The sequence below is a fragment of the Lycium ferocissimum genome, chromosome 4 (genome assembly GCF_029784015.1).
Source record: "Lycium ferocissimum isolate CSIRO_LF1 chromosome 4, AGI_CSIRO_Lferr_CH_V1, whole genome shotgun sequence".
Taxonomy (NCBI): Eukaryota; Viridiplantae; Streptophyta; class Magnoliopsida; order Solanales; family Solanaceae; genus Lycium; species Lycium ferocissimum.
The window spans coordinates 49984955-50129133 of record NC_081345.1 but is presented as its reverse complement, the minus strand read 5'-3'; the positions used below and the strand labels follow the sequence as shown (position 1 = coordinate 50129133).

General features: G+C 35.6%; 5 protein-coding genes, 3 non-coding genes and 1 pseudogene across 13 annotated transcripts; 3 read left to right on the top strand and 6 right to left on the bottom strand.

Annotated features, from left to right (window-relative positions):
* Positions 1–12947: 12947 nt before the first annotated feature.
* On the bottom strand, positions 12948–13027 carry TRNAL-UAG (transfer RNA leucine (anticodon UAG)). Its single transcript has one exon. It is a non-coding gene; the product is annotated as a tRNA-Leu (tRNA).
* Positions 13028–18311: 5284 nt separating this feature from the next.
* On the top strand, positions 18312–25386 carry LOC132053450 (probable xyloglucan endotransglucosylase/hydrolase protein 8; annotated as a pseudogene).
* Positions 25387–25999: 613 nt separating this feature from the next.
* Positions 26000–28401, bottom strand: LOC132054157 (gibberellin 2-beta-dioxygenase 8-like). The gene is made up of 3 exons (XM_059446214.1): positions 28334–28401; positions 26982–27308; positions 26000–26305 (listed from the first exon to the last, which is right to left on the bottom strand). The coding sequence occupies exons 1-3, from the start codon at positions 28399–28401 to the stop codon at positions 26065–26067; spliced, it is 636 nt and encodes a 211-aa protein (XP_059302197.1). The 3' UTR covers positions 26000–26064.
* A 1950-nt stretch (positions 28402–30351) lies between these two features.
* On the top strand, positions 30352–38645 carry LOC132053451 (probable xyloglucan endotransglucosylase/hydrolase protein 8). The gene is given in 4 exon segments (XM_059445493.1): positions 30352–30520; positions 30650–30852; positions 38244–38590; positions 38593–38645. Coding segments are annotated over 3 exon segments (603 nt in total). The 5' UTR covers positions 30352–30520.
* A 626-nt stretch (positions 38646–39271) lies between these two features.
* On the bottom strand, positions 39272–53425 carry LOC132054826 (gibberellin 2-beta-dioxygenase 8-like). The gene is made up of 6 exons (XM_059446798.1): positions 53284–53425; positions 51945–52023; positions 43582–43862; positions 43286–43474; positions 40311–40638; positions 39272–39637 (listed from the first exon to the last, which is right to left on the bottom strand). Exons 2-6 carry the CDS (start codon positions 51981–51983, stop codon positions 39398–39400), a joined length of 1077 nt encoding a protein of 358 aa, XP_059302781.1. The 5' UTR covers positions 51984–52023; positions 53284–53425; the 3' UTR covers positions 39272–39397.
* Positions 53426–92551: 39126 nt separating this feature from the next.
* On the top strand, positions 92552–97728 carry LOC132053448 (probable pyruvate, phosphate dikinase regulatory protein, chloroplastic). The gene is made up of 4 exons (XM_059445486.1): positions 92552–92727; positions 93782–94117; positions 96143–96785; positions 97357–97728. The coding sequence occupies exons 1-4, from the start codon at positions 92608–92610 to the stop codon at positions 97458–97460; spliced, it is 1203 nt and encodes a 400-aa protein (XP_059301469.1). The 5' UTR covers positions 92552–92607; the 3' UTR covers positions 97461–97728.
* Positions 97719–104773, bottom strand: LOC132053449 (uncharacterized). Of its 6 annotated transcripts, none has more exons than XM_059445492.1 (5): positions 104649–104773; positions 104236–104328; positions 103466–103562; positions 101035–101278; positions 97719–97894 (listed from the first exon to the last, which is right to left on the bottom strand). In XM_059445492.1, exons 1-5 carry the CDS (start codon positions 104751–104753, stop codon positions 97864–97866), a joined length of 570 nt encoding a protein of 189 aa, XP_059301475.1. In that variant the 5' UTR covers positions 104754–104773; the 3' UTR covers positions 97719–97863. The 6 variants fall into 6 exon arrangements, 5 of the variants coding, with proteins under 5 accessions (XP_059301475.1, XP_059301473.1, XP_059301471.1 ...); XM_059445490.1 differs by lacking the exon at positions 97719–97894 and adding an exon at positions 99970–100163 and having other exon boundaries at positions 101035–101266; XM_059445488.1 differs by lacking the exon at positions 97719–97894 and adding an exon at positions 99970–100163 and having other exon boundaries at positions 103466–103556.
* A 15975-nt stretch (positions 104774–120748) lies between these two features.
* Positions 120749–120820, bottom strand: TRNAD-GUC (transfer RNA aspartic acid (anticodon GUC)). The gene has a single exon. It is a non-coding gene; the product is annotated as a tRNA-Asp (tRNA).
* Positions 120821–139300: 18480 nt separating this feature from the next.
* On the bottom strand, positions 139301–139372 carry TRNAH-GUG (transfer RNA histidin (anticodon GUG)). The gene has a single exon. It is a non-coding gene; the product is annotated as a tRNA-His (tRNA).
* Positions 139373–144179: the final 4807 nt, after the last annotated feature.

The window sequence follows — 144179 nt, the reverse complement described above, 5'->3', positions numbered from 1 at the left end:
AAGAAGATATTTGGTTGTATATTTAAGGTATATATACTCTCGTACAAGCTAAGGGGAATTGTTTGACGAAGTGGACTCTGGTTGGTCTATGGCGTAGACGATGTGAGCTCTTCGGGTTGTGGTAGAACTTGTCGTATGGTAAAACGCCAAGGTTTGTGTATAAACTCGAACTTAAAATACCTTTGTTTTCTGGAATTTTTGAAGTACCTTGGTGGGTTGTTTCCTTACTTTTCATCTTATGTCACGGTATGATTATTGTTTCAAGCATTGCAAAACTTCCGCTAAATCGCCCACTTGTACGAATTGCTTGATCATTTTGCACCCTTGTTGGGACTTTGTCCTTCTTGTTACGGTGACTTTGTCATCGATATTGGCATGCCCCTCAATTCGGATCTCGGCCATCTTGACTTTGGATTTACATTTCGTCTTGACGATGGATTTTCGTCCATTCTCAAGTACGAGTGGAAGGCCACTTTCAACATGGCTCTTGATTCTCTTGACTATTGGGTGACGACCCTTCTTGATATGGGCTTCGGTCCTTCTTGATTTGGGGCTACGGCCCATCTTGATTTTGATTGTGCTTGGTGGGATGACATGACGTACACATTGGGCGAAATTGGTTATTTGACAACTACTCTTGAATTCAATTATAAGCCTTCTTGATACTTTGATACACTTGTTTGCTTGGTTTATTGTTATCTTATTGAGCTACCTACGACGAATAAGGGAATTGGAGAATCTAATGGCTCCAAGCCCAAAGTACATACACCACTAAGCTTTATGCTTAGCGATAGTTGTTTTCTATCGTAGGTAAGGTGCAAGATGAGATGTGAAGATGGCCGATTGGAGTAGATTTTTGGGAGCCCTTGCGAAGATCACATTTGCATTTGCATCTGGTTCTTGTAAAATTTTGGGGACTTGTACATGATACACGTGTGACACTTATGTATGAAATTTTGAAGGCTTGTGGGAAACAAGACCATATGCTTGCAACATGAACTTGGTGACTTGTTTTGCCATTTTAGGGTGTGCTTTTAACTTAAGTCATGCCATGTCTTGGGTCTATATTTTGTCTTGAAATTATGTACAAAGAAAGACAATAGTTTTGCGATAATCACTAGTTTGAGTTTTATGTATCTTATGAGCCTGCAATGGTCTTGGATTTGGAAACGAAATTTCAAAACGAAGTTTCCTAAATAAGTTGAATATTTGAGAAGGGAATTACCACTTTAAAATGATACCCTGATGTTACATTTTATCTAGGAAATTTTTGAAGGGCGTAATGAAAAAAAAGAATGCCGCACTTTTCCCCCTTTTTCGCGTGGGCTTCTTTTTCCGCTGTTAAACCTATTCGTGAATATCCTTTGGCATAAGCTTCTTCTAAAGGTCGTAAGTGTAAAATTAGCTTTGATTCGAAGGTGGCACCCTCCCAAAGGGGATGCTACATTACCGCTCTTCATTTCATCTTCTCTAACTTCTTTTTCATCGTTGATTCTGTCATCTCTTCACCCATATTTGCCACTCAAACTTGCTTGCAAGGAAACCGTTCTACTCAAGTGTCGCTCTGTTGATTGAAACGTCATTTCATTTTTCCGTTGGTGCTCCATTTTATTTGCTTCACTGTCTCCATCTTCTTACCTTCATCTCTTTATCAAATTCACCCATCACAAATGTCTGCCAATACTGAAACCACTTCCCGAGATATTATCGGTTTCCTCCCCACGGGGCGAGCGTGTCTCGGCCCGAAGGGAAAGAATGTGGCCGAACCTACGGCTTTGGACATCGTGCCGATCAAACCCAACTTCAACAAAGAGTTTGAAGCAGAGAAACCTTCGCTAGTCTCGGATAGAGGATACGACGTAAGACGATATCCCTCGTCCATCACCGAGGATAGGCTCGATCTAGTCCGGACTGACTGCGGATGGGATAACCGTCCGGTGCAAGTATTTGCTCCTGGTTCGGATGAATCTATTACCGACCACGGGGAGGGTTTCTTATATGTTTGCATCTTACCCTTTCACACGAAGTTCGGAACCTGCAATTGATCCGGTCGTACTGGAGATGTGCCGGACCTACAATGTGACCCTTGCACAAATTGGACCGATAATCTGGAGGACGGTAGCTTGCCTCCGGTTGCTGGCCAACAACGCCAAGAAACCATTCACGATGGCACATTTGATCCACCTTTATTCCCCAAGACGATTCCGGGGAGGCGTAATAAAATTAGCCAAGAGAGGCCGGAATCCGATCTTCTCAAAAATGGACGAAGATAGAGACCGGGGATGGTTAGAGCGCTTCGTTCGGGTGAGGACCTCGGATATTATCCTGGAGGAATACATGCCCTTCCCCGAAAAATGGAATGACAACCGTAAGTTCCTCGACCCCAACTATGTCAATTTATTCTTATTTTCCTTAATTTAATCCTTCGGGCTTACGTTCTCCTTTTTCTTCTTTATAGCCGTGGCATGGATACCCCCGGTCATTTCACATATGAACGAGTGGGTCGAGGCGCTCCTTGACCGTCATTCACACGAAGAGTTGACATGGGGAATCCTGGCTCGTGGCCGATGGATTGCTCAAAACCACGGTAACACCACTTTGAATTCGAGTATTACGTACTGTTTGCCTTTCTTTAATTTCACTCGTTCTCACCCATAACCCTTCGATTTTAGGTTTACCGAAAGGTTCGGTGCAAGCCAGACCCGGGACAGCAACAGAGCAAGCTGTGCCGACACCGGTATTCGATTCGGCCGGTCATCCAGAATTATTCTTTGCCGCCCAAAACGAAGGGAAAACCTCGGATAAAGGAGACAAGCCAAGAAAAAGGGCAAGGCGCGTCGTCCGGTCACTGAGAGATGAAGAGGAGTCCGACGTGATCGTTCGTAGGGTCGGTGTGGCCCCTACCTTCGAGTCGGTCCCGGAGGAGGAAACTGCAGCTCCACCCCCTTCAACCGAGGAAGGACCCTCCACTTCGGCTCAGCTACCAGATGGGGAATAAATTCTTTACCCAACGCCTCTTAGGTCTATTGAGTTTGTTGATATTACAGGTGAAGAGTCTTCCGAGGAGATTCCCTTGCAAAGGCCACGGAGATCCGGGCCTGAGCCGACTGCTGGAACTGGGACAAGAGTCGAGTCCGCAGTCTGCCGGCCACCGAGGCACGGAAGAAACCGGCTCATTGCTGTGGGGCCGTCCGTCACCGTTTGAAGCCTCTACCTGCCGAGGGTGCTTGGCTTGTTCCCGACCACGCCCCATTCTCCTAGGCCGGATAATCTAGATGAGATGTTTTTGGACACTCCTCCTGCTGCGGGGAGGCCGCCGGATTTGGCCATCTTCACATCCGCCGGGTCACGAGGCGCCCAATCGATCTCACCGATTCCGATGCGAGGAAAGCCTGGTGAGCATCTTTTCGGCTCTGCGTGGAACCTAGGAGAACCGGTCGGCGAATTACTGTCCCGGAAGATTGCAGTTTCTTATCTCGTCCGGTGGGGGTGGCAAGCTACTTAAGGCCCCTCGTCTCGGACTCGGATAAAAAGAAAATGGCCGGAATCCATTGGCAGAGCCTGATTAACGAAGGAATGCATGCGGGCAATCGGGTAGGCCTTCTGGCCATGTCTTTTATACTTGATGCAAGTTTACGGTTTTAATGTCTTTGCTTCTTTGGCGAGTGTGGTGCTTGTAAACGAGGGATTCATCCGGGCCCAACAAGAGATTGATGACCTTAAAGGCAGTTTGGATGCCCGAGGTCGAGAAACGACGAAATTTCGACACCTTTTGCAAATAAAAAAGATAAGATAGTTAGCAGCGAACGTCCGCTTGCTAACCCGGCCCGAGCTTGATACTACGAGTGAGAACCTTCGGCCCCGAAGGATGAGTTAGCCGGGGTTGTGCGAAGAACCCAGAACACGGAGGAAGAGAAAATCGGTCTTAGCCAAGCCAACGCTCGGTTTTCTTCCCCGGCCGAGCGAGCTCGAAACCACCATTTCTCAACTCCGAGGAGAACTCGACTCGGTTAAGTCGATGCCGCCAATTGGGCCGAGAGGCACGGCGACTCGAATCCGAGAGAGCGAAGTATGCGGATAGAATGAGGGTTTTCGAGCAAAAAGCGAGGATAGGGCTCGAATGTGCGATGAGCTAAGAACCAAACTCGGGGAGATGACCGAGGCAAATGATATACTCAAAGCTGAGCTTGACTCGGCCAATCAATATCGGAGTGTCCTCGATGTAGAGAGGAATGAACTTTTGGTTAAGCTGGCCCGGGGGCGATGCCGATTTGGCGGAAGCCTTAAAGAGTGTGGAAGCCGTCGAAGCCTATTCCACGGTTGCAGTGGAACATGAACGGTGGAGATCTCGGAGAATCACCCTTGAGGAAGCCGAGCACGGTTTTACCGATCTCCCAGCTCTTATTCGAGAGGCTAGAAGAACCGAGGAAGAGGCAAAGAGAGCTCTTGACTCCGACTCCGATGATTACGAACGGACGAGTCCGAGCACTACAGTTCCAGTCGTACCGGATAAGCTATGGCTTGTACTCCCTTTTGTTTTGTCTTTATAGCACTTTGAATTTTCTCAAATTTCAAGTGTAAAAAATTTATGTATATGAAAAGCGTATCCTTTCTGCCGACCATTCTTTTGTTTGAATGTTTGTTATGATTTACGTCAACCGCCGATTTTTCGGACTTGTTCGACTAGAGTTTTCATATCATCCGGTATGATTTATCCGGGAACTGATTAGAGAAGTTTGCCTGCGGGACTTATTTGTGCTTTGTGAATTCAGACGTCTCCGAATCACGTTAGGCATTTTTAGGGCCGATATTTTGCGGCTATTCCTTTATTTTTTATTAGGTTCGAGCACCTGAATCTCTTGCTAAACAAATTCGGTGTAGCGAGTCCCCGTTCGGGGGGTATTAAGATTTAGGCTCGGTTTGCTGTAACCTTGTGGCCTTTTCTTAGTATTTCGGCTTTGTAATGTTCGGGATCGAGTATACGGATAAACTCGGTGCTCGATTTTCGGAGCAAAGTGATTTACAAGGAAGATAACTCCGAAATGTAATAATTTGATTTTCAATAAAACTGCAAGTACATGTACATCATATGAGGACTTTATCCGTTTCCTTACATTTTTGCCGTGGCAAATTCTAAGTGGACACGATTCGCTACGATCGTTTAGTCCTTACATCGAAACCTCGATACGAAGGTCCCATCGGTTCACCTGCCATAGTGAATATTAGAGGGACACGATTCACTTTTGATCGTTTGGTCCTTACATCGGAATGTATTGTCATAGCCCCCTAGTGCTTATTCGAGCTGTAAAGTCGGGTAAGTACTATCCAGCCCTCGGTCGTAGGTTGTTACCCCCGAATATCCGGTATTTATACTCTTACTTTAGTAACACGTTGTACTTGTCGCCTCATTAAAAACCTTGTCGAAAAACCCATTTGGGACAAAACCGAGCTAAGGAAAAGAGTGCAACACGTCTTTTCAGACCTAACAAGCTAACTGCGTCGGGCACTCGGCTCCCTGCAAAAAGAAAAGGTAAGTGAATAAAACAAAAAGGTTCATACCTCAACAGTAGTATCTCTTCAGGTGAGCCACATTCCGATTGTTGCGTAACCGTCGCCCGATCCATGGATTCCGGTGATAGGACCCTTTGCCCGTTATCTCTGGTCACCTTGTACGGACCTTCCCGAGACCAAGTTTTCCCTCATTGGGGTTTTTGGTGTTCAAGGTAACTTTTCGGAGCACCAAGTCCCCAATTCGAAAATATCGGAAGTTAGCTCTCGGTTATAGTACCTTTCCGTCCTCCTCGTTTCGGGGTCGAATACGAATTAACGCGTTCTAGCGTAGCTCGTCCGTGAGATCGAGTTTTACGGCCATAGCCTCCTCGTTTGATCCTCGGTGGCGTAATTGAACCGGAGGCGGGTTCTCCCGACCTCTACGAATGAGGGCTTCGGTCCGTAGACCCGAAGGGTGTTTCCCCGTACTCGATTTTGATGTAGTTACTGCAGCCAAGCCCATGCACCTCCGGTAATATTTCCCTCCGGTGGTGCTTTGACATTTCAAGTCTCTTTCTCGAATCTTTGAATTATCGTTTTGTTCGTAGATTCCGCTTGTCCGTTCACACACGGATGATACGGAGTTGACACAATTTTTTGATCTTCATCCTTCGAGGAAATCATTAACTTTGCCACCAACGAACCGGGGCCGTTGTCACGGGTGATCTCGGTGGAATGCCGAACCGGCAAATAATGTGGTCCCAAATGAAGTCAATAACTTCTTTCTCTCGTATTTTCTCGAAGGCACACCGTGCTTGACCCATTTTGAGAAATAGTCGGTCATAAACAAAATAAAGCGGGCCTTACCGTGCCCGTGGCAATGGACGACGATGTCCCATTCCCCATTTCATGAAGGGGCCGGGGATACAACCGAGTGTAGCGACTCCCAGGGCGATGAATCATGGGAGCATGTCTTTGACACCGTCGCACTTCGGACAAAATTCTTCGCATCTTATCGCCATCCGGTTCCAATAATAACCGGCTCCTAATGATTTTCGGACTAAGGCTTCCGCGCCGGGAGTGATTCCCCGCGTGTCCCCTCGCATGTACTTCTCTCATACGTACTCGATTTCACGGGACCTAAACATTTGGCCAAAGGACCGAAGAAAGACCGCTGTATAATCGGCCGTCCACCGAGCAAAAAGCCGTCTTTCGCTGATCGTCCAACGATTGTGATTCCTTGGGTCGTGGGAAGCTTTCCATCTCGCAAATAGCCGATGTATTTGTTGCGCCAATCCCAAGTTAAACCCATTGTGTTTATCTCAGCATGCCCGTTATCGATTGCCGAGTTCATCAAGTGCACCACAGTCCCCGGGTTAATTTCTTCCCCGCGACCGAAGATCCCCAAACGGCCAACGCATCGGCCTCGCCGATTCTTTTCCCTCGGTACATGCCGCATGGTCCATTCTGCGAACCGGTGAAGTATGACACGGACCCTCTCGAGATACCTTTGCGTTCGTTCATCCTTGACTTCGAAGACGCCATTCACACAGTTGACAACCGGAGAAATCGCATTTGCTTCGATTACTTCAGCCCCCGTGCTCGAGCTAATTCCGATCCTGTAATCATAGCCTCATACTCGGCTTCATTGTTAGTTAATTTAACCGTCTTTAATAGATTGCCGGATTGGCGTCTCCGCGGGGGTTTTAAGGGGACGATTCCAAGCCGGAACCTCTAAGGTTCGAGGGCTCCATCCGTGTGTAATGACCAAATACCGTGGCTTTTCCCCGGGTCGGCGGGGTTCATACTCATATCGGGGATCATGGCCGGGGTGAAGTGCGCCGCAAAAGTCGGCTAAGATTTGTGACTTGTGCCGTCGGGGCCTATATTCAATATCGTACCCGCTTATTTCTACAGCCCATTTAGTTAGCCTGCACGATAATTCCGGTTTATGCAAGATGTTCTTTAAAGGATAAGTGGTCACTACGCATATCGGGTGGCATTGAAAATAAGGCTTCGGTTTTACGAAAGCGCTTACCGATGTTGTGCCAATTTTTCAAGGTGGGGATAACGGGTCTCCGCATCCCCCGGAGTCCTACTCACATAATAAATGGGAAATTGTGTACACGATTCTTCTCGGACCCGAACTCCGCTTCACATTTACCTCGGACACGGCAAGGTAGAGAAAAAGCTGCTCGTCCGGCATTTCGGCGTATGCAACAAAGGAGGGCTGGATAGGTCTGCTTTCGGTTCTTGTAAGGCTTTACGGCACGCCCGAGTCCATGTGAAGTCGTTCTTCTTCACGAGTAAGGAGAAGAAACGGTGGCTCTTAATACCGAAGATCTTGATATAAACCGGCTCGGTCCGCTATCCTCGGCCAGCCTGCGCACTCCTTGAGCGTGATTTACCACCTCGATGTCCTCGATTGCTTTGATCTTATCCGGTTGTCCGATCCCCGATTTGGCACCATGTAACCGAGGAATTTACCCGTCGGACACCGAAAGCACATACTCCGATTGAGCTTCATATTATATTTTCGAATCGTCAAAGGTTTCCTTTCTTAAGACCACCACCCGCCCGTTGGCCAGCCAATCCCGGTATTTTTTACTTCCGAATGGAGCCTATTTTAAAAGCTTTGTTACCTCATCCTTCTTTGCCTCTGCCATGGGCCTCCGCTTACGCTCACCGGGGAAATCTCCCATCGAGACTAAGCTTATGAGTTGTCACTTCCCGGCGACACATGTCGTCATATCTATATGCGACCATGCAAAACAATCGGCACTAGCTTGAAGAAATTTAATTAACTTGTTCACGAGCTCCGAGGGTTAACCCCGTGCCCGGGTATACCTTTAAATGTCCGGTAGATATTCAAACAAGATGACTTGCTCCTTGCTCCTCTATTGTAGATTTTGTCGTGTCCGACTCATCCGGCAAGACGAATGATCTAGGTATATTGAAGTCGTCTTCTTCGTGCCCCGGGTCCGATCCTTTTTGCTCCGTTGCTGGACCCGTTAACGGTAATTGCTATTTGGAATCCTTCTCCCTGGATGATCCTTCCTTTTGACCCGGCTTTTTGAGTAGGGGTGATGATTCTTCGACTGCGAACATCTCTCTTCTTTGCGGTTGTTCTCCCCGCTTTTTTTATCCCCTCGTTCGGGAACTTTAGCAGCTGATGTAAGGTAGATGGCACAGCTCTCATGCTACGTATCCATGGCCTACCCAGCAATGCGTTGTATTTCATATCCCCCTCGATTACATAGAACACAGTCTGCTGGATGGTGCCGTCGATGTTGACGTGTAGGGAGATCTCGCCGCCGTAGTTTCACTCGCCATATTGAATCCACTAAGCACCGGAACCCCGGCAGTACGATCTGGTCGAGTAGCCTTAAGCGTTCAACCACTCTCCACCGGATGATGTTGGCCGAGCTACTCGAGTCGATTAGAATACGTTTAATCTCGAGATTTAAAAACAAGAATAGAAATTACCGAGGGCATCATTGTGGTTGAATGATGCCTTGCGCATCTTTGTCGGCCGAAAGTGATGGAGCCTTCGGATGCGATCCCGGTTGCGCTTTTCACGAATAGTGGTAAATCTGCTCGCTTCATTACCGGTCCTCTGGGACATCGTACCCCCGATTATCATGTTGATTATATCTTTGAGGCTCTCCGGTTCAACCCGCTTGTTCGACTCCTTTCCTTGTAGTGGGTTTTGGCTCGCTCACTCGGGGAATTCACGAAGGTGCCCGTTTTTCGTGTCGAGCCACCTCTTCTCGTAATCGGCGACGGCCTTCGCTTCGTGACCATGAGTACCATGGTATTCACAAATCATGTTCGGGTCCCATTGGCCGATCCGATCTCGAATGGCCCCGGCCACCCAGCCTCCGAGAATGCGACCTATGGCCGATACAAGGTCCGAGGTGTTGACACTAAAGTTGTATTCGATATTCTCGGCGGATCCTCGTTGGTTGCCGAACTTCCGGCTTCACTTCTAAACGACAACCCCCGGCTATTCGACGGACGTTCGGTTCTTCTGTCTCCTCTGCCCGAGTATTGACTAGGACAGGACCTCGCTTTTTCAGATCTAAAATTTATTTTCTCCGACTGAGGATACAGCCTATATCTTTCCTTTGATGACCGCATCTCCGGGTCAAGATTTCTTCTAGACCTCTCAGGTCCTTTACCTAGATTTACCGGTCCCGGAGGAAGTTCGAGCTGATCATCCTCCACCCCCGAATCTTGGACTCGTACCGGTTGTGCACGTACGCCGCCTGTCCACGCCTCGTATTCTAGCAAATTTTCCTTGAGTTTGAACGAAGCCGTCGAACTTCGGGGATTAAGCCCTGGTGAACGCTTGTGCCGCCCATTCCTCGAGCCGGAGCGAGCTCCATCCGTTCCCTCCGGAAACGATTGACGAACTCCCGTAGTAATTCATCGTCCGCTGGGCTATCCGAAAAATATTCGCCTTTCGGGCTGGACCTTCCCGGCCCAGATGAGCCTTTATGAACGAATCCGCGAGTATTTCAAATGAAGTGATCGAATGCTCGGGCAGATGGTCGTACCATGTTAATGCCCCCTTCGACAACGTTTCCCCGAACTTTTTCAGCAACACGGACTCGATTTCATCTTCTTCGAGATCGTTACCCTTTATAGCACAGGTGTACGAGGTTACGTGTTCTTGGGGATCCGTCGTGCCATCGTATTTTTGGATATCCGGCATCGTAAACCTCTTCGGGATCAGCTTAGGTGCCGCAGTCGGAGGAAAAGGCCTCTGAATATATCTCTTCGAATCTGGCCCCTTTAGAATGGGAGGAGCCCTCGGGATCTGATCCACTCGAGAGTTGTAGGTCTCGACCCTTTTCTCGGTTGAGTCTACCCGTTTCGCCAGCGTCTCCAGCATCCTCAACACCTCGGTAGACGAACCAGCTCCGGACCCATTACTTTCAACCATTTGAGCTTCTTCTCGGGGTTCAGTAGCACCCTTACCCTTTCCCGGAGCCGAATCTTCCTTCCGGCTTTGCAATTGGGCTATCGCGATTCCTTGCTCGGCAATAGCTGCTCTTTGTTCCTGCAACATTTCAAAAATAAGACGCAAATTAATATCATCCGGGGCATGCGGCGCTTTCTGGCCATGTGCCCGGGTCAAAGTGACAGAATTAAAAGTATTTAAAGGATCAGTGGCCGGCTGAGCGGCGTTCTCCTGGTTCACGGTATTCTGTCGGTTGAGGCCCTCCCTCGAATTGACGGAATTCGGAGCAGCGGGATCCACTGGCAACCCCTGCAACCCGATGTTATCATTTTCGGCCACAATTTCGTTGTTGACGTGACCAGATTCTCCGCTGTTAGCCATTTTGTCCGTTTTCGCAGTGACGAAAAGTAGAACTGAAATCGAGTAGAGCGAGATTAAAGACCACAATAATCCTAGCCCCACGGTGGGCGCCAAACTGTTTTACCCCGAAATCGGATAATAAGTTGAATTTATAAATGAGGTATAGGATATGTGGCACTTTAATCTATTTTTTAGTGAACAAAGATGTATATGTATATTTCGTTTATGAAATGGCCTAAATATGAGTTGATATGCTAAGAAAATCCGAGTAATGATATTAGGGATTGTATGTTTAAGTTAAGATCTTATGTGTATTCCAAGTAATATTTGAATAAGGAGATTCAATGAATTTGTTTGAGCCGAAACCGGACCAATATCGAAGAAAATCAAAGCGTGAGAGGGTTTGTTTGTATAAATATTCAAAGTACAAAGTTCTTGGATCTAAAAAAACCCCAAAAAAATGAGAATGTCTCCCTTTATTTATAGTTTTTTCACATGCGGGCCTCCTATACATCCTTAGGGGCCCCGCAGGGATAAAGAAAACCTAATATGGATGGTTAGGTCGTACGGTCGGCCGACACCCGTCGGCCGAGAAACGTGGCAAATTCCCACACATGGCGAGCGAATAGCAGATTATTCGGACTAACGGCCACGATCAGAATGGTCACGAAGAAACCGGGCTAACGGCCACGACTGATTTCACTTTATTCGAACCGGGCAAACGGCCACAACCAATTCGGCCATATAAGGATCGGACACCGGACCAACCACGATAAGGAGTTATCTTCGGAGCAAAGTGATTCATGCCAAGCTTCTTCGGATCAGACACTACCGTTCGTTCTCTTCCTTTTGCTGATCCCGAGTTTCACCGGACAAACTTTACCCGGTCTTTACCGTATACAATCCCGGGATTAGTTATTTCACCCTCACACAGGGATAAAATAACACTACAATCCTCGGATTAGTTATGCCACGATTTTATCCCAACCAAACGTGGAATAAACTCATCTCAAATATAATCTCGGAATTATTTATCCTTATCTCTCGTACCAAGCAAGCCCTTAGCCTCTTCGTAACTTTTGTCTTCACTTTTTTTTTTTTTTACGACCCCTTTCGAACACCAATGCATTCCGCCATGATTGTGTGTTTGCAGCGGTGGGAGTGTGATATTTGCAAAGAGCTGCTTTAATTATTTTCAATTATTTTATTGTTTAATTTTTCAGATTATCACATAATGTAAGTTCAATCATACATTTTGAAACTAAAAAGAAGGAAGTAATTTCAACAATATTATTTAATGAACTTATCATTCATTGAGACAAAAAGAAGACACCAGACTTGTTCTTTATCTGGTTTTGATTAATATTTAAATCACAATTATTTTGTTTTAGCTAATTACTAAAGAAATTATATTTATATAAAAATAATCTTATCTGATCAATAAAAATAAAATTAAAATGAGTTTTATTTGTATTTTAGTCAAATTGAAATTAAAAATATTATACTAATATACTCCTTGGTAGTGTAAACAATTTTAAGGATATTTAAGACATTTCAACGGAAAAAGGTGCTTATCAACAATTTTATATATTAAATATTTCAGCTGCTTATTATCAGTTTCAAAGACTTCTATCCAAACACGTAATTGTTATTTATTAAATCAGTTTCAACACTAAAAAATGCTTATAGGCACTTAACTTTATCGGCTACTTTTAATCTCATGCGTATGTGCTCCTAGTCTCCTTTAAAATAGTTTCATTTTTCTCATTTAACCAAAGGAATTTTAACAGATACAAGATATCCATTTCCTGAAGTAAAAATGCGGTTCTTATCTTTAAACCTCTCGAGGTATTTTATTGCATGTAAATGAAATGTCGAACCATAAATAAAAATCAAGTATTTTTTGAATTCTTTAATTTATTTTTGGTTTTTATTAAGTTCAACTAATTTTCATTTCTTTATTTCTACATAACAATTTTTTTTTAAAAGATAAATTTATATTATCAAACATGTCATTAATTACAAAATAAAAACTTTAAATCTTAGTATTTTAAATTTTAAAAAGTCTTTTTAATCTATCTAAACAAACTACACATAAACGAGATAAAGGGCATAAAAGACAACTTTAAAATGACAGCTGTGGGATTTGAACCCACGCCCTTTCGGACCAGAGCCTAAATCTGGCGCCTTAGACCACTCGGCCAAACTGTCGTGTTATTTATGGCTTTCTTATGATTTTATTTATTCGGGTTCTGACAATCTCCATAAATATTAAATTCAGATTAAAAACGAGATTTTTCTCATAGGACAAAATCTATTCCCCCATTAATTAAACACTAGTCCATTTTTAACATCTACTTAAACAGGGAAAGATTCAAATTCAAATTTAAACCGTAATTATTCGTTGTTTTTCTTTCTTTTAATTTGATTAAAGCCTTAGTCCTGTTCGTTTATTCATTTGACTCATTTTTGTTTCGCTCCTTTCCAACAACTCTAACACCGTTTATATGCATCTAAGTTTTATACTACTATATGATTTATAGATGTGAAATATTTGGCAAAACCACTAATAAAATTAGTTAAGAGAGTTATTTGACTAAATTACCCTTTATTTCTACTTAATATCAATTAAGAAATATTGAAAGACTTTTTAAAAATTTATTCAGATTATTTATTAGACAAGGGTAAGTTTAGAACTTTTTTATTATATATATATTTTTTTAAAACACTTATATGGATTAAATATAGAAGGTTAGATCACTTATTATGAATCGCGGGGATATAAAGGTCAAAGTTAGGCATCCCTAAAACCTCTTCACTAAGGGGTCGTTTGGTAGCCGATTAGAGTTATGCATGTATTAGTAATATAGAAATTAGTTATGAAGAAATTTATATATTATTTTATGCGGGGCTTAGTTATTTTTGTATTAGTTATTCCATATTCTATTTGCATAAAATAATATATAGATTGCCTCATTACTTATACATGCATTAGTTATGCGGGTTTATAAATTGCAAACCAAACACTGTATTACGTGTATTGAATTTTATACATACCAAAAGAGTACTACCAAACATGATATTACTTACGCAAGATTTAATATATGAATAACTTAGCTCCTAACCAACTTCCAAACAACCCCTAAGAAGTTAAGTATAGAGAGAGCTCACTGCTAGCTAGGGTGAGCATGGTGCGGTATCGTGTGGTAATTACGGTAATTTCAATTTTCGATTTTTAAAAATATTATACCATTATCATACCCAATTAATTCGGTATGGTTCGGTATTTTTAAGTTCGATTTCGATATTTTGCGGTACGGTAATTCGGTACCCATTGTTTGTTCGACTTCGACTTACATAGACTCATATAATAGATAATTGTGACTTCGGCTATTCAAGAAACGTCTTAATTATATCGTACTAACACCTTACACATGTAAAAATATTCAAAAGAAAGCACACACAATCCCCTCCATAAATCAATTACTCAAAAAGGGCATTTCAATCAAGATAGATTAGTCAAAATTCCAACATCTAAACATTTAATTTTGTACTACTACTAGATTATATGTTTGTTAGTATTATAATACTAATATATATGAATTGTATATGTAACTATATACTTTGGTATGGTATTCGGTATTTCAATATATTTTTTATAAATACCGAATACCGTATCGAATACCAAACTTTTTAAAAATGCATACCAAATACCATAATACCAAAAATTTAAGTTTCGATATTGTAATTGGTATTATACCGTACCATGCCCACCTCTACTGCTAGCTAATCATTTTGGGTCAACCATGAGAATTAGAATTATGAAACCCTTTATTTTTAGTAAGTCTATTCGGTACAAATTCAGATTAGTCGAGCCATAGATATCTAATGCAAGATGATTTCAGTTTAAGCTCTGAACAGACACTAATCGTTTCATTTTAGAAAGATTTGTATTGCTAATTTCCAAAATTCTGAAGAGAGGGCATTTACATTTCGTCCACCGACAATTTTAATACGTTAATCTCTAATGTGAGCCATGTGATTAGCGTATATAAATCCTACTTGCTTAATATAGTGGACTGATAGAGAATCAATTTATATATAGTCAAAATCATGCTGATTAAATTAAGTATTAACTAGTTTTCTGTCCTCGAGGTCCTCAGTATCTGACTTTCACTTTCATGAATTCATCTTTGATTTTTTTCTTTTTCTTTTTCTTTTTCTTTTCCTTCACCTGCTTTTAATTTGGATGTTAGATTTCAAATTCAAACAAAGACCATTAAAAAGTTCCTATACTTTTTAAACATATGTGACATATTAAAATCAAAGGAAATGATATATTTTGATGTGCTATAAGTAGTAACAAGGTCAGAAATATCGCTAAGGATGTTTGAGATTTTATATATACGTACAAAAATAATATTCAATGTTAAACTAATCACTCTTCGTCGATGTAGCTTCACGTGCAATCATTTTCAACAAAAATGTATTTTGATCTTTACATTTTTTAAGTATTTACATATCAATCATAGCGTGGTAAGTTTAAAACTTTGATTTTTTTTTTCTAATTTGTTTTCTAATAATCCACTTTGTTGCACACCACTTGATTAGAACCATAATATTTAGTGGCTAAACAAAAGTCAGTGTTTTGTTTATTGGAGTACTCTGTCATTTATCTTTTTCCAAGGCAAAGCCTCGTCTCACATATATCTTTCGAAAATGTAACACATAGTTAGTTCTCACATTGGGCATTTTGCCCATAAAATCGTTTGTATCCTTTCACTTGATTGTAGCATTGGCTAATGTGAGTGTGAGCACTGGCATGCTGGTCGACCTCCTTAATAATAATAATAATAATAATAATAATAATAATAATAATAATAATAATAATAATTTTCACTAGTATTTGCAAATATTGGTTTGATCATTAATATTAATATAAATACTAAACCTTAGTATTTGAGCTGGTGAAATATTGAAAGACTTGCTTTAAGAGTAATTAAAGTGAAATAATAGTTTAATTTTCACTTGCAATCTTTAACTCTATTGTTTCCTAGTGAAATTCATGTATAAACAAAATTTCGACTCCCAAATACTCTTTTTTTTAGCGCTAACAAACATTATTCTCTTTTCAGCTTCACCAAATTATTGTCAAAATGCCTAAATTGAATTCCTGCTTTATCACTCCTTAATTTAATGGAAGTTTATTGTTTTAGTCGGACGGCTAAAAATATTTATGCATGCCTGGTTGTAACCCTTTGTAGCTAGCACAAGTAATATACTCAATGTATAACAAGTGTATACAAATGTATAATAATTGTGTAATTAATATATATTGTATGCACACTGATTATACACAAATTATACAATAATTTTACTGGATAAAGTTGTTAAAACATAAAAATTAGGGTTATTTTAAAAAATGGGCCTTGTAGTGTTAAAATCCCTTAATTTATCTATTAAACCACTTTTCTATGAAAACTAAACATAACGAATAACAATATCTCTTTTCTAGTTGTTTAAACTTTTAGTAAAGAACATTTTTCGTAATCTAATAATATGATAGCATTTCGGAGTCTCACCTTCAATAAAATATTTTATGCTTAACCCGCAAAGGAAAAAAAGAAAGCAAAACCACATTTGAGGAGTTATAGTGTCAAATTTTTTTTGAAAAAACAAACAAATAAAAGTTTACATTTTCTAACTGTTTATACTTTTAGCTACGTGAATTTATAATGTGTGCCCTTTTCTTTTCTTTCTGTTTTCTTTTAACTGCAAAATGAATAGTTAAAGAACTAATCAATGGATCTCCTAGATCTAATGAGTAATGACCCTAGCAAAATCCAGTTGTCAAATCGAGAAGTTTCTATTATTATAAACTTTAACACTAATCAAATGCAGTCATGTTCATATGTAGAGTTGACTTCCAATTTCTTCCACCAATATCATATTACATGGGCAATTTTTAATGTAGTATACTATCTGCATTTTCTCGCAATTCTTTTCTCCAAGTTGTCGGCCTTAGTGGTTTTTGTGATCATCTGGACAATATTGTTCTTCTGAATATCCAAAATCAAACTTCACATTTGCCCTCATTTAATATTGAGTTAAGCTACCTTCTAGCCGGTTTGATCAAACTTCTAAAATCAGCTTATTTTAAAAAGTGATTTTTCAAAAGCTATAAAAAAATACTTTTGACGAAAATCAGTTTGCGTTTGACCAATTAATTTAAAAAGCACTTTCGAGCAGCAATTTGTGTTTGGCTAAGCTTTTAAAGAGTGTTTTTAGTTGTATTTTTTCCAAAAGTGCTTTTGGATAGAAGCCATATTTTTAAACAAAAAACATTACTATTTACTAACAAAAACACTTATTTTCTCCCAAAAGCTTGGTCAAGCACCTCAATGTTTTTAAATAAACACTTATTAGAAAAAATAAGTTAAATAAAAATAAGCAAAAAAATAAGTTTGACCAAACAGGCTAAAAATCTGTTAATTTTAAAAAGTGTTTTTCGTTAAAAGTATTCTTTAAAAAGTACATTTTGGAGAATAACTGTTTGTGTTTAGTTAATCAATTTCAAAAGTCACTTGGGTGATTTGTGCTTGGTTAAGTTTTTAAAAGTGCTTTTGGAAAAAAACTACTTTTTTAGCATATTTTTTTAAAAAAAAAAAACACAAGCACTTTAGACTTTTCAGAAGGTTGGCTAAATAAGGTATAAACAAATTGATGTTCCATTTAGGCTTTATTTCATTATATAATTAATAATATACAACTACTATTAATATTTAATACATCATAATTCGATCAAAAGAAAATGTGACAGAACTCTTTATCTGAAAAGGATAAGAAATATTTGATTTTGTAATATTTACACGTAGTACATAGTGGATATCTATCATAGCCACAAGTATAATGGGAATGGAACACACTTACTTGAGGAATACTTCAAATGATACCACTACCTATAACTATAAGACTTGATAGTAAAACATTAGTTTTTTCAAAAAAAAAAAAAAAAAAAAAATTACAATGGAGTTTGCAAATTCTTTTTTTGATTTTGTTGCAACTCTGTTTGTCTGAGTTACTTAAACTTTTTTTCCCCAGAAAAATTATCCCAAAATATTTTTCATCTTTAAATTTTGGTTCATTAAAGATGTTAAACAAAACATCAGAATGGTTTTATTTTCACTTATGCCCTTAATAGGATGCAAGCGACACTCGCTAGCATGTACTACTATTTACGTCTCAATTTACTTGACACTCTTTTCTTAACTTCAAACTTCTTATTTTACCATTGATAAAATAATTTATAGCCATAATTTTTTTTTTATAGTTTACCCTAGATCACCAGTTTCAAAATCTTTCATTTTTTAAACACCGTGCCTAATCAAATAGCTTCATAATTTATTCACGTAAATTAGGACAAAAGGAATATCATTTATTATGACTCCTTAATTAGTCTTTCCAGAATCTAGGGGATTTATTACTCTCCCAAGAGAAAAATGGAGAGAATGGCTTCTTCAATGGCTGATATTCTCTTAATTGCAGCTGTAATTTTTATCCTCTGCTCATCACTATGCAAAGCTGAAGTTAAAGGTTCATTTGAAGACAACTTTAGTAAAAGTGATTGTCCTGAGTCTCACTTCAAGACTTCTGAAGATGGACAGATCTGGTATCTCTCTTTAGACAACAAAGCAGGTACGGTCAAGTCTCTCTTTAATCATAACAACGTCGTCTGTTCGAATATTCTTTTGTTGTTATGGCGAGATATTGTTATAAAAAACATAAACTTGCAATATAACATAATATGAAAATCGGTTCCAAAGAAAACTTGGATTTTATAGTGAAATTTTATTATAAAAGATGGTTGTTATAGAGAGATCCTACTGTATTTGAAATTAATACAAGAGAATTCAGTGCTAATTATTTTCTATATTCTTTTCATTTGTTTTTGACATTTGAACTTTAAAGTTCTTGCTAATTATCTTTGATGTATTTTTTTTCTTATAGGCTGTGGCTTTATGACCAGGCTGTTAGGATTTAAAATCCCAAATCCGACTTTTGTAAGCAATTCCCGGGAAAGATTGGAGGGTCACGAAATTTGGACCACTTAAATACCAATCTCCTTAGACAACCTACTTACGCCGTGATGTAGCGAAGAATAAATAACACACACGGATTTATAGTGGTTCACCCTCGATGTGAGAGCTACGTCCACGTTCTTCTTTGCGGGCAGATCTTATTAAAGAAGAAATATTACAAGTGTTTACAACACTCAACCTCACAACCCCAATCCCAATGACACTCAAGAATTTTACCACACAAAATTCTCTCAAAGACCTTCTCTTACTTAGGCCTTTCACTAAGAGTATTTCTCTTAGATTTTTCTCTCTTTTGGATGTGTTGTCTTCTTCAATTTGGTGTGTTTAGCAAATGAGAAAGCTTCCCTATTTATAGGTGTGAGATGAACCTATTGATGTCATTGGTGACTCAAGCAAGCACTTGACAATTTGCCAAATACAAGGAAGATGTTTTCTTCCTTAAAACAAGGAATATGTTTTCTTCCTCAAAACAAGGAAAATGTTTTCTTCCCCTAAAATAAGGGATGGACCCAACAAATCTCCCCTTGAAGACTAATTTTAATTTGTCTTCACACTTTGATCGATGCGGCAGACTCTTTCCTAGTTTCATACTTCGTGCGGGCCAGCTGAAGGCGAACACGACTTCGGTTTGTCAACATCACCACCGTTGTCAGCATTAACATAACCTTGCAATCCTGTTTCTGATTTTCGGAAATACAGAGCTGAACTCGAGCTACCTTTCAGATATCTGAATATCCACTTCACAGCCTCCCAGTGTTGTTTTTCCGGATTGCTCATAAATCGGCTGACAACTCCCACTGCATGTGCAATGTCTGGTATCTTGTCCATCTGCTTCTTCTCATCCTCGGTTGTCGACGATCGATCCTTTGACAACCGAAAGTCTCCGGCAAGAGAGTGTTGGCGGCTTGGCATCAGCATGTTGAACTTTTTGATAACTTTCCTCACATATTCTTCTTGTGAGCGTTTGATGCCCTCTTTCTGTTGAAATCCCTTTGCAACCAGCCTTGCTTTATAATGCCTTCTTCCATTGGGTTCTTCCTTTATCCGATAAACCCATTTGTTTTGCAATGCCTCTTATCCTTTGGCAATTCGGCTAATTCCCATGTATGATTTGCCGATGAGTCCATCTCATCTTTCATTGCCGGCTCCCACTTAGTCGATTCATCGACTTGCATTCTTTCTTCATAACATTCCGCTCACCCCATCGGTGAGTAGAATGTAGTTGAGGGATGGAGAGTACCGTGAATCGGCTTCCGATCCTGGATGATCTACGGATTCGTGATTGGCGTCGTTGATTTGTTTCGAATCGGCACTTTCATCGATGCTTTCCGGATTATTTGTTCCTCCTCGCCTCAATTTTGTACTCCGGTCGCGGCTCGGTGTCGGAAAGTCCTCAAATCGACTATTTCCGATTCCTTGTCTGACATTCCGAATTTTTTTACAACTTGTCTTTGTACGGTACCTCTTCATTGAAGACAACATTCACCTTCGGATGATCTTCCGATTTTGTTCATCCCAAAATCGATAACCAAGCTCGGTGTCACCATAGCCAATAAAGTAACACTTCTTTGATTTTGGATCAAGCTTGCTTCTAGCCGTATCATCATTATGAACATATGATAAGCGACCGAACACTTTCGAAATGAAAGATTTACCTTTTGCCCTCCCGGACTTCTTCGGAATTCTGAAATCCAAGGAACCGACGGTCCCCGGTTAATTAAGAAGGCCGCGGTATTGATTGCGTATCTCGCCTTGAGAATGTCTTGGGCGATCCCGAGTGTATTCTCATACTCCGAGCACGCTCGTTCAACGTTCGGTTCATTCTTTCGGCTACTCCATTTTGTTGCGGCGTTCCAGAATAGTCTTCATCATCTTGATTCCATTATCGGCGACAATACCGTTTGAAATCACCATCAATGTATTCTCCGCCGTTGTCGGACCTCAAACACTTCAACTTGAGGTTTGTTTCATTCTCGACCATGGCTTTCCATCTTTTGAATACACTAAACACATCGGATTTATTTTTCATAAAATAAACCCACACCTTCTCGTTGAATCATCAATGAAGGTCACGTAGTAGTGTGTGATCCTCCAAGAGGGGAACGGTGGTAGGTCCCCACACGTCTGTGTGCACCAATTCCAACTTTTCGACCTTCAACTCCCTGCCTGCATTTGAGAAGCTTACTCGCTTTTGTTTTCGAGAATGCAGCTCTCACACGTATGAAGGTCCACCGTCTTCACTCCGGAATTAAGCCATTTGTCACCAACAGCTTTCATCCCCTTCTGGCGATATGTCCCAGCCGACAATGCCACAAATCTGTCTTCTTTGTGTTGTCAACCACAAAGAACGGTCATCGACGACTAGTCGTCATGTAGAGAGTGCCAATCTTCTTTCCTCGGCCAACTACCATAGCACCTTTCGCCACCTTCCAAGACCCATTACCAAAATTGAGATCATATCCTCATCATCAAGCCGACCTACGAGATCGGGTTTCGCATCGCTTTGGAACATGTCTAACTTTTGTAATCTTCCACGAGGATCCATTTGACATCTTCAAATTAATGTCTCCCGTGCCAACAACGTCTAGCGGCTCTCCATCGACTAAATAAACTTTGCAGAGATTCTGACCACGTAGTTTGTCATTATATCATGATGTGGGGTGGTATGAAAGGACGCTCTGAGTCAAGCACCCAAGAGTCTATCAGGCGTCAACCGATAGCAACAACGCATCGCCAATGTCTTCCGTAGCGCGTTGATTCCAGCCCCCTTGTTGTCCTCCTTCTTTGGCGCCCCTCGCTTTTCTTGAAGTGACTGGTTTTCCACGGTTCCAACACTCATGTGTTCGTCCCGGTCCGGATTGACCCCCGCCATTCCTTGACTTCGATCCGCCCCTATTTCGGTTGTAGTTTCTCGTCAAAATTTACGCTTCTCGTTTTCAACATTAAAAGCGAGAACTCGTCGATGCCTCTCCCGAGATCCGTCCCGCGCACCTCCTCGCAAGGATACGATCCACTAACATCGTTGAACTTTAGTTTATTCTTTGCCGAGAATTACTAACCTTCGCTCTTGGCTCCCGGCTATTTGGTAGGGATGCCAACAAAATTAGAGCTTGCACTTCATCATCAAAATCAATTTTTACCGATGACAATTGATTTACAATGGTATTGAATTCATTTACGTGTGCGGCTTAACATGAGCATTTTCCATCATCTTTAGATGAAATAGTTTCTTCATGAGAAATACCTTATTATTTGCCGAAGGTTTCTCATACATATCAGACAATACCTTCATCATATCTGCGGTGGTCTTTTCCTTTGCCACGTTGTGAGCAACGTTAACTTTTGACAAGCGTCGGCCGAATGACTCCCGGAGACATGCATCGAGAGATCCCAATCCGCATGCTTCATCTCCTCCGGTTTTGGACTCGGAGGTTCATGAAGTTTTCGCCATATAAATAATCTTCAATTTGCATTCTCCGAATGCAAAATCGTACCATCGAATTTACCGATGCCGTGCGTCGTACCATCTTCGCCTCCCATCGTTTCTAAATCACAACACACACCCCGTTGCTCGATACCCGTTGTTAGGATTTAAAATCCCCAAATCCGACTTTTGTAAAGCGGATTCCCGGAAAGATTGGAGGGTCACGCTGGACCACTTAAATACCAATCTCCTTAGATGAACCTACTTACGCCGTGATGTAAGCGAAGAATAAATAACACACACGTATTTATAGTGGTTCACCCTCAATGTGAGAGCTACGTCCACGTTCTTCACTATGCATCTTATTAAAGAAGAAATATTACAAGTGTTTACAACACTCAACCTCACAACCCCAATCCCAATGACACTCAAGAATTTTACCACACAAAATTCTCTCAAAGACCTTCTCTTACTTAGGCCTTTCACTAAGAGTATTTCTCTTAGATTTTTCTCTCTTTGGGATGTGTTGTCTTCTTCAATTTGGTGTGTTTAGCAAATGAGAAAGCTTCCCTATTTATAGGTGTGAGATGAACCTATTGATGTCATTGGTGACTCAAGCAAGCACTTGACAATTTGCCAAATACAAGGAAGATGTTTTCTTCCTTAAAACAAGTGAAGTGTTTTCTTCCTCAAAACAAGGGAAGTGTTTTCTTCCCTAAAATAAGGGATGGACCCAACACAGGCAGAGATACAGATTTGGTTGGTTTAGCATGAAGTTGAAATTGGTGGGAGGTGACTGCTGGTGTAGTGACAGCTTATTATGTAAGTTGCAAGATTTTGAACTTTTATGCATGACACTTCAGCTTTAACAAGGCAAAATCTTGTAAGATTTTTAAAAAAAGGATTGATTTTAAGTTGTATGCATCAGTATAAAGAAATTTTCCACTATCAATACAATTAGTCTGATTATGACAAGTGGTTTATCTATTTTGTAAGTTATCATGTTCATTGATGTGGAGAGTTGCTTGCTATTGTTGGTCAAATTTACCTGAGTGTATAAACTTTCTTACACTAATGCACAGAATATAACTTCTCTGTCACAAAAAAGTTAAAATACATGGACAACATAATTTTCTTTAAAGAGTTGTGTAAAAAAGTTTTATATTATCAATGTGTTTAACTTGTTCTAGTAGGTATTCTATCATATTTTTCAGGCTACTAATCTCGCATTTTAGAAACAGTTACTACTTGTTTATGTTTTCTATGCATTAAAGTTTAAACTCAAGTAAAAATGTTTTAAATGGAGATTTTATTTGACTGCAGATGTGCACAGAAGATGGGGCAGGGCCAACAAGAGATGAGCTAGACTTTGAATTCTTGGGAAACAGAACAGGGGAACCTTATATTATTCAGACAAATGTTTACAAAAATGGTACTGGTGGGCGTGAGATGAGGCACGTTCTTTGGTTTGATCCCACTCAGGACTTCCATTCATATTCCATTCTTTGGAATTCTCACCAGATTGTGTAAGTACCTACCTCTTTCAATCTGGAACTCTCACCCTATCTGAATTAATCGGGGCCTAAATATAAATATGGAACACTAGTTAGGACGCCAAAAAGAAACCCTCTTTCAACTTTTCATTTTTCAAGTGATTCTTAAGTAAAAATAACCAACAAGTATCGTAGTGAAGTAGTATGTACTCCTTCATCCTTAATCAGAGCCAGAGGTTTCAAATTCGAGCCCTGCTGGGTACGGAGTCACCTTTATTAGGAAATGCTTTGCCACCCAATGTGGAACTTCCCGGCACGACTTCAAATTTAATCGGACCCTAATACAGGTACTGAACACCAGATAGAAAACCAAAGAAAAAGACCAATTTGAAAGATGAAAAGTATTTCTACCCTTCTTTGATCTTTGATTCAATTATTTGATGATTTGTTTAGTTTTGGTAGATTTTACTTTGAAATATTTCATGGTCGTACAACCAAACCTCTCTATAGCAGTGTCGTTTGTTTAAATATTATTTCGCGGCCGTAGCGAAATATTGTTCTAAAGAATATATGATATACTGTAATATGAAAAATCAGTTCCAAAAAAAACTTGAACGTTATAGTGAAATGTTATTTCTTATAGAGGATGATAATTACAGAGAGGTCTGTCTTACTTGATTAGGCTAGAGAATCTACCTTTTAAATTTAGAGTCAGATCCAAAATCTTAAATAAGTAGATTATTATTATACTTACTATTCCTTCTTAGAAATCAGTGTGAACTTGGCAGAAATTTTTATTTTAAATTCAGTCAACTATATGTATACTTCGAGCTAAAGAAAACAGATCAAATTACAGACAATAACATGCCTTATATTACTTTATTATGCTAGAGGAATATCATTTACAGTAAGGGTAGGATTCACGATTTCAAGCCAACAAGTGATATGAAGTACCGTTGCACTTACCGTTCATGTATAACATTTAGTTCGCACATAACGTAATTATATATTTTTCTTGCACATAACATAATTATATATTTTTCTTTAAAATTGTTCAACCATATATACTGTTCGATAACACACATTACCAGTAATCTGTCTGCCCTTGTTTACAATTAGACTTAACTAACATCATAATTCTTGTGTGTGTAGGTTTTTCGTGGATAAAGTTCCGATAAGAGTATACAAAAACGCGAATTATACGAACAATTTCTTCCCCAACAAGAAGCCAATGTACTTGTTTTCGAGCATATGGAACGCAGATGATTGGGCTACTAGGGGTGGTTTGGAGAAACAGACTGGAAAAATGCACCATTTGTTTCAACATATAGAGATTTCAATGTTGATGGTTGTCAATGGAAAGATCCTTTCCCTTCTTGTGTTTCCACAACCACTAAGAATTGGTGGGATCAATATAATTCTTGGCACCTATCAAGTGACCAGAAATTGGACTATGCTTGGGTGCAAAGGAATTTAGTGATTTATGATTATTGTCAAGATACTGAGAGATATCCACAAAAGCCTGTGGAGTGTTAGTTAAGTCCACGGGATTAATTGACCAAAATAGGGATATTATATTCTTTTATAAGATGAAAGAAATTAGTGTTTCAATTTTGATTTTGAGGGTAGATGTTGTCATGTGTATTGGATCATAATTATTTCATTAATTAAAGCATTTTTTTGATCGAAACATTATTATTTTCTCCACTAGGCTTCGGCTACAAGTTGAGTCGAGTTGACGAGCACTTTTCTATAATAATAAATTGAATGGTCGAATTAAACTTGGGAAATTTACGTAAATGTACCCTTCGGCGAACTAGTTTACCAACATCGCCGAACTATACACTACGTAGTGTATACCTACACCACTTCGACTTTATATGTTGTGTATAGGTGTATAGTATATGTATATTATATGTATAGGTATGTATAATATATGTATATTTCATCTAAAGTATACACTTTCTATACACTGTGTACATACTAAACTAGATGACAGTAATTTTCCCATTAAACTTTACATAATACGTACAGATTTTCAAGCAGACATTAAAATTCTTCAACTAATTTGTAAAATTAGTAATTCAAATGCAATGAGAAAAGATTAGATATTAACCCGTTCTAACATTGTGAGACATGGGAAATAAATAAAAAAAAAAGAGGAAAAACTAAGGCTCTTGCCTTTTAACTATTTAAAGTCGTGATATAGTAATTTGATTGCAAAATTTTTGTTTAGTGGCTTGATACAAGAAACCTAGGAAGACCTACTTTATAACCAAATTTCTTGACATCCTCTTGGACTTGTTGTCTAAATTCTTTAAATGTAAATTTTCTATAAACAGAAGGTTCAACACAGCTAAGTATTTCTGTGTCATAAGAGGGACATAAGAACAATGCAGTTAAGAACCTCTCTTTTACTTTATTTGTCACAACTCTATGTTCAACACTTCTATAAATACCATTGCTCCATGCCGGCATCATGTAACATTCTTCATTAATTTTGAAAAACTAGAGAATATGTTTACACCAAATTAGTTATAACAAAGGTTGTTTTTGGTATGATCAAAAATATTTTTGGCAAATGTTTTTCAGAAAATAAGTCATTTATAAGTGTGTTTTTGATATGACTGAAAATATTTTCTTGAAAAAGATTTTTTAGAGTCTTTTACAAGGGTGCGTTTGGTATGATTGAAGATAATTTTCAAAAAATAAGTCATATATAACGGTATAATTGGTAGGACCAAAAATGTTTTTCTGGAGGGGAAAATGACTTCCCTCACTTCAAGGAAGGAGTTATTTCGTTTGACAATTATCTCAACACTTATAATTATTGCTTTAATCAACACTTAGACATTATGAAGAATATTTATACTTAAAATTATCATCAAAACACTATCTTGTTTTCTAATGTTATTTTCAATCTTTTGTGAGTAATTTTCTTCCTGAAATTATTTTTCACTCTCCCACCAAACTAGGAAAATGTTTTCAAGAAAACAAGTGATTTTGTCAAAGTTGACTTCCATCATACGAAACACAACCTAAATCATTTTCCTTTGAGATGAAATAAAGTACTCTTTTCGTCCCAATTTATGTTACGGTTTTTGTTTGGGACAGTGTATCAACATTTAGGAAAATAATTTTCAAATACCTGGAATAGGTCTCCTATATTGATGATAAGAGCTTGAGGATTAGGCTTAACAGAGATCCATTTCCCATCTCTGAATAATTGCAACCCTCCAATTTCATCTTGATGCAATATTGTGAGGAAATCACTGTCAGTGTGTGGCATTAATCCAAACAGTTGTCGATAAATAGGGCAAGGTGGATATCTGTTCATTCTTAGGTAGCAAGTGCTTGGCAAACATGTTTCTTTGAAATAATTTGACTTATTATAATGTCCCAGTTCCTCTGCTAATAATCTTGCTAATTGCTGTGCTAATTTAGATAGTGTTGTTGCAAATCGTTCCATTGTGGAGCTGAATTCATCCAAAAAAAAAAAATCAAGATCAAATTCCAGGAAATTGAGTTTAAGTTATTTGCACTGTCATTATTCGATCACTAATTAAATTATTCCTACAAATAATTAAAGCCTCCTTTAATTCAAAATTCGTAATCTTGAAAATAAGAGAGGTGATATGTTACCAGTGGGGAAGCTAAGATTTTTATTAAAGAAATTCAGAGTAAAAAAAAAACACGAAAAATGCTAAGGAGATTCAACATATAATAATTCATTAAAAAAATAATAATCTATCTACATATTCAATGTATTTTTCCAACGAAGGAGTGTCAAATGACTCCCTTAAATAAGGTGGCTACGCCATGTCCTGCTACGACAAGTAATTATGACCCTTAAATAAGGTGGCTACGCCATGTCCTGCTACGACAAGTAATTATGATCAGATGATATTTTTTTGTTTATATTGACGATGTATATATCCCCTAACGATAAAAGAGAATCAACAAAGTACATTAAGTTAGGGAAGAAAAATGAAGCGTTTCAACTTATTAATACTATCAATGCATTGTAAGCAAACTTTTTAGAAGTTATAGTTGTCTGGGCAAGTAATCTTTGTTTATTTCTCCTTTTAATTGGCTCCTGGTCCTCCTCTCTTTAAAAAAGAGAACATAAATAAATACTATTAATCCACCTGGCTTCTTATATTTCTTATTGAGTAAGGGTGGTCCAATGTTAACTCCTCTTTTTTCTTTGTTTAGGTTGACTGCCTGGTACAAAATCATGAGGATAAGGATTAGGACATATCCTCCCAAAAATGCCAAATGCATGAATTCCACATTTTTTTTTCCTTCTAAATCGACACACATTCACTTTTTAAGATATTTATCTTACCACTATAAAGTACTGGATCCTCAAATAAATAGCCCCACAGACCACAATGCCCCAAAAAAAAAAAAAAGAAACATCATATCAAGTGTTATCAACAAGCCTTTCAATTGATCATATATTTCCACTTTTTAGGGTAATAGCTTCCTATCTATGTACAAGCAGTCGGCAGCACCCAAATGCTCTAGAAGGAAACTTTTAACATGGATAAATAGCAATTTGCCCATCAAAATTATAGCGGACAAATATATATATATACATATATATATATACACACACATACATTCTATACATAATAATATACATTTTTTGTATATTTGACTAACAAATGTAATTATTGAGCAATATTTTAATGAAAAAGACGCTATTTGTTAACAAGGTTATGAATTCATTTGTTGTTTCTTTTAAGCTCAGAATCATATCTGAAATCGTTAAAGAAGCTCGAGGAAAACATCTAACTGAATACAACTCCATCCTTTAAGAATGAATATCTAGGTATTCTGTCATATTTTTCAGGTTACTAATCTCACATGTTAGAAACACTTACTACTTGTTTATGTTTTCTATGCATTAAAGTTAAACTCATGTAAAAATGTTTTAAATGGAGATTTTATTTGATTGCAGATGTGCACAGAAGATGGGGCAGGGCCAACAAGAGATGAGCTAGACTTCGAATTCTTGGGAAACAGAACAGGGGGAACCTTATATTATTCAGACAAATGTGTACAAAAATGGTACTGGTGGGCGGGAGATGAGGCACGTTCTTTGGTTTGCTCCCACGCAGGACTTCCATTCATAATCCGTTCTTTGGAATTCTCACCAGATTGAGTAAGTACCTACCTCTTTCAATCTGGAACTCTCACCCTATCCGAATTAGTCGGGGCCTAAATATAAATATGCAACACTAGTTAGGAAGCCACAAAGAAACCCTCTTTCAACTTTTCATTTTTCAAGTGGTTCTTAAGTAAAAATAACTAACAAGGATTGTAGTGAAGAAGTATGTACTGCATCCTTGATCAGAGTTAGAGGTTTCAAATATGAGCCCCGTTGAGTACGGAGTCACCTTTATTAGGAAACGCTTTGCCACCCAATGTGGGACCTCCCGGTGCGACTTCAAATTTAATCGGACCCAAATGCAGGTACTGAACACCGGATAGAAAACCAAAGAAAAAACCAATTTGAAAGATGAAAAGCATTTCTGCCCTTCTTTGATCTTTGATTCAATTATTTGATGATTCATTTAGTTTCGGTAGATTTCAGTTTGAAATATTTCATGGTTGTACGACAAAATCTATCTATAGCAGTGTCGTTTGTTTTAATATTTTTTCGCGGCTGTAGCGAAATAGTGTTCTAAAGAATATATGATATACCGTAATATGAAAAACTGATTTAAAAAAAAAATTGAAAGTGGTCCAATAAAAAAGAGAACATAAATAAATACTATTAATCCACCTGGCTTCTTGTATATCTAAGGTGGTTTGGTTGGAGGGATTAGGTAGATTATCCTGTTTTAGTATTTAGGATTAAATTTATTTCATATTTAATTAGAGGTATTAACTAAAATCGGTATGAAAATGAGAATTATAATCTGAATAAGTTATTCAAATTATAATCCTGACTTTAGTCCCAAAATTATAATAATTAAATATTCCGATTTGAAACCACACATGCCCTTATTGAGTAAGGGTGGTTCAATGTTAACTCCTCTTTTTTTCTGGTTTAGGTTGACTGCCTGGTACAAAATCACGAGGATAAGGATTAAGACATATCCTCCCAAAAATGCCAAATGCATCAATTCCACCTTTTTTTTTTTTTTTTTTGCGTCTAAATTGACACACATTCACTTTTTAAGATATTTATCTTACTATGAAGTATTGGATCCTCAAATAAATAGCCCCACAGGACACAACGCCAAAATAAAATAACATCATATCAAGTGTTATCAACAAGCCTTTCAATTGATCATATATTTCCACTTTTTAGGGTAATAGCTTCCTATCTAAGTACAAGCAGTCGGCAACACCCAAATGCTCTCAAAGGAAACGTTTAACATGGATAATAGCAATTTGTCCATCAAAATTATAGCGGAAATATATATATATATAAAGACACACACACACACACATACATTCTATACATAATAATATACATTTTCATATATTTGACCAAAGAAATGTAATTATTGAGCAATATTTTAATGAAAAAGACGGTATTTCTTCTGTCAACAGGGTTATAAATTCATTTGTTGTTTCTTTTAAGGTCAGAATCATATCTGAAATCGTTAAAGAAGCTGGGGGAAAACATCTAACTGAACTACAACTCCATCCTTTAAGAAAGAATATCTAGGTATTCTGTCATATTTTTCAGGTTACTAATCTCACATTTTAGAAACAGTTACTACTTGTTTATATTTTCAATGCATTAAAGTTAAACTCATGTAAAAATGTTTTAAATGGAGATTTTATTTGACTGCAGATGTGCACAGAAGAAGGGGCAGGGCCAACAAGAGATGAGCTAGACTTCGAATTCTTGGGAAACAGAACAGGGGAACCTTATATTGTTCAAACAAATGTGCACAAAAATGGTACTGGTGGGCGTGAGATGAGGCACGTTCTTTGGTTGGATCCCACTCAGGACTTCCATTCATATTCCATTCTTTGGAATTCTCACCAGATTGTGTAAGTACCTACCTCTTTCAATCTGGAACTCTCACCCTATCCGAATTAGTCGGGGCCTAAATATAAATATGGAACACTAGTTAGGAATCCAAAAAGAAACCCTCTTTCAACTTTTCATTTTTCAAGTGATTCTTGAGTATAAATAACCAACAAGGATTGTAGTGAAGCAATATGTACTCAATCCTTAATCAAAGCCAGAGGTCTCAGATTCGAGCCCTGCTGGGTACGGAGTCACCTTTATTAGGAAACGCTTTTCCACCCAATGCGGGACTTCCCAACGCGACTTCAAATTTAATCGAACCCTAATGCAGGTACTGAACACTGGGTAGAAAATCAATGAAAAAAAATAATTTGAAAGATGAAAAGTATTTCTACCCTTCTTTGATCTTTGATTCAATTATTTGATGATTCATTTAGTTTTGGTAGATTTCACTTTGAAATATTTCATGGTCGTACAACCAAACCTATCTATAGCAGTGTCGTTTGTTTAAATATTTTTTCGCAGCTGTAGCGAAATATTGTTCTGAAGAATATATGATATACCGTAATATGAAAAATTGATTCCAAAAAAAACTTAAACGTTATAGTGAAATGTTATTATAGAGGATGATTATTATAGAGAGGTCTGTCTGAACTTGATTAGGCTAGAGAATCTGCCTTTTAAATTTAGAGTCAGATCCAAAATCTTAAATCAGTATATTATTATTATACTTACTATTCCTTCTTAGAAATTAGTATGCATAAATATTTATTTTAAATTCAGTCAACTGTATGTATACTTCGAGCTAAAGAAAACAGATCAAATTACAGACAATAACATGCCTTATATTATTTTATTATGCTAGAGGAATATCATTTACAGTAAGAGTAGGATTCAATATTTCAAGCCAACACGTGATTTGAAGTACCGTTGCACTTACCGTTCATCTATAACATTTTTAATCCCATAAAAAGCTCTCTCCGTACAAAGAGACCGTTGATTAGAAATTTCCCCTTCTTTCACGCGACTGGTGCTCACGCGCCTCCCCACGTGGCCCGCCGCCACCTCTGCCCCGGCGCGTAAACACCCATGGAAAACAACACCCCATCGGAGGGGACGAAACCCATTGAAGAGAAACAACTAGATTTTGCTACAGCAGTAACCAAAACCCCAAATCTGAACACCAAAAATGACAAGTTCGGATGCCCTAATGTCAAATCCAAAATCATGAAACACAACGGAGGTCCGGCGGTTGTCTTCAATGCGTCGGAATACTATGGTATCATGACAGATCCGTGTAAATTCACTATTGTCGGAAAATTCATAAAGACAAGACCTCAAATTGACAGAATCAGATCGAAATTCGCGAAAAAAATCAAGGTCAAATGTACTTACACGATAGGAGTTTTTGATTATCGTACTGTGTTTGTTGATTTTTCTCTTGAAGAAGATAGCAAAAATTTCTGGTATAGGAGATCAATGGAAGTTGATGGGTAACAAATGTGGCTCCAAAAATGGACGCCTGATTTTAAGCCGGTGGAGGATTCCCCTGTCGTACCAGTCTGGGTCCTCCTTCCCGAGCTGCCTTATCACCTTCATGCTTGGTATTATCTTCGACAAATAGTTGCACCCATCGGAACTCCTCTCTCAATGGATAATGCCACGGAAGGAAGAACTCGACCTAGTGTTGCCAAAGTCAGAGTCGAGGTTGACCTCACTAAAACGAAAATCCAATCTATTTGGATTGGATTGCAAGATGAGGACCACACTCTCAAGGGGTTCAATCAAAGATTGGAATATGAAGGTGTCCCTAAATACTGTCGACACTGCAAACTTCTTGGGCATTCGATACTTCAATGTAGAAAAGTGGAGAAGAAAATGGGGAATGAGGAAAACAAGAACAGTAACAATAGTATCACTCCTCAAGCTGAAGAACAGGAACATCGACAAGAAGAAGACATTGGTACGACTAAGATTGATTGTGGTGAAAATGAGGTCGATGTTGTTGAAAATAACGTCCACACTAAAGCAAGGAGCTAACTGCTACAACTAGTAATAACAACAGAGATGGGTCCGTGGAGGCTGATGAAACCCAAAATGCAACCATGGACAGAACCAAAAAAATCAGAAGAAAAAAAGAAAAAGGACAAGAAAAAAATGCCCAAGAAGAAAGCCAAAGTTCAGTTCAAACCGAGTATGTCCCAAGAAGGGGCTAGGAAGTCTAGGAAACTTAACCCGAAACCTATCAACTATGATCTTATTACTCCTATCCTTACAGGAATAAAGCAGATCTTACAGGAAATGCCCAATGAAGAAGAAGAGAAGAATAAAGAAGGAATAGATGCTGCCGGTGATATCAAAAACAACTTGGATGAGAGTGATTCCAATTCAATTGTCCAAAGAGATCAAGAATTTATTAATATTAACAAAGAAAAAGAGGATATGAACAGAGAACTTATAAATCCTATGGAAAGGAGAGGTGAAACAATAGCTCCTAAAGAGCCAGTTAGTGCAAACACTGATGACAGAAACAGGGAACCCATACATCTCACAGTAGACTTAAACTGGATCCCTCCCATATCTCATATACCGGATGAACACACAAAGAATACTGAAGCTACTTCCCCTGAGAAAGAAGCTACCCTAGAATCCAAAAATTCGGACACCGGCCAAATGGACACTCGAGAGGCAACATATGCAAAGGAAGAACACAACATGGAGGTGCAAAGCAAGCAGGACAAGACAAGAGAAAATAAACAAAGCAAAAGACTCAAGAAGACAAAGGGAATAGCAAAGCTCAATCTTCAAACAACAAAGGTAAAAACAAGCAGAAGAACAAGAATAAGAAAGGTAAAACCAACAATTCCCCTGAACATCTCGGGAAGGGGAACAAAAATGGCAATAAAAAACTAGTTTTCCATGATTAGTGCAATCATATGGAATATCAGAGAGGTAAGATCCAAAAAAACTATTCATAGGCTTAAAAGATTATCGAATATCAACAAATCTGACTTTGTGGCAATTTCAGAACCTTTTATAAATAGCAATAAGATTGAAGGCAATAAAAGGTTTCTGGGTTACCATCACCGTCTTTCTAATAACAATGATCAAATTTGGTGTTTTTGGAAAAATCATGTTCAAGCTACTGTTTTTGCGAGTGATGATCAACAAATCACCTTTGAGTTCTCTGATAATTCTAGAAATGAGGTTCTGTATGTCTCTATTGTTTATGCTAAATGCAGCTCTAATGATAGAAGAGAATTGTGGGATAGTCTTATAGATCTTGCCAGCAGAATTAATGGTCCTTGGTGTGTTGGGGGTGACTTTAATGTTATCATGAACAGCGATGAAAAAATAGGAGGTAGGCCCCACAGGGCATCCAAGAGCCTCGACTTCATCAGCTCAATGGAAGCCTGTGGATTAACAGATTTGGGTTTTGTAGGCCCTAAATTTACTTGGTGCAATAATAGAAGACCGGACAAAAGGATATGGAAGAGACTGGATAGAATATGTGTCAATGACCAATGGCTTCAACACTATCAACACAACTATGTCAGAAATCTGTCCAGATCTGGGTCGGATCACAGACCATTGCTCTTAAAGTGCCACAATGAGCAACAAGATATCATCAGGTATTTTAAGTTTCTAAATCTTTGGACTACACAACCTGATTTTCTTTCCATTGTGCAGGATACATGGAATTCACAGGTGCAGGGTAATGCAATGTGGAGGCTCAAAAGTAAACTCCAAGCAGTGGGGAAAAAACTCAACCAGTGGTCCAAAGAAAGCATAGGAGACATTAATGAACAATTTAATTCCTGGGAGGCTAAAGTACAGGTACTCGAGGAAATGGACCTGCAGAACAACAATGAGCATAGTAGACAGGAACTCAACAAAGCCAATGCAGAATATGTCAAGTGGCTAGGCATCCAAGACAATATGCTTAGGCAAAAATCTCAAATAAAATGGTTTCAAGAAGGGGATTACAATAGCAGATATTTTCACAGTGTTATGAGGAACAAAAGGAGAAGACTACACATATCTAGGATCAAGAATCACAGAGGAAACTGGATCCAAGGAGAGGATAAGATAGGGAAAGCTGTTGTGCACAAGCTGTTGTGCACCACTTTGAGAAACTTTTCAATCTAAAAATTCCCACTACTGATAGCACAGTCTTGAACCATATCCCTCACTTAATTACTGAGGAGAACAATAACATGTTGACTAAAATCCCTGAAGAAGAAGAGATCAAGGATGCCATTTTCAACCTTAGTTCTGAGAGCACTGCAGGGCCCGATGGTTTCAATGGCACTTTCTTCCAAAGGTGCTGGGATATCATTAAAAGTGAAGTTATAGACTTTGTGCAAGAATATTTCAACGGAAGGAACCTCACAAAATTCTACAATCACACCTGCCTTGTTCTTATCCCTAAAGTCATTTCCCTGACTAGCTTCTCTCAAATAAGAACCATTAGCCTCACAAACTTTACCACAAAAATCATTTCCAAGATCCTATCCAGCAGACTTAATACCCTTCTACCATTGATCATTTCAGAGAACCAGAGTGGATTTGTCCAGGGTAGACTGATTACCGAAAAATGTGACGTTAGCTCGAAAAATCATTCGTGTATCGAAAAGAAAACAGAGGAGGGAACATAGTCATCAAACTGGATATGGCAAAAGCCTATAATAGGCTCTCGTGGGATTTCCTGATTTCGGTCCTGAGGAAATTTGGATTTTCGAAAATTTGGATTGATCTAATATGGGGTCTTATCTCAGATGTTTGGTACTCCATTGTCATTAATGGGGTAAGAAGAGGTTTCTTCACCTCTTCTCAAGGTTTGAAGCAAGGGGATCCTCTATCCCCTTCTCTTTTTATCAAGTAATTAAGTTCTAACTAGATCTTTAAATAGCCTCAACAATGAGCCTGATTTTATTCCTTTCCATATGAATAAAAGAGGCCCACAAATTAACCACCTTGCCTATGCTGACGATATTGTTATTTTTTGCAGTGCAAGGAAAGTTCTATCAATCTTGTGATGAGTCACATTGAGAAGTATGAAAATGCTTCTGGCCAAAATGTTAATGGAGAAAAAAGCTTCTTTATAACAGATCCAAAAGCTAGTGCACAAAGAATCAATAGAATGAGAAATTGCACTGGCTTCATGGAAAAAAGTTTTCCTTTCACCTATCTTGGCTGCTCTCTTTATATTGGCAGAAAGAAGTTAATCTACTTTGAGAATATGGCCACGACAGTGGCTAATAGACTCAATAGTTGGCAAGGCAACATGCTCACCTTTGGTGGGAAATTGATTATGATCAAGAACGTGTTACAATCACTCCCCATTTACACCCTTTCTACTATGAGCCCCCCGAAAGGAACTCTAACTCTCATTGAGAAGTATTTTGCGAGGTTCTTCTGGGGCACTTCAAATGAAAAAAAAAATATCACCGGAAAGGCTCGGAAGAACCTATGCTATCCTACTAATGAGGGGGGACTTGGTATAAGGAGTATGATGGAGATAAATGATACTCTTGCTATGAAAAAGTGGTGGAGGTTCAGAACTAATACCACCTTGTAGGGTACCTTTATGAGAGCTAAATATCAGAAAGGTGTCCCATCCGCCGTTAAAAACGGGTCTCTGGTAATTCACATGCTTGGAAACACATGCTTCAAATAAGAGACAAAATGGAGAATAATATGCTTTGGAAGATCAACGCCGTAATCGTAGTCCACAAGTGGGACAATTGGTCGGATAAAGGGGCTTTAGCCAATCTTTTTCCGGACCATCACCATAACAGGCATACTACGATTAGTAGCTACATTAATAATGGTGCTTGGGACTCCTCTAAGATTACTCTTGATTTTGGGGATAGGAATCATAACATATTTGCTAACATTGATATTGGAGACCCATCACTAGAAGATTTCATTATTTGGAAACCTACCAAAGGATGGGCATACACTAATTCTTCCGCTTTCGTGTTAAATACGTAGGAAACAAGAGGATGAAACGCTTCAAAGTTCTGGCATAATTGCATTCCCCTCAAGATTTCATTTTTAGGTTGGAGGGCTTGTTTATCCAAACTTCCTTTCAACGAGAATCTGGCTAGATTGGGCATAATTGACAACTCCAATTGTAGATGCTGCAACACGCCTATCAGAGACAGTATGCAACACACTTTGGTGAGGGACAAGTCGCTAAATATCTCTCGGGAGTCATTTGGTTCGCCTCTAGGTATTAGACACGTAAATTGGCCCATCGAAGAATCCTCAAGCTCTGGAGAGACACAACTACCCACAACAGCGTACACAAGCTCCTAGTTAACATAGTCCCCTTGGCAATCTACTGGGAAATTTGGAGAAACTGGACAGCTTGCAAATATGGCGAGCAAGGCGTATTCTACTGTGAAAACGAGGCACCAAGTTAGTCGGATCGATGCCGCTTTAGCTAAAGCTTTCCCAAATTCCAAGTTCAATTAGCCATGGCACAATCTCTGCCATGAAGTTGAGAGGTGGAAACCAAAAACAACATATTTTCACGTTAAATGGGACAAACCAGAGGCGGGCTGGGTGAAAATCAACTCAGATGGCAGTTTTCTCCAAAATGGCAAGGCAGGAATCGGTGGCATAATTAGAACAAGCTCAGGGAATATGATTTTTGCATTTGCCAAATCCATTCAATGCAAATTTCTCATAACATAGCCGAAGCCACAAACCGCAATGGAGGAATTCAACAGTGTTTACGTTTGGTCAAAAGAAATCCATCCGAATCGACTCACAAATTATCACGATATGTTGAATGCTAGAACCACCAACAATCTTAAGCTAAAAGGAATCATTCTCAACACCGCAAAATTGATGGAGCACGTCGAAGTTAAAGTCACTCATCACATAGAGGCAAACCGTAGCCGATCTATCAAATGGCAGCTAATATCGATATCTCTACACAATACAACTCATATACTCAACTGCCTGGAAATATCAAAGGATCTTTCTTTATGGATTCTTGGCAACTTCCAAGTTTGAGGAGTAGAGTTGATAAATCAAATTTTTTTTGTTAGTTAGAGTCGATTAGCTAGCATGAAGGGATGTATATTTTTGTACAAGCTCCCATTGTCCCCTTCATGTTTCTTTTTTGGTATTAGGCGATCTTTCATTCTCATGTAATCGTGAGGCTTTGGCCCTTGTCCTCCTCCACCCCTCTTGTTGATATGAAGGAATATACAAGGTAGGGTCATGTTAAACCCCCCAACATCCTATGATCTTTGATTAGAGGATGATTGGCTTAAAATAAAAAAAATAAAAAAGTTCGCACATAACATTATTATATATTATTTTTTAAAATTGTTCATATATATATATATATATATATACTGTTCGATAACACACGTTACCAATGTGTGTGCAGGTTTTTCGGGGATAAAGTTCCGATAAGAGTATACAAAAACGCGAATCATACGAACAATTTCTTCCCCAACGAGAAGCCAATGTACTTGTTTTCGAGCATATGGAACGCGGATGATTGGGCTACTAGGGTTGGTTTGGAGAAAACAGACTGGAAAAATGCACCATTTGTTTCAACATATAGAGATTTCAATGTTGATGGTTGTCAATGGAAAGATCCTTTCCCTTCTTGTGTTTCTACAACCACTAAGAATTGGTGGGATCAATATAATTCTTGGCACCTATCAAGTGACCAGAAATTGGACTATGCTTGGGTGCAACGGAATTTAGTGATTTATCATTATTGTCAAGACATGAGAGATATCCAGAAAAGCCTGTGGAGTGTTGGTTAAGTCCATGGGATTAATTGACCAAAATAGAGATATTATATTCTTTTATAAGATGAAAGAAATTAGTGTTTCAATTTTGATTTTGAGGGTAGATGTATTATTTTGTCATGTGTATTGGATCATAATTATTTCATTAATTAAAGCATTTTTTTGATCGAAACATTATTATTTTCTCCGACTAGGCTTCGGCTACAAGTTGAGTCGAGTTGACGAGCACTTTTCTATAATAATAAATTGAATGGTCGAATTCAACTTGGGAAATTTACGTAAATGTACCCTTCGGCGAACTAGTTTACCAACATCGCCGAACTATACACTACGTAGTGTATACCTACACACTTCGGCTTTATATGTTGTGTATAGGTGTATAGTATATGTATATTATATGTATAATATATGTATATTTCGTCTAAAGTATACCCTTTCTATACACTATGTACATATATTGTAAACTAGATGACTGTGATTTTCCCATTAAACTTTACATTAATACGTACAGATTTTCAAGCAGGCATTAAAATTCTTCAACTAATTTGTAAAATTAGTAATTCAAATGCAATGAGAAAAGATTAGATATTAACCCGTTCTAACATTGTGAGACATGGGAAATAAAGAAGAAAAAATGCAATGAGAAAAGATTAGATATTAACCCGTTCTAACATTGCGAGACATGGGAAATAAAGAGAAAAAAAAAGAAGGAAAAACTAAGGCTCTTGCCTTTTAACTATTTAAAGTCGTGATATAGTAATTTGATTGCAAAATTTTTTGTTTAGTGGCTTGATACAAGAAACCTAGGAAGACCTACTTTATAACCAAATTTCTTGACATCCTCTTGGACTTGTTGTCTAAATTCTTTAAATGTAAATTTTCTATAAACAGAAGGTTCAACACTGCTAAATATTTCTGTGTCGTAAGAGGGACATAAGAACAATGCAGTTGAGAACCTCTCTTTTACTTTATTTGTCACAACTCTATGTTCAACACTTCTATAAACACCATTGCTCCATGCCTGCATCATGTAACATTCTTCATTAATTTTGAAAAACTAGAGAATATGTTTACACCAAATAAGTTATAACAAAGGGTGTGTTTGGTATGATCAAAAATATTTTTGGCAAATGTTTTTCAGAAAATAAGTCATTTATAAGGGTGTTTTTGGTATGACTGAAAATATTTTCTTGAAAAATATTGTTCCGAGTCTTTTACAAGGGTGTGTTTTTGATCGAAGATAATTTTCAAAAAATAAATAATATATAACGGTATAATTGGTAGGACCAAAAATGCTTTTCTGGAGGGGAAAATGACTTCCCTCACTTTAGGGAAGGAGTTATTTCGTTTGACATTTATCCCAACACGTATAATTATTGCTTTAATCATCACTTAGACATTATGAAGAATATTTATAGTCAAAATTATCATCAAAACACTATCCTGTTTGCTAATGTTATTTTCAATCTTTCGTGAGTAATTTTCTTCCTGAAATTATTTTTCACTCTCCCACCAAACTAGAAAAATGTTTTCAAGAAAACAAGTGATTTTGTCAAAGTTGACTCCCATCATACGAAACACAGCCTAAATCATTTTCCTTTGATATGAAATAAAGTACTCTTTTCATCCCAATTTATGTGACGGTGTTTGTTTGGGATAGAGTATCAAAATTTAGGAAAATAATTTTCAAATACCTGGAATAGGTCTCCTATATTGATGATAAGAGCTTGAGGATTAGGCTTAACAGAGATCCATTTCCCATCTCTGAATAATTGCAACCCTCCAATTTCATCTTGATGCAATATTGTGAGGAAATCACTGTCAGTGTGTGGCATTAATCCAAAGAGTTGTGGAGAAATAGGGCAAGGTGGATATCTGTTCATTCTTAGGTAGCAAGTGCTTGGCAAACATGTTTCTTTGAAATAATTTGACTTATTATAATGTCCCAGTTCCTCTGCTAATAATCTTGCTAATTGCTGTGCTAATTCAGACAGTGTTGTTGCAAATTGTTCCATTGTGGAGCTGAATTCATCCAAAAAACATCATGATCAAATTCCAAGAAATTGAGTTTAAGTTATTTGCACTGTCATTATTCGATCACTAATTAAATTATTCGTACAAGTAATTAATGCCTCAAATTTGAAATTCGTAATCTTGAAAATAAGAGAGGTAATATGTTACTAGTGGTGAAGCTAAGATTTTTATTAAAGAAATTCATAATAAGAAAAAAAAAAAAAAGTACACGAATATTTTAAGGAGAAACATATAATAATTCATTAAAAATAATAATCTATCTACATATTCAGTGAGTCCCTTAAATAAGGTGGCTCCGCCATGTCCTGCTACGACAAGTAAATATGATCAGATGATTTTTTTTTTTAAATATATTCACAACGTATATATCCCCTAACGATAAAAGAGAATCAACAAAGTACATTAAGTTTGGGAAGAAACATGAAGCGGTTCAACTTATTAATACTATCAATGCATTGTAAGCAAACTTTTTAGAAGTTATAGTTGTCTGGGCAAGTAGTCTTTATTTATTTCTCCTTTTAATTGGCTCACATAATAAATACTATTAATCCACCTGGATTCTTATACCTCTTAGGTAGTTTGGTTGGAGGGATTAGGTAGGTTATCTTGTTTTAGTATTTGAGATTAAATTTATTTCATATTTAATTAGAGGTGTTAACTAAAATCGGTATGAAAATGAGAATTATAATCTTAATAAGTTATTCAAATTATAATCCTGATTTTAGTCCAAAATTATAATAATGAAATATTCCGATTTTAAACCAAGCGGCCCTTTATTAAGGGTGGTCCAGTGTTAACTCCTTGTTTTTTTTTTGTTTAGGTTGACTGCCTGGTACAAAATCATGAGGATAAGGATTAAGACACATCCTCCCAAAAATGCCAAATGCATGAATTCCACATTTTTTTCTTTCTAAATTGACACACATTCACTTTTTAGGATATTTATCTTACTATGAAGTACTGGATCCTCAAATAAATAGCCCCACAACGCCAAAAAACACATCATATCAAGTGTTATCACCAAGCTTTTCAATTGATCATATATCTCCACTTTCTAGGGTAATAGCTTCCTATCTAAGTACAAGCAGTCGGCAGCACCCAAATGCTCTAGAAAGAAACGTTTAACATGGATAAATAGCAATTTGCCCATCAAAATTATAGCGGACAAATATATATTTCTTTATATATATATATATATATATATATAGACACACACACACACATATTCTATACATAATAATATACATTTTCTATATATTTGACTAACAAATGTAATTATTGAGCAATATTTTAATGAAAAAGACGCTATTTCTTTCATCAACAGGGTTGTGAGTTCATCTGTTGTTTCTTTTAAGCTCAGAATCATATCTGAAATCGTTAAAGAAGCTTGGGGGAAAACATCTAACTGAACTACAACTCCATTCTCTAAGAATGAAGATCTTGGTTTTGGAATTTCACTTATATATAGAAGTTTGAATTATATTACATTATACTAGAGTTTTACATATAAAAATTTGAAACAGCATCACGCCATATTGTAGTTTCACATATCGGAAGTTTTAGAACTCCAACAAGTTTCACACCATGTAGTAAATTTCTTCATATTTTAGCCAGAGATATTTTTATCCAAAATTTAATTTCAAACAATGGTTAAAAAACTGACTATCCCATGACCTTTTTTCGAAGGAAACATAGTTTGATTCCAAACAGCAAGACTAATAATGTACTCCATAAGAGTTTCACTACTTAAAAGAAGCGAATTTTTGGCAGGTTCCATTAGAAATTGGCTCGTTGGAAACGTTTTCAAATGACAAGCTAATTTCTGATGGAACGTCTTCGGAATTCGTATTTTCTTGGTAGTGTTTTGAGCACTTATATCTTCTAGGAACTAAAGTTATAACCTACTTACATTGTACCACTTAAATATAAGTTCTAATTTCAGCAAAAAGTCCTTACACTAGCTCTTCCATCTTTCTCTACCTACAACTGCAATTCTCGGATTCACCATCTCCAAAGAAATCAAAAAGGAAAAACTTATCCTCACATGAATAGTACTCCGGTCCTATAGACAACTAGATAGGCTCACGGCCTTATAATCTTACCAGCATTTGATGTTAATCCAATAAATACATGAAAAATAATTTTAACCTTGTATGCACAGTGTCATTTTTTGCCGAAAGAGATAACCCCCTGCCCCTTACTGGCCCCGCCCCTAGTCCTTAATATTAAAACCCTAGGGGTTGTATGGTTGGAAACAAGTTATCCCGGAATTAGTTATGCCGCCCTCTCACAGGGATAAAATAACACTACAATTCCGGAATAATTATACCGCGATTTTATTCCAATCAAATGTGAGATAAACTCATCTCAAATTCAATCTCGGGATTATTTATCCTTATTCCTTATACCAAAAGAGCCCTAACACAGTTATTGCTACATGGCATGCAGAATAGTTTGTGAAGGGTTTACAAATAAAGAAGATTCCCTTTACCCCAAGAGCTAAAGTAAATAACTTGAAGAACAGGTAAATACGAAGACCAGAAGACCAAGATATTGTAATACACACAAAACCAAACATATAATTAAACACACACACACATCAATTAAGATATGTAACAAAGAAAATTCTAATTACCTGAGGCTGCTAAGACCCTTTGAACATGAAACATCAGAGAGAGGTATATGAAAAGCTTCCGACCATGAAATCTGCCGAAGACAAGTTGCCGTTGGCGTTCCCCAACGGTAACTTCCTTCGGAGAAGTTAAGATTCTTGTCAATATTCGTCTTCTCACGGAAAGTTCTTTTGAAAAGCTTGACTTGCTCCCTGTTAGAATCGAAATAATCAGGTGCCATGCTAACAAAGCATAACTTTAACGACGATAAATCAGACAACAACAAAATATATCAAAAAAGACACAAACAATTCAATACCTTTTCATTTCCCCCAAAACATCATGTGAAACTCCATGATTCACCACTTGGAAAAAACCCCATTCTTGCGAAGCCTTAGCTATTCTTTTCTTGCATTCTTCTCTCTCGAATTTATCTCCGTAATTTAGTTGGTGAAGATTTATCAGAGGCAACTCACATTCCTCCACCAAGAAGAGGTCATTGTATTTGTTTGAATCCAGGTTTTCATTGCGTATGGTATCAAAAAGATCTTTGTATGTCTCCACAAATGGAGGATCAGGTGATTCTTCCATGCTTATGGTCTGAAAAGAAAGTGGTGTTAGACAACAACATATACATCTCAGCAGAAAACTGCAGAATATATAGGAGTAGCATCTAAGAGCTAGTTTAATTAATATCCACTGATTTTACACTTTCGGTTCCGTTTATCTATAACTTACTGTCTTAATTTTAAAATATACAAATGTCACAATTTATGAAGGGTTACAAGTAGATACTTTAGGCGATCTCATAGTGAAATAAAAAATTTATATCATTGATGCATATAAGTTAATTCTTTTGTCAATGATATTAAGTGAAACGTTTAAGTTATATACATAGTAAGTGAAAAAAAAATAATTACACTATGAGGTTACCTAAAAGATGTCTCTACAGACATCGTAGGCGGAAAACAGTGATTCGGTAGAATATGGGTTCGTGGGTATTTAATTATTTAATGTTACCGAGTTCGTAATTAATAATTTATACATATTTGACAAAAATTCTAATACAAATATATGGTTCGAACAAAATTTCACTGGTTGCTAACTTAAACCCCCACCGTTTCGTCTCCGCCCCCGTTGTGTAAACTTTCTTAAAATATGAGATTTGTAATCTTGAAAATAAGATAGGTACTTATTACAACTGGTAAATGTGACATGATGGTGTAAATATTTCTAATACCTACAGCGTACGTAGATAACTTAAATGTAACAAAAAATTTACATGATCAGTATAGTTTACAACGCAGAACCGATTCCAAATTTAAGCTTGATGGGTCAACCTATATTTTAAGATTTTGGAACTAAACTCATTGTACATTTGCATTTATGGATTTAGAATTTTGTTTTTATTGAAATTTTAGTGATTTTCACAAATATATTTACATCCGTGAAAAAAATTACTTGTTGAACCCGTTGAAGAAATGTTGCATTTGGCTTTGGGTTAAACTATTATAGCAGATCAATGACTATATATTCTTATCATATTGTCAGTACTAATAATATTCTGGTGATTATGTATATATTTCTTACATCCATCGTACATAAAACATAAATTGTTTCCAGAAATATGACCCAAAATTGAGGAAAAAAAGCCATGCAAAGTTTCTTCTTTTTATGTTATGTGTGATCATTGCATATATAAAGAAGAAAAGAGAATCAGAGACCATATACCTGAAATTTCTGATTCTATGTTTTTTGGTCAGGCCAATTTGAGTAACATTTGGACACAAAGAAGTATACCTGTCCTTTATTTACAAGGGAGGTGGTGAGGGAGCATAGGAGCCTTGTGCAACCAAACAGAGACCAATTGGACCCATTGACATTTAAAAATTGAAGTATTGCGTGTGTTTAATCGGTCAAAGATCCAAAGGATTATAGTCTATGTTCTCTATCATAAATCATGGTACACATGCTCTATTAATGTTGACGGCCTCCAGGTAAGTGTGTTTTTTTTTTTTTTTTTTTTTTTTTTGTCCCTTTTCATTTTGGAAGGGGTTAGGTGCGATTTATTTTTAATTTACTTAATAAAATTTTACATATTCTGTTTGATGTTTAATTATTTTTATAATTTCTTAAAATTCAAGGTAATTAATTATATTTTTGATGATCGATTTCTTTTACTTATTAGCAATATATAGTTAATGTCCGTATAATCTTTCATGAGATATTGTTGATTCTAGGTAGGATTTATTGAATTTAGTTTTGAAGCCCCGTTTCGATTGAGGCAACTGTTACAGAAACTATTAAAATTATTTTTTAAATAATAGAAATAGTTAAAATAGAATTACATCATCTGATTGAATATGTCAATTCTATTATCTTCTACTTATATAATTCTTCTAACACTTTTAATTTCGAAAATACATTTAAACCAAATATCGTACTGCTTCCAATGCTTTAAAGGACATTCAAGCTTAAAACAACGTATTTTTAAATCTAACCATTTAATAATTGAATAGCTTGGTCTTGAAATTTTTTCTAGAAAGAACTCAAAGAATTGATGAGAATCATACAAAATCAAAGTTATAAACAAGATTGATTCTGATAAAAGTGGATTAGATAAATAAAGTTAAAGATTAAAAAGTAGCTGTAAATTTAATGACTACAACTTTCAACAGTAATTATACCAAATCATATTCTTAAAAAGCAGCATAAACTTTGAAAATACGTGTACAGTAATTAACAAAGTGTTTTAATTAAGCACCCGAACATGATAAAGTATTCTTATTATTTACTTTTGCTTCAATTTTTTTTTTTTTTAAATCGAGCGGATTCTCAAGCTTGATATATTATGTATTAAAGTTAACCACAAACTTTATACATTAGCCTCAATTGGAACAGGCCTGAGGTTCTAACACTTGTTGAGGCTGAATACATATAATTGTGAGGTGACATGTTATAAGTGGTTAATTTATCTTCATAATGGGCATTTGACATGCGCAAAAGTTTTTCTTAAAAATGTCTAATTAATAAGAACACTTTATCATGTATTCAAGTGCTCAATTTGAACAAGTCAATTCAAATATCTTGACATTTACGGGCGAATTTAAGGGACTGTCGATGTATTAGGCCTTTCTTCTACGAGTTTGGAACCTAAATGACAAAAAAAGATGAAATGAACCCAAATACCCCAAGTTAACCGTAACGGCGCAGTTAAGTCCAATAATGCAGTAAATTACTGCGTTAAGGAAGGCCATCAATTTAATAATGCAGGAAATTTCTGCATTAAACAACTCCATAAAACTAGGGCAGAACTTCCATTTTCCTAACACTTCTCCATTCTCCTCCATTTTCACTCTTTTTGCCATATTTTACACCCTCATAAATCATGTCTCTAAACTCCGAATCATCGTTTTATGCTATAGAACCCGACATGTGTTATTGCGGTGTATACTGCCGGCTCAAAATTTCAAGGGCTCCAGAAGATCAGGGCCGTCGTTTTTGGCATTGTAAAGTGCCCGAAGTAAGTTTATTTTGCAAATTGTTATAGAGTTTTTGTCACATTATCTACATTTTCTATCTTACAAAACTAATGTTATTTGTTATTTTAATAGGCAAATGGTCGGTGCACATCTTTCGGTGGGAAGATAAAGTTCCCGCTGATAAAACGGTGGCGAAGAAGTATAAAAAGGCTCCGGTTGATAAAGATACCGCGACTTCACAAAGCAATGTAGATACCTTGAAGTTTGATTTGTAGTGTCAACTTAGGGAAGCTCTAGAAAAAATTGAACTTCTGGAGATATTGCTAAAAGAATCGGAAGACAAAAAAAAAGTTTTTTCAAGGATAATCTTAGAGACTCTCAATGCGAAACAAATGCTTTGAAAGAGAAAGTGAAATTTTGGAGGATGATTTGTGGTCTCTTGTTGTTGTTTGTAATTTTGAAGTGTTACATTGTCGGCTAGGTTTATTAATTGGGAAAATACATAAAAAACCCCCCAACGTATAGCCAGATTAATTATGACGCACCCAACCTTTGCGGGCGACCTATTACCCCCCCAGTCTTAATTTTTCAGTATTTTAGTACCATTTTCGACTGACGTGGCAAAAAAAAAAAAAAAATATGGCGAGTGAAAGCAGTAAAAATATTTTTTATATTTTAATAAAAATTAATTTTTAAAAATTTATTTATATTTTATCCTCTCACCCACCCCCACCCTCCCTCTCTTCCACATTTCAATTGTTAAATGCAATTTATTTTTCTCTTTCTTCTTCTTTCTCCTTTTCTCTTTCTTCTTCTTTCTCCTCAACCACCGCCGCCGCCGCTGCCACACCGTCGCCGCCACACCGTTAGCAAAGAATAAGAACGCACAAAGTAGGCAACACGGCAGCAGCAACAGCAAAGAACAGAGCAACAACAAAGAACAACACCGATATGAAAATGGGTCTGACCCATTAAAACATAATGCCATTTAGGTGGAGGAGATATTTTGGTGTTTGATTTGCCTTCAAATGAATGTGTGTGTTAATGGAGGAAGAAAATGAGTTTTAATGGAGGAAGAAAATGGGTTGAAGAAAATGGGTTCAAGAAAATGGGTTGAATGTTTCTTGAAAATAAGCTCTTTATGATTGATGATTAAATTGAATGTGTGTGTTAATGGAGGAAGAAAATGGGTTGAATGTGTGTGTGTTAATGGAGGAAGAAAATGGGTTGAATGTGTGTTGTTAATGGAGGAAGAAAATGGGTTGAATGTGTGTGTGTGTGTGCAATGGATAAGAAACGGGTTGAATGTGTGTGTGCTAATGGAGGAAGAAAATGGGTTGATGGATTTCTTGAAATGAAGAAGAAGAAGAAGAAGAAGAAGAAGAAGAAGAAGAAGAAGAAGAAGGGTTTAGTGATGAAGAAGAAGAGTTTAGTGATGAAGAAGACAAAATTAATGGTTAATTAGAGGTTAATTAGTGTAAATATAATTAATAAAAGAAAAATCAAATGAAAAAAAAGAAAGGAAAAGTGGCAGGACGTGGCAGCAGCGTGGCACCACGTGGAGAGTGTGCAACACTCTCCACCGGTGTGAACCTGGCTTCAATTTTTTTTTTTTGCCACGTCGATCAAAAAATGGTACAAAAAATACGTAAAAATTAAGACCTGGGGTAATAGGTCAGCCGCAAAGCATGTCAGGGTGCGCCATAATTAATACGCTATACGTTGGGGGGGTTTTTATGTATTTTCCCTTATTAATTCCTATGTAGTTTGTTTTTATTTTTTGTAGTTTAACTTTTATGTATTATGTATTTTCTATGGTTTGTCTAATGTATTATATAATCGTCACTTTTTATGTAGTAGTTTATTTGTGTTTTCTATAAAAATTTGAATCGTTGCACTTTGTATTTATGTATATAACGTTTGTCAATTCTAACACGCTTAAGTAAGTAAATCATAAAATATAAGAATAAAAGCAAAACTAAACATATTAATATTCTTCTAATTAACGAAATCATCATAAATTAAAAATATAATTAAACTCACAATATTCTTAATCATCAGAATTGAAGTTGTCAATATCGTCTTCAGATAAATATCTTGGGTTTCTTAAGACAAATCTTCTTTCTGTAGATGTTAGTTCCCTACCGGTTGATGATGCCTGTTCTTCAGTCAACTTGAGCATATAAAATCTACAACGTCGTGCTAACATTTGGTTGTTCTCTTTCCTAATCCTCTGTATCGCAACCTCGCAAGAATCTTGATCAGTTCGAGGCATGCTCAATGAGAATCTTGTTGGGATTAGAGCGTTGAGATTTTTCAAGTCACGAACAAGACGTTGTGATTCGACGTACAAACCACAATAATATTCACGTGGATCTAAATATTTCAGTTGGCAAAAATCGTCATTATGCTCTCTTAAAAGGCGGGGCTTCAGCTCGTCTAGCACGAATGCATGGTTATCGATCGATTGAGGAATCACCGAAATAGCTGCTATGATTTTAGCTGTCATCACCACTGGTATTTGGATCCTTTGGAAAGAATACCGACCAATCTACATTTCTACTTTTAGTAGTTTACTAAGTAGCGAAAGGCTACTTATATAGGTATCAAACTCAATAGGTTGTGGGATCATGACTATGACCCACCTACTTTATTTAAAACAAAAATTAATAAGATCATGGGAAATCATTGTCATCGGACATCTCACAGTCCGAGTCCCACTTGGATGTGATGTAACCATTTCGACTATATCCAGCCCCAATGCAACATATTTGCGTTCGGTTGTTCTCTTCGCGAAAACGATTAAGAGCAAAATTCAACTCTTGTGGAGTGCCACGAGGCATTGACGTAGCATGACTTTCTGGGTGTTTAAGTCCAAATGCCCTCAAGTTTTGTTCCAGTGCTACAGCCTCCCTAACACGCCAATTCCACTCATCTGTCATTGTATTGTTGTAACGTTGATTGTATCTCTCCTTCGGGTTATTCGAGCATTCAAAATCTTCACCCAATTCCCATGTCCTACCCATTGCTTCAAATATGTCTCCTGGAGAGAACGATGTAAGACGACTAATATTTTCAAATTGGTTAAAAAATGACATAATAACCCTATTTTGTGTGGTTGCTATTTATTCGTCAATTACGCTTTATAACATTCGCTAGCAATCATATTGATGTATGGCGCTAAGTTTAGATGCGTTATGCATGGTGGATTTATAACGTTTCTGAATGACAACACTGATTGAACATAATGCACGCGTTTGACCACTTTATACACCTTTAGCGCATGGTTGATTTCTGACGTTTCTGAATGACAACACTGATTGACAACACAATGCACGCGGTTGACCACTTTATGCAGGCGTTTGACCGCAACGGTGAGAATGACTTTTACGCAGGTTGTGGAGCGGTTCGTGACTCGATCAAAGGCGGCCAAAGGATTTGCGGCAGATAGTCTAAAATGGATGCCAAAACCAACACAATTGTTCGGATATCACAAATTTAAGTGTCAGCAACACGACAGGATGGAGTACAACCATGTAGAGCGTATATTTGAACTCACAACAAGTGTGCACGAAGGTGGTGAAGGTAACGTTCACACAATTTGTGAGATACCAAGAACATGCACATATGGCAAGTTTCAATCATACCACATGCCAGGTTCTCATGCCTTCAAGTGTTTTATCACAATGGGAAAGAATGCCTCGCAATACGTGGCTAAGGAATATACGGTGAAAAATTATGCAAAAACGTATGCCGAAAGGTTTTACCCACTTGATGATGAGAGCTATTGGCCAACAAAGCCATTTTTCATGGTTGCTAACAAAGCATTTATCCATAAATTGAAACAGCGAGCATACTCCCGTATTCCTAATGAAATGGATGTTTCACCAGGGAGATACACTGAAAATGCTCATTTTGCAATCATGTTGGTCATGATAAGCGTAAGTGTCCCTTACGGCATGGTGGTCAAAGTACATCTCACGGTGGAAGTACCTCTTGTGATGGAAGAAACTTTCGTGGTGGCGGCAGATCTCGCAGTGGCAAAACATCTAGTCAAGCGCATGAGTTGATGAATCTATTTGAAGTTTTTTCTTTCTTTGATGAATGTATTTTAACTAGTTTCGGTTTGTTATTAATGAACTAGTTTAAGTATTTTCATATTGTTATGAATGATGCAATTTAATTATTTTGAGGTTGTTATGAATGATGCAATTTTGACTAAAAAATAACACGCTCAAATCTAAACCCTAAAAAATAAATAACTTAAAGCTAATGACAACAAGTTTTCAAACAAAATCTTACTTCGAGCACCTTTCAACCACTAAAATGACAATCCGAAGCTTAGCGTATCCTTGAGGTATTGAGCCTACCTTATTAATCGCACAAAAATAAGTCGGGTTCTATAAAAAATATTGAAGTTTTGGAGTCTCGAAGCATGATTAATCTAATGCTAAAGTACGTAAAAAATGTGAAAATGTACAAGAAAGAGAGTAATTAACCAAAACCAGAAGAAAAAAAAAAGGAAGCAGAATAGCTCAGTAAATTACTCCGCTATTGGAGTTAACCTTGCCGTTACGGTTAAGTCCTTTAATGCAGTAATTTACTGCATTAAAGGTACTTTGGTACCAGTTTTTTTTGTTGAGGTATTTTGGTTCATTTGCTCTTTTTTGGGTCATTTTGGTTTCAGACTCTTCTATCTCCATGTATTAGACTATTAATATAGGGGCAATATGCAGGATTGCCCTTCGCTGGGGGTGGTCTTTAATTTTTACCCCTCAAAATGGTGGTCTTTAAATTTTGCCTTTCGGGCGAGGGCACATGAAAGTGCCCGTGCGTAAGGTTCGTAAATAGCGTATTACAAAATTATGCCGGTAGAATTTAATAAAATTGAATGTAACAATTTCTGCAAAATTTGTCTTGCGAAATTCTGCCTTGCGATTTTTTTTTTAAACTGAGCTGGGGTTCGAACTCATAACCTCGGGGTGTTAGGCGAGGGGTAAAACTTAAAGACCACCAATTTGAAGGGCAAAAATTAAAGAGCAACCCAAATAAAGGGCAATCCGCGCAAAAAAAAGTTAATATAGCACATCTTCCGTCATAAAAAGAAATAGAGGCCAAATTAGCATTTAGAATGGAATTGATCAAGAAATAGTTGCATTATTGACTGCACAGCATTTGTAAGATGATAATTCTTTCTTACTTGGTTTGCCTGTACTGGGACGTTTGAAGACTTCGTCATGACTTGGCTCAGATGAGAAGAAATGTAGAGCAATCCTGGGCTACAATAAAAACAATCCAAATAAACATATGATCATTGATAATACAAACTCAGACGCCAAAAGAAAAGAGGAAGACGCAAAATCGTTTGCATGGAAAAAACAACGAAATGTGAAAGAAAATATATCATGATAACCAAACAAGAAGATTGGGCATCAGGACCTAATTAAGAATCTTTTTAAAACTGATTTATAAGACAATTTAAAACATATATGATAATCATGAGCATATAATTAAGTAAATAAAAGGGGAGACTCAGCATTGTAGTTACGAGTTAGGCAGAACCCACTAAATTAGACCCAGAGTAATTTGTATTAATTTCTTTTTAATATGCACATGCAAGCAAAAAAAAATTATAATCAGAACCCATAATCAAAAATCATGGTTCCGCCTCTAATCAAAAGTGTTATCTCTCTAACTAACAACTTAAATTTATGATGAGATGGTTGTTGGGCTAAATTGGTCTAAAAATATTCTTAGCATAATGTGATATTTTCCACTTTGAGCCAAGACGATATGATTTTCAGGCCTTTCTCCATTAACAACATTCAACACTTTATGCTTTTTTTTTTTTTTTAACTTTTAATGTGGGACTTTATTCTCAACCTAACAATTTTCTCTTGAACTAAGTTCCACATGACCCGTTGCCGATTCATGGTCTAATTTGGAGATTAACGGGATATCACCAACATTATTGAGTATTTATAACTACCAAGTGAACATGTTTCTTCTGTGTGTGTATGATCTCCAACCTACGGGTAAAGGTAGTAAACCTACCCATAGACATGCAATGACAATAAGCTGGGCACAAATGCCTGCATCTCTTCTTCATCTTCATACCCGTCCCACTAAACTTTTGGCTCTTATATCAGTTATTGAGCTAATTAAATTAGCTCAAAGATACTCTTAGCAAGGTGTAATATTGTCTGCGATGGGCAAAGTCACGCGATTTTTCCCAAAAGACTTCTTACCATGCATGAAGAGCATCCGACACTTTACAATTAGCTTCTTTTTTTTTTTTTCTTTTCTATTTTTCATGTGAAACTTTATTCATACACCCCCAACAATATTATAATTTAATATGGTATTGGAGTATGCAAGAGATCATGGATTCGAGTTTTCTTGTTACCCATTATAAGAAAGAATCATCCAATAAAAAAGAATTGTCACATAATCGACGTGTTGAAGACATAACTAACTAAATAAAATATATACTCGAAAATAAAACTTAAGTAAAATAGAGAAGGCTTACTACCACTTACATGGAGAATAAAGCTAAGTAACAGAGAAAGCTCTGAAGTCCGAAGAGGTAATGTATATGTTGTATATATGACTGCTTCCTAGGTAGTCGTTTTGCAGTGCAGCAAGAATATTGGACGATATTTTTATAGGGAAAGGACTGGACTATAGAGAAAAAACATCAACAGTAATTATATTTTTGGTCAAAAACATCAACAATAATTATAACATGGAAAATGTATACTAATGTTTGTAGGTGTTTTATTACTTGATTGAACGTTTATGTATAGAAAGAAGAACACGTGGCTCATCAAGAAATCAGAACTTCTGCCTTTTATGGCAAATATCTTTTCGATGACATTTTCCATTTTTGCTATATTTATTAATGTATAAATATTTATTACTGAAGCTTGAAAAGAGTGATGCTTTAATTTCATTGGCTAATTCGTAAGTGAGAAAAGGGTGTCGTTGGGGTTTAGGTGGGGGAAAGAAAATTTACTTTAATTTGCTTTGCTAAGTACTCATAATATTACAAGTCCCATTTCTAATGGCATATTGTTCGACCAATAATATCACACTGGTTGTTGAAAATCAAGGTTAATTTCCAATCACAAACATCAATTTTGTTTCATTTGGCTATCATTCTTCCAAGTCTTGCCTCTCTTCATCATTCATCATTTTATCTCTTTGATTTCTTCTCTCTCTTGATATTTGAGACAAATGGGGGTGGAGCTATTGCAATTGTGGAGTCAAAATTTTTATTAAGGAGATTCAAAATACAATAAAAATAAACATACAAGGAAGTCAAGATAATTCAACATCTATTATATATATATATATATATCTTATATATTACTGTAATTTTTCAACGAAGAAATATGTTATGTGTATTTTGTATATCCGTCGGCTATATTTTAGGTGGCAATGGTCAATGTCAATTTCTCTTTTTTGAATCTCCTAACTAAAATTTCTGGCTCTCCGCTGTAGAGGAACGGCACACATGATAAATTTATGGACCGATCCCAAACATGAAAAAACACGGGGAAAAAAATTAAGAAGAAAATAAGAATTTATCTTAATCTATGTCGGCAATGGCACGTACATGTGACATATATTATGATAAAACAAAGTCTCATGTTTCGTCTGAAATACACGTCGTTAAGAAAATTTTTGCAGGCTGAGAATTTAAAGGCTTCCATGTGCACTGCTTTGATGCAGGACACAAAGCTACTGATGATGTATAATTATTATTATTGTACCATACCCTTTAGCTTGATTTCACTACATATATAAGGTCTTCATTGATCTTAGTTGACATAAATGTGTCTACGGCTATAAAAAAGAACCGACAAACCGCACCAAACCGATAAAACCAGCCAAACTAAAAACCCTACAATAGTGGTTTGGTTTGACTTGGTTTGGTGTTGAAAAAAAAAAACCGACCATAATTGTTTTGGTTTGGTTTTAGCTAAAAAAAGTCAAACCGAACCAAGCCGACCCGACAGTACGTGTATTCGATTTTTAAAATATATTATACATAAAAATATTTATATGTAATGTAATTTGTAAATATTTCCTAAATTTTTTCGTAGTTTTTTGTCTTTTATCATATTATTTTAAACTTGAACTTAGAATTTTGAATGCCAGTAAATTTTATATCCCGTGGATGTTAGTAACTCAAATAAACTCCAAATCAAAACCAACTCAACACTAATGCTAACAAAAGAAATCCAATTCTAACTGTAGGAATGCAAAGAATGTTTGATATCTATTCTTTAGTTTTGCATAATTGGTTTAGAGCCTAAAAATATATAGTTTAATTTTTTTTCTTTGACATGTAATTAATACTTATTAGCCGTACTTATTTTAGCATAACTTAGTATTTAGATTAAAGTCATTTTCTTTATGGCTTATTAATTAGTAATACTTATTTTAACTGATTTTATTATCTTTTTTGTTGAATATTTTAATACGATATCATCACTCATCTCACATTTTGTGTTATTTTCTTAAGAAACACCTTAGTTATATAGTTGTATCTTACTAGGACTAAAGAAATATTTGAAGTAAAAGTCATATGTTTTGTATAAAGACTTTTTCGAAAAAAAACCCGAAAAAATCGACTAACCCAAGAAAACCCGAAGTTGAAAAACCTGAATTTTATTGGTTTGGTTTATAAATTTAAAAACCCGACATATTTGGTTTGGTTTAGTATTTGAAAAATCCGAACCAACCCGGTCCACGTACACCCCTAAATGTGTCAAATATGTGTCAGAGCTCGAGCATATGGCACGTTAATAAAGTTGCTTTGGCCTACGACATTTAACGGATTTGTCTCCGTTATATCGTATACAAAAACGTAAATGTTATGTGAAATTAGTTATTTTCTGTCCAGCATAACAATTTACACTCTTTTTTGTTCGAAATCTCACCATACTAGAAGTCTGTCATCCATTTTGCATGACTTGCCTCATATTAACTCACCCTCCGTCGTATGCGCATGCGCAGAGGTGGAGTCAGGATTCGAAACTTGTGGGTTCAGAGTCCTTATTCTTTAAAGTTACTGGGTTCTTAATTAATAATTTGTACATATTTAACAAAAAATTTAATACAAATATATGATTCGGACAAAAGCTACTGGGTTCGGCCGAACCTACAACCGAAGGGCTGGCTCCACCACTGCGTATGCGTATTGCGTAATGGTGTTATTTTTGGCTAATCTTGAATTAACAACTAGATTTTCACATACTGCAACATCTATTTAAATTTTCAAGTTGCAAAGTAATACTATCGCCTTTTTATTTTACTGTCATAGTTTGAACTAGCACAAAGTTTAACCGAGAGATCAAAATTTTTGAGTTGCTAATACATTTATGTGACTATTAAACTTTTGAAACTCCAGCCTAAACCCCTCCTATCCAATAAGGTGGCTATACACTAAAAAACAAAAAAACTTTTGAAACTCGTAACTATTGTAACATATGATTAACATTTGGATTGCTATAAAAGCTTCTCATTAGGGCAATATAGTAGTGTGTCATTTTTTTAAACGGTCTAATAAGAAACAACGTGAAACAAATGAAACGAATGAAGTACTTCCTCCATCCTAATTTAAGTATCTTAGTTTGATTAGGCACGTAGTTCAAGAAATGAAAAGAGATTTTTTGAATCTTGTGGTCTTAAATTAAAGCTGTCTAAAGTATCAAAAAAATCATTTGCATCTTGTGGTCTTAAACTTGTCATGTAGGATGTTTGAATCGAAAGACTTACAAAAAATAGAAAGAGACACTCTTTTTGGACAGACTAAAAAGACACTTAAATTGGAACGGAGGAATCTGTACTCAGGGGCGGATCTATGTATAAGCGTGGGGTTGGCACGCCACCCGGACCTCTCAGGTGAAATTGTGTATATATATGTATGTACGTAAAGGAAATAGTATAGATAATAATTCTGCCACCCAGAGTAACACGTGAGCACATAGTGCCAGTGGTGAAATGTCAAATTCTGCCGCCTCAGGTCGCTGGTTCGAATCCCTTTGGATAGACTTTTTAAAATTATTTTACTTTGCTGCATATAAAAGCTTATGACTCAAACTCTCAAGCTAGGATAGACACCAACTGATGATGTGTGCTTCCTGGCAGGATTGTTAATAGCTTAACCTTTTCTATGGTGGTCATTGGTTCGAACCCAATTACCACTTTCCTTTTGGTAAAAAGGAGTCAAGTTGTGGCTAAGAAGTCTTGAACCCAAGACCTCCTCTAACTTCTGAGTCACCAAAACCAACGAGCTAAGACTTTCTTTATGCAAAACGCTACACACCTACTATTTAAAGCGATATGGCACCCAGAACTTTCAAATTTTGGATCCGCCTCTGTATGTACTTAGGTTTTCATTGGCTAATAGTATAGTGTAGGTACTGTGAAGTTGAGAAGATATTCAAGCCAATTCCTACTCAAAAGCGGAAAGAAATAAGAGGAAACTTTTTTCTTTGTTGGTTTTTGAGTGTTATTGGGATTTAGATCCTTTCTAGGAAAGGATTAGACCTAGTAGTATAAATACATGCTAGCTAGGATTTATTAAGTAGGACAAAACATAGAACCTAAGAATATTCAATCTTGTAACTTACTTTCTCCCTTGATATTAATAAAAGTGTCGGCCGTTCTCCGTGGACTAGGATCACATCGATCCGAACCACGTTAATAACTGTGTCTTTATCGCTTCCTAACTAACAATTGGTACCAGAAGCCTACAGATCGTGAGATCTAGGAGACGAGGAGACTATGGCATCTATGAAGTTTAAGGTAGGGAATTTTGATGGGCGAAGTAATAACTTCAACATCTGGAAGATCAAGATCATGGCGTTGTTACGGAGAGAAGGATCAGTCTATGCTTTGGACGACTCGTATCCCGAAAATACGAAAGAGGCCGAGAAGCAGAAGATTGAGATGGATGTGTTTAGCGTAATTCAATTATCGTTATCAGACAGCGTGTTATATGAAGTCAGTACCGAGAAAACAGCTGCGAGTTTGTGGAAGAAACTTGAAGATCTCTACTAGAAGAAATCAGTAACAACTAGAATGTTGTTAAGGCAGCGTTTACACACCTTCAAGATGAAGACAGGTACAACTTTACAAGATCATATTAACGCTTTTAATAAATTGGCTATGGATTTTACTCATGCTGATATTAAAGTGGGAGATGAAGAACTAGCGTGCACTCTACTGTTTTCATTATCACCGGCATACAAAGACGTAGTTAATTCAATGATGTATAGTAAGGAGGTGGTCACATTACAGATGGTAAGACATGCATTGAATTCAGGTGAATTCAGAAACCATATCAACAATGGTGAGAAAGAAGACCATGGTGAGGGTTTGATGGTTAGAGGTCGCTCGAGAGAGGGAGAGGCAAATCAGTAGCTAGGTCAAAGTCTAGGAAAAAGGTGAGTAGGAAGGATGTTGAATGTTGGGGTTGTCAGCAAAAGGGTCACTTTGAGAGGAATTGCCCAAATAAGAAGATTGATAAAACAACAGTCAGTGCATCTATAGTTCAGGTAGCTCAGACATCTAGAGAAGATTATGTGCTAAATGCTTCAACGGATGACATTCAGACACACAAGTGGATTTTAGATTCAGCTTTTACCTTTCATATGTGCTTAAGAAAAGATTGGTTTACTAGTTACAAGCAGATGAGTGGGACTGTACTTATGGGTAACGATGCAGTATGTGAAATAACAGGCATTGGTTCAGCCCGTATACGGTGTCATGACGACATCATAAGAACATTGTCTAATGTTCGATATGTTCCTGATATGAAAAAGAATCTGATCTCTCTTGGTACTTTTGATAAGATCGAATATAAGCATGCGGGTGAAGGTGGAATCTGCAAGGTGACCAAGGGTTCTCTGGTCATGTTAAAGGCCAAACTACAGGGTGGTCTTTATGTACTTATGGGCAGCACCATTCTAGGTACTGTAAATGCTGCAACCTCACAGTTATCAGATGATGACAAGGCTAAGATGTGACATATAAGATTAGGTCACATGAGCGAGAAGGGGTTGGCAATTTTGAGCAACCGAAACCTTTTGAAAGGTGAGAAGATTAATACACTTGATTTTTATAATCATTGTGTCCTTGGAAAGAAGAAACGGGTCAGCTTTAGCACGGGCAAGTACAAAACCGAAGGGGTGCTTGACTACATTCATTCCGATTTATGGGGTCCATCTCAGGTTCCATCCAAGGGTGGAAAGAGGTATCTTCTTACTTTCATTGATGATTTTTCACGCAAGGTTTGGGTATACTTCTTAAAGGCTAAAAGTGATGTCTTTGAGAATTTCAAAAACTGAAAGACATTAATTGAAAATTAATGTGACAGAAAGATTAAGTGTCTTCAAATAGATAATGGCTTGGAGTTTTGCAATGACGAGTTTGACAATTTCCGTAAGATTCATGGTGTATTGAGACATAAAACTGTTAGGCATACATCCCAACAGAATGGAGTAGCTGAAAGGATGAACCACACTCTTTTTGAGAAAGCACAATGTATGCTCTCTAATGGCAAGGTGCCTAAGGAGTTTCGGGCGGAAGCAGTAAATACTGCTTCTTATGTTGTCAATCGTTCTGCAACATTGGTGATTGACTTCAAAACTCCAAATGAGGTATGGTCAGGTAAACCATTCGATTACTCGTACTTAAGAATCTTTAGATGTCCTGCATATTATCATGTAAGTGATGGAAAACTAGAACCTAAAGCTTGAAAAGGTTTATTATGGGATACGCTAAAGGGGTAAAAGGATATAGAATATGGAGTTTAGATCCTCTTAAGTTTGTAATCAGTAGAGATGTTACTTTTAATGAGGCCTCTATACTTGATCCTGGAAAGACTTCTATTGAGTTTGCAAGACAAAAAGTTCTTACAACAGAAACTGTGGAGGAAAATGTGAAACTCACCTAGCAGAAAGATCAAGTGACTCAGGTGGACTCAGATAATGAAAAAGCTCACACAGTAGTACCTGAAGGTGAACCATACAGTATAGCTACTGGAAGGGACAAACGAACTCCGAAGCCTAATCCAAAATATTATCCTCAGCCTCCGCAAGCTAATCTTGTGGCCTATGCATTAGCTACTGTCGAGGAGGAAATAAAGAATACGAACCCTCAACCTATAAAGAAGCTACTATGTGTGGTGAAGCTGATCAATGGTGTTTAGCCATGACCGAAGAGATAGAGTCTCTGCACAAGAACCAGACATGGGATTTGGTGAGTCTACCAAAGGGGAAGAGAACCGTTGGTTGCAAATGGGTCTTCAGAAAAAAGGATGGCATTCCGGGTGTAGAAGATGCTAGATACAAAGCGAGATCGTTTGCTAAGGGCTTTTGTCAGGAGGAAGGAATCGACTATAATGAGATTTTCTCACCAGTCGTGAAGCACAGCTCAATTCGTTTGTTACTAGGTTTGGTTGCCCATTATGACTTGAAGCTTCATCAGCTTGATGTCAAGACTGCATTCTTACATGGTAAACTTGAAGAGGTAATCTTCATGAATCAGCCCGAGGGTTTCCTTATTGAAGGAAAAGAAGACCAGGCTTGTCAATTAAAGAAATCTTTGTATGGTTTGAAACAAGTTCACCGACAGTGGTACAAGAGATTTGATGCGTTCATGATTACTAAAGGTTTCTCTGAGAAGTGCATTTGATAGTTTGCGTGTATCACATGACGGTATCTGGTCATTCAAATATTTATTTATTGTTATATGTTGATGATATGCTTATTGCTGCTAATAGTATGACAGAGATAAATGATTTGAAAAAACTGCTAAGTAAGGAGTTTGACATGAAAGATTTAGGTGAAGCTAAGAAAATCCTTGGAATGGAGATTCACAGGAAGAACGGTGACGTACATCTCTCATAGAAAAAGTATATTGACAAGGTAGTTCAGAGGTTTGGCATGAATAAATGTAAACCCATTACTTTACCGTTAGCACAACATTTCAGACTTTCTTCTTTGATGGCATCGCAGTCAAAGGAAGAGGTAAAGTACATGTCAAAAGTTCCTTATTCTAGTGCAGTTGGTAGCATTATGTATGCTATGGTTTACACTCAGCCTGATATTTCTCAAGTAGTGAGTGTGGTAAGTCGATTCATGTCTAATCCGAGTAAGACATATTGGGAAGCAATTTAGTGGATATTAAGATATCTTAAAGGTTCTTCGAATGTTGGTCTAACTTTTTGTAAGATGAGAAATTAAGGCTTCTCGGTCCTTGGTTATGTGGATTCTGATTTTGCAGGTGATCTTGATAGAAGGAGATCAACAACGGGCTATATCTTTACTCTTGCAGGTAGTGCCATAAATTGGAAGACAACTCTCTAGTCTATAGTTGCTTTGTCCACAATGTGGTTGAATATATGGCGAAAAAAGCGATAAAGAGGCTATATGGTTGAAAGGTTTGGTGTCAAAATTGAGTAGGGTCCAACATGAACCAACTCTAAAATGTGATAGCCAGAATGCTATTCACTTGATAAAAAATCAGATATTTCATGATCGCACTAAACACATTGATATCAGATTCCATTTTATTCGTGATGTTGTTGAACAAGGCACAGTTAAGGTCTTGAAGGTTGACACAAAGAACAACGCAACAGATATGTTGACCAAGGTGGTTCCTCTTGTCAAGTTCAGTCATTGTATGAATTTGGCAGGAGTTCGCATCAACTGATGCGTTAGGATGGAGAACGGCAGGGCAAGATAGAGCTACTAGTATGTGCAAGGTTTCGATTAGTGTCTCTTGTTTCCTACACGGAGTTAGCTCACGTAGGCTTAGAGACATTAGACTGAATGACGTTCATATGGAAGCTCGAAATTCATCTCAAGGTGGAGATTGTGAAGTTGAGAAGATATTCAATCCAATTCCTACTCAAAAGCGGAAAGAAATAAAAGGAAACTTTTTTCTTTGTTGGTTTTCGAGTGTTACTGAGATTTAGATCATTTCTAGGAAAGGATTAGACCTAGTAGATAAATACATGCTTAGCAGGATTTATTAAGTAGACAAAACATAGAACCCAAGAGATTCAATCTTAGAACTTACTTTCTCCCTTGATATTAATAAAAGTGTCGATCGTTCTCCGTGGACTAGAATCACATCTATCTGAACCACATTAATTACTGTGTTTTTATCGCTTCCGCGCTAACAGTTACGATGGTCCCTTTCTTTCTCTTGTTTTCTTTATTTGACTTGGCTAAACAACCATTGTGTTGAGCGGTCCCAATATTTCACATCACCTTTCAAAAGTATACTTGATCGTGACATTTTCAGGTTAATGTTATGCCATAAATATGGCCATGCATGTATACAGACCAAATAAATGACACGTTAAAAGAATCCTCAATAATTTCATAATAAGTTAACGAATAATTGAAGGACCTGTTTTCAGTGATATCTCTTTCTAAAATGAAAGAGAAACATAAGAAAAGCTGTATAGTAAATCTCTCAGCAGACTGCAGTCTTTTCTGTACTTTTTCATCTAGCTCCTGCTCAGTTAGTCTCTTCATGATGACAAGAGAGTACAAACGTATCACAATCAAAACTTTATATATACACCACAAAAAAAAGATAATTTGTGAAGGTAAAAAGTTACGATTCGTGAAAGTTTTAGCCTCTTTTAGCAATTAGAGGAGGCTAAAATCTCCGCGAATTACAACTTTCAACGTCCGCGAATTGCAAAATTTTTCATAGTGATAGCTGGACATTGAGAAATGAAAATTGGATAGTCCCTTCCTCCCAATTAATTTAGGTGGTACACATTCTTTCTTAATTTATCTTGAGAAAATATAATGTTACTTTTTTATATCTGGAAATAACTTAACTCAATTTTTATTATTTTATCGTTAGCAAAATGAGTTATAGTCACATAAATGTCTAAATTTTGTTCTAGACGACAAGTTCCACACAATTGCCATATAAGGTCATAAGTTCAAATCCTACGTACACCAGAATATTTCTTGAATCTCTGTATATGAATTTTTGGTTAATTATTGCTTATAATGATCCATCGATGGCCTTGGAGCACGTGGGTGGCCTTGAACTTTTAAACTCGCTTGCCCTATAGGCAAAACTTCAAGATCAACTGATTTTGTCTTTTGACCTTAAAGGTTTGCCCATAAAATAAGCGGTGATTAAAAGTTCAATACCATCCATTTCCAAGATCGTTGGGTGTAATTTCCTGTGCTACTTTTCATTTCAGCAATGCATGGTCTTTTATCAACAAACAAAAAAACATTATCATGCTAACCTCCTATTTTGGTGCATGTCCATGCTCTAGTTATATCTTATTTTCAACAAGTAAAATATTCATGCATGATTTGAAATTGTAAAAAGTATCTTTTTTGTTTAATTTCTCTTTCATGATAAAGACCACAAGCAAAAAGAATATCAACCAAGTCTTGATGAGTAATAATTTTCAACTTGAAAGATCAGGCATCTTATATTCTTCCTCGATATGAAGAAAATAAATAGAAGAAAGATATAAATGTGTAATTTCATTCAACTTGAGGATTCATATTAGATTTGGCTCCTCATTTTTGAGAAGATCCCTTCTTGTATAAAATGTTTAGGCAAAGTTATTAGATCCAAGTGTATGAGTTACTCTCCAGTATGTATAATTTTGGACAATCCAAACCTCTTGATCTTGTTCCTAGAGCTGTTAGACTTTTTTTTTCTTGACTTAGTATTAGAGTCGGATGCATCGTTGTTATTGTGCCCCTATTACCAAAACTAATAAGTGTGATAGAAACTACCTTTTAAAGAGAGAAATCGGTACCAAATTAAAGGTCATATTCATTAGTGAAAGAGATCTTCACTACAATTACTCCAAGACTCTACTACACCTTTATGTTTGGGGCTTGCCAATGAGCAAATTAAATTAGTCACGCGTGATGTGACTTTGTCTAATTTGATTAAATATCTATCCTTTTTTAGTACGATTAAATATGTATCTGCAATTAAGTGTTTCATATGCTCGTAGGTTGAATCGTGTTCATCGTCATATAAATTAACTGAAACGATCCAAATTTACCCCAATACGTACGATATAAATATCGTAATTTTACTCTCAGTTATCTTTTTGGCCATTCCTACATTTACCGTTAGCAAATTGTTTCATGTTTGCTTTTGATTTTAATGAAGTTCTAACATGGAGTGAGTGAAATTCGCATATCAAAATACCTTAGAAAATATGTCCAAATATACTCTTTAGGTTTTGATTTTGTTTTAAAGTTACCTTCTGTTATACTCAGGTTGGAGCTTAAGGGAAAAATGTGAGACGACACACAACAAAGGCATGACCACAAAAGATTAGAACGATAAAATTAAGATATTTTGTATTGGTAGAATCTTACGGATACTACTCGTCTTCAATAATAGAATGGAATTTGCAAGAGATTTCTCAATGATTGACAACTTAGCCAGAGTTTGGCATAGATTTAGTTGAAACTTGAAAAAAATGAGTTTTTGAAAGTTGTGTTAAAAAATAGTTTTGGGAACTATAAGTTGTGTTTGGACAAAGATTTTTACTTGAAAAAATTTGAAATTTTGTGAGTGTAAGTGAAATTTCATCCAAAAATCGTATGAGCCAGTTCTTTGGATTGATTTAAAAAAAAACTGATCAAATTATGAACAAACATGTTTACAATTTTTTTGAAAATCTATGGCAAAAAAGGAGCAAAGTCTGATCAGCAATATTTTTCATCATCAATATTCAATATAATGATGTCACCTTAGCGTTAGCCAGACGTGATTACGCTGAGGTAAATGATCGATATTGCCATCCATCCATTGACATATGTATATATGTTGATATAGATATCCGCTAAAGTCATTGATAGACTCCTGGACTTATCCTGATATTTTATTTAGACCCCCCAATTGAGACGTTGACCATCTGGACCCTCAAACAGAAGCTAAACTGTGCCATTTGAACATATCGTGCCAGCTTGGCACATGCATGCAATACACTGCTTTAAAAAGAGTGTGAGAGACCAAATTTTTTCTTTTTAAAAATTTTTAATCATTAAAAATTAATTTTAAGAAATACTCTATTTTAAAATCTATTTAAATAATTAAAAAAAAAAAAACTGAAAAACCCAACCCATCCTCTCCGATAGCCCACTTCGCCGCCGCCGCCACCGCCACCGCTCCACTTCAAAATCTATTTAAACAAATCTCCGACGAAAAACGGCACCATTTTTTTAATTATTTAAATATATTTTGAAACGGCGCCGGTGAAGTGGGCTAGGTTTTCAGATCGGAGAGGATGAGTTGGGTTTTTTTCGATTTTTTTTTAATTATTTAAATAGATTTTTAAATTAATTTTTCTTAAAATTAATTTTTTCGTTGACATGAATTATTTTTTTTGGTCTATTTTTTCGTGTCACAGTAAGTGTAGCTCATTCACCACATTTGATCTGGAATGTGTTCAAATGACACGATTTAGCTTGTGTTCGATGATCCAGATTGTCAACGTTTGAGTTGAGAGGTCTAAATGAAATATTAGAATAAGTTCAGGAGTCTGTCGATGAATTTAGCCTATAGATATATAACCAAATTAAAATTTGAAAAATTCTTAAGAGTATCATTTATAATCTCTCTCTTAACAAACAAGATATCATAAAGTTGATGTGTCAGTATGAAGCCTTAAAGAAGAAAAGTGAGATTAAGTGCCTGTTTGGATTGGCTTATTTGAGGTGCTTGTAAGCCGAAATAGCTTTTGAGTATTTTTATAGTGTTTGGATAAGATAAAAAATGTGTTTTTAAGCACTTGTGTTTAAGCCAAAATAACAAAAATAAGCCAAAAGCCATAAGTTAGGATTCCTAATTTATGGCTTTTAGCTTATAAGTCATATGTTAGAAGCTCATCCAAACAGGCTCTAAGACTTATTCAACAACTCTTACAAATAAACAAATAATCTCTATCAAATACTTGTTTCATTTCAATTTGTTTGCCATTTTTCACTCGTTGAACGTTTGATTAATTGTTGGAAATAAATAAGAGTCAATTACGACATAAAAAGTATTATAAATTGTAATTTATTAGACAAAAAATGATGACGAATTACTTTTTAAATTATCAATGTTCAATTAATTGAATATAATAAACCAAAAACCAAAAACATATTTCGACAAAAAGAGCGAGTTTATATTTTCGTGTGAGAGTGAGTTTATGATGCACTCGGAAGGAAAGCTTAAATTGAATACTAATGGCGAATGACGTAGCATGAAGACCACAAACTACATGGGAATGCTGTTTTTGGTGGAATATTTAGAGATGATCAATGAAAGTGGATATTGGGATATTCAGTTAAGATGAGACCTACCTCAAGTCTCACTACATAATTATGGAGCATCAAACAAGGATTACAATTAGCAAAACCATTGGGATATAGAGAATTAGAAGTGGAAACGAACTGCCTGCTTGCTGTCAAGCTTATTAAACAGGACGACGTACAATTTCATCATTTAAGGGAAATTATTGAAGATTGCAGATACCTATTGGAAGTCAACAACACGACTATTATCCACATTTGGAGAGAGGCAAACAAGTGTGCTGACTTTTTGGCTAATGAAGGTCACATTGTCACAGACATGCACAAGATTTCCTAATAAAAGGGAATGCAATCAAAGAAACGGAGTTTTTGCTCATAGTAAATTTGAGTGGTGTATCTTATGAAAGATCTCAATTTTTTTAAAGTAATTTTCATTGTACCCAAAAAAAAAAAAAAAGTGAGAATAACTTTAAGTGTTGAGTACTTTTAGAATTCAGGATTAAGTTATTCCGGAATTATAGTTCTAGAATTATTATCTCTAGACTAATCTATCCCACGTCGAAGGTGGGACATGGGCGGAGCCACCTTATGCCAAGGGTGGTCAGGTGCACACCCTTCGCCGGAAAATTACACGGTATACATAGGTTAAATTTTCGCTATTATGAGTATATATTTAATTTTACACACCCTTAACACAAGTAAGAATAAATTTGCACACCTTTCACCTAATTCCTGGCTCCGCCAATGAGGTGGGATAAAATAATGCCAGATTTGATAGAGATGAGATATCTAGAATTAAGTTTGTAACCGGTGGAATTATTAATTAGGGATAAAACACAATTACAAATATAGTAGTACTATCACTTTTTTCCCGTTGGTACTACTGTCATATTTCAACAAAATAAAAATGAGCCTGTTTGGATGGGCTTATGCGCTAAATGTTCGTTTGCGAAACATAAGCTAAAAAAAATAAGTTGGGGTAGTCTAACTTATTTTTTTGGCTTATAAGTCGTTTTCAACTTATAAAGTTCGCTTTAGATAAATTAAGTCAAATGAGCCCAATTATTTTTTTTAGCCTTATTTTAAGACAAAATCACTTTAATTTGAGTCACCAAACACTCAAAAAAATTAAAAATAAATTTTATAAGCAATTTATAAGCCAATCCAAACGGGCTCTTAAGTGAGACATCATTGACAAAACCTTTCTTTTTGGAGACTGTCACAGTCCACGAATCAGAGGAAAAATGAGTGAACTCTTTTTGGTGGACTGTGGAGTTTAAAGTAACATTATCTTTATTTTGTGGGGTCAACTAAACTGTAGGATAAGCCTGTGATTTGAACTCTGGAGGGCAAATTGTGTTTCCCGCTGTTCTGACGACGTACTTTCTTGCTTTGCTAATAGCCTCCAAACCGTTCATTTCTCATCGTACAATTAGCTCATACACATTTTAGATTGTGATGGCATCTCTGCCCTATTTTTTTATCTTTCTTTTTAGTTATTGTTGGAATGCGTTCCTAGATTTCTATATTCGGATTCTTTAGATCCTCCTTGATGGTATATTTATGAATTTGGGTTGTATTTCTTGTTATTGTACCTTCTACACTTTCTCTATTGAGATACGCCTATCTATATTATATATAATAAAGTCAGGCATTAAGAGAGTGATGTGACACATATGTTAGACTAGAATTACCATTTATTAGTTTCCTCAAATTTTTTAGATTTTCTCCAATTTTTTAACCTAAAAATCTGCAAAAACATTAAAAGTACTTTATGTATCTCTTTCCTCATTAAAAATTATATATATATATATATATATATATATATATATATATATATATATATATAGAGAGAGAGAGAGAGAGAGAGAGAGACACACACACACATTAAAATCAAGCATAAATAAGGTAACGTGACACCTTTCTATGGCTAGCAATGATATTTTTTTTCCTACATTTTTTGACATTTTTCCTTCATCCTCTTCTTCACTCTAAATTATTAATTAATTATCAATAATAAATCGTCACTTAATTTACAGTACGCCTCCTCTTTTCCTCTTCCAGCTTCTCCCATCTCTATGGTAATTTATTCCCTTAATTAATATTGTAACGGGTGAAAGTTTTTAAGGCACACCAATTATGGTGTTCAACTACCCAAAAGGGATTAAAACATTTTACATGAAAGCTCACCTTAATGTTTTCATGTCAAAGCCATTATTTTGAAGGTAAACTTAGCTCCCATTTCGTTATTTTTTTTTTTCCTTTCTCATGCTTTTCTTTTCTGTTTCATGTTTGAAAGTAACGAGGTTTGTAGGGAACTTCACGACAGTAGAGATAGTACTTTCTATCCTTTAATTTATGATTTTCACCAGATATGAAATAGTTAAACGTAAATTGCAGTTCCAAAATTTTTTATTATTTTCTTCTCTCTCTCCCTCTTCTATCTTTTTGTTGTTTCAAAGCTTTGATACTTGGATTTTTTTTTTGTGATTGCTGGAACTTGAAGTAAATGAAATGAGATTTGGGGGAAAAAGTTTGCATTTTTATGTGCTTGGAGGTTAAGAATAATTTGTTTAACTCTCTTCAATCTATTCTCTTCAATTTTCTTAATTGTCTAAATTTGTTTCTCTTATAATATTCATAATTCTTTAAATTTGATTCTCTTGTAATATTCATAACACTTTATTTTCCACGCATTGCGTCACATTTTGGTCGCCAATTTAATTGTTCCTATTTTGGCCTTTTGCAGTTCTTATGAGCTGAGGATATTCTGAAGAGAAATATATAGGGTATTTAATGTTTTCCAGTAAAATCATTTAATCATATAGTTTAGATTCTTTTGCTGTGGAGTCACTAATATGTTTTCAATGTCATGTGCGACACAAGACATTGGCCTTATAGATATTGAGATTACGACAATATTCTTCGAATAAGAGATATTTGCTAATTGTATAGCGGCGAACTACACCTTATTTTTAAAGTTTGCTTGCTAGGCTCTATTGTTTATTTTAAAAAGTTGTAGAGCCTTCGATAAATATGGATACTACGAGGTTACTTCTTCCAATGTTTTAGTGGTTGAATGTGAAGTGTCTTGATAATTTGTAATATTGTCTTCCTAAAGTTTTTAAATATTAACAAGTTGTGTCTCGAAAAAGTATCAGCATAATGTGTTTTGAATTATATAAATCCCTTTGCCTATGAATGGGTGGAGTGTGAGAAATTTGAGGTTTCTACTACATATGAATTAAAATTGTCATTTGAATGACTACAATCTGTTGATGTTAGAGAAAAGTGAAGTGTAAAATTAAAATGAAATTATTTTGTTTATCATATTGATTATCCTTATTTATAAGGTGGAATTCAATAGAATTTTGTTCTGTCTTATCACATTCATTTTCCTTCAATTCAATTTGAATTCCAACTCTCTAAATAGAGGAATGAAATGAGACAATAGGAGATAGAGAATTGCAGAGGGTGAAGGAGATAAAGAAGTTCTAATTTTGCTTGCCTCAATGAATTTTATACAAACATGACTTTTCATTTAATATGGATATACATGACTTTATATTGTTTGCTTAGCTCAGTAAAAAATTGAGTCATATGTATTAATTTTGTAATCCTCCAAAATTTGAGTTTGGTTTCATTTTCTCAGGAAGATGAAAGTTAATTCTAGATTTATACTAACTTCCACGAATTTATTAACATAAATCAACAAAGTCCTCTAATTTTATTTAAATTCTTCAAGGATTAAGGATCTTCTATCTCAATAAAAAATTTAAAAACATGATATAATTATAAATTGGCTGATGTATTATAGGACCGCGTGAAGTGCATACAATTTCACTAGTTTATTAATGATTTAAGACTTGAGAGACTCAATTTGCATGATTTTCCCTTGTTAGTTTGACTTTGAATGTTTTCCTGACAGATAGTGTCTTGTTGGGTATTATGTTGCGGCCTGCTAATATGAATCATGATAGATAGTGCGTCGCAATTGTACTAAGTAGTCTAGCTCATGAATTATTTCAATAAGGTTAGGGGACCGCAATCGCGCAAGGTATTCTGATATATATAAATTAAGTATGAATAGTGACAAATTTAGGCCTAGAATTGTTCCATTTTTTCTTAAAAAATAAGAGCTGGTGGGTGGTAATCTAATGAATTAATTTTGACCTGAGCCTTGAGGTTATGATTCTCTAATACCCTATGATGGTTATACTTGATTTGTTGGATTTAACTATAGAATCATAAGATTCAAGTGACTAAATTGGAGATTTCTATCTAGTTTCTTAATTAGGTAAATAAATTTGACCTGGCAATATAGTCAAAACCAAAACTTGATTATATATTTGTGATCATGAGCGTTGGGTAATCTGGTTCAATAAGTTGTTTCAAGGTTTGATTGGCTTGACCTGAGGGTTTAATTAATTTTATGTTGACTTTTCATTGACTTTATTTAGACTTGATAGAAAAATATGGTAATGACCCCCAATCAATATAATTATTATAGTTAATTGATATTTTGCGTATATTGAGCGCGTAAACTGTCGAGTTGGAGGTGAATTGGACATTTCAGATCTGCAAAACTTGTCTATTTCAAGGATATAGAGACCTTAACCTTTAGATTGTTGTTTTTTTTCAAAATTATGTAAAAATTGCATAATTACTTTTAAATTGCCTAGTAATTAAGTTATGGAGCAAACACGTCCTAGAACATATATGCTGTTACGGTTCACTTTTATGCACGCGGGTGCATAAAAGTTACGAAGAGGTTGTGGACTCTATTCTGATTTTATTATTTAGAATCGCCACCTAATTTTATAAAGGAAACCGAGTTTAAAGGGTTTATTCAAACAAGAGAAAAAATCTTTAAAACCAGAGTTCGAGGTAAGGGTTCTGGTGATCCCTTAGGGAAGGTTGTAAGCACCCTAGTATTAAGGATCCGAAGAATACGGTTGACCTACGAGCTTCAATATGTGATAATTGTGATTATTTGCTAAAATATCTTCTTTCTTGCAAAATTGTCATGTCAATATCATAACTCCATCTCTTTGGCAAAATATTTTTTAAGGAAAAGAGTTGGTTTCCTTTTCGAAAAATGGTTATAAAGGGTGTTGAAATCACTTCATTTTCGGACCAAAACACACCTAAGATTTTCTCTTAAGTAGAGTTCCTACTAGTTCGGTCCAATGTCATGATTTTTGTCCTTATAAATTTATGTATGTATATGGAAAATAAATGGAGTATATCTCCCTTTGAAAATATAGAATAGATTTTTATAAATGTAAATAAAGAGAAAAGAATTTACTTATTTTATTTATTTAGCCCATTTTAGGAAAACCTATTCTACCCCAAAGCCATCTTATTCTCAAACCAAGGTCCAAGTATATTTTCTCTTGTTTCATGTCTTAAGGTTTCACCTTTGGGCCCCAAAGGTTTTACAAATGACCTTAAGTCCATAAAGTTAAAAAAAGTTTATTTGCTACTACCCTTTTTCCAAAAATAAGTTTGTTTCATTTATGTCAATACCAGTCCAAGTCCTAATTTTGTAAATGAGGCCCGAAACAGTGTTAAGCCCGTTTCATTTCAAAGTAAAAACTGGTTCATTTTATTTCCAGATTTTTTGAAGGCCCAAAACAAGTTCCAATGTTTCTTTATTCAAATTCGTTTACACACACACTCGTATACTTCTAAAGTTCTAGTTTTAACATATAACACGTCGTATCTTAGAACTCATGTTAGACTCGTAACGTTAGAGTTTTAGCAAAGAATTTAAAAGTTTGTACGTATTATGAAAGTGGTTGACCAGCCTATTTCGGGCTCCTGTAACTCCTTGATTAGTTGATAATTTTAGAAAACTTAAAACATAAAAGTTGTAACCCTTTGGAATAGCTTTCGAACGGTATCTTGTGGAGCTCAAACAGAGCTCTGTGCTAAGGGTTATGCCTATTTTACTAACACTGGTTAGAGCAAAAATTTCAGATTTTGGGTTACGTTTTTTTGCCTTTTCCTACTCGAATTGGGACTCCCTATTTTATTATTTTATGAAGCAAAAACGTCCATAACACTATTATAAACCCTAAGAGACTATTCTTTTTCTCTCTAACTCCATCCCTAAAGAACCTAGACACTTCAATCTTTCAAGAAACTCATTCTTGCAATCAAGAAAAATCAAGAAACCTTCAAGAATTTGGTTTGGCAATCTAGTTTCCTAAGGTTTCCTCCAAGGTAAATATTTTAATCAAGAACCTTTGTATTCTACAAGATTTATCATTCATAAAGACTAGAATAAATCCATCCATCCCGTTACCCTATAAAAATCAAGAGTTGTAAAAAATTGGAGAAAACTCTAGTATTTTTCTGTTGAGTTTCATTCCGACCAGCCATATGAATTTGGTGTTTTCCGATAATATAACAGTTGGATCCAGCCCAAATTTTAACTGAGTGTTCATAACACATAAGTCTAAAATATGAACGGTGGAGATTGGATTTTTAGGTCCGGAGCAGTACCCTTTGAGCCACGAACAGTAGCTACGAAAATCAGTGAAAACTCTTCTCAAAGTTTCAAATTTAAAGCTTTTGGAATTCTTCTTCAAAGATTCAGACTTTTCTTCAAGTTTTGGAGCGATTAAGGTATGTAGGGTTTCTATCTACGTGTGGGAACATCATTGTTCTTCCCACGCCCTTCTTCCATGATTACACGCAAGTTCTCCAAAAACTAGGGTTCTAGCCATGTTCATGATAACCTTAGGCCCATGTACTATATTATAGTAAGCTTTGTGATATAATCTCGTTGTTGTGTTCTTGATATTTCATTTTGATTATTGAGAATCTGTCCGTAATCCATGAAAACCCATATCTCGTATTTCATGAGTTCTTGCATGCATGTTTTTAATTAAAAATGCTTATTTCATGAATATCCTACATGTCTACAAGTTTTCATGCAATTGTATTATATAATTATCTTCATGCCATGATTCAAGATACATACATGCTAAATACAAGTTATTTCATGAAACCATATTTACAAGTTATTTCGTGAAATCATGATTACAAGTTTTTTACAAGTTATTTCACGAAAATCACAGGTTTCTTAGCCAACTATATCATGTTCATGTTTTTGGGAGTTGCACAGATTACCGAGGAGGCTCAGACAGCCTGAAACTATGTTTACCACCGTCGGATAAGGATCGCTCCGCCCAGTTAGGATGACTCCTTCATGTTTTTCTCATTGAGGGACTTGGATCCATTCATGTCATGTTCATGTCTTGTACCCCGGCAAGGTATAAGATGGCTTAGCTGGTCGGACAGAGATCAGACGCCACGTGTTAACGTGGTGGTTACATGTCGGTTATATCAATGCTCTCCCAACTTAAAATGCTTTTACTCATGTTATATATGCATTCATGTTCGTGTCAGATACTCATGTTCATGTCCAGGTTTTCAGTTTCAGTTCTTATCATGTTATTTCATGTCCCATATTGTTTCTTTCAGTTGCTTTACATACCAGTACATTCAATGTGCTGACGTCTCCTTTCTATTGCCTGGGGGCCTATATTTCACGATGCAGGTATTGATTTACAGGACAACAGATTTGCTCGTTAGGACATTGCTCGTACCAGCTTTTGGTGAGCCCCATCTCATTCGGGGTTGTGTCTTTACTTCTATTTATGTCAGTTATGCATTTAAGGTATGCCGAGGGCCTTGTCCCGGTGAAAAGTTTAGCAGTTAGATTCGTGTCAGAGATTTCATAGACTAGTCAGTTGTCATGTTCAGTTGAGTTAGCCTCAATGGCTACATTACCATAATTCCGCATTCATGATATAATAATAATAATAATAATAATAATAATAATAATATTTTCAGACTTATGATTATTGCACTCCATGTTTTCACAATTTATGCACGTTTACTTTATATTCCGCATGAGTTCATGTCCCATGTAGACTCAGCAAGTCATGTGGTTCACTCGGTCACATGCAGCAAGGCACTGAGTGTCGTGTTATGCCAAGGCCATGGTTTGGGGCGTGACATAACATACTTCAAAGACTTGATAAAAATCCCAACATTTTGTCAATTTTTGCCGTGTTCAACTTTGAGAAAATCATTTGAGAAAAATTCTGAACTTTTCTACACGAATTTCCTAAATTCTAACCGTGAGGTTTCAATAATCACATAGCATTCGTACATATACGAATATATATACAATTTCATATGCATATATATAAAAGGTAGATTTTAGGCTAGTGGGCCTACCGAAGCTCACTAGTTGTCATTTTCACCCATGGTTGGGCCTTCAATCATCTTCATTCGTGCGGACTCGATAGAATAAGAGTAAAGGCCCAACACTGATTTCATGCGAGAAAATGCCCAAGTGGCCCGTATGGATTCTTATGCAAAACAAAGAGGGGAAAAGGGGAAATGCGGTTAGAAAGCACCTATACTAGTAAATTAATTAACAGAAAACTTAAGGGAAAGCACGATCATATATTCAGGAATGTATATGTATATCAAGTATACTTAATACACTTAGCAAAATAAACAGACCAGAGTAAAATTCAATTTCGATTAAAACCAAAAAATCAAAGGAACGAACCCAAATAAGATAACATGCTGGAGGAAAGGCCCAAAGTGGATAACATGAAGATGGCCATAAGGGGAAAGCCCGATTCAGTAATAAAAGGAAAACAAATAAAGGAGGCAGGCCCAAACAGTTCAATCAACAATGTTCTTAAGTCAAATCATGATAATATCCTATCGGTATACAAAAATATAACATCCTATATACACCGAGGCATATATAGACTGTATATATCTCATATACCATATGTATGTCATGCAGTGGCAACATATATAAAAAAAATAAAAAGGAGAGTAGAGCAAAGAAGCATCACATTAGATCTATGTCAATATACCAGATACACGCATAGTAGTAATGCATTTGACACACATCTAATTCATTCATTTGATTAAAAGGAATCTCAAAATGCCTCTAGTATAGTAATGGTACACAGTGGTAGTCTAACACATATAACCCTTAACATGACTTATGTCAACATTCAGTAGCATACATGGACATTTTACAACTCAAAGCTTCAAACCAGCAGTGTTTATTCTATTCTAGAATAAGTCTAATAAAGGAAAACTTTGAAAGCTCATGTCAGCATGGTTTTACTCAACACTTTCACCAAAAGAGGCATAGGGAAAACAAAAGGATGGGGAGACAGCATACCATCAGTCACTTAAATCTTTTAAAGAAAATGGACAGACATGGGGGTTAATCAGTTATGACTTAGCATTACCATTCAAGTCATGTAAGCAGGGTACTAAACAGAAATACTCTACACTAAACACCTACCATGTTCATAATCATGCCACAAACCTTCTCTGGAAGTTGAAACATGATCCCAATTCAAACAACTTGCATATTCATGGCCACTCTATTGCATAACTGAGGTTGGACTAGTGTAGACTCTTTAACCACATATCTTTGAACACAAACAATCATATGCTTAGACAGAGACCATTGTCAACAAACATGCATATTCAGATCCTCAATCAAATCGTGGATGTTATACTCACAGAGCAGTAATGGCTGGAAACTTCAACCAAATTAACATGCATGAAAATACATAAGTATCTAAGCTTAGAGGGGCATTTAAAGGGGTTAATCGTATGGGGTAGTCAAGTCATGCACAGAGTGGCATTCAAGCAAATGGAATGGACTTATCCACCCCTCATATTATTACTAAACTAAACCAGAATTAACACATGCTTAAGCAAGAACAAGAAATAGAAATGAACTACAAAGCTATCCTAGTTATAACATTTTAATTAACTAGAATTTAAACAAAAGAAAAAAAAAAAAAAAAAAAAAAGCTAAGAATGCTATTAACTAAACGAAACTAAACTTAAATGATGACAGAAAAATAACATATAAGCACTTAAACATTATTTTCCACTAAATAACAGAAGATTATAAAATAACTTAACATACTAACAACTGGACTACACTACACACATGACTAAATTAACCAACATATATGAACTACTGCAAACAGGCTAATAACTAATTAACACAGAGTTATGCTAAAATGGAACTGGGATGCTCCTTTGCTTCCTAACACCAGAAAAACTCAGCCAAGAAAGAAAGAATAAAATTTTAGACTAAAGACTCGATTAGGTCAAGGTTTTAAGCAATTTTAGCTAATCCTAGTTAAATTGAGTTTTTTGCTTAGTGAATACAAGTCTCGTCCCTGTGTGTGCTGTGAATTGGGGGTTCTTTATGTAGAACCCCAAATTTAGATGAAACCTCAACTCAGTCGATGTGGGACTAAACAAATTCTGGGAATAATTCCATCCTATCAACACTCGATGGTCACGATTTAAACAAAAACTACACGAAGGGTCAGATTTAAAGGGTTCTTGGTAAATCTCGTTGGTTTTGGATCAACCAATAGGAACCAAGAGTTCAAAATCATTTGGGCCAAATCCCATTAAGGGATTTGTACTCGTTGACCCTAAATTCCTCAAAAAAAAAAAAAAAAACAGAAAAGGAGGGGAGATATACCGTGTTTGTATAATGTTTGCCTCTCCTGGCTGTACTGAGACTGCAAAAGGTGTTGTACACCTGTTTTTTTGCTGAAAAAGGCATGGATGACGGAAGAGAGAGGCAACCGCCTCCTGACGGCGCTAGGGTTTCGAAGAAAACCCTTGTTGCTTCTTTGAAATGCTGAAAAGGGTGTGTGTGTGTATATGTGGTTTATATATTTATGCGAATTTGGGACGGGTCAATCTAATTGGGCTGGACCTAGCCGAGAAATAAGAAGGAAGGAATGGCCCAATCTGATATACACCTGTATACATGGGTATCCATGTATATTCGTGTATACCGTGCATACACGTGTATATAGGGAGGGGTAAAAAGTGTCGGTTTCACAAATAGCCTAAATTAAACAAATGTCCACTAATTGAAACTTTCAGTTATGACCATATTATAACTCATTGACCAATTAGTTAATTTAAAATACAATCATATGCATAAAAAGACCAATTTTGCAAATTGTAACCTCAATTAACATATAGCAATTAATTTCAAATGTAACCACAACTATGCACATGATTAATTGTAATCAATTTGAGTCACAGAAATGCAAATGTAATTTTCCATAGAAAGGTAAAATGATTATTTTATTTTATTTATTTAATTAATCAATTTTCTTGAATTAACGAAGTAAAACATTTATCAATTTGACACTTGATAATTTAAACAATTAATTGAATAGGTCACTCGTAAAGGTTAGGTGCGTCGTTGCAAATTTGGCCAAACGTTGGGGTGCATTTTAAGTATTTTCCCTAATATTAATAGTGAAAAATATGTAAATTACTTTTAAATGACTTACAATATATATTTGCACTCATTTTGCCAAATGAAATGGCAAAATATTATCGAATAATTTTGTAAAAATCATTTTAGTTTATAAAAATACATATTTCACTCCGTTTAAGATCCAAAAACTCTAGGCAATTAAATAAAATTATTAGAGGTCAAAAATTAGGTGTCTAACATATCCTATTTTGAACAATATCTCCATGGAACTTGATGTTGTTGGGATGTAAAGACATAATCTAAAACTGTTTCGTAATAAACTGAGAACCGCATCGTAATATTTCATTGCAATGAAGTATGCTAGGGTTTTTTAATATTTATATCAGATTATATTCATGTAATATTTCAAACGGCATAATATGCAGGGGCGGAGCTACCCTTACCCGTTCGCCGGAAAATTACATTGTATAGATATATGAAAATTTTATTTTATAGGTATGTATACAAGTGTTGACACCACTAGACATAGGCTGAAGGCTTAATGCAGCTTAAGAGGTTGCAAAAAGTCCCTAAGGTCGCGTATTCGAAACTAGGTTGCGATATATCTCTATATTTTTTGACACCCCTTAATATGAATCCTGGCTCCGCCACTGATAATATGTAATGGGTATAGAATGGGTAAATACTTTGGGCCTCATGGGTATTCATGAAAAATCCCTAAACCAAACAAAAAATTGCGCGGATTGGCCTTCATATGGACTGGTCTTTAATTTTTCCAATACTTCTCATTTAATGAAAATTTGTGAGCCAGAGTATCCATATTGGTTGGTCTATGAAATCAGAGATTCGGGTTCGAACCCCAGCAGAGGCAAAAAGAAAAATAATTTCGCAAGGCAGAATTTCATAGCAAATTATACATATTCGGGGCAAAAGTTATGCCTTACGACCTAAATTTTTTAGAATCCGACATAACTATGCTGAACAAGGGATAAAGTTATACCTTAAGGCATAACTCTTATATAGAAACTATGCCTCAAGGCATAACTTCTATATAGATATTATATCTCAAGACATAGTTCTGTCGGATAACTTAATTTCTACAGAACTATGCCTTAAGGCATAACTTTACCCTGAATACGCATAGTTTACTATGAAACCTTTCCTTATGATTTTTTTTTAAACTCTGCTGGGTTTCTACAGAAGTTACCCGAATAGGCATAATTTGCTACGAATTTCAGCGATATTTTCGGCCACTTAAAATATCGAAGGGCAACAATTGAACACCAGCAATTTGAGGGAAAAAAATTAAGGGAAAACTACGTATATATACATGTTAAAGAGAAATATTTCGAAACGTGACGATAGTTTTTCTTATTTACAAAACATAATGATATTTTACGAAACATGACGGATTTTCATATATTTTTCGATTTTTAATTTTATTTTCAGAAAATATTTTTTTTAAAAAAATTATTAAACTTTAAAAAATACAATTTCATATTTTTTTTTATTTTTTTTTGTGTTTTTGTTTTTGCTCAAAGGCTTAAAAAATTATCTCAAATTTTTGTGTATGAAAGTTGTATGAAAAATGTTTGAAATATGTATGTGTAAGCGAAATTTTTAATATAATTTTTCATACACAAAATGTGAATGAAATTCTAAGTCTTGAGCGAGATATACACATTTCATATCATTCTCATACATAAAATTTTGAGCGTAATATTTAAGCCTTGATCGAGATATACACATTTCATACGTTTTTCATACACAAAATTTGAATGAACTTTTTAAGCCTTGAGCAACATATACACATTTCAGCAGTTGGCTCCTCTCCAGTGGAATATCTTTCCATTTCCCCCAGTGGGGGCTTCAAATTATTACACGTGTCCTCATACCAAATGAATGGTCCTGATTTGTTTAGTTAACCTTAGTGTTCAACTCTGATTAACAGTTAAATCTCTTTGACTCTCTCCTCTTCACAACCCATAAAACTCCTTTCGTTTCCTCCCAAATCCATCAAATGGGAGAGAATGAACTGTGTCAAATGCACTTCGATTGTCAAATGCACTTCGATTGTCAAACGGGAGAGAATGAACTCTTTTCAAATCTATGTTATGAATTTAAAAAAACTTTAGATAATAAATCAGACCCAGTTAAAAAATATGAATAAACTGTTTGAGAGTTCCAATAATAAGCTTGAACTTGTACCCACTAAATGAATTTGCATAATTTTTAGTTCTGTCTTTTCAAGTGTGCCTGTAGGAATATAACTTTTATTGGATTTAAATCCATAAATTAATTTGGACTATATTAAGTTCAAGAAAATAGTCCAAATGATGTGGCTAATATGATTGGTTTAATCATCCAATTTTAAATACATTGGCCTAGCCCATTTAATTGAGCTCCAAATGATGAGCCCACTTTAATAGCCCAAGGTCCAAATAGCTATTAGCCCATTTTAAAACTCAGGTCCATGCCAACTGTTAAAGGAGGTGGCAATCCAGGTCAAATTAATGAGCCAATGAAATCATGCCAAGTGTACGGATAACATGCTCGGGCCAATCAAATCACAAAGCTACATCTTCCCTAAAACTATAAATAGGGGTCCTCATGACTCACAAAGGAGGAGGAATTAAGAACAAGAAGCAAGAGGAGAGCTCGTGGATCAAAGTCTACATATTTCTCTACAAGCTACAAGTTCAAGCATCCAAGCAATCAAGTTCAAGATTAAGAACGAAGGCAAATATCAAGACGTTCAAGATCAAGTTACTTGTTCGTGGCAAATACCAAATCCAAATTCAAATATGAAGATTTAAGATCAAGCTGCTGAAGCCCTTGAATCTAAATCAAATTCAAGTTTCAACATAGTTTACATTATTGTTGGAGAATCAGAGGATTATATAGAGATTGTAACACTCAACATTCTTGAAATCAAATACTATATTTTGTTACTCAATTTTCCTGTCTTGATTATTTATATTTTTCTAAGACCCAAAAATTTGTTGGTTACAAATTTTGGCACGCCCAGTGGGACAATCTCTACCTTTCATCTCTTCACATTAATCATCAAATCGCAAGAACACTGAAATGGCATCCAAGAAGATCAACTCCAAGTCTACTGCTATTAAGGCTACTGATTCCAAGTTTTCCTCTGAGGTGGAGAACATATTGGAAACTACTATGAGAAGTTTGGGACCCATCACTAGGAACAAAGCAAACTTACTAGGACAACCAGCATCTCAAGTGCCGTCCGCATCAGTTCATGTCTTTGAATACTTCAATCCTCAAAGGGGGCAAGAGTCTTTCCAGATGGATTGGAAGAAGGAGAGAATATCGCTGAGATCATTGAAAAGACGTTGGCTCGGCTTAGCCCACTCCAAACTAAGAATCTCATCATCCAAGATAAAGATGATACCTTGATCACCAGATCTGCCCCAATCACTCCATGAAATCTTTTCCTTTCGAATTTTAGTTTGAGGGAAAATCCATGTTTTGGTCCATCATCTACAACAGCCATCCAAGCAATGATGACTAACACCTCAACTGTTGAAAAATAACTTGCGAGCTTGACGAAGGCGATTGGTGACTTGACGAAATATGTGCAAGACCAATGTAATCAAATTGTCAAGTTGACAGACAGATTTGATAGCGTGATGGAGGAGGATTCAAGTCATGCACACAGGAAGCATCCTATGGCACAAGAAAAGGAAGATCCGTCTACAAAACAAGTACGTAATGTCAAGAACTACAAGTATCCTCAAGGATTAATCCCAATTCAACAACTGAAGGACTTCATTATGGGAACAATTAAAGACAAGTATGATGTTGCTACCAAGTCTTCGGTTACATACGCCAAGCCATACACTTCAAGGATCGATGGGTTAAAGATGCCTGCAGGTTATCAACCTACAAAATTTCAACAATTTGATGGTAAAGGAAACCCGAAGCAACATGTTGCTCACTTCGTGGAAACTTGCAATAATGCTGGAATTTATGGGGATTATCTTATTAAGCATTTTATGCGCTCCTTATAAGGGAATACGTTTGACTGGTATACGGATCTCGATGCTGGTTCTATTGATAACTGGGAGCAACTTGAACATGAATTTCTCAATTGCTTCTATAGCACGAGGCGTATTGTAAGCATGGTTGAACTTACAAATATGCGTCAATGGAAGGATGAACCCGTTATTGATTTCATTAGTCGATGGAGGAATGCAAGCCTCAATTGCAAAGACAGACTTAGTGAGCCTTCTAGCATTGAAATGTGTATCCAAGGAATGCACTGGGGACTTCTTTATATCCTACAAGGAATCAAGCCCAAGTCTTTTGAAGAATTGGCTACACGTGCTCACGATATGGAATTAAGCATGTCCTCAAACGACAATCAAAAAGGGAAAGACAAACTAGAAGTAAAGAGAGGGGGTAGGTTTATGCCAAAGTCTGAAAGCAAAGAGTCGATGAATGTTAATTCTGCACCATTGAAGGTCACCACAAAGCTAAGAAAGAAGCAAAGTGTGAAGACTACATCTTTCCAAAATAATAGTGGCAAAAAGTTAACTTTGAAGGAAATGCAAGCAAAAGAGTATCCAAGGAAATGCAAGCAAAAGAGTATTCATTCCTAGACTCAGATGTTCCAGTAATATTTGAAGAACTTCTTGCAATGAAGCTTATTGAGTTACCCGAAATGAAGAGGCCGTATGAAGTTCGGGAGGACTAATGATCCAAATTACATCAAGTATCTACTTCCAATTGATGGTCACCCCATTGAAAAGTGTTTCATCTTCAAAGAAAAGGTCATGGATTTAGCCCGCGAAGGTAAGATATTGCTCGAAGATGAGAAGGAGAGTTCAAATCAAGTCTCAGTCACATTTGGCTCACTGGATCCCATAGTTCTTTGCAACTTTGCTGAAGTAAGTGAATGTGGAGATATTCCGACCGTGTTACCACCAAAGATGATTAAATTTGGTGACTTCGATCCCATCAATGTCAACATGCCATTTTGCCTTCCTATAATGCATGATGTAATAGTAAAGGAGAAAAGTTTAGAAGAAAGTCAATCTCATGTTGATCAAACTGATGGTGATAGATGGACTTTAGTGACTCGGTGGAGACGCTGCAAAACAAGCTCACGAAGAGAGCCAAGTAAACAAGTGACAAGAGGAAAGATGATGAAAAGACCCAACAAGCAAAGGATAAAGAAGAATGTGAATAAATCAATAAATGAAGAGGCTTACTATCAAAAGCCACGTTGTTCGGTAACATTAGAGGAATTCTTGCCAAGCTGGTTTCGCATGAAGATTTCTTACTATGATACCAAGGCCTCATGTTGCAATATTGACGAAGAAGAAATGAAAAAAGAAGATGTGGTATTGCCATCACTTCCATTGCATGAAGACCTCATCGAGACTCACTCTGAAGGAGTGGACACTTGTGATGCAAAAATCACATTCACTAATGATGATCTTTTGCTAGGCAAAACATTGCATAATCGTCCTTTATATATGGTTGGTTTTGTGCGTGAGCATAGAATAAATAGAATTATGATTGATGATGGATCTGGAGTTAACATTCTCCCAATTCGCACTATGAAAGAGCTTGGAATCTCGGTAGATGAACTATCTGAAAGTCGTCTGATGATTCAGGGATTTAATCAAGGGGGCCAAAGGGCTATAGGTGCCGTCAAGCTGGAAATCAATATGGGAGATATGTGTTCAAGCGCATAGATGCACGTGATTGACGCAAAAACCTCATATAATATTTTATTAGGAAGGTCATGGATACACGAAAACAAAGTGGTTCCATCTACCTACCATCAGTGCTTTAAATACTTTGAAGATGGAGTCCAAAAGAAAATAGCTGTTGATGGTGAACCTTTTGTTGATACAGAAGCACACTTTGCGGATGCGAAATTCTACTTGAAGAGCCATGTATCGAAGGAGGTTAAAGTTGATAACGCGATGCCAATAAAAAAGGTTGATATTGCAAAGAAGGTTGGTATATCAGCTGGGAAGTTGAAGGTTATAGTTGAAAAGGATCAAGCGCTTTCTAACATAAGCAAGGTACCCAAGATAAATATGGCATCTTCAAGCAAGAAAGCCACTTCTTTTCATCACTATGTTCCAAATGCAGAGAAGGGTGAAGGCCAGTCTTCTGAGTTGCAAGGTAGTGTGTTAAGTGGGTTGACCTTTCCTATGAAGCAAATTGATGCAATCAAATCATCTTAAAAAATGGTGGAAGTTTTTGTCAAATCATCCAGTCGAAGTTCACATGAATCACTTCCTGAAAAGCGCACAGATGAGGGTTTTGACCCAAATGCCTACAAGTTATTGGCGAAAGCTGGATACAATCCTAATGAGCCTTATAAATTAAGAAAGCTCCCGCCAGAAGCTGTTGGAAAGGGAAATCATGGACTAACTGCTACTCAGAGGATGATGATAGAGAAAGGGTATGCCGTCAAACAATCGCGTGAAGGTTTGGGTTACAAACAACCTTCACCAGTTCGCATCTCTATAAGAAGGGCAAGCAGCAACTGCATTACCACTAAAGAAGAGTCGACATCATCTAACCAAAGGCTTTCTGTGTTTGATCGGCTTACTAACCCAACTCCACGGACTTCAGTGTTTGATAGATTGGGACCATTGAAGAAGAAACACAAGCACCAAGGGAATAATAGAAGGATGGAAGTGTCTGTTTATGCTCAAAAGCAAAACATCTTTGAGGATTGCCCAAGTTTGATTCCTTCTAGGATGAGGCGAGAAACAAAACTTGTAGTCTCATGTGGGGAGGTCCTCAAAGCAAAAACACATACCATAATCCACACCAAGGAGCGTGATGAAGATGAGAAAAGTGTAGGATCATCATATCACATCGCAATCTGGGACGAACAAAGCACTACGCTTCATCCAAGAGTTGAGGAAAAGTTTGTTGATATTCATGCATGTTATCATATATCTTTTAATGATGGTGATACCAAGAAGATGAAGACACTGAAGATGCACCGCCTGAGTTTGAGGAAGGGGTAAAGACGACTGTTGATGCATTAAAGGAAGTTAATCTTGGAACTGGTGAAGACCCAAGGCCCATATATGTAAGTGCCTTACTAAATGTTGATGAAGAGAACAAATATGTTGAGCTACTTATGGAGTTCAAAGATATTTTTGCTTGGAGTTACAAGGAGATACCAGGATTAGATCCCAAAGTTGCAGTTCATCGTCTGTTATACCCCATTTTAACCGGAGTCAGAATTAGAGTATAACATATTGGAGATTCCTATTTTGCTTTATTTTTAAGGAGTCGCCACCTAATTGATTTTAAGGTGAATTAGGGCACCTAATTATTAACTTAAGGTAAAACTAACCTCCGTTAATAGTCCGTTTAACTTAAACATTCTAGGTAAGGGTTCTATATTATCCTAAAGGGAAGGGGTTAGGCATCCTTTAGGATCCGTTAACTTACGGTTATCCAGCCAAACTTAGGTTAATTAATTAGGCTAAGTATAACATTTTAAATGTTTTGGAAAATAGCTTATAAACATTGCTAAAGTTTTAAGATGTAATAATATTATAAAGATAAGATTTGCACAATATAATAATTTATATGAAAAGAGACTTTAAGGATTGTTGAAGGTGAATTTGAAGATGTAACGATTTTCATGTAGGGACGAATTTAGCGAACTTAAGCTTTAGATAAAATTGTATTACTATGACAATACCAACTAAATCTAGTTTTATTATAAATAGGATACAAAGGACATGAGTTTCTTTTTGTTGACTTTATTTGATTATATTAGACTAAAAGTATACGTAGTTGAATAAATCTTAAAATAATGTTTATAAAGTATATTTGGATTAGTATCTATATATTAGCGATGTCTTGAAAGTTTTAAGATAGTAAAGATGAATCATGATTCTTTAACCCAAAATATGTAATTATGCTATTTAAAAGGTCAATTATTCTAAGAAAGATAAATATTAGAAGTACTATGAATAATTTTAATATAAGAAGAAGAAAATGAGACTTTATAGTATTAATTATTAGTTATTAATTTTCCTTATATTAACTACCCATTATTAAACTAAGTCCCACTAAGTTGCTAAAGTTCATCTAAATCACAAGCAAAATGTTAGTCATACAATATATGTTACTACACATAAAAATAAAAGTGAGAGATAGTTATAATGTAAATGGGCACTGCCCATTTGAGGCTAACGTGACCGGACCGCGATTGGGCCTTAGCCCGATCAAACCAACGCGGCTAACAGCCGCTTTTATTGGGCTTAGCCCAGATTTTGTTTTTTTCTTTTTCTTGCTGTGGACGGAGGACTGGAACAGAGAAATTGTATTGGGCTTTTAGCCCAACGCCAAGTGCGGGAGGAGATGACGAGTCGCTTGGACTCGTATGCGGGATGTCATGCATAAAAAAAAAAAAAAGATTAGTATGCGATCGACGGATGATATTAGACATGTAGAAAAATAAACTCAACAAATCGGTCATGTATGTTCTGTGTTTATTTGAAATATATACTTATGTGCACACACTCATATGATGTATGAAAAGAAGAAATGGGCAGCAAGGGGAAGGGGCTTATGTAGGATTAGGGTGTAGTTGTAACAAGACAAGTTGGGTCTAAACAAGTAGGGAATGATTGAACATACAAAATCAGGCCTAGTTGATTCCAACAAATCATTGCAGGACACAACAATCCACAGAAAACAACTGATAAACATATAAACGAACGAGAATCATGTACATATATAACGGTAGGATCATTTAGGGTCATAACCATTTCTCGGTCCTTTAAGGTCTCATTTAAATTATTCGAGTCATAGCATGGTTCGACTTGTCATTAGTAGGTCACTCAAGTCCTTTTAACTTCACATAATTATCACAGTAAATCTAAACTCTCCCACATGTCATGCCATGTCATAACCTCTATTCAACCCGGTCCCCAGATACATAAAACTAGATGATCAAGCAATGATAATTTATCATGTAGGCAAGACATTCTCAGAGATGCAGGAAACCAAATAGCCAAACAGTGACACTAACATGCGTAAGCAAGTCATTAGATTTTAGATCAGAGATGAAAATAATTAAAGAATGGACATAGCAGGCAGGTTCCTACTTGGGACATTGCACTAATTCATTTCAGAGAAGAGTCTTAGAAGAGTCTTGTAATTTAAAACATACAATTGGACTAAATGGTTTAACTCATATTTCTTTTACAAATCCCAGCATATGGCCATAATACCTACTGACTAGAACCGATGCTAATTCCTACATATATGTACACTCAAAACCTTCAAGAGAAAGAATTACAGAGGCATGTCATGTAAGTAATTAGTCAGACAATCTTGGATCAATCTTAGTTCCTAATAATGATTCCTCAAAAACACTTAATCTAAGAAAATCTTTAAAAGAAAACTTATGCATAGTGTGTCCTCAAGTCAAAAACTCAGTCAACATCAACAGGGGAAGAAGTTATAAGATACGAGATGCAGATGCACAGATTGGAGAGAACAAAATGCATCGGAGAGAATAAGATGCACATGATAATAAGTAAAAGCAGGTCACAAGCATTGAGATCACTACTCAATCTCTCAACGGTATCGATTTAGATCATTACTAGTTTTACCTCTGAATAGTCCTTTCATATCAACATACAGCATGAGTCATATCAATTAAAACAAGCAGCTACGACATGGTCGACTGGTAGAGATTTCAATTAACCAACATCAATCATAATAGACCCAACTACCAGCATCTTGGTAAGGCTAATCAGAAAAATTAGAACACATTTAACGCTACTTAACTGTCAGCAACATCATGATCAATCACCAAATAAGCGTAGGACTTTCACTGAACAGAATCGAACTAGACTTAACTACCCACAGAAAACAACTCGTATTTACATCAAATGGAGATCTTAAGCCATATTTCCAATGAGTCACTGGGTATACTAAATGAGTACCAACTAAATGTAACTTCTTATTTATGATGTTAGACAACAAATTTTAGCAGGACACTCGACTCAAACCTGAAAGTACTGCGAACAGCAAACGAAGAATACAACATGCGTCAAAATCAAAGCGAACCAAAAACGGGGAGAGGAAATCGCACTGACCTTTTGTGGGTACAGTGAAGTGAGGCGTCGACGTCACGGATTTACCCTCGACTCCAAAGTAAGAGTTGAAGTAATAAGCGTAAAATAATTTCACACTCCGAAAATGGGCGTTTCCAGATATATTGAATAAATGTATTTCCAAATGGGATTTAAGACCACCGTTTTCCTCTTCGAAAAAAAAAAATCCTCCTCCGACTTAGGAGTTAGAGATGTATATATAGGTGTAAAAATTAGGGCTTTTGGTTTTTCTGAATTCAACATTTAGGCGGGATAATGAAAAAAAAATTCCAAGTTGAATCAAAGTGGACCGTTCAAAGCAGATGGTCACGGGTCTTTTACGAACTGGTAAAAAAATCAGATTTAATAAAGTTTGTTGGTCTTTTGTGTTGGCTGTTTTCGAGACTTGCACGGAAATGGGATGGTCAGCCTACGCCTATGGTCATGTAAAAAGGCGATTTTTGCTTGAAGGGGAAAAAGGTGACAGAGAAGGCTGTGCGGAGGGGTGAAGAAGATGACAAGGAAGTGGGGAGTGTTGCGCGAAAATGGCGTGGCAAAGTTCTGCTATTGTTGAAAGAGGGTCTGGACTTTGGTTGAAAAGGGGATGAGAGAGATGAGGGAAGAGAAATGAAAGGGAGAGGCGTAGGGAAGAGAGAGAGGAGAGAGATGAGGGAGGCGGCTGAAGGAGAGAGATGAGACAAAGAAGGGTTTCAACTGATAAAAAAGGTGGGCCGGGTCGGATAAAACGGGGATGGGCTGGTGATGAATTGGGCTGAAAATTTGTGCCATCAGGAATTCGTTGGGCTGAAAATGTTGGTCTGAAAATGTGGCCCTCTTCTTACTTCAATTAATTTATTTTTTTGGGCTTCTAATTTAGCAACTAGTATATATACTATGATAATTAATGATCAATGCATAGAAAATTAATTTAACGAAAATAAGTGACGACAAACCCTTTTAAAAATTGTGATAAAGTAATACTATTAATATTGGTAGTAGAATAATGAAAATGAAAGTACTGATAGTAGTAGAAATAATAGTGAAAATAAAATATTTAGATTTAATTAATTTAAACGCCCAAGGAAATAAATTGAAATAAAGGAGGGACAAAATTGGGTGTCAACAGATGCCCCTCTTCGACCGGAGACGATGTAAGAGTTTTCGGGCGAAGAAGTTGACGTAATAGCCAATTTTGTTCTAACCAGCGAACGTGAACTCGGAAGGATTCGAGAGAATGGGTTAGGAGAGTTGGTGGAAAATATTATGAGGGCAGAAGGAATTACGAAAAATTATGGCCGAACCAATCTCGAGTTGCCTACATATCTCGGGCTGCACGAGAATCAGGCCATGTGTAGTTCGAAAGTTTTTGTTGGGAGAGTGTAATTTATAGATTTATAACTTAGCGGGGGTTGTAGACAGATGATGAGAATGTTCGAGAATGGAACATATGCTTATAGCCTCCTAATTATAAATGTGGTGCACAACACACCCATAAGTAGGACTCTACTATACACGATGTAAATTCTCTAAAAATGCCCCAGTGTTGAGTTACGGAGAGGCTGGGGATGTAGAAAGGAATGTAAGATTGTGGAAAGAGTTGATTGAAATAGAGTTTTAGTAGGGGATATGAAAGCAAAACTAGCCTATGTAGCACGTATTTTGGACATAGGCGGAGTTGAGTTCGAGAGTAGATCCGTGACCCTTGCTTGTGAGTTTGGTATTCCTCTTCAGCAAGTTTGCCCCAGTTCACTGCGTAAGATAAAGTTCCACGAGTTGATGTGCAGAGCCATTTTAATCTTGCCATTTCAAAAAGCCACAAGCTAAAACGTTTGTTAGTGATAAAGAAATATATGTAAATGAAATAAGGTTGAGGAAGTTTATACTTAAAACCCATGCTTTGGGAGTTCAATCCACATCGTACTTTGGAGATGTATCGAATTTATGGCTTTCACTTGAAGAAGAAATTAAGTCGACATCCACATTTACATTAACGAAAGCTAAATCCACATCCACGTTTGTTTTTTGAGGAAAGCTAAAACCATGATGACACCACATTTTTAAGGGGAGCTAATTTATGACCATATTCAAGCCCTTATGTACAAAATCCACTGTGCGTAAATATAAATCCACGTCCTTATCCACGAAATCCATGCCCATATCATAAAACTCATGATGTAGAAAAATGAATTCATATCCACACCCACAAAATTCACTATGCACAAATATAAATCCATATCCATGTCCATATTCCACGGTAAAATATAAATCTACATCCATTTCCACGATATAAAAATATAAATCCATATTCACTTTACAGAATATAAATCCACATCCACTTCCACAAACTCTAAAAATAAATCCACTTCCACATCCGTATTACACGGTACAAAAATATAAATCCACATCCACTTTTCAGAATATAAATCCACATCCACTTCCACAACCTTAAAAATAAATCCACTTCCACGTCCGTATTACACGGTATAAATATAAATCCACATCCACTTCCACAGATTTTAAGGGCGAAAAGATAAATCCACTTCCACGTCCGCATTACACGGTACAAAATATAAATCCACATCCATTTCCACGGTACGAAAAATATAAATCCACATCCACTTTCACGGTACGAAAAATATAAATCCACATCCACTTCCACGGTACGAAAAATATAAATCCACATCCACTTCCACGGTACAAAAATGTAAATCCACGTCCACTTCCACGTTACAGAAATATAAATCCACATCCACTTGCACTGTACAAAAATATAAATCCACATCCACTTCCACAAATTTTAAGAGCGAAGAGATACATCTACATCCACGTCCACAATGTTCATAATGTAAAAAGATAAATCCACTTCCATGTCCACGATATCCACAATGCAGAAAAATAAATCCACGTCCACTTCCACAAAATTTATAATGTAAAATATAAATCCACTTCCATGTCCACACCCCGAGGTCATTCGGGCGAAAAATGATAAATCCACGTCTACTTTCGCAAATAGTACTTCAAGTCTAGTCTTTAAAATATTAATAAGACAAGTCTTGAAGTAGGGGGCATTTGTTGGAATATAAATTTTATTGGATTTAAATCCATAAATTAATTTGGACTATATTAAGTTCAAGAAAATAGTCCAAATGATGTGGCTAATATGATTGGGTTAATCATCCAATTTTAAATACATTGGGCTAGCCCATTTAATTGAGCTCCAAATGATGAGCCCACTTTAATAGCCCAAGGTCCAAATAGCTATTAGCCCATATTAAAACTCTAGCCCATGCCAAATGTCAAAGGAGGTGGCAATCCAGGTCAAATTAATGAGCTAATGAAATCATGCCAAGTGTACGGATGACATGCTCTGACCAATCAAATTACAAAGCTACATCTTCCCTAAAACTATAAATAGGGGTCCTCATGACTCGCAAAGGAGGAAGAATTAAGAACAAGAAGCAAGAGGAGAGCTCATGGATCAAAGTCTACATATTTCTCTACAAGCTACAAGTTCAAGCATCCAAGCAATCAAGTTCAAGCTCAAGTTCAAGTTCAAGATTAAGAACGAAGGCAAATATCAAGACGTTCAAGATCAAGTTACTTGTTCGTGGCAAATACCAAATCCAAATTCAAATACGAAGATTAAAGATCAAGCTGCTGAAGCCCTTGAATCTAAATCAAATTCAAGTTTCAACATAGTTTACATTATTGTTGGAGAATCAGAGGATTATATAGAGATTGTAACACTCAACATTCTTGAAATCAAATATTACATTTTGTTACTCAATTTTTCTGTCTTGATTATTTATATTTTTCTAAGAACCGAAAATTTGTTGGTTACAGTGCCATTGACAGTGAAGAAGAGTCGCTGCCTTTTGCTTGGCAAGGTGTTGGATTACGTGCAAGTCTTTGACAGGAGATATTGGAGAAGATCTGACCTTTGACCAAGGTTAAAACACTTAGGTTAACTAAATAAATCAGGACCATTCGTTTGGAATGAGGACACGTGTAATAATTTGAAGTCCCAACTGGGGAAATGGAGAGATCCTCTACTGGAGAGCAGTGGCGGAGCTAGAATTTTCGCCGAGTGGGTTCAAAATATAAAAAAGTAAACATATGAAGAAGCCTAAGGGGGTTCAACATCTACTATATATACATAAAAAATAATTTTAACTTTGTAAAAACAGTATTTTTTTCCGCCGAGGGGGTTTGGATCAACACCCTAGGCATAGTGTGGCTCTGCCACTGCTGGACAGGAGCCAGCTCCCACATTGCTGGAGAGGAGCCAGCTCCCACATTTCATACATAAAAATTTAAGCGATTATTTAAGTCTTGAATATTGTATCAAACTTGTATACAATATTGTTGTAGCTGTATTAATTTTTGAGAAATCTAATATGAAATTTATACATGAAAATGTGAGCGAAATTCTAAGCTTTGAGCGAGATATAAATTTCATACTGTTTTCATACATACAATTTTGAGGTGATTTTTTAAGCCCTGAACAAGATATACGCATGTCATACAGTTTTTATACACTAAATTTTGAGCGAACTTTTTAAGCCTTGAGCAAGATATACACATTTCATACAACTTTCATACATAAATTTTTGAGGGAGAAAAATAAAAAAATAAAAAATAATTTTTTAAAAAAACAAAAAATATTTTTCTTAAAAAAATAAAAAATAATTTTTTTTTTTTTTTTTTTTTGTTAAGAGTATGTTTGTTATAGGATTTGTAATTTTATATTTTATAAATAGAAAACTATCGACACGTTCCTTAAATATTTTTTCTTAATATGTATATATACATAATTTACCTAAAAATTAAAGACCACCCCTGAAATAGGAAATTTGCGTGAGTGACCCTAAACCAAACGGCCTCTTCGAAGACAAAAACATGGGCCAAAGTTGAATAGTTGGACAGCCAATATATGGGCCGACCCAAACCATTTTGATTTTATGTAACCCGCAAAAAAATCTCAACTGTCACTAAGTTTTTATATGCATAAATATTAAAAGATCAACAAAACATAGATTTTCACTAATAAAAACAAAAACAAATCCAAAAAAATAAAAAATGATTTGTTCCTCTAGCTTACACATGTCCAATATTCCTCCTGCATCATCTCTTGCTGACTCCGGTTCAGGCACCAGAACTCCGGCAAGCTCTGAAACTTCCTATGAACCTCAGCCACAGGTTTTCCTTTTTATTTTTTAAATTTTATACTTTTTCTGTTTCAATTTGTTTGTTTTGTTTTGACTTGACACCAAGTTTAAGAAAATAAAAAAGGCTTTTGATTATGTGGTTTTAAACTAAAATATGTGTAATGTTCTAAAATGTACGGTATTTTTAAACATATCACGCGGAAAGTTGAAATTAAAGAGTTATCCAAAAAGAAACGAGATAATTCTTTTTCAAAAATACTAAAAGGAAAGTAGGACAACTAAAGTACTCTCTCCGTTTTAATTTATTTGTCTGGTTTCGATTTGGCATGAAGTTTAAGAAATAAAGAAAGTTTTGAATCTTGTGGTCTTAAACTAAAGTTACGTAGAATATATCAAAATGTTCTTTAATCTTCTGGTTATAAACATGCCACGTAGAAAGTTGGAATTAAATAGTTGACAAAAAAGGAACGAGTCATTTTTTTTTCAAACTGGCTAAAAGGGAAGTGGGACAAACAAATCACTCCCTCCATCCCAAAATAAGTGCCGCTTTAGCAGAAAAAATTTGTTCCAAAATAAGTGTCATCTTAGTAAATCAAGATAAAAATTGACAAGTGTTTTCAACTATGCTCTTGGCATTGAAGAAGTAGTCCTCTTTAATATTACTCAATTCTCAAATACTATAACCCAATGACGGTAATTCTGGAAGCTATCGATATGATTCACCTTAAGTTACAATCTGTAATCCATTCACGACCACCTGAAGCTATCAATACGATTCATCTTACGTAGGGTACTATAACCACATATCGGTAATCTGGGAACTTTTTCCTAAGAATGGAACATCCGAATGAAGTGTCGATTCATAAACATATGACATAACTCTATGCAACTCGTGAAACTAATAACATGGGATTGACATACTTTCATAATTCTTAGATTCTAACATCTAATAAATATGGGAAGTTTAGTAAACTCCACATTGTATTTATTGATTTCTTAATGAGCGTGATTTTTGCTAACGTGACACTTATTTTGGGACGGAGGGAGTAAAACGGAAGGAGTAATTTTTTTTTTTTTTTTATCAGCCACAGGTTCAAAGGATTAAAGCTAGCCCTCAGCTAAACCGGTGGTCCAGAGCTCGAAGCATCCGGTCAGGAAGAAAACTAGACCGGCCGGTTCATGAATTACGCACTAAGTCCGGTTCACCGGTTCGGAGTGAAGAGGGAATTGAGTTGCCTATGCGTGGAAGCCAGTCTAGTTCGTCTGAGGATGAGCGGGAGGTTAACGGAGGGAAGTCGATATTTATTGTGTCTGATGGAACTGGATGGACGGCGGAACATGCTGTTAATGCAGCGTTAGGACAGTTTGATTATTGCTTAGTTGATCGTGTTTGTGCTGTGAATACTCACTTGTTCTCTGGGGTAAATTCTCTTTTATGATACTTCCTCTGTCCCAATTTATGTGGCATTTTTCGTTTCTTGAAATTTAAATTATGTAAACTTTGACTAATAATTTAAAATGTATCCTTTCATCATATTGACATGAGAACAAATGCAATTTATGTAGTTTCTCAAAAAGAGAAATGCAATTTATGTACCTCCTTTGTCCCAAATTATGTGACACTTTTTGCTTTTTGAGAGTCAAACAAGAAAATCTTTGACCTTGATTTATTGATATGTCTTGTAAATATTTTAAAAGATAGTACTTTTTATGTAGTTTCTAAATATGTAAATTGTTTTCCAAAAAACCTTAAAGATTGTATGTCCAAATTGACTGTCATAATAAAGAGCTTGACTCTCGAAATTTGAACTACGACACATAAATTGAAATAGAGAGAGTAATACTTTTCATATAGTTTTTGAATATTTAAAATTTATTATAAAATATTAAATTGATTTGATTCAATTTAGCTTTAAAGATTAGTCAAATTGACTCTCGGAAAGCGAAAAGTGCCATATAAATTGGGATGGAAAGAGTATCTGCTTATGATGCTTGTAGTTTTGATGAAGTCTCAATGTGAACAAAAGAAAAATATTGAAACATAGGCAAATAAATGTGTATTGGGGGAAAACAAAAAACAGAACCAAGTCAATTTGGTTTATTTTGGCTTTGAAATATAATAGTCATGTTGGCGAATATCTGAATTCAAGAATGGTTCTTGGTCCTTGTCAATAACTACCCATGAAAGAGTGTGTAATATAGTTCACTGAGGGAGCGAACTTCCACCGAAGATAAATGGGGCTAAGAGAACCCTGAAGTGAAATGAATAATTGTATTGAGATTACTTATATTTTGCGTTTTATAAAATGTTTGTATATGTGTAGATGGTCTTAGTAAAAAAGGGTGGGTGCAATTGAATTTGCTGCGAAGAGTTTGGCCTGTCTTTTGTTGAAGTCCAGATCTTTGGCAGAATAAATTGGGACCCCCTTGAACTTGATCACTTTTATTCAGTGCACACTTGACTTTATGTTGGCGTAACTAGTAATTACTCCTGAATTTGACCACTTTTATTCGGTGCACACTTGACTTTATGTTGGCCTAATTAGTAATCACCCCTGAACTTGACCACTTTTATTCAGTGCACACTTGAACTTTAAATTTGAAATTGAAGCTTTGAGTGGATATGCACATATCAGCTAGGAAGCACACAAAACTTTGACCTAGAATATTGAATGGAGAAAAGAAAAAGGAGGAAATGGAAGCAATAGTGTTGGGAGCTGCATCCCTGAGCTAGACGCGGTAGATGTAATACAATGCTTCGCTGTCTTAAGTCCCAAGATTGTGTAATAATTTGGCTGTTAATAAAAACCATTGCTAATGTGGAGATGTTTTATGAAGAAGGAGGAAATGAAAGTGGCCAATTTTGCCTTTTAAAACAATATATTCAGATTTGGATGTAAAAGACTTACTGAGGAGTCAAAAGAACAGTTTCCTTTTAATTTTTCTAGCAGTTACAAGTTATAAAAACTGTGTGAGGAAGTCCAGTGAGGTCATTTTGTATATTTTTGTCAAATTAGGAAAGAAATAGAAGGTGAACATTTCATTCGTCAAAGTAGCCATCCTCGTCTCTCCTCGTTCCCTCCCTTAAATCAGTTGGAAAGTTACAGACACCCATCTCTCATATTCGTCTTAATTGTTCTAAAATTCAAAACTCATAGAATTGAAATCTTGACTCCGCCTCTGACTGATGCACTTTCTTTTGTATTGCTAGAGTTATACAATAGTAAATTTCATATGAAAGATTCATGTGAAAAGCAATCCGATCTTCTTTTCTTTTTGTATCATCTAAAATCTAGATGACCATGTTTACTATGTAATCGACTAAATATTTGATATGATCTTATAACAAATATGATTACGCTTACTGTTGCCCAAGATTTCCTAGTACAAGTAATTGCTGGTTATTGTATTGAACTGTTTTCTCTTAATGCACCGTGATTTTCTAGATTGATGACGTTGATCAATTAATGGAGATAATAAAGCAAGCAGCCAAAGAAGGGGCAATGGTTGTTTATACTTTAGCTGAGCCTTCCATGGCTGAATCTGCCAAACAAGCATGTCAACACTGGGGTGTAGAATCTAGCGATATACTGGGCCCACTTACAGACGCAATTGGTGGCCATCTAGGTGTTTCACCTTCCGGACTCCCTCGCTGGTCCCCGGAGAGGGAAAAAACTCCTCTCAGCGAGGAATACTTCAAAAGGATTGAAGCAATTGAATTTACCATAAAGCAAGACGATGGCGCCTTGCCGCGAAACCTACACATGGCTGATATAGTTCTAACCGGTGTTTCACGAACTGGGAAGACACCGCTGTCTATTTATCTAGCACAGAAAGGATATAAAGTAGCTAATGTGCCAATTGTCATGAATTTAGAGTTACCCAAGACTCTCTTTGAAATTAACCCGGAAAAGGTATTTGCTTTGACTATAAATCCTGTTGTTCTGCAATCCATCAGAAGAGCAAGAGCTAAGACTCTGGGTTTTGATGGAGAACTAAAGACCAACTATTGTGACATGGATTACGTGAAACAAGATTTGGAATACGCGGGGAAAATTTTTGCCCAAAACCCTGTCTGGCCAGTGATAGGTAATTTGCCTCCTATATTTTATATTGTGCTCAAGTTTTTTCTGTTGTTGAGCGTTTTCTCTCTTCTCCGTGGCGGACCGTGGTTCCAGTTTAGCCTGGTTCTAGTCGAGCATGGTTCATTATTATCATTATTATTCTATCATCATCATATTCTTCAATTTTATAACCAACTGTTGTTTCTTTCACTTTGGTTGTACTATTTTTGTTGTCAATACTTTTCTTCGATATTTTCATCATAGCCTTTTTGCTCTTGTATTTTTCAAACCTGTTTTAAAAAAACACTTTTCTTGAGCTGAGGGTCTATCGGAAACAACCTCTCTGCTTCACAAAGGTAGGGGTTAGTCTGCATATAACCCACTCGCCCCACACCCCACTTGTGGGATCACACTGGTGACTGGATATGTTGTTGTTTGTTGCTGCTCAAGTTTTTTTGTTGTCTGATATTTGGACTAAAACCTGACTTAACAATTAGCTTTTAACCTCCATGATTACGCCAACAGATGAATTTATGAGGAAGTTAATTACTAGAATTTTTGATGATTCATTTTTCCCGCTGTTGCTTTGGTTGCAGAAGTTACAGCTAAAGCTATTGAAGAAACAGCTGTTATTGTTCTGAGACTTTACCATGACAGAAAGAACAGGTGTTCAATGCCAAGAATTTCCAAACGCTATTAAACCGTTGGTCTCAAGCATTGATGGATCAGATCTCGAGGTTCGAAAAAGACAATACTTGAAAGCCAAGGCATCTTCTTTGGGCTGGCAATGCCAGAGCAAAAAACGTGCTATGGTTACAACTTATGAATAACAGGTGTTATACATTTTGCTTATATTGTACAGTACTCCACGTAGTTTGCGCACATAATAGGTAATGTTAACTCTTCCTGCACCTCAAATAAATGTTGCAACAATATCAACTCTGAATATAATAGCTAATGTTGTTGCATCTCGCGTACATTTTGTAAATGAGTATCATTAATGCTTTGAAATTTTGAGATGCTAACACTACCAGTACTGCCCCATAGGAATATTTCACTCTTTAAAGCTTTTAGTTCCGGGCATGAACCACTAGGTCAGAGTTTTATTTGCGTTGTTTTTTGACATCATTAAGGCTGCAAACAACAAAAAGAAGCAGTTGGCATTGGATCGCAAGAGATGAGTGGGAAAGATAGTAAAAGGTTGGTTACTCCTGCTTCTCCATTAAAATTTTGTGAATTTAACTTATCTGCCTATGAGAACTCTGTTATTTGTATATTAAAACCTATTGTAATAGGTAACCCGCCTTACTTATGATTGTGCGTGTAATTATCTTTTAGAGAAAATGGTAAAAAATAATTCGTTGCATTTTGAATGGAAGAAATGACTGTTTTATATGCCGACTATGTTTTATATGCCGATTACCTACTTCATAACATGATAATCTCCAGTGCAATATACCATGTAATCGAAAGCACGTTTGTAATGGATTTTTTTTTTTTTTTCCGGTAACCATTCCAAGCTCCCAGCCGGGACCTTGATTTTATTCCATTTCCACAGAAAGAGTTACAAAGAGGAGGGGTTGGCCTACCTCTTTGATTACAAGTTTGAGAGGTGTGCACCTCTATATATTTGATTCAATTTACATCAAAATAGTAACTGAGTCCTAACATAAAAAATTCTAGCTAATGAAATCCTTTACAGAGAAGAAACCATTCCTAGGTCTAATTCTAAAGTTACATATTCCTTCTTGGTCTTTCTTCATTGCAGCAATCACTTGTGAAGGTGAAGAAACAGCTTCAGTGAAGAAAGACTTTCTCCTAGTATTTTCTCCCCAATTTGCCATGAGATCTGCAACCATATTTCCTCCTCTCCATAGATGAATAAACTTCATATTAGAAAGTTTAGCCAGAGACCTGATTTTGTGGATGACATAAAAGAGCTTCCAATAGGTTCTTGTTTCATCAGTGACTAGTTTCCTCACCACTTCAGAATCTATCTCCACCACCAGGTTGTTATAATTGTTGTCCTTGCACCATTTGATCCCATTAACATAGCTTTAGCCTCAGTTACATTATTAGAACATCTTCCAAAGTACACTGAGAAGGCCATTATGAATTGCCCATTATGATCTCTCAGAATACCACCTCCTTCTGCCCTTCCTGGATTCCCTTATTCAGCTTTACCCATCCAGTGTCCGGTTTCTCCCATCTCACTGTCTTGATAACTAGCCTTTACTGCAGATTTTCAATTAGGCATATATTCTTGTTCCAGTCACCTTGGAACTCAACAGAGGGAAAAGCATTATGCAAAAGCATAAACATGAGATGACAGGTACTCTGAATGACCTGTCCAGCATTGTATCTCATGTCCTCAAATACAGAACTGCACCTTGCTTTCCATCTATGCTGACATATAACAGTAGGTAGGCATTGCAGCACCAGGGCATGAACCTTGTTCTTGGGTTTGGTTAACCACCACCTCATAGCTATGGCTCTCACATTTTTATGTTGGAAGCTCAGACCACAAGAATTACAGGAAAAAGTCCAAACCTTTCTTGCCACTTGGCTGGCAGCAACTAGATGATCAATTGTCTCACTTGCTGGCAGAACACAGCATGAGCATTTGGATGTGTGAGAAATCTTAAATTTCTTGGTGATCACCTCATCAGTTGGTATCCTTTTTTCAAGCAATCTCATCATGAAAAATGATACTTTGAAAGGTAATTTAGAATGCCATATTTTGTTATCTGGTTGTGACTGGTTTCTAACATCTATATAACCATCGAACACTTATTTGTCAGCGATGTAATGGTATAAACTTTAATATACTGTCACTGTATAAAAGTTAAAAAGACTTAAAAAGTTTATACTTGATACAAGAAAAACAAAACCAAAAATACAAAAACAAAAGAAAAGAGAAAGAAAAGCTATATACGTGTGTTCTAGATCTTGCAACTCATTGTTTGAATATTTTACATGTCATATGGTCTTCTCTTGAAAATCATGCAAAAAAAGCCAGCTGATTGAAGTTACATCTGCCATTTGAATTCTTTCTAATGGAAGGTCTATCTGTAATTTTAGCATCTCGACTCCATTCATCAACTCCTGTCTTTGTACTTCCAAATGTTCCCTTTGTCACCCAAAAACCAGTTATACTCGGTCTCCTCTGCTTCGATATCATACAGACTTTTATGTGGAACTTTAACGTCTTTTCTGTCAACTGAGAACGTTGTCATTTTAGGAGAGCAGACTGTTCTTCGACGTCTTTTCTGTCAACTGAAAACGTTGTCTTCTCCATTGAGACTGGCAATGGATAGTATGTGAATAGATCAGTAAGAAGCTTTATCTTCTCCATTGGATGGATAGTGTGAAATAGATTAATACTATTGTTCCCACACTTGATCTGTAAATGTAAAAAAACAAGAACATAAGTCAGCTGTTTTTACAATGTCATTGGTTTAGTCAATGCCTAGAATGTTCGATCCTAATTTGTTAAATGGACCATGATACCATGTCAAGGAACAATAAAAAAAGGGTTATCACCTTCAATGCCAAATCATAAATCATACTTTGATATTACTTCCTCTGTTCGACGATTTACTTTTCCTGAACTTGCTAGTCTCGTCCGAAGAAAGATATGAAAACAATACCTTGCCGTTACTTCTCTCTGTTCGATGATTTACTTTTCCTGGACTTGCTAGTATTTTCCGAAGAAAGTGGGGGGAAAATACTTTGCCATTACTTCTCTATGTTCGACGATTCACTCTTCCTGAACTTGCTAGTCTCGTCCGAAGAAAGAGGGGAAAAAATACTTTGCAATGACTTCTCCATGTTCGACGATTCACTCTTCCTGAACTTGCTAGTCTCGTCTGAAGAAAGAGGGAGAGTGCTAACACCGCGAGGCACTCAAGACTCTATTTAGTGGTTTATGCCCTTATTTGGCTTCAAGAAGCATTAGAATTACCAGATGCGCCAGATTAGATAAATCAAGCAATAGACAGTTTCGTTGATTTAGGGGTTTGTAGTTGCTTGTTATGCTGTTTTTTTTTTTTTTTTCTTCTCTTTTTATTGTCGCTAAGGCGCTCTGTAAAGGGACACCATAAGTGACCTGTGAGCAATATTCTATATTTTTCGTAGAGATGAATAATCAAAGATCGAATTGATCTGACCTGAACAAAGTACATCTATAATAAACAGGGAATCACATTTGATCCCCTGAAGGAGAAGATAAGTCAACTAAACATAATTCTGTTTAACTGGTTAAGAGAACTTACATGGTAGCAAAGAAAATAAGTATCCTCCTGGGATCAACGGTCCAAGAAGGCGAAGCAGATCGTCTGAAACTGAATCTCCGGGAAACACCTTTGCTATCGATGGCGGTAGCACCACTGGTGGCCGCCGCACCATTACTGGCAGCCACCGTTGTGTTCTGATTATGTGTGTGTAGTGTGGAGTGATCAGTTGTTCCTGCTGTTACCACCATGGGCTTTTCAGGCATGCTTGCCCCTAGCAAGGAAGCTGCACTTAAACTTAAGAATTTAAGTTCTATGAAGTGATGGTACATACAATTAGGTCAGTCACAAGGTAATTTGCATGTAAATCTCTATAATAACATTTACCGAGAACTTGATAAAAATAAAACTCCTGTTAGAAAAGAGACGCAATTCATATATTTCCGTAATGAGAAGCTTTTATGGCTACACACCGAGGCGGATAGCTACTATTTATTGTAATTTTAATAGATTTTTACATATAGATTTATACTCCACACGGAAAGTACTGAGTTCAAATGAACCCGTTGCCCGAGAGTTACATCTACTCCTGGCCGGCCATACGAATGTTATGGCATACTTAAGACCACAAATTTCAATGTTACATCTACTCTTTTACTTTAATGTTACATCTACTCTTTTTTTTTTTTCTTTATGCAAAGTCAAACTATGATAAACAAATTAAAGTAAAACGGAGGGAGTAACTAACATGCGTAGCCGTTTAAACTAACACTAATCGTATAAATATAGTTATTCTGTCAGTGTATATAACTTAGATGTTTAAATTAGTACGATTCAGATCATACCATAATAATGTGTTTGGTTCTGCTTTACTCAATAATTCTAATGTATGTGCGCTTCTTTTTATGAAAAAAAATTAAGGGAATTAAAAAGGAATGGCACTCTGTAAACTCGACCCCATTGGAATATTATACATCATAATCAGTCTTATCTTCAACATTTTTGGATGTTATTGAGTGGACAGCTTGGATAAAATTATATTTTTCAATTGTACCATTTGATTGAGAAATATAATTTGTAGCATAATGATTTCATTAAAATCGCAGCTCACCAAGAAAATTTTGGCAATCTTTAACATTAACAAAAAACTGAGCTAATAATAAGATAAAGAAGAGCTATGGTTTGTTTTAAATTAAACGTTACAAAAGTCCTTCATTTTTTTCTTAAACTTCGTGTTCAGTCAAATACCTTCACATAAATTGGGAAGGAGAGAGTATTAATGAAAAACTAATGGCGTACGTAATTGGAACGTCTGGGATTGAATATTGGAGTAACTCACCTCATTTACTATGATGATTTTCAAAGTAATTAAGGAAACTACAAGGCAGCTAAGTAAGTACTTAAAATAGTTAAATAATACGTAAACAAAGTTTTGATATGCAAGACAACCATATGAAAATGACGATACAGAGTGGATTATCTTAGATGTGAGTTGTTTACTCAAACTATGCTTTTCGTGCAAGTGCATGCTGCATGTTTAGGCACGATTGCCACTTAATTAACTCTATGATGGTCAAACCAAATCTCTCATAATAATTATCATCGTTGTTATTATCAGTATTTAATTACGTAAAATTAAAACACCAAATTTGGCATCTGCCTCAACAAAAAATTCTGAAAAATAAATCCTAAAACTCTGATAACAAGATGCATTTTGGTATGGATGATTTTAACATACATGATAATAGTTGACAATATCTTTAAGTGATGCATTTGTCTTTTTATCCTAGCTGGGTGGGGAATTGACCTCTTCTCGTTTTGTACATATTAAAGAAAATAAAATCACAACGGACTTATGACCAACTATAGATAAAAAGTGCTAAACTTTGATATGATTAATTCAAACTGCCGGGATTTGAATCTTATGTGTTTTAGATTTTAATACTTGTAAGTTACTGAATTTTAAATATATAATTCGTACATATTAAATGAATTTTAAGAATAAATTCAGAGTTTGAATTAAAACTAATTTGGAGAATGCATCAAAGTGATACAACAATGGTGCTTTTTTCCCACCATTAAGTACATTCGACAAGCTAAGTGACGGAACCAGAAATTTTAACAGGAAAATTAAATTGCTTCTTCATATTCAAATATGCAACCTAAAGCAATTTTTGTTGGATGCACATTGTAATTTTTCGATAGAGGGTGTATTCAATTGAATTCTTCTAGACACAATAAAAAAAGGAAAATAGTAGTAAAAGATGGTCAATACTTTGTTACTAGTGCTTTGGTTGTATTGAGAGAAAAATATAGTTGGTGGACTTTAAACCTCAATTTATCATCTAAATAAATTCTTTTAGCTAATTATTATAGACTACTTCAACTTGATATTCATGGTGAAGATTTAAGATCCCCCCCCCCCCAACCCCCCCTCCCCCCCCAAAAAAAAAAAGAATAAAAAATGTATTACCTCTTGGTGAAGTCGCCATTAGGCTTGTGTCTTTCTCATTGACAGCGTTGAAATTTGTTTTTTTCAATAAACCCTTCCTTGAAAGATTTCTCTGCAACTTTTTTCATAATTCAAACCATTAGACACCAAAAAACACATGTATTTCTTCGCTTTTGCTATATGATTTAATTTAATTCATCAAGAATATTTTCTTTTTCCTTTTTATTTTTCTGTAAAGAGATATTCATTTCGAATTAGACCAAGAACGAAATTGGAAAATTAATTTCTTTCCCTCATAATTTTAAAGGCAACAAGTATAAAATCAATTTCTATTGATGGTGCCTTTATCTGAGTAATTAATTAAACCATGAAAGCACTTGACAAAGGTTAAGTTAATTTTTGACCAAAGGTCTCATGTTTGAGCTGGGAGTAAGGAAGTCGTCCTTATTAGGAAGTTCTTTACTCTTAGTGTAGGATTTTCCGATATGAATCCAAATTTAATCGTAAGGAAGTTCTTTATCCTTAGTGTAGGATTTTCCAATATGAATCCAAAATCAGACTCAATACGGATATCGGACGAGTTTAGTAAAACTCAGTATTTGTCTCAAAAATTACATTTAATACGTACAGATTATTAACTTAGAATTCAGTAACTCAAATAAACTAAAATCCTGGACTCTTACGTTTCAAATTCAAATTTACACCTCTATCAGGCATAAAATTCTGAAGATGACAAAAAAAAAAAAAAAAAAAGAAAGCTCAGACAAAGGATTAAAGGAAGATGAACTTACAGTAATTCTTGAATTTGCATTCATATCTTTCTCCACAAGATGAGATATGCGTTCCATATCCACAACAAAGCTCTCTGATTTTGTGTTTGTGTACTGTAATCCATTAATATTTTCAGAAACATATATTTTTTCAACCCCCTTTTCTCCAAATTCTCTGTTTAAACTCTGATTTTCAGCACCCATATTTTCCTACAATTCAATATGCAAAGCTATAGAAACACACCCACCCTCAAGTATATCAAGAAACAGCCTAAACAGAAGGAGAATTGGTCCTTTATAAAGAAAACTAAAACCCCATTTAATAATAAAGTTCGATAAATTCAATAAAACAGTTGTCAGAGAAAATATTAAGGGGGATGAGAAGATTTAAAATGTAAATGAAAAGTAGGATTGGCCCAGAAAAGAAGGCTTACTATATTTGCTGAATAAAGAGTTGGAGAAACAGGAGGCCTGATATAAGGAGCTGTTTGGAAGTTGCGGTGGACTAAGATTTTAAACTTCATAAATGTTTTTGTCATTTTTTAAAAATGTATAGTCTATTGGCTCGATTATTTTATATTCGTGTCGCGACAGGCCAATTAAAGGGGAAAAGGCTCTTTATTAAAATTTTCTTTATTTTCATGATTCAAATTCGAGATCTCAGATTAAGATTGGAAGAATCTTGTCAGTCCCTTCACACCTCATGATGGTACTTCTTATCATAAAATACAGACCACTTTTGAATTATGGTTTCTGAATTGAATATTTACTACTCTTTCCGTTTCAATTTATATGATATAATTTGAATTTTGGGAGTCTAACAAGAAATCTTTTTATCGCGATTTATTCATATGTTCTTTATATAGTTTCTAAAGATGTAAGTTATTTTTCAAAAAAGGGATAAGGCACCATTACCCCCCTGAACTATACCCGAATTTGCTACGACACACCTTACCTTTTCACAGGCCCTATTACCCCTAAACTTATTTAAAACGGAATAATTACCCCTAAACACGATGTGGCAAAGAGAGTGTGTTTCACTCTCTTTGAGAGAGTGAAAACATAAAAAAGGGGAAAACTTAATTTTTTTTTCTTAAAAATCTGCATTTTCTTAAAAATTTGAAAATAAATCTAGTCTTCCACATTTAGTTTTAAAAAACGGGTTTTCCACATGTTAAGAAAATAATTAATTTTTTCAAAATTTTATAAAAATTCAGTTTTTTTCACATTTTGGCAAGAAAAACATTTTTCCGGATTTTATTTGAAAAATAAAAGTGTCCTAAGAAAATGAAATCAAGATTTTTAAGACATTTTAAAAAAATAATCAAGTTTTCCATATTTTTAACAAATCCATTTTTCCATATTTAAAAAAAAAAATCATTTTTCAGTTTTTTTTTCTTTTTTTTTTTCAAAAACGGGTTTTAAAAAAAAACAAATTTTCAATTTTTTTTTTTTTTTAAAAGGTTTTAAAAATCCTTTTTTTTAAAAGAAAATTCGGTTTTTTAATCCATGTTTTTAGTTTTTTTTTTTTAAATGGGTTTAAAAACAATCAAAATTTCAAATTAAAAAAAAAGACGGGTTTTAAAACTCATTTTTTTTAATGAAAATTCAGTTTTTTATTTTTATTTTAAAAAAAATTGACACGTAAGCTGAAAAAATAAAAAAATAAAAAGAAGAAAACAAATAAATACACATGTGGCAAGGAGAGTGTATGTCACTCTCCCATATGAGAGTGGGCATCAGCGTTTAGGGGGGTAATTATTTCGTTTTAAATAAGTTTAGGGGAGGGTAATAGGACCACAGGAAAGGTAAGGTGTGTCGTAGCAAATTCGGGTATAGTTCAGGGGGGTAACGGTGCCTTATCCCTTCAAAAAACTTAAAAATTGTATGTCCAAATGCACAATCAAAATAAAGAAGTTTGATTTTGAAAATCCGAACTATGTTATATAAATTGGGACGGAGGGAATTAAGTTTTAGTAAATATTTACACTGATAGTTTTATAATTAGTACTCCCTCCATTCCAAAAAGATTGTCTTACTTTATTTATTAGTTTGTCCCAGAAAGATTGACACAATTTTATATTTAGAAGCAATTTCACTTTATGAGATGATTTACAACCACACAAATTTCTAAGACTTGTTTTGAACTACACATTTCAAAAATCTTTATTTATTTTTTACTAGGTTACTATTCAATATTTATCAAGAACTTTATGCTGTAATTGTCTTATATTTAGCTTAATTATATGAATAATTTTTTATATCATATTCAAATTTAAAATAGTTTTTCTCTGTATCAAAAAAATACTAAACTAACCTCATTGAACTAGACTCCATGTGCCATTTGGAAGGTATCACCTACTTGCCTACCCAATCAGGAAAACTCAGTTAATTACCTGATCGATTTGACAACATAACAAACAACAGTTCAAGTCAGTCAACTTTCCCTGTTTAACAAATAAACAATTAATTTCTAAATTCTAAAGTGCTTATTACGAAAGAAACTTTGTTTGCACGACTCCAACTTTTTATACATTTCTTTAACTGCAACTTGTATTTTGGGTTTTGAAAATAACCGACTAATTACCAACCTAACACGTCAGGCAAAAGTCTCATTAATTAATTTTCTCTAGCTATTTCTTCAACTACTAATTAATCTTCTTCTTTAATTTCTTTGTTTCTTACGCAGACAGAGATATAACATGCAAAGACACGTAACTTAGATGTATATATAGAGTTAATAGATACGTAAATATAGGTGTACTTTTATTTATTTCATGATAAGTTTGTTTCTTCTTTCCAGTTATAAAAAAAAAAAAAAAAAAAGAGGAAAGGATGGTGGAGAAGAAAAGTCAAGGAAATTCGTATATAAAAAAAATCACGTGTCACGATGTGCAAACAAACTGAAACTCTATGCTTGAGTGTTTATGAGGTATTTATAAGCTGATGTTTGTATAATAGCGTTTATTCAGTGTGAGAGACGAATTCAGAATTTGAATTTTATGAATTCGGATAAGAAATTCTACCACAAGATATTGATTTTATGAGTTTAAAATTTATTGTTAAATACAAAACATCGAGTTCGAATGAACCAATATGTTATGTCCGCACCTGTTAATGGCAAACCTGACTTTATTTTGGTAAATTTTATAGATTGACGATGGAAAAGTATTTATACGAACAAGTTATTTATACATTAATTATGGATAGAATTATAAGCATTAATTGGTAAACTGATGAATATTGGAGTAAGTGATTGTTCGAATAAGCAAAATTCGAGTTTGATCTTGATGAATGCTTGTCTAACAGATTGGATCGACAAAATTCAGTCCAAAGTGCTTTTCATAAGCACCATATAAAAAAGGAAGAAACTCATAGAATAGTCGAAACAAATAGAGCTTTTGCATATTTTTATTAACAAATGAACTTGATCAATACATTTCAATCGAAAAAGAATTAATTTTTTTAATAATAATTTGCTATTATAAATTAAACTACATCGTAATATAATTTTTTTTATGCAGTTAATATATATATTTATTAACTTATTTTTTGCTAGAGCTTATTATACATTGTTAAGTACGTTTGAGGGTTAGGTTATATGGGTAGGGTCTAAAATTATATGAATGGCACGTCATTCACTACTTTGATTATTTTTTTATTTATGTGGTATTCATAAAGGGAAAAGATCTTTTTTCTGTGTGTGTGTGTGTGGGAGTTCTTCAAAATTCATAAAAGGAATACATCCACTTTAGCTGATAGATGTTGCAAATAGCCGGGAAAAAGAATTTTACAATATACAAGTTTGGAATGGATCCTATATAAAATTGAGAACTGCCTCCGTTTTTTTTTTTTTTTTTTTTTTTTTTAAAGTTACTATATTAATTAATTAATTACGCAAAAGCATGTGAACTGTTATAGAACTTATTGGCTATCTTCTTCCCAAATTTAAGACTAAATGTCGAGCACACCTTTGAACATTTAATAAATGACAAATAACTAGTTTTACTTTTATATGTTTCTCTTTAAAGTTAATCGGGAATGAGAAGGGATATCGGGAGTAAGAGGTCTTTTGGTAGAATGCATTAGAGAAAATAATGCATGCATTAGCTTTTGATATTATTAATCCCTTGTTTGGTATACTTTTTCAACCTATGTATAACAAAGGCTAGTATTACGTATTATCCTATATTCCTATGTATAACTAATAATCCCTCTGGATAAAAAAAAGTCTCCACTTAGCCTTTTTTTCTTGGGTCAAAAAAAGTGTCCACTTATTAAATCAAGAAACAATTAACCTTATCTTTCCAAATTTACCCCTATTAAGTGTTATGTGATCAAATCTCAATGTCTATTTAATTAGGGGTAGTTTAGTCTATTTACATATATTTTTCTTGGCGTGAGTAGTTTCTTAAGGGGTGTGCAAATGGCTAAGTGAACTCTTTTTTTTATCCGGAGGGAGCACATAGCAAACCAGGGTATTAGCAATACCAATACCCTATTTAATGCATGCATAAGCATGGTTAAAGACAAAATTGCTCTTGAAGTCCCTCAAAGCTAAAAGAATGTGCAGGGTGTTTTTGTAAACAAGAAAGAATCTCATCATAACTAATGCCACCATCACTAATTCCAATACAACTAATGCCAATATTACTAATATGCCCTATTCAACACTATGCTTAACTCTACTAAACGACCCCTAAAAGTAATAGGGGGGAATAGAATCCGGAACCAAAATAACCCCATAAAAAAGACAATCGACCAAATACCCCCCAAAAAAAAATTCATACAAAACTACCTTTAACATAGTATTTTACCGCGTTAAAAGACTTAACCGTAACGGCGCGGTTAAGTGCTTTAACGCAGTAAAATAATGCGTTATAGCGACCAATAAAAAAAAAATTTGGTTAATTTTTTTTTTTTTGCAACACTTAGTGTTTTTTTCCATACTTTGACCAACGATTTAGTCGTGTGTCAAGACTCCGAAATGTCAATATTTTATATAGAACCTAATATTTTTTTCTGCGTACAATAATGTAGGCTCAATACATCAAGCATAGACGTTTGGATAGTCGCTTTAGGTGTTGAAAAGGTGCCCGAAGTAAGTTTTGTTTGAAAACTTTAGGTTTAAGTGTTCTATTTTTGTAAGGTTATTTTAGTCAACTTTATATGTCGACAAAATTAGTCAACTTTATTTTCGAAAATTGAAACCACAAAAGTGAAATTGACATTCGCAGCTACATTATCCCATGATTTTTACGTTGAAATCTATTGCGGATGATATTATAAGTAAAGAAAACTGAAAATTTCAAGCCAATTTGGGAGAAAATTGAAATTGAATGGGATAACAGGTGTTTTTTTAAAATTGCCTCGGCCAAACCGCCCGCATAGATCTCGAAAAAATACGCAAAGTTATGACCATCTAAAGTTTGACCTCTTTACAACTAGCTTTTCTCTCTATATTTTTTAAATACGTTTTTATCTAATTGAATTAGATTTTATTCAAAATAAAGTTACGTCTTGACTAAAAAAATAACACGCTTAAATCAAAACCTTAAAAAATAAAACACTTAAACCTAAAGTTTCCCACAAAACTTACTTCGGGTACCTTTTCAACCCCTAAAACGATTATCTGAACATCTACGTACGTATCCTTGATGTATTGAGCCTACATTATAGTACGCAGAAAAAAATATTAAGTTCTATATAAAATATTGACATTTCGGAGTCTTGACACACGACTAATCGTTGGTCAAAGTATGAAAAAAACACTAAGTGTTGCAATTTTTTTTTTTATTAAAATAAGATGTTGCGATCTTTTTATGGAAAAAACACTAAGTGTTCCTTAAGCGTGTTATTTTTTAATGCGCAACTTTATTTCGAATATGTTGCGATCTTTTTAAAATAAGATTTATTATTACGAAATAGATACACAAAAAATATACTTAATATTTACTAAAACATGCACCCGCATAGGTTTGATCCCTGGTGGTTGGGTTAAAAAAGAAGTAAAAAGAGATGGCTAAACCACCAAGCCAAGTTTGTGAAAGTGACAGTGTAGACATTTTTTATTAATTATAAAGTTCACTAATGCCATCTAACTTGTTTTCATAAATTGAATTTCGAACTTTGAAATTGACATTCAAAACATCATTACTACGGGATTACCATATTCAAATATATTTTTTATCACTAGATTTTTATTAAAGATAATGAAAATTGTGCACCAATTTGGGGCAAAATTCAAATTGAATGGGATAAAGGATGTTTTTGTAAAATCGTTCTGGCCAAAATCCGCTTCCTTACGGCTTAAAATAAAAAAATAAAAAAAATCGCGTAAATCGGACGTCCGAGCACCAAGTTATGACCGATTAAAGTTTCACCAATTTACAACTACTTTTTCTTCCTATATTCATTATTTGATAATTTTATCTTATCAATTTATATAACTACTTCAGTTCATGCCACATCAAACATCACTAATAATCGAGCACTTTTCAACCATGCCTTGGTTGGGCGCATGGTGCATTTTTTAGTAAATATTAAGTGTATTTTTAGTAAATATTAAGTGTATTTTTAGTAATATATCTTATTTTAAAAAGATCGCAACATATTCGAAATAAAGTTACGCATTAAAAAATAACACACTTAAATCTAAACCTTAAAAATAAAAAACTTTAAGCTAATGACAACAAGTCTTCAAACAAAAATGGACTTCGACCACTTTTCAACCACTAAAATGACAAGTCGAAGTTTTGCTTATCCTTGATGTATTGAGCCTACCTTCTTAATCACACAAAAATAAGTAGGGTTCTATATAAAATATTGAAGTTCCAGAATCTCGAAGCATAATTAATCAATGGCCAAAGTACGAAAAAAGTGTGAAAAAAAAAAAACTTTGATACTAATTTTTTTTTCTTTTGGTTCACAGTGTTTTTTTTTTTGGGGGTCATTTTGGTTCTGGACCGGGGGAATACAAGACAAACTGACAAAGAAAAAGATGAAGAAAGAAAGATTTGTTGTAAATATTATATTGTATGTCCATTTTACTTGGCCACAAAGTTAGTTTGGTCATTAAGTTTTTATGGCTTGTCTTAGAAGCCTTTTTCAACTATGGCTTGTCTTAGAAGCCTTTTTCCTTTTCTATATATAGAGGAGCTTGTTTGTATTGGAAAATATAGAAAGGAATATACACAAAACAAAAGTTTGAAGAAACAATTGATATAGTACTACTGTTTCCTATCTCTCTCTCCCCGTATATCTTTTGCCTTTTAATTTGAAGCTTAGTCTTTATTTTATATCACGTTATCAGCACGAGACTCTGCCATCTCGAGCAAATACTTTAAAAGCCCCGAAGAATCTATGGAAATTCCTCAAATTTTATTTGGATCAATGACCAATTATGAAGATATTTGTGTGATTGATAGTGGAACAACGCATGCCATATTCAAAGATGAGAAATACTTTTCTCACTTGCGTAGAAAAAGGGGAAATATTAATACAATTTCTGGCAATTCGAAATTGATTGAAGGCTTCGGAAGAGCTACTATATTTCTGCCTAAGGGGACGAAACTTGTTATAGAAGATGCATTATTCTCTTCTAAATCCCCAAGAAACTTGTTAAGTTTCAAAGATATTCGCCGTAATGGGTATCACGCTGAGACATTAAACGAAATAAATGATGAATATCTTGTTATTACAAAGAATGTCTCCGGCCAGAAATACGTTTTGGAGAAATTACCAACTTTGTCTTAAATTCCGTATTATGCAAAAATTAGTACAATTGAAGCACACTCGATCGTAAACCAGAAGTTTAATAATTCAAGTACTTTTGTGCTTTGGCATGACCGAATAAGTCACCCTGGATCAATAATGATGAGACGAATTATTGAAAATTCAAATGGGCATCCACTTAAGAACCTGAAGATTCTTGAAAGTGGTGAATTTTCATGTACCGCATGTTATCAGGTTAAATTGATAGCTCAGCCATCACCAATGAAAGTTGACATTGAATCACCTGCCTTTCTAGAACGTATACATGGGGATATATGTGGACCTATTCATCCACCTTGTGGGTCATTCAGATATTTTATGGTCCTAATAGACGCATCTTCAAGATGGTCTCATGTGTGCCTCCTATCGTCTCGCAACCTGGCATTTGCGAAATTATTGGCACAAATAATATGCTTAAGGGCACAGTTTTCGGATTATCCCATTAAGGCTATACACCTCGATAATGTCGGAGAATTTACGTCTCAATCTTTTGATGATTATTGTTTGTCAGTTGGGATAAAAGTTGAACATCCTGTAGCACATGTTCATACCTAAAATGGCCTTGCTGATTCATTTATTAAACGACTACAATTGATAGCAAGACCACTACTTATGAAAACACTGTTGCCCACTACCGTCTAGGGTCATGCTATCTTAAATGAGCATCTCTTATTCATCTCAGACCGACTCATTATAATAAATTCTCCCCGTCACAATTAGTATTTGGTCATGAACCAAATATTGCTCATCTCCGAATCTTTGGTACATCTTTGTATATGTGCCGTGCTTACACATGACCTTGTTACTAAGATGGGCCCCCAAAGAAGGTTAGGAATATATGTTGGGTTTGAATCACCCTCTATTATTCACTATCTTGAGCCATTGACGGGAGATTTATTCACTGCCCGATTTGCAGATTGTCGATTTGATGAAATAAATTTTCCAAAACTAGGGGAGAGAGAAAAGAAATCAAAAGAGAAATTGCGTGGAGAGTTCCATCACTGTCTCATTTTGATCCACGTGCCCCCATATGTGAACAGGAGATCCAGAAGATCATTCACTTGCAAAAAATAGCAAATCAAATGCCAGACGCCTTTACTGATTTGAAGAGGATAACTAAGATATTCCTGCAGAGAATGTGCCTATCCAAATTGATGTCCCAAAGGGAAAATCTACTAGTGTCATAATCTCATACACGCCTGAAGCGTGGTAGGCCATTGGGTTCTAAGGATAAAAATCCTAGAAAAAGAAATGCGAAAAATGATCAAAATGACACTATCAACGAATATCATGAAGATATTCAAGATCTGATTAATCCTAATATTCCTGAAGATATTAGGGAACCCGAGACTCAAGTGAATAAAGAACTATCATTGAGTTCTTCTGGTGATGGGATAGATTTGAATCGATCAAACATTATGGTGGATAATGTTTTTGCATATAATGTTGCATTAAATATTATGAAAGACATTGAGGATCAGGAACCTCAATCTACCGAAGAATGTCGACAAAGATACGATTGACCAAAGTGGCAAGAAGCAGTTCAATTAGAATTAAATTCACTTGCAAACGTGGAGGTTTTGGACTCGTAGTCCAAACGCCTAATGGTGTAAAACCGTTGGCCACAAATGAGTTTTTGTGCGGAAAAGGAATGAGAGAAATGAAATTGTGAGATACAAGGCACGCCTTGTTGCACAAGGATTCTCTCAACGATCCGTATCGACTAAAGAAACATATTCACCCGTTATGGATGGCATAACATTTCGATATCTCATCAGTTTAGCTGTACATAAAAACCTTGAAATACATCTGATGGATGTGGTTACAGCTTACCTTTATGGCTCACTTGATAATCAAATCTATATGAAAATTCCTGAAGGATTTAAAATGCACAAGCAATTAGCTCAAAGTCTCGGGAGATGTATTCAATCAGATTACAAAGATCGTTGTATGGTCTAAAACAATCAGGGCGCATGTGGTACAATCGCCTCAGTGAGTACTTGGTAAATGAAGGTTATATAAATGATGCCATTTGTCCATGTGTTTTTATTAAGAAAACAAAATCAGAGTTCGTTATAATTGCTGTTTATGTTGATGACATAAACCTAATTGGAACTCCAGAAGAGCTCCAAAAGGCGATTGAATATTTAAAGAAAGAATTTGAGATGAAAGATCTCGGAAAAACAAAACTTTGTCTTGGTTTGCAGATTGAACATTTGACAGATGGGATCTTTATCTATCAATCTGCTTATATCGAAAAGGTTTTAAAACGATTTTACATGGACAATGCGCATCCTTTAAGTACTCCAATGGTTGTTCGCTCGCTTGAAGTGAGTAATTAAAGATCCGTTAACCTCGAAGAGAATGAAGAGCTTAGCAGTCACGAAGTACCATATCTTAGTGCAATTGGTGCACTTATGTATCTTGCTAACGCTATAAGACTGACATAGCGTTCGTTAATTTGCTAGCAAGATATAGCTCTTCTCCTACACGAAGACATTGGAACGGAGTTAAGCATATATTGCGATATCTGAAGGGGACTAGCGATATGGGCCTGTTTTATACTAACAAAGGTAGTACAGATCTTGTTGGTTATGCAGATGCAGGTTATTTATCTGATCCACATAAAGCTCGATCTCAAACAGGCTATCTGTTTACATGCGGAGGTACTGCTATATCATGGAGATCGACAAAGCAGTCCATTGTTGCTACTTCTTCAAATCATGCTGAGATAGTCGCTATTCATGAAGCAAGTAGACAATGTGTGTGGTTGAGATCAGTGATACATTTCATCAGAGAAAGATGTGGCTTGAAGTGTGATACAAAAATACCCACGATATATGAAGATAATGTTGCATGCATAGCTCGATTAAAAGGAGGTTTCATAAAAGGAGATAGAACGAAGCACATTTCACCAAAGTTATTTTTCACACATGATCTCCAGAAGAATGGTGATATTGATGTGCAACAAATCCGTTCAAGTGACAATCCTGCAGATTTGTTCACCAAATCTTTGCCAACTTCAACTCTTGAGAAGATGATATTCAAGATTGGAATGCGAAGACTCCGACATCTGAATCTTGGTCTTCGTCAGGGGGAGTGAAATACGCGTTGTACTCTTTTTTCCTTAACCAAGTTTTGTCCCATTGGGTTTTCTTGGTAAGGTTTTTAATGAGGCAGCTCTCAAAGCGTATTACTAGATATGTGTACTCTTTTTCCTTCATTAGGACTTTTTCCCACGAGATTTTTTCCTAATAAGGTTTTAATGAGGCACATCGTCTATTAATGGACATCCAAGGGGGAGTGTTGTAAATATTATATTGTATGTCCATTTTACTTGGCCACAAAGTTAGTTTGGTCATTAAGTTTTTATGGCTTGTCTTAGAAGCCTTTTTCAACTATGGCTTGTCCTAGAAGCCTTTTTCCTTTTCTATATATAGAGGAGCTTGTTTGTATTGGGAAATATAGAAAGGAATATACACAAAACAAAAGTTAGAAGAAACATAGTACTACTGTTTCCTATCTCTCTCTCCGTATATCTTTTGCCTTTTAATTTGAAGCTTAGTCTTTATTTTATATCAAGATTAAAAATTAACCCTTCAGTCCTCTTTTTATCGAGACAAAAAAAGGAATACATAATGAAGAATTCATCATCCACGTAGCAGTTGTTTTACTGTTATTCGGTCAAGTGCTCAAAAGTTATTTTTGCTTAATTTCTGCCTTAATATTCTCTCTGTTTTGTGTGATGATGCTTGTAACGACTTTTTGTTGGATATGAAATTAAAGAGAGATATAAGGATTTCCAAATTTATAATCTTAAATATGTTTTAGATTTTTATGATCATAAAAAGACTTTAAGTTTAAAATTAAATTTATGTATAAAAAATTGTTTTCTAAATAAATTAATAAAAATTAGTGAAAAGGAGTGACTAATAATCTATAATTACTTTATTTATAAAATATATAGCACGAATAGCAACTTATCCTACACAATTGAACGTAGAAAATAAACTGTATATTGATACTATTAATTATATTGTATAGTTTTAATTGTAAAACAAAAAATAGTGCACCTTGACAGTGGTGTAGGCTTATAATTTTATCGGAAAAGAGACAAATATATCCTTAAACTCTGTGAAATTGAGCTATAATGCCTTTACTATTAATGAAAGGTATATCTTTCTAAATTTTGCATACTTTTAAGAGTATATTTGGCCCCTTTTTGCCTTATTAATTATCTAATTAGATTAATTGATGGATGCAGTTAAAATAATTAACGATAAATTTGGACAAGGTATTGAATAGTAAGGATATATTTTTGCTATAATATTAACCCTTTCCGTCCAATATAATTTTACATAGTTTAAAGACATATGTGATCCTTTTCATGGTTTTATAAATAGTGCAAAACAGAAAATTGGTCCACAGACAGACGCATTCGTCCTTACTGAAGGAAAAAGTTAAACGGTGGTTATTTCTAGGGCTGGGCATAAAATACCGAAAATCGAATTATCGAACCGAACCGGCTATTTCGGTATTCGGTTCGGTATTCGGTACTAAAATATAAAATTTAATATTTCGGTTTCGGTATTCGGTATTTACAATTATACCGTTCGGTAATTCGGTAAATACCGAATACCGAAATTAATACCAATACGTGTACAGCCTAAAGGAGTAAAGGGCTAAAACATTTTAGGTCCAGTAGTCCAGCCCAAACATTTCAAGTCCATTCGTTTCACAATCTTTTCATATTCTGTGAATTCTTTATAAACTGATAAGATATTGTCATTTCATTTCACTTCTACAATACCTTCTATGTGTCAAATATTTATCATTGATCAAATTGTTTCAGCCTTAAATCAATTTGATGTCCAATCTTGTGGAAAGAAAGCTCGAAATAATGTTGAAGCTATTGTTGGTTTATGGACTGTTGAAGCCTTAAATCAATTTGATGTCCAATCTTCACTTCGCAGTCTTATTTAAGCGGATCTTATTTGGTTGCCAATGCGCTTTGCTGCAAAAAAATGGTATTACCGAATACCGTACCGAACCGAAATTTGATTTACCGATTCCCGAATTACCGAACCGAAGTTTGAAAGTTCGGTATTTGGTATATACTTTCAATTACCAAATACCGAATTACCGAACCCGAACTTTAAAAATACCGAACCGAATACCGAACGTCCAGCCCTAGTTATTTCGTTTAAATATTAATTTAAAATGTGAAACAGAAATAGAAAGGAGAAAACAAAACTTGGCAAGAGGTGGAAGAGGACATATGTTGACTCTACTGACTACTTGGCATGCATCAATCACTTAACTATGAATATGGATTTTATTGAATTTTGACAGCTCCACCTGGTCCATCTCCATCTCTCTTCCATCTTTTTCTTGTCATTGCACTGAACACTAAACACCATACTGTTACTACTGCACTGAGACATTTTGTCTTGAATACTGTAATTTATTTGAAATTTAGTTTAATTTTCATTTTATGAGGTATATGTTTAACCTTAAAATGGAGAGCAATTAAATTTGTACGTGATGTCAAAGATATGTGGCTAAATTCAATTCAAGATTAAATAGCGAGATATGTCAATAAAATGAACGAGAAGCGGATCTAACCAAATGGTAAATACGTATGGCCCTGCATATAGAAACCGAGGTCGATACCTTTTGTTACAAGCTCTCACGAGGTATAATAATAAAAATGAACTTAAGAACGGATGAACCGATTTAATAAGATTCTTATGATTGTTGATGTAAACTATTTCTCTCTTTGCTATTGTCAACCCTTTTCATGAATGATAACCTCTTCTTTATATAGTCGAGGAGTTTCAACCCTAGTACAATTCTAAATAAAGCAAGTAAATGCGACGACGTATTGACTTGAGATCGACGCCGAAATATCCAGATGAGGACGGATATTTCGGTCTCCCGCTAATGGCAGTCCCGCTATTTGTGTCATATTATTGATTTTGTGTCATAATATTTAGAAATTTCAGTGGATCAAATATGCCCCTATACTATGCGGAACTGCACAAATTTTCCCTCCAATATTTTTATCAGGTTTCCGTTAACTCAAGGGCATGGGTGAACCAAAACATAATGTTAAGGACATGAATGAACCGACCTTTAAACGACGGGCAAATACGTGCAATTCCGAATAGTTGAGGGGCATATATGGACCTTTTTCGTATATTTAATTATACCCTTTAGAGCACTCATTTCTGCTTCATTAATTAACCAACCTACTAGAATTTTTGCGAAGTCTTGCCTTGTGATTTTTTTCTTTTATTGAGCGGGGTTCGAACCAGAATCGCAGGGTATTTTTGGCGACTATTATAAGCGAAGGGCAAAAATAAAAGACCAGCAATTTGAGGGACAAAAATTAAAGACCAGCGCCTTTGAAGGACAATCCGTTCAAAAAAATGATGATAATCCAATAACCTTATGTTGGGCTGTTTAGTCACTTCACCTAGTGTAAACCAGTGTTTTAAAAGGCAGTTTCAGCCTCGGGGCGAGGCACTGGTAAAATGTCTCGGGGCTCACGTGTGGGGTTTAGTTCCTGTGACGCTTACGCCCTAAACAAGTCTAACGCCCAACGCTCGTGGCTCGCGGCTCACCTAACAGTTCTCACACAAATTATATGTTAAATTCTTTAATTAAAATCGTTAACCCTCATAATTCTTAACAAATGAATGATAATAGTTTTTCATCTCTATAAATAAGAAGATTTGGTGTAACTCAAATAACAAGTCATGGTATTGCATATTTACTATTTAAGAAATTCGTGGGGGTGAATATCACTTAGTATTTCTTTTAAAACTACATAGCTGATTTTTATATTTTCACTTGTCATTGGTCTTTTGTATTATGTATCAAAATTATCATATTTTATTATTTCGCTATGTGAAAGTAATTTTAATTTTATTCATGAAGGAGTACGTTTTAATTATAATACTGATAAAGTTTATTGATATAACATGAACAGTCTGATAGAAATATTATTTTAAGAAATTGTGATTTTTTCATCGTTTGAAAGTTAAGATGTTAAAGTTTTTTTTTTTTTTTGAACTAAAGATTTTACTAAATTAAAACAGAGTACATGAATAAGGTATAGAGCAAAAGGTAGATCTAAACGATGCTATCTCTAAATTGTCCTTGTTTAATCGATCGACTAAAAATAAAATGTAGATTCTCCCATAGATATCACATGGTCATCAGTCCTTTTTGCTGTGACTTGCTAGTAGGTGTGCCACTTCATTCGCCTCCCGGAATATGTGGTTGACTGTGTTTGTATCCATTCCCACCATTAGGAACCTGCAATCACGCAATAGATTTGTGTGTTTATCAATAGTACTTTCTGGATTTAGCGCTCTTACCAATGTTTGACAGACAACTTCCATGATCAAGGGGTAAAGATTTTTGGTGAAGGCCAATTCCTGTCCCTGTAGTTGTGCTTGGGCTTTTGCATGAGGTGCTGAGTTTGCGTATATCTTGGCGCAGAAACCTACACATTTCATACAGAAAAATTTGAACGATTTTTTAAGCCTTGTGCCAAAAACAATAATTAGTTTTTTAAAAAAATTAAAAAACAAAAATAATTTTTTTTAAAAATTAAAAATATTTTTAAAAAATAATATTTAAAAAAAATAAAAATTATTTAAAAAAACTTTGAGCGAAAATTTCGTACATATTTTGTAAAAAATCTATTACTATGTTTTGTAAACTGAAAAATTTCGTTTTATTTTGTAAATACTTTTCTTTGTTATGCATGTATAGGTCATTCACCCATATGGAAACTAGTGAATTTGATTCTAAAAAACGTGTGATGCTCATGATTATCTGACTTTGATCCTAAACAGAGTAGTTTTCACCAAATATAACTGTTAATCTGTTAGTATATTCTATGCAATCATATTTTTTTATTTTTTTTTTTAACTACAAGGGAAAGAGGAAGGGGGTAGAAAATTGAAAATATACATACTATGTGGAAGACTGTACCACTAATAATATGTTTTGGTGGTTTATTCTATTTCGTTAAGAAAATCAGAATAAATTGCTTAACAAATTTTGAGGCTTTGTGAGAGACGGTCGAGTAACTTTTGGATGTCTTTAAATCTCAATTTATTGGTATAGTTCTATAAAGGTAATTCGTGAATTTGAACTGACTCATCTCGTCTCTAATACAATCATAAAATATGTTCTTAAAACTTCAAACCATATTAAGCATTCTATATTTTATTGTTACATAAGTGAAAGATAAAAATAAAGTTAGATGCATGAAAATAATGACATGTTTTTAGAGGTGTTGAACTGGGGGTCAAGGAAAATTAATCAGATCAAGGTTCCCTTTTGACCTATAGCTTTGTGCACCGATCTGTCTTTTTTCTTTTTTTTTCAAAAAGAAAAGATAAAAAACGCTTCCATATTTTATTGTTACATAAGTGAAAGATAAAAATAAAGTTAGATGCATGAAAATAATGACATGTTTTTAGTGGTGCTGAACTGGGGGTCAAGGAAAATTAATCGGATTAAGGTTCCCTTTTGACCTATAGCTTTGTGCACCGATCTGTCTTTTTTTTGTTCAAAAAGAAAAGATAAAACATGAAAATAATGACATGTTTTTAGAGGTGCTGAAATGGGGGTCAGTGCTGAAATAGGGGTCAAGGAAAATTAATCGAATTAAGGTTCCCTTTTGACCTATAGCTTTGTGCAACGATCTGTCTTTTTTTGTTCAAAAAGAAAATATAAAAAACGCCGTTGCCGGGGATCGAACCCGGGTCACCCGCATGACAGGCAGGAATACTTACCACTATACTACAACGACATTGTATGGTATTATGCTCCTAAAATCTAATATAACAGGAATGAAGTGTGTATTATGAAATATATTAAGGGCCTAAAATGTTATTATAGTAATTAAAAAAATCATGACATGTGGGTAAGAAGGGTATGATTTATAAATAATTATATTAAGGGTTAATATATAGTACTCCTTCCATTTCATTTGAGTTGGACATTATTTTTTTATTAGTCCGTTCAAAAAAGAATTATATACATTACTTTTAGAGTAATTTAATTTTAAACTTTTAGTTTACCCTTTACTTAAGGTAGGCTTTTATAGTTGCTCAAATCTCATAGCATATTTAAGACCACAAATTTCGTTTTAAAAAAAAAATAAAAAAAATTAAACTCCGTCCCCTGTTAAAAAATGTCACTTTGGTTGAAACCGGTGGAGTAATACGTATATTTCCCAAAATATCCTTTAACCAACAAAAATTGATATAAAGAGGTGAAAGCAAAAATATATATTATACTAGAGAAACAAAAAAGAAATAGAAAAATAGGAAATATAGATAGTTGACTGGAAAATTAAACCAAACAACGCATGATAAACAAAGGCAGGCAAGGGCTCACGGCGCATGTTATGGAGATGAGTGTTGCCTTCACAACAATTTCCCACTTTTCAGGAAAGGCAGTTTCAGAGGCCGGAGTTAGAATTTGAAGTTAATGGGTTTGATATTCTAGTCCTTCAAAATTATTGGGTTCTAGATTAATAACTTGTGTACATTCAGTGTCTTTTTTAGTATAAATACAGTATTGAACCAAAGTTACTGCGTTCGGCTGAACTCGTAACCAAAGAGCTAGCTCCGGACCCTGGGCTGTTTGGTGCTTCCTCTTAAAAAAACAATTTCGTTGCTGGAATTCAAAGAAAATAAGTCAGGATGCCAATTGCCATTGAAGAAAACTAAAGTTGAAACTTGAAACTAAGGTTGCATTGACAAACTAAATAGCTAGCCTAGGTAGAGTGAGGTAGAAACTAATTGGAGCTAGTCAATTGGTGCATGTTCTTATCTTCCACATTTGTGTGATTGATCATACTATTTTGTTAGGAGTTATCAAATATTGATTACTATCAGCGTAAATAAATTTTTTACACTTAAAGTGCATAGCTTATTTATTTTTCACTTCCCTTTGCCTCTTAATAGCTATGGCATTTTAGATCTTAAAACTACTTCTTCCTTCTTATAGGGAAAGGTTATGGGCGGCTGGTAGGGTATGTAGAAGTAGGAGTCGCTTAAAACTACTTCAATTAGATTATTTATTTCAAGTAATGGGCTGACCATGGCCATAATTAGGAGTTGCTTGAAACTACTTCAATTAGATTATTTATTTCAAGTAATGGCTGACCATCAATTGTAACCATATATAATTGATGACATTCCATTCATATCTCAAGTGCTGCTGTTGGTGTATCTGGTCCATCACACAATAATATATATTGGGGAAAATACATTAATCCCCCCCCCCCCCCCACCCCCAACAACGTATACTCGGATTAATTATGACGCACCCAACCTTTGTGGGCGACCTATTACCCCGTAAGGGGTGTCGGAGGGACGGGACGTTCGGTCCGCCGGCCGGTCCCAAGACCCCGTCCCCGTCCTGGTCAATGATGGGGGGGCGGGCAGAGGGGGAAGGGGATGGGTAGGGGGCGGAAGGGGCGGAAAGTCCCGGCGAGGCCCGGTCAAGCCCGGTACCAGACCGGCTGACCAGTCCCGCCCCGCTTGAAAACGTTAAGTCTTAATTTTTTTTTTTAAAGTGGTCAGCGTTTGACCGTTGGAGGTGGGGCTCAGCTGCTGGGTGGAATTTCCATTAACGTTGGGGCTCCAACGGTCTCATTTTCAGCCGTTGGAGTCCCCTCTCCCCCCCCCCCCCCCCCCCCCACAAACAAAAAATACCCCCAAAGTTTAATAAATTGCATTTTAATCCAAATTCTAAACTATAAATACCTCTTCGTTTTTATTCATTTTCACACAAATCATCCACCAATTATCTCTCTCTCTAATATTTATTATCAATTATATGTCTCTCTAATAGTTGGTGAAATATTATTATTATTTTGGTTATTAAGTATTATTATTATTATTATTTTGGGGCAATATTTGAATTTTGGAGCAACTTTCAAGCTTCGAGTAACATAATTTCAATTTCAACGTTTACGGTTACGTCTGCTTTTACGTAGACGTTTGGTACACTCGTTCCATCCTTTAATTTATTTAATTCTTGCATTTTATTTGCGTCTTTTTTCAATTAATTTTCATATTTTATTTTATTATACTTTGATAATATGTCTAAAAAAGTTAAGATCCCGGTCCTAGGTAAAACTGTCGAAATCCCTAACCCTTTTAGCCGTAGTAGTAAGAGTAAATCTGGTTCTTCTAGTAAATCTAAAATTCAATTTAGAAACAATACAGAGGATTTCACTCATGTTGATGAAATTGAATTTTTTGTTCCCCCCGGTTTTTCTCCTATTCTAGAAGATTTAGAATTACAAATTGAAGCCTTAGATAGAGCTTATGGTAATTTAGAATTTGATGATTTGGAAAATTTAGAAGTAGAAGAAGGCGAGGAATAAGATTTAAATGAGACACCTACTAGTCCCGTTACCGAAGCTCCAACTCAGACTACATCTTAGTCTGGAGCTGGTTGTCCCCTTAAACCTCCTACTCGAGGTATGACTAAGGCGCAACGTCCTAGAACTAGTGTCGTATGGAAGTTCATGACTTTAGATGATACTAAAACTCAGGCTATTTGTCACAAATGTAAACAAATTAAAAAACACGGAAGCGGTGGAGGGGCGGGTGGGGCGGGTGGTTTAGCTAGACACTTGATAACATGTGTTGGAAAATCATACTTAGATGCTCGATTAGCGGCCGGACTTAAAAACACATCAACCGGCGCTACTAGTGCCGCTCCCGGTGGATCCGTTGGGGGATCTAATATGGTCCAACAAACTTTAAATCCTTCTAACCCCGCTGTTACTCAAAGGGCTTATAGTAAACATAGATGTTACATCCCATGTTCTCTTTTGGAGAAGTATGAAACAAATGATATTAGTAACGTGCACGAGGTTATTCCCCAAGCTTATAGGTGGTTAAAGTGATGGTACACATGTATCGTAAGGATTTGAAGTTAAAACAATCGAAAAAAATAAGTTTTGTCGAGTTTCAACATTTATTTGAGTGAAATACGGTCCAAGCTATAATATCCCGTATTTTTGGACTAGGAAAATTTAATCGTCCAACATGAGCAAATTTACCCGAGCCCCTGAGAATTCGATCATATTCAAGGATGAAAATCGAGAGCTCGGTGTACAAAGAGTTTGAGGTCCCGAAATAATTTAGGACTTAACAAGTGTGACCACGGTGATTGAGAATAATATTTTATGTGTGGCAAATGAGCTATGGACTAGTGCTATATCACATAATCGTGGCAATGAATATATGAAGTGTATTAAAAATAATTGTTATTAAAGTGAATTGAGATCAAGAAATTAATTATGTGTATAATGAGAGGTTGGATCGTGGTGGAGATAAAATAATTTAACAATAGGTTAATGGATATGTTTGGTGGCAGAAGCTCCTCCAAGTGTCATAATTGGAAAAAGGTGTCAAATGAATAAGCAATGTCGTGGAAGCTTTAGATGAAAATGACCATTATATTAATTGTTTACATATATGTGTGTTGACCCCAAGACATATAAAAATATATATACAAACGTATTTTCAGCAAGCAGCAACTACATTCATAAATTCGACCAAATGTTTGCTGAACCCATTTTTCATTAGCTTTGGCATCAACACATTTGAGAGAATCAAGTGTTGGAAGCAACTATTTTCTAATTTGGGAGTAATTCCAAATATGACCAGCAATCTTGGAAGTTACATTTAAAATTAGTCTTTCTCAAGAGTTTGTGCAGCAACGTTTCTTATTATTTTAATGGAGAAAATGTAACAAGAACAACATACGAGTTTTCAAATTCGATCCCGTTGTTCCATTTTTTCACGTTGTTGAATTCGGGCTTTCTTCGAAGGGAAGTAAGGTGGAAGAAGAATAGTTCTTTGCATATAAGGTAAGAAATCCTCTCTCCTAGATGTATTTGATTTATCCAAGTCGTATCTACGTTGCTAGATGAATTAAATACGAACTTTGAATAGAATTGTCATGTGATAGAGTTGGAGTTGGATGTTTTTCTTGTTGTAATTATATGATACAAGCTGAGATTTGTAGTAAATAATGCTCTTATCATATTGAGAATATTTTTAAGGTTAAGAAGGAAACATACGAAAAGGTGCTATGGAGAATACGGATTATAATTAGAGCTTGTATGTTTCGTTATAAAGTATTACGGTTGTTATGGATATGCAATGTTGTGTTGAGATTTATTTATGGTTGTTGTGGTGATATACCGAATTGGGGGATGCTAATGATATAGGGGAGGTGCTGCTCGAATTTCGGCAAAATTCTTAAAGAATTTAATTTGGAGGCTTAAGATAAGCATATGACGACAAGCCTAATAATAAGTATGAATGGTTTTATATATAGATTACGAGACTATGAATGATCATACGTAGATTTCAAGACGAGAAGTAAGTGGAAAGTGAAAAGTAAGCTTCCAAGTATGTAAAGCTATCCTTTCTTTCTTTCTTTTGGCATGATTTGTATGAAAAGAACAAATGACGAATGTATAAGCTCCTATTCTTAGAGACACTAGGATGGCTAATGTCCTTGACTTCCATAAGTTATTTCATGTTATCTTGATACGTGTCTATGATTCCTGAGGCTCTATTTGATATAGTCCATAGTGACATTCAAAGGGTACTTAACATGACTATCGCCTTTGATACTCGAGTGTTAGTTTATTCTACTTATTCTATTGAGTCTCAGATGATGATTTAGTTTGTATATGATTGCTCACTACTCTGCTCGTGCATACTGTTATTGTATCTTTCACCGAGTCTCGGGCCGGGTATGTTCTCGTGCACAGTTTCACTGCATTGTTCACCGAGTCCCTCACTAGAGGGCCGGGTACGGTATATATATGTATGATGATATGGTGATACGATGATATGATGATATGATGATACGATGATATGATGATGTGATGATGGCACCGAGTCCCATGATGGGCCGAGCATGGTATGCATGTATACGACTTATTCACCGAGTCCATAATGGGCCGGATATGGTATATGATATAGCTATGCATGATTTTATTTCATAAGGCACAGGCACGAATACGGATTTCTTGATTATCATACTTGTCTCCTGATTCTCTACTTCGGTTATGATCTTCCTTATTGTATTTCATGCTTTATATACTCGCATATCTCGTGCACCGACCCCTTTCTTCGGGGGCTGCGTTTCATGCCCGTAAGTACAGACACTCATTTTGGTGATCCTCCGGCCTAGGACTTCTACTCAGCTTCTTTGAGAGCTCCATTGTTCCTGAGCTCAGACTTTTGGTACGTATCTTTTGATGTATATACATGTTTATCCGGGGTACGGCGGGGCCCTGTCCCGTCATATTTCACTATCGATACTCTTAGAGGTCTGTAGACATATGTGTGGGTTGTATATGAATGTTGTTCAACTGTGTCAATATGACTCATTTTGGGATGTTCTCGTACGTAGTGGTAGCCTTGTCGGCTTGCGTATATATTTTGGGATGTTGTATGTATATTGTCGGCTTGCGTATATATTTGGGATGTTCCCGTACGTTGTGCAGCCTTGTCGGCTTGTGTATTGTGTTATCTTTTGATTGGTTGTGACTCTTCAGGAGACAGGTTACCTTGATATATATATATGTGACGTTCTGAGATAACGTCTTGTCTTTGCAAGCTTCCATATTGTGTTTAGTTTTGGGTTGACTATATCTAACAGATACGTATACGAGTGTCCAGCTCGGGCACTAGTCACGGCCTACGGGATTGGATCGTGACAAAAGTGGTATCAGAGCAGTTCATCCTCGGAGTGTCTACAGACCGTGTCTAGTAGAGTCTTGTTTATCGGTGTGTTGTGCCCCACATCTATAAACGAAGCTACGGATATTTAGGATGTTACCTTTTCTTTCATATCTAAGATCGTGCGATAGAGCCAAGCCATAGGAAATGAGATTCCTTATACTAACCTTTGATTTCAGCAGAAAAACGACATCAACAGAAGAAAACGACTGATGATATTGGAAGTTACAAAGTACGCAGGTAAGAAACGGTACGAAAGATAAATTTTGGGCAAGGTATTGGAGTACGATTGAAATGTAAAGTTGAAGATTGAAAGGGAAGTAAACAGGAAAGTGTAACAGGTGCAGTTTGAGTTGGACATACGAGGTAAGTTCATCATTTTCATACTGTTGTTGATATTGGGAGCCCTGTGTGGCTGTGATGATATATATATATATATATATATATATATATATATATATATATATATATATATATATATATATTTATATGTTGGCTGTGAGGCATTGTTGGTATTTTCGAAACGTACAGGTTTTGAGATAGTAAGAAATACAGAGGAAACTCTGCCAAAATTTTTCTAGAAATAAAAAGAGAATGAGATATAGGTTTGTAATATGTCCTGAAAGGTTGTGTCAATAGTAATGATAGGATTTGACTAAGTTGTGAGTACGGCTGACCTCGAGAAATAAGTTAACTGCCGAATTGATGGTAATAGTAATTAGGAGGTCGATATTGATATGGTAAAAAGGAATTTGGAAAGGGCTTGTGATACTAAGAGATGATTTAGAAAAGGCTGGCATTTATCTTGATAGAGTGTTATATTAAGGTACCGGCTGAATTGATAAGCAGGGATAAATTATGACGAGTTTATAGTTAAAAGAAGCAATAGTATGATTGAGACAAGAGTACAGAGGAAAAAGAATTGTGACGGATATGAATGTATTGATAAGACAGCTTGTGAGATATTAAGGATAAGATTGACCAGGGAGGGTAAAAGGTTAAGTACGCTTACTCCACCGAGTGTAATCAACCCATAATAAAAATCGTGAATAAGGTTACGAAGTGTTACACTATAGGATTGAATATGAACAGGATATAAGGTGAATATAATGAGGATTGTTATGAAAATAAGTAAAGCCTAGTGAGGAAGTGACTAAAAGATATGACGTGATCTATATGACTAAAGTATAAAAGCGAGCTATAGAACGAATAAGAAAGACTTATCAAGTTCTGTAGGGAAAGTTTAGAATAAAGGTTATGTGATAACGGAAATGATAGCGAGTACAAGAAAAGAAAGAGTAATTGAAAGAAGGGAATAAGAAGAAAGCGAGATAACAGTGTAGTAATAGGTCATGACGTGTGTAGCCGAGGACACGAGTACTATAAGTGAGGGAACTGTGAAAGACCAAGTTATAGAAAGATGAGCAACGAGGTAGAATGAGTGCTAGGAAATGAGGCGGTATGATAAGAACAAACAGGGATGAACAGAATACAGTTTGAAAATGAGAAAGGGGTTAGACACAAGTATGTTTTCTGAAGGATACAGAGATAGCATAAGATTCCTCGTGCACAGAATAAAAGATATACATAGACGGGAGAAGTGATAAGGGAATTCTAAAGGAAGTACCCAAGATAGACGTAATAAATTGAGTATAAGTGTAAAATAAAAGGGAAATATATAGCTACAGACTTAAAGGTGTAGTACGACGATAAGGTGATAAGATAAGACTATCATTAAGATGAACTTCATATGATTTTGAGTAAGTTAGAAGTCAGTACTGAGCACACAACAAGGGTAAAAGGGCATAAGGCATAAAGAGCATCGCGTGTACACGACTTCACCTCGGAAATAGTGGAATCCTTAAAGGACAAAGACGGTAGGCTTGAGGAGCAAATGATGTATTATAAATTTATTAAAGGAAACAGATGGTATAGGTTGGGATAAAGATAATGTTACAAAGAGGACTTTGGACACTTATCGTCGGAATATAAGTGCCAACTAATTGAGATTGGAACGACTACAAGTACTAATTAATTATTGATTGGAGTGAGTGGAATGTGGCCTTGGATGAGTTGCTACATTGGTCGCATTACTTGAGTACAGATTATCAGATGAGATTTTATACTATATATAGAAAGGCTCTCGTCGCTTTGTGATTTTGTTAAGGTTTCGTACGTAGATAATCAAAGTTATACATCATAAGAGAAAAGACATGGATATGGTACAGTATACCAAGTGAATTGGAAAAAGGGATCGGATGAAGTTAAGATTGGAAATAGGGACATAGAGCAGAATATAAACGGATAATGGTATAAGTACACCCTTAAGGAGGGAAGCGGGTAAGAGAAATGCAAGTGTGAGATGGAAACAATTGACACTGCAATATATTTGATATGGATGCTTGAGCTTCAAGTGAGATCCTTCAAAAACGAGGTTAGTAAGATCTAAAAAGCCAAGAATAAATGGACAGAAGTCAGGATGGTATTTGAGACAGTGTTGAGAAATTTTCGTAAAGATCTTGAATGATATAACATTAGAAAGTGGGTGCGTATAAAAAGAAATAGTACGACAAGAGAATGGTATCGAGTAACTTAAGAGATATTATAAAGGATAGCAATGCTATACTGGATTAGAGGCTAAGATGTTGGCAATAGAGTTGTTCGCTAATGATATTGCGACCTATAAGTAGCAAAGAAGAAGGGATAGAAAATCTCCTATAGTAGGAAGTAAGAAAGTCAAAGGGTGAATAAAGGAAGGGAAAGGAGTATGACAAGATAGGCTACGAGCGAATTTTAGTGCGGAGGGGATATGTAAAGCAAAATGAACCAGCAGAAGGAAAGACTGTGACTAAGATTGAATATATTTTTGTACAAGTTGTACAAGAATAGTTATACAACCTACGAATATTTGTATACTAAGAATGAGACCAAGTGAGTACTTGATAAGAAGAGTAAGGATTTAGTAATAACAATGCAGTTGTGATATTTTAGGTACATTAAGGAAAGATGTAAAGATGGTTTAAGCTAAATTATTGAGATAGAATTAATACTGAGGGCAAATAGGACATGGCCATGGTTGAGTCGAAGGTTTATCCCGATACCGATTGTAAGATAAGAGAGGAGAAGGCAAGGTAAAGCATGAAGACTAGTGAGACGACGCTAAGGTATTTCTTGGGCTAATTTGAGCACCTATGCATATTCTTATAAAGATTGCAATAGGGCGCGTGATAGGAGAACTAAGAGCAAAATTTGAGTAAAGAGGCAATAGAAGAGTTTGAATTAAAGATAAAGAAATGACACGAGATAATGTGCCTAGAGCGTTACAAGTTGGGTTAAGGGAATTATAAAATGGTTTAAGCGAGACGATCATAATTAGTCAAGTTACTAGAAGATAGTGAATTTATATGTCAAATCAAAAAAATTCTTTCAGAATTATACCAGTTAATGATAGACAGAGCACAGAGCAGCTATGTAAAGTTATTATGTGAGGGGAACTCCAGCGCTACTCGGTAGCCAACTCTAAGGATTGAGATTAAGAGCTAAAAAGTAGAGTGACCGTTAAAGTCTTTTAAAGAAATCGAGAAGTAATACATGAGGCTGAAGATTCCAGAATATGGGTTATTGTGGATAGGCTGACAAAATCAGCCCATTTTCTTCCAATCAGGACTACCTATTCAGCTGAGAACTATGCGAAGTTATATATCGAGGAGATAGTAAGACTTCATGAGGTTCCCACATCTATTATATCAGACAGAGGAGCTCAGTTATAGCTAACTTCTGGAGATCATTCCAGAAGGGATTGGGGACACAAGTGAGTCTTAGCACGCATTTCACCTCGGACGACGGACGGAGCCGAGCGTACTATTCAGACGCTAGAAGATATGTTGCGGGCCTGTGTTATTGACTTCAGAGGTAGTTGGGACGATCATTTGCCACTTATCGAGTTTGCCTATAACAATAGCTACCATTCTAGTATCCAGATGGCACCGTATGAGGCCTTATATGGGAGGAAGTGCAGGTCACCTATTGGTTGGTTTGGTGTTTGTGAGACTAAATTAATAAGAGATGATTCGGAAGTTGTTGATAAGGTGAAGCTTATTCGGAGAGGTTATTAGCGATTGAGTCGACGGTCATACGCAGATAATCGACGTCGACACTTAGAGTTTCAGATTGGTGATTGGGTGTTCCTGAAGATGTCACCCATGAAGGGTGTAATGAGGTTCGGCAAGAAAGGGAAGCTTAGCCCGAGGTACATTGGGCCTTATCAGATTCTTCATAGGGTAGGCAAGGTTGCCTATGAGTTGGACCTACCATCTGATTTGGAAGCAGTACATCCAGTCTTTCATGTGTCGATGCTTTGTAAATGTATTGGTGACCCTTCTAGAGTATTCCCCGTGGATGATGTCCAGGTAACGGAGGAGCTGTCTTACGAGGAGAACCCTATAGCTATACTTGATCGTCAGGTGAGAAAGTTGCGTACTAAGGATGTGGCTTCCGTTAAGGTATTGTGGCGAAATAATAATAGGGAAGAGATGACACAGAGGTCAAGAGGAGATGAAGAATAAGTATCCTTACTTATTCCCTATGCCTACAGGTAATCTAAACTCCTCAATTGATTATATTGATTGGTAGATGAGACTATATGTTATCGCAATAAAAAAGACTCCCCCGAAGTCTTTATAAGACCTTGTAAGACTAGTTTAACATTCGAGGACGATCTAATATGTTACATCCCCGATCTAATATGTGGATCCGTTGGGGGATCTAATATGGTCCAACAAACTTTAAATCCTTCTAACCCCGCTGTTACTCAAAGGGCTTATAGTAAACATAGATGTTACATCCCATGTTCTCATGCGTTGGAAAGTGTGCAAGTTAAATGATATTAGTAACGTGCACGAGGTTATTCCCCAAGCTTATAGGTGGTTAAAGTGATGGTACACATGTATCGTAAGGATTTGAAGTTAAAACAATCGAAAAAAATAAGTTTTGTCGAGTTTCAACATTTATTTGAGTGAAATACGGTCCAAGCTATAATATCCCGTATTTTTTGGACTAGAAAAATTTAATCGTCCAACATGAGCAAATTTACCCGAGCCCGGGGAATTCGATCATATTCAAGGATGAAAATCGAGAGCTCGGTGTACAAAGAGTTTGAGGTCCCGAAATAATTTAGGACTTAACAAGTGGGACCACGAGATTGAGAATAATATTTTATGTGTACCAAAGGGACTATGGACTAGAGCTATATCACATAATCGTGGCAATGAGTATATGAAGTGTATTAAAAATAATTGTTATTAAAGTGAATTGAGATCAAGAAATTAATTATGTGTATAATTGGTTAGAGGTTGGATAGTGGTGGAGATAAAATAATTTAACAATAGGTTAATGGATATGTTTGGTGGCAGAAGCTCCTCCAAGTGTCATAATTGGAAAAAGGTGTCAAATGAATAAGCAATGTCGTGGAAGCTTTAGATGAAAATGACCATTATATTAATTGTTTACATATATGTGTGTTGACCCCAAGACATATAAAAATATATATATAAACGTATTTTCAGCAAGCAGCAACTACATTCATAAATTAGACCAAATGTTTGCTGAACCCATTTTTCATTAGCTTTGGCATCAACACATTTGAGAGAATCAAGTGTTGGAAGCAACTATTTTCTAATTTGGGAGTAATTCCAAATATGACCAGCAATCTTGGAAGTTACATTTAAAATTAGTTCTCAAGAGTTTGTGCAGCAACGTTTCTTATTATTTTAATGGAGAAAAGTGTAACAAGAACAACATACGAGTTTTGCGCACAACTTCGATCCCGTTGTTCCATTTTTTCACGTTGTTGAATTTAGGCTTTCTTCGAAGGGAAGTAAAGTGGAAGAAGAATAGTTCTTTGCATATAAGGTAAGAAATCCTCTCTCCTAGATGTATTTGATTTATCCAAGTCGTATCTACGTTGCTAGATGAATTAAATACGAACTTGCGAATAGAATTGTCATGTGATAGAGTTGGAGTTGGGGGCTATTTTTCTTGTTGTAATTATATGATACAAGCTGAGATTTGTAGTAAATAATGCTCTTATCATATTGAGAATATTTTTAAGGTTAAGAAGGAAACATACGCAAAGGTGCTATGGAGAATACGGGTTCTAATTCGAGCTTGTCGCTCGTTATAAAGTATTACGAAGTTGTTATAGATATGCATGTTGTGTTGAGATTTATTTATGGTTGGGCTGTTGTGGTGATATACCGAATTGGGGGATGCTAATGATATAGGGGAGGTGCTGCCCGAATTTCGGCAAAATTCTTAAAGAATTTAATTTGGAGGCTTAAGATAAGCATATGACGACAAGCCTAATAATAAGTATGAATGGCTTTATATATAGATTACGAGACTATGAATGATCATACATAGATTGCAAGACGAGAAGTAAGTGGAAAGTGAAAAGTAAGCTTCCAAGTATGTAAAGCTATCCTTTCTTTCTTTCATTTGGCATGATTTGTATGAAACGAACAAATGAAGAATGTATAAGCTCCTATTCTTAGAGACACTAGGATGGCTAATGTCCTTGACTTCCATAAGCTATTTCATGTTATCTTGATACGTGTCTATGATTCCTGAGGCTCTATTTGATATAGTCCATAGTGACATTCAAAGGGTACTTAACATGACTATCGCCTTTGATACTCGAGTGTTAGTTTATTCTACTTATTCTATTGAGTCTCAGATGATGATTTAGTTTGCATATGGTTGCTCACTACTCTGCTCGTGCATACTGTTATTGTATCTTTCACCGAGTCCCGGGCCGGGTATGTTTTCGTGCACGCCACCTTGCATTGTTCACCGAGTCCCTCGCTAGAGGGCCGGGTACGTATATATATGTATATATATATATATGATATGGTGATATGATGATACGATGATATGATGATACGATGATATGATGATGTGATGATGGCACCGAGTTCCATGATGGGCCGGGCATGGTATGCATGTATACGACTTATTCACCGAGTCCATAATGAGCCGGATATGGTATATGATATAGCTATGCATGAGTTTATTTCATAAGGCACAGGTACAGTGATTTCTTGATTATCATACTTGTCTCCCGATTCTCTACTTCGATTATGATCTTCCTTATTGTATTTCATGCTTTATATACTCGCATACATATCTCGTACCGACCCCCTTTCTTCGGGGTCGCGTTTCATGCCCGCGGTACGATACTCGATTTGGTGATCCTCCGGCCTAGGACTTCTACTCGAGCCGTGTTTGGAGTGCTCCATTGTTCCGGAGCCTAGACTTTTGGTACAGATCTTTTGATGTATATACATGTTTATCCAGGGGTACGGTGAGGCCCTGTCCCGTTATATTTCACTATCGATACTCTTAGAGGTCTGTAGACATATGTGTGGGTTGTATATGAATGTTTTTCAACTGTGTCAATATGACTTATTTTGGGATGTTCTCGTATGTGGTGGCAGCCTTGTCGGCTTGCGTATATATTTTGGGATGTTGTATGTAGTGGCAGCCTTGTCGGCTTGCGTATATATTTGGGATGTTCCCGTACATTGTGCAGCCTTGTCGGCTTGTGTATTATGTTATCTTTTGATTGGTTGTGACTCCTCAAGAGATAGGTTACCTTGATATATATATATATATATATATATATATATATATATATATATATATATGTGACGTTCTGAGATAACGTCTTGTCTTTGCAAGCTTCCATATTGTGTTTAGTTTTGGGTTGACTATATCTAACAGATACGTATACGAGTGTCCAGCTCGGGCACTAGTCACGGCCTACGGGGTTGGGTCGTGACAATAGAGATTGTGAAGAACTAGCCAAAATGGTTGCGGTTTGTGGCTTGCCTTTTAGTTTTCCTTCTAACCCCGATTTGTGCATTATATTAGAGCTATGTATAACCCTACTTTTCAAGGCATTCCTAGATCTACTGTTAGAGCCGACATTTTTAAATTTCAAAGTGATTATTGTCAATATATGCGTTGTGTGTTCCATCACCTAGATACTAGAGTGTCTGTCACTTCTGATATAGGTCGTAGTATTAATGGCAATGATTATTTATGTGTTACGGCGCATTGGATTGATCTTGGAATATGCAAAAGCGTATACTTGGTTATAAATATATTGATGAGAAAAAAACAGGTTCTTATATTTCTACAAATGTTCTAGACATTTTGCAATTATATGGTCTTGTTGACAAAGTATTAACTGTTACATTTGATGATGCTTCTTCCATGACTAAGAGTGCTGAACTTATGGATATAAGAATTTGCCCAATTAACCTTGATATTTGTCATGTCCGATGTGCATGTCATGTTTTTAATTTAGTTGTAAAAGATGGTCTTGATTTATTTGAGGGTTCTCTACAAAAAATACGATATGCTTGTCAATATGTTTTTAGCGCTCATAAGCATAGTAGAATTAATTTGTTTAAAAAATATTGTGTTGAGCAAAATTTGTTTGTTAGGAAAATTCCAAAAGAAGTTTGTACTAGGTGAAATTCTTTATATGAAATGCTACTTGTTGCTCACGAATATCAAAAACCCCTTCAATATGTTTTTAATGCACATCATTATCATCCCCATGAATAAATACAAGATAGTGATTGGAATGAAATTGAAGGACTATGTATTTTTTTAGAAAATTTTTATATTGCAACAAAAGAATTTTCCGGTCAATACTATCCTACAATTGCACAAATGTTATTTTATATTTGTGGGCTTACAAAACTATTTGCGGAATATAGAGAATTAAACGAACATGAGGAAGCCATTGATGAAATGATTTTCAAATTTAAAAAGTATTTTTTTTCCTATTCCCGATATTTATTTGATTGCTTGTATACTTAACCCATCTTTAAAATTAAGAGGTGCTCATGGACTTGTTGACAAAATTTATTTGCGGTTAGATATTCCTCCTAATGAACATCCAAATGTCAAAGAGTGTAAACGTAGCATAGAATTAAAAGCTAAATTAATGTATAATAATTATAAAAATGAAGAAAGTAGAAGTGGAAATCAACGTCCTTCACAAAAAAATAAGGCTAAATTTGGCAATAGAAAATTTGATAGATCAATGGATGCTGCATGGCTTGGTATTGCTAATACTCAAAATGAAATTGATCTTGAATCTTATCTTGCTCAGAGTTTGGAAAGCATCACTGTGGACGACGACGACAATGAAGATATTTAGGATGGTGGAGGAAGCGTGGCAAGGCATTTCCATTACTCTCAAAAATTGCTCGAGATATCCTAACTATTCAATCATCATCAGTAGCTTCAGAGGCAGCTTTTAGCGCGACAAGATTTCAACTTGGAGATCACAGACATTCATTTGCACAAGATAGCTTGGAGATTTCTGTCTTATTCAGGGATTGAATCAACGCAGAAAGAAGAAATCGTGGGCTACCAAAATTAACCCGTCAAGAAGAAGAAGAATATGAAGAGATAATCAACACTAATAGCGATGATGGCATGGAACTTATGGACCATCAAGGAGATATACAATTCCAGAATTGAACGCAACGGAAGCGATACGAAAATTAGAAAAAATGTACATAGATCCGTACAAGTTTTAGTGTGATAATTTATAATTAACTGATTAGATGCCTAGTTAAAACAGAACCCTTCCTAGAAGGTGGCTGTGAAGATTAGGTGCTGTTCTTGTATTTGAGACTTTGAGTCAAGCTTTATGAAATTTAAAAGATCTATTTTTAATAAATAAACCTAAAGTTCTTACTTGAAATTATTTTTCTTTACATAACTACAAAAAAGAATGCAATTCTTTATAAAGATTATAAAGACTTGAAAGTATATTTAATATTATGTAATAAATTAAAAATAATAGCCCTTAGAAGTTCAAAAAATAGCCATTGTTAAATGCATTTAAAGACTTTAAAGTTATAAGTTATAAAAAATAAATAGTTCTTACTTGAAATTATTTTCTCCAATTATAAAATATAAATACCTAAAAATAAATCCAAGTCTTTAAATTTTTTATAAAGACTTGAAAATTTAATATTAGCTAATAAGTTATCAATTTAAATGTTAAGTTTTATAAAAAAAAAACTCCGGCCCCCCGTCCCCCTTGGAGTGGGACGGGACGGGCCCCCCAAAAGCCCATCCCCCCAAAGTCCCCCTTAAAGAAGTCCCTGTCTCGTCCCGTCACCCCAAAATGTCCCCTACCGTCCCCGTCCTCGTCCCGTGCCCCCTGGCCTTATTTTTTCTATATTTTTGTACCATTTTTCGGCCATTTCTTACATGGGCGTGTCAACACGAAGCAGCAGCGCGTAAGGGTATTTTTTAATATGGCCACGTCAGCGCCATGTCAGATTTTTTTTAAATTTTAGTCTTTTCCTTATTTTTTAACATGGCATTTTACTGTTCATCTTCTTCGTACAGCAACTGCTTAAAATCCAACCAAATACACCTCAAATCTCAACCAAATAGCCCCAAATTTCAGGTTTCGAACTCCTCTCGACGTTTCAGTTCTTTTGAGATATTACCTATTCAAATCAGAGTTCGTTTGTGGCAACCCGAAACTTCGAACTCGAAGCTTCAATGGAGCTCGTCAATGGCGGACTGCTTTGCTTTGAATTTTTCACCTTTCCATGGTTATTACGTTCTCTAGCTTCGACGTCCTTCTCCAATAGGTTCAATCCAACAAATGAATCCAAAAACACTAGCTCATCTTTAAGAGCTTCTTCAAAATTTCAACAATGGAGGTTTTCAAAACTTTATCACTTCCAAGCTTCTCTAATCAGTCAATAAAATGAGTTTTAGCTCCAATCTATCATGACAAGCTGATTTCAACAACACATGGGCAACACCCAAATTTCAATCCGCAGCTTTCGGACAATGAAGAAACCAGCAATGGTGGTTCACGTTTTCAAGCGGACATTTAGTTTTCAAATCTCAAAGTTCACTTAGGTTCAGCTCAAATTCATACTTCAAACAATAACTCCCAATCTAAATCACAAAAATCAAATAGATTTGCATAGATCGAGACCGAAATAGTGACCCGAACACACCCGAGCTACTATTTTTGGATTTTTGATTTTGCAATTTTTTTTTCAATAGTATCGCGACCTATTACCCCCCCCCCCCCCCCACCGTATAACCAATACATGCTGATTTTGCAATTTTTTTTTTTTTTTGGAATAGTATCAACGAACAGACCAAGAACATGCTGATACTTTTTTTTTTTTGAACTTTTAGATCTGTTCGTGATTAATATAAACTCAAACACACTACTTCAAGAAAATCACCAACAACAGTGGTTTCTATTCTTAGATTTTTTTTTTTTTTTTTTTTAGTAATCAAATCCAAGAAGACCTGAGCAAACTGAAAAAAAAAAAAAAAAAAAAAAAAAAAAAAAAGATGAAGAAGAAGACTAGGCGCGTGTATCTCACCTAACACTAAAAAGTGGGAATCGTGTAAAAATGGCCGAAAAAGGGTATAAAAATACAGAAAAAATAAGGCCAGGGGGGTAATAGGTCGCCCGCAAAGGTTGGGTGCGTCATAATTAATCCGAGTATACATTGGGCGGTATTAATGTATTTTCCCTATAAATTGCCATCATATACTAGTTATTGTTCTGGTCTAATTTTATCTCTTTCTCTTTAAGGGTTCACTTGGATTTTCTTATACGTTATGTCATATGTGGATCACACTTTCTACATTTTGCTATTTGTTTGTTGAATTAGCTTTCGAAAGTGCACAATGATAAGTGATTTGCATATCATGTAGCTTATCTGACCAAAGAGGAGGGGAGACAGATAAAATAAACCCAAAAAAAAAAAAAATCTATAATTTTGTTGCCAAAAATTAAAGAAGAAACTGGGGGGGGGGGGGGGGGGTGGAACGTTAGGATTTACCAATAATGATGATTTTTGAGAAGAAAAATGAATTGTTGGCTTTAATGATTTCATTTTATTTGTTTGTTTACTTAATAAGACAATTAAGATCCTTGATTTAATATAAAGGTTTGTCAACATGATTAAAATCGTGATAATGAGGTCATCTCTTTAAAAAATTAATCCAGTTCGTGCTTGATCAGAGTATTTTATTAAGAAGAGGATGTTAATGATCCAAATGAATATTATGTAAATACATAGCTTGTTCCAATTTTTCTTTTAAACTTAATTTTTGTTAAATCATAAGTTCACAACAATGATTTGTTTTTTTTGGCCCCCAAAAAAAAAAAAAAAAAAAAAAAGAAGAAAAAAGGCAACAAGGGCTATTTAATTTTAAATTTTTACTATTATAAAAACATGAGTTTGGAGGAGGATCATCGTCCGTCCTCCAACTCATGTCCAATACAAAAAAAAAAAAAAAAAAAAAAAAAAAAAAAGAAAGACCCCACCACCTCCAAACTCATTTAAAAAAAAAAAAAAGTGGATTCCATATTAAACAAACAAGCAATACATTAAAAAAAAAAAAAAAAAATTAAAAATAGGATGTGTGGCTGCTGGGATTCGAGCCCAGGTCTCCACGGCCACAACGTGGAATTCTCACCACTAAACTACAGCCACTTTGTGTTTATAGGTCTTAGATAATGTTATTAGTATAATCAAAATCCTTAACGTTTGAACTTTCTACTAGATATAATAAAAATATATATAAATAAAAATGTAACCCGTATGATTATTAATTATACTATTATGATTGAATAGAAAAATGCTACAAAAGTATTTATAATAAAAAGTGTATGTAATAGATTTGAACTCCAATGCTATAGAATAGTTGTGCAACTAACAATTTAACACGAGATTGCATGCTAAATATCTTAGGCCTAACATATCCAAAAGATGAATGCTTTTAAAAGTGCAGTTGTTAAGATAAATATGTAGTCATACATAAATAAGAACTACAGGAATATTAGAAATGATCTCACTTCATAGAGGGTGCAAGTCCAACTAGCTGGATACTTGGAGGATAAAATGGAAGATAATGTAACCAATTTGGATTGTAATTCAAGATTTGTTGCTGAACATCTTTTAGAACTGAAAAGCAATTGTAACAATTACTGGCTTATTAGTGGAGATGGGTATATATGCACATTTGGAGATGATATTATACAAAGTCACACAATCCAAAAAGTTTCAGCAACATTGTACATGAGAATATATAAAGTTTGACTACGCAATATCTATGGGATTGGACTGAGCAAGAAGACTTTCAATCCTTTTCTTTACCTCCTCTGGATTTGCACCAACAAGCTTGTCAATTGGAGCTCCATCCTTCAACAACAGAAATGTTGGCATGGCTGGCATGGCTTTCACTTCATATTTGGTAGCCACATCCTATCAATCGCAAGAATACTATGTTTAATTTAACTCATACATATTGATAGTGGAAATAATTGATACATTATCGGTGCTATCTGATTTGATTTGGTTCCACCACATTACTATATCACTAAAGGCAATAGCTTTATACGAGGAATAAATGAATCTTGGGCCTAACCCAACCCCAAAAGCTAGCTCAAAAGGAGGATTATTATATTTCCCAAGACATATGAGGAGACCAATTACCCATCCCGTATCCGTTGTGGGACTCTTAACACCCTGGCACGCCCAGACCTCATTAACTGGAGCGTGCACAATATAATATGGGGGCCCAACATTGGCAAACAAAGAATTGGGATGAGTCTGGCTCTGATACCACGTAAAGAAATGGATCTTTGGCCTAACTTAACCTCAAAAGCTGCTCAAAGGGAGGAGGATTGCTCAAGCCATATAAGGAGACAAATTACCTATCCTGTATCTGATATGGGACTCTTAAAACTCCCCCGCACGCTCAGACCTCGTTAACTAGAGCGTGAACATAATAATATGGGGGGCCAATTACATCGGAAATCATGATTTGATATGTTGCTAAAGGATTTGCATTTTAATATTACAAAATAATATATTAAAAGTGCTACTTTAAAGTGTCATTGAAATGGTCCATTACCACGTTCAGTTCATGGAAGAATGTGGAGTTTAATTCTTTTGAAACTTCTTTCTCCATTTATCACAATTAATCTCTTCAGTTAATGGCCATAATAGGCAAAAGTGATTTCGCACGTTACTTGGCTGAATGTGGCCATTACTTCTTTTGAAACTCTCATATCCCCATTATCTCATTTACTCTCCACATTCTCATCTTTTTAATACACCATTATTCCACCTCTTCATCAATTCATTACAAGGATAATATTTTTCTACTATAAATAGTTTGTCATCCTTACCTTATGAAGAGAGAAAATATATATTTTGGAGAGTTCTTGAAAAGTGAAAAAAAAGAAGAGTTTATTAGTTGAAGGAAGGTGTTCCTCTTTTTGGTGAAGCTTTGGACTCAACATCTTGTCCAGAGTTTGTTGAGTTGTACGACGTGATCGAAATTGTATCTCGGAGGCGACAAGTCGAAAGATTATTTGGACCAAAGAGATTTCTTTGCCGCAAGGGCTTGAATCTCCTTAAAGAGAGCGAGATATCCGCGCCTCAGCTGAAGATATTTTTATTTCTTCTTTTGAATTTTCGATTGTAATTGTTATTTCTTTATATTATCATTAACAATTTTAAGGAGATTCAAATGGCTACAATTGAAAAATCCGCGGATGTCAAAGTGGGAGATCTTAACAAGCCATTTCGGTTCAACGGTACTCATTTTAAGAGATGGGAGCGTAAAGTACTATTCTACTTAAGTCTTCTCAATGTTTCTTATGTGTTAACTGAGAAGAATCCAAACAAAGTAGATAACTCTTCCATGAATGATGAAGAACTTATTTCTCTTCAAGAAAAAATTGAAAAGTATGATGAGGATTCTTACAAGTGTTGGTATTATCATCTAAATTGTCTATCAGATAATTTTTATGATTATTATGATAGAACTTACTCAACTGCAAAGAAAATTTGGAAAGCATTGTAGAGTAAATATGATACCGAAGAGGCTGGAGCAAAAAATATGCTGCTAGTAGATTTTTTCATTTCCAAATGGTGGACAACAAATCAGTGGTAGAACAAGCTCAAGACTTTATAATGATCGTTGGAGAGCTAAGGTCCGAGGAGATAAAAATTGGAGATGACCTTATTGTTTGTGGCATAATAGATAAACTTCCACCTTCATGGAAGGAATTTCAAAAAACTATGCGGCACAAACAAAAGGAAACTTCACTTGAGACGTTGATTATGCAAATCCGCATGGAAGAAGAGGCAAGGGGCCAAGATGCAGTTTTGCAAACGGAAGAAAGCAATTTACAACCCGTCACAAACAAGGTAAATTTAATTACTTCAAATAATGCTGCTCCTAATGCTAACAAAAATACCTCTATGAAGCCTAAGAAGAAAATATTCAAGAAAAATAATGATGGTAATAACCAAGCACAAAATCAACAAGCACAAAATGGCGGACCATGTCTTGTCTGTGGAAAGAGTGGGCGAATTGCTCAATTTTGCAAGTTTCAGAAACGTGGTCCTACACCTCAGGCGAACGTTACCGAAGAGCCACTTGTGGCGGTGATAACAGACATAAATATGGTTGAACATGTTGATGGATGGTGGGCTACTTCTGGTGCAAACCGTCGTATGCTATGACAAAGATTGGTTCAAAGTGTATACTCCATTTGAGAGAGCCCAAAACCATCATGCTTGGTGATTCACACTACTCAAGTGCTTGGAAAGGAAGATGTCGAGTTGAGCTTTACCTCGGGAAGGGTGTTAACATTAAAAGATGTACTTTTTACCTTCTATGAGAAAAAATTTGATGTCTAGTTTTCTTCTTAATAAGGCGGAGCTTCAAAACAGTTATTGAGTCGACCAATATCTAATAGTGAAAAAAGCTATTTTTGTGAGAAAGGGGTATGCTTGTGATGGGATGTTCAAGTTGAATGTTGAGATGAATAAAGTTACTAGTTCTGTTTACATGCTTTCTTCTACTAATTTTTGGCATGTTCGTTTGTGTCATATTAATAATCGTTATATGGGAATCATGAGTAATTTAGGATTAATCCCAATGATTAAAAAGGATTTTGAAAAATGTGAGGCTTGTAGTAAAGCCAAAATCACAAAAAGGCCTCATTTTCAAGTTGAAAGAAAAAGCGAATTGTTAGAGTTAGTTCATACGATATTTGTGAACTTGGAGGAATTTTAACTCGTGGAGGAAATAGATATTTTATCACTTTTATTGATGATTTTTCTAAGTATTCATATGTTTTCTTGATGAAAAATAAAAGTGATGCTTTTGAAAATTTAAAAATTTATCTCCATGAAGTTGAAAATCCTTTGGTAGAAAAATAAAAAGAATTAGAAGTGATAGAGGCCGTGAATATGAATCTAATGAGTTTAATTCTTTTGTTAGATCATTAGGAATAATCCATGAAACTACTCCACCTTATTCTCCTGCGTCTAATGGTGTGGCAGAGAGAAAAAATAGAACTTTGGTTGAGTTAACAAATGCCATGCTTATTGAGTCTAGTGCACCTCCAAATTTTTGGAGTGAAGCTATTTTAACTGCTTGTTATGTGTTGAATCGTGTGCCTCATAATTAACACCATTTGAATTGTGGAAAGGTCACAAGCCAAATTTAGGATATCTAAGAGTTTGGGGTTGTCTAGCTTATGTAAGGCTAATGGATCCCAAAATTTCTAAGTTGGGTAAAAAAGTTACTACTTGTGCTTTTCTTGGTTATGCTTCAAATAGTACAGCCTATAGATTTTTTGGTCTTGAAGATAGTATAATAATAAAATCGGGTGATGCTATTTTTCATGAAATTAAATTTCCATTTGATTCTAAAAATAGTGGGGGTCATAGGACTGAAGAAAATATTTTATCACTACCTAGTTCTTCTACTTCTGTTTTGAAAAATAAAGAAAATGATGATTTTGAAATACGAAGAATTAAAAGAGCTAGAGTAGAAAAAGATTTTGATTTTGATTTTTATGTTTTTAATGTTGGAGATGACCCTCTCACTTTACAAGAAGTTTTATCTTCACATGATGCTATTTTTTGGAAAGAGGCTATAAATGATGAAATGGAATCACTTATTTCCAATAAAACTTGGAAGTTAGTTGATTTACCACCGGGTTGTAAAACAATTGGGTGTAAATGGGTCCTAAAAGTTAAACTGGATGGTTCTGTTGATAAATACAAGGCTAGACTAGTTGCTAAAGGTTTTAAACAACTAGAAGACCTAGAATTTTTTGATACTTTTTCTCCGGTAACTAGAATTACATCCATAAGGCTTTTAATTGCTATTGCTGCAATTTTTAATTTGCATATTCATCAAATGGATGTGAAAACTGCTTTTTTAAATGGTGACCTAAATGAGGAAATTTATATGGAACAACCCGAAGGTTTT

What these genes read in the sequence shown, in the direction of transcription:
- LOC132054157 (XM_059446214.1), bottom strand. Translation starts at nt 28,401, where the DNA reads ATGGGCAAATTGCTATTTATCCATGTTAAAAGTTTCCTTCTAGAGCAT. An exon ending in TTGGGTGCTGCCGACTGCTT is followed by an intron (nt 27,309 to 28,333) that starts GTACATAGATAG and finishes GGATGAATTCAG; the next exon opens with CTCCACAATGGAACGATTTG. An exon ending in AATATAGGAGACCTATTCCA is followed by an intron (nt 26,306 to 26,981) that starts GGTATTTGAAAA and finishes TTACATGATGCC; the next exon opens with GGCATGGAGCAATGGTATTT.
- LOC132054826 (XM_059446798.1), bottom strand. Translation starts at nt 51,983, where the DNA reads ATGACGAAGTCTTCAAACGTCCCAGTACAGGCAAACCAA. An exon ending in TCCCAGTACAGGCAAACCAA is followed by an intron (nt 43,863 to 51,944) that starts GTAAGAAAGAAT and finishes CTTTCTTTTCAG; the next exon opens with ACCATAAGCATGGAAGAATC. An exon ending in GTTTTGGGGGAAATGAAAAG is followed by an intron (nt 43,475 to 43,581) that starts GTATTGAATTGT and finishes CGATTCTAACAG; the next exon opens with GGAGCAAGTCAAGCTTTTCA.
- LOC132053448 (XM_059445486.1), top strand. Translation starts at nt 92,608, where the DNA reads ATGATTTGTTCCTCTAGCTTACACATGTCCAATATTCCTCCTGCATCA. An exon ending in CCTATGAACCTCAGCCACAG is followed by an intron (nt 92,728 to 93,781) that starts GTTTTCCTTTTT and finishes TTTTTTTATCAG; the next exon opens with CCACAGGTTCAAAGGATTAA. An exon ending in ATACTCACTTGTTCTCTGGG is followed by an intron (nt 94,118 to 96,142) that starts GTAAATTCTCTT and finishes GTGATTTTCTAG; the next exon opens with ATTGATGACGTTGATCAATT.
- LOC132053449 (XM_059445487.1), bottom strand. Translation starts at nt 104,753, where the DNA reads ATGACAAAAACATTTATGAAGTTTAAAATCTTAGTCCACCGCAACTTC. An exon ending in CTCTTTATTCAGCAAATATA is followed by an intron (nt 104,329 to 104,648) that starts GTAAGCCTTCTT and finishes AATGGATTACAG; the next exon opens with TACACAAACACAAAATCAGA. An exon ending in ATGCAAATTCAAGAATTACT is followed by an intron (nt 103,563 to 104,235) that starts GTAAGTTCATCT and finishes TTATGAAAAAAG; the next exon opens with TTGCAGAGAAATCTTTCAAG.